This window comes from Nelumbo nucifera, chromosome 2, assembly GCF_055504915.1.
Source record: "Nelumbo nucifera cultivar China Antique chromosome 2, China Antique-T2T, whole genome shotgun sequence".
Classification (NCBI taxonomy): Eukaryota; Viridiplantae; Streptophyta; class Magnoliopsida; order Proteales; family Nelumbonaceae; genus Nelumbo; species Nelumbo nucifera.
In genome coordinates this window covers 110,886,386-111,021,625 of record NC_142650.1, presented here as the reverse complement: position 1 = coordinate 111,021,625, position 135,240 = coordinate 110,886,386, and the positions used below count along the sequence as shown (strand labels likewise).

General features: G+C 35.3%; 4 protein-coding genes, 2 long non-coding RNA genes and 2 pseudogenes across 19 annotated transcripts; 2 read left to right on the top strand and 6 right to left on the bottom strand.

The window, feature by feature from the left end:
• The first annotated feature begins 5,319 nt into the window (after nucleotides 1–5,319).
• On the top strand, nucleotides 5,320–29,161 carry LOC148802796 (uncharacterized). Of its 5 annotated transcripts, XR_016082910.1 has the most exons (8): nucleotides 12,588–13,324; nucleotides 15,231–15,263; nucleotides 15,341–15,996; nucleotides 22,758–22,920; nucleotides 23,013–23,138; nucleotides 23,227–26,032; nucleotides 26,142–26,306; nucleotides 28,535–29,161. XR_016082910.1 is itself a non-coding variant. In XM_088899037.1 (3 exons), the coding sequence occupies exons 1-3, from the start codon at nucleotides 13,315–13,317 to the stop codon at nucleotides 15,763–15,765; spliced, it is 468 nt and encodes a 155-aa protein (XP_088755163.1). In that variant the 5' UTR covers nucleotides 12,621–13,314; the 3' UTR covers nucleotides 15,766–15,845. The 5 variants fall into 5 exon arrangements, 1 of the variants encoding a protein (XP_088755163.1); XR_016082912.1 differs by lacking the exon at nucleotides 12,588–13,324 and adding an exon at nucleotides 5,320–5,503 and having other exon boundaries at nucleotides 22,758–23,138; XR_016082911.1 differs by having other exon boundaries at nucleotides 12,587–13,324; nucleotides 22,758–23,138; nucleotides 26,148–26,306.
• Nucleotides 15,565–19,267, bottom strand: LOC148802797 (ABC transporter G family member 26-like; annotated as a pseudogene).
• Nucleotides 29,162–36,694: 7,533 nt separating the features above from the next.
• Nucleotides 36,695–45,964, bottom strand: LOC148802795 (uncharacterized). Of its 2 annotated transcripts, none has more exons than XR_016082231.1 (3): nucleotides 45,872–45,964; nucleotides 42,309–42,363; nucleotides 36,695–37,234 (listed from the first exon to the last, which is right to left on the bottom strand). It is a non-coding gene; the product is annotated as an uncharacterized LOC148802795 (long non-coding RNA). The 2 variants fall into 2 exon arrangements; XR_016082232.1 differs by lacking the exon at nucleotides 36,695–37,234 and adding an exon at nucleotides 41,560–41,797.
• Nucleotides 45,965–73,961: 27,997 nt separating this feature from the next.
• Nucleotides 73,962–75,816, bottom strand: LOC148802794 (cuscuta receptor 1-like; the record flags this gene model as incomplete). Its single annotated transcript, XM_088897989.1, has 3 exons — nucleotides 73,962–74,629; nucleotides 74,948–75,204; nucleotides 75,536–75,816. Coding segments are annotated over 3 exons (1,206 nt in total), but the record flags the coding sequence as incomplete, so codon positions are not given.
• Nucleotides 75,124–77,519, bottom strand: LOC148802793 (receptor-like protein 9b). 2 transcript variants are annotated; one of them, XM_088898520.1, is made up of 4 exons: nucleotides 76,906–77,519; nucleotides 76,613–76,768; nucleotides 76,308–76,460; nucleotides 75,124–75,842 (listed from the first exon to the last, which is right to left on the bottom strand). In XM_088898520.1, exons 1-4 carry the CDS (start codon nucleotides 77,309–77,311, stop codon nucleotides 75,817–75,819), a joined length of 741 nt encoding a protein of 246 aa, XP_088754646.1. In that variant the 5' UTR covers nucleotides 77,312–77,519; the 3' UTR covers nucleotides 75,124–75,816. The 2 variants fall into 2 exon arrangements, with proteins under 2 accessions (XP_088754646.1, XP_088754645.1); XM_088898519.1 differs by lacking the exon at nucleotides 75,124–75,842 and having other exon boundaries at nucleotides 76,059–76,460.
• Nucleotides 77,520–85,028: 7,509 nt separating this feature from the next.
• On the top strand, nucleotides 85,029–111,860 carry LOC148802791 (uncharacterized). Of its 6 annotated transcripts, XR_016082654.1 has the most exons (8): nucleotides 92,237–93,009; nucleotides 94,916–94,948; nucleotides 95,026–95,714; nucleotides 102,477–102,639; nucleotides 102,732–102,857; nucleotides 102,946–105,751; nucleotides 105,861–106,025; nucleotides 108,254–108,880. XR_016082654.1 is itself a non-coding variant. In XM_088898518.1 (3 exons), the coding sequence occupies exons 1-3, from the start codon at nucleotides 93,000–93,002 to the stop codon at nucleotides 95,481–95,483; spliced, it is 501 nt and encodes a 166-aa protein (XP_088754644.1). In that variant the 5' UTR covers nucleotides 92,330–92,999; the 3' UTR covers nucleotides 95,484–95,520. The 6 variants fall into 6 exon arrangements, 1 of the variants encoding a protein (XP_088754644.1); XR_016082657.1 differs by lacking the exon at nucleotides 92,237–93,009 and adding an exon at nucleotides 85,029–85,188 and having other exon boundaries at nucleotides 102,477–102,857; XR_016082656.1 differs by having other exon boundaries at nucleotides 92,234–93,009; nucleotides 102,477–102,857; nucleotides 105,867–106,025.
• LOC148802792 (ABC transporter G family member 26-like) lies at nucleotides 95,283–101,495 on the bottom strand (annotated as a pseudogene). Its single transcript, XR_016082065.1, has 4 exons — nucleotides 101,311–101,495; nucleotides 98,482–98,637; nucleotides 98,116–98,284; nucleotides 95,283–98,071 (listed from the first exon to the last, which is right to left on the bottom strand). The product of XR_016082065.1 is annotated as an ABC transporter G family member 26-like (transcript).
• Nucleotides 111,861–116,425: 4,565 nt separating the features above from the next.
• LOC148802790 (uncharacterized) lies at nucleotides 116,426–125,690 on the bottom strand. 2 transcript variants are annotated; one of them, XR_016082658.1, is made up of 3 exons: nucleotides 125,598–125,690; nucleotides 122,035–122,089; nucleotides 116,426–116,965 (listed from the first exon to the last, which is right to left on the bottom strand). It is a non-coding gene; the product is annotated as an uncharacterized LOC148802790 (long non-coding RNA). The 2 variants fall into 2 exon arrangements; XR_016082659.1 differs by lacking the exon at nucleotides 116,426–116,965 and adding an exon at nucleotides 121,286–121,523.
• Between the last annotated feature and the right edge of the window lie 9,550 nt (nucleotides 125,691–135,240).

Sequence of the window (135,240 nt, the reverse complement as noted above, 5' to 3'; positions counted from 1 at the left end):
CTTTTACCTTAAGTTGTCTCTGTTCGTTTTCACTTACTTAGGTAAATGAGTTTATCTAGGAAAATGTTTCCTAAGTAAAACTTGTCTGAGTAAGTTCAATTCCAATGTTAATACTTTTAACCTTGGATGTTTCCTAGTGTAAGGAAAAAATATAGTGATGCTGCCCATAATTTTAGCCAAATGAGCTCCTTGGAATAGCATTGACAAAAAAATTCAAGACTTTAAGCAGTCTTCTGCCCTCTATCCTGTGTTTTAGACTTCCATCCAAAAATGACAATACAGGCTAACCCATAGAATGCATTTATCTAGTGTGGTATTCATAATTATTTTCCACCAAGATTAATCTGTGATTCTGTTCCTCAAGAAAGAATATTCCAGGAAATCTATGATATGGTTACTGGAACTTCTGTATGGTTGTAGTAGAAGTCTGCTGAATTGAAAAATATAAAAGAAACATAGAGAAGCCCCTGCCATATTCAAGTATGCCTTTTTTTTCCCATTTTTGATCAATAAGTCTAAAACATCTTACTTCACCCCTAGTACAACTGTTGTCTTGATTGGTTATTTAACTGTCCTGATCTGTGAGGAATTAAATGTTTATGTTAAATATATGTGGTCAGTACATATATTTATGAGAGGTCAGTACATATTTGCAGTACAAAAAAAAATCACAATTGTTGAATTTGGTTGAGAAATATGCATTGCTGCTAGTACATGAAATGTCATAATTTCAGTTTATTTTTAACCTTTTAAGTTATTTAAAAGTTATTTTCTTCTCAAGAATTCCTTTTGGTGTAGGTAATATTGACATCTCTTGTTCACAAGAAGGAACTGAATCTAAGAATCATGATGAAAATGCATGGACTTGGGGATGGTCCCTATTGGATGATTTCTTATGCATATTTTCTTTTCATATCATCAGCTTACATGTTATGTTTGGTGATCTTTGGTTCATTGATAGGTAAAGTGCAATCAGAAGGGGATTTTCCTTTTTCATTTTTAAATTGTTGCTTGGGTTTCTTTTCAGGTTCTACTGATTTCTTTAACTCGCAGGGTTAAAGTTCTTCACTCTCAATGACTACAGCATACAGTTTGCCTTCTTCTTCATCTTCGTAAATTTGCAAATATCCTTGGCTTTTCTAGTGTCAACGGCTTTTTCAAAAGTTAAGACTGCTGCAGGTCTAACTACGCTTGACCCATTTTATCTTATGGTAAAGAGTACTTAAAGCCTACCGTGGCTTTCTTTTCCATTTCTTTGTTCAGGATCCATCCTTCCCAAGTGAATGTAACTGCAATAATCTGCTTAACTGGTTCTGTTGTTGTTTGAAAATTTAGAGCCTATTTGGTTTGCGGGAATAAGGGTCTGGAATCAGAATCAGAATCAGAATGGATCATTTCAATTCCAACTATTTGATTGGGTATAATCGGAGTTTCATATCTATTTCTGGTGGAATGGTATTCCCCCATTTGAGGGAATGGCCATTCCTTCCCCTTCCCTTATCTATAAAATCACATTCCACTTGATTCTAATTCTTGTCTGAACCAAACAAACTATAAGAATAGGCCACTCTGATTCCAATTCCGAAGAATATTAATTCTGACTGCAAACCAAAAGGACCCTTGTAGTTCTCTTTATAAGAGCTTCATATATGCTCATTTTGAATCAGAGCATTGAGTTCCCTTTGCAATGCAGCTGTTATAAAGCTATTTCGTGCATTCTCTATTTGGATGTTAATTCCATCATTAATATTCTTACTTGCCTTTGTTTCAGAGGGAGAAAGTTGAACAGTTACTACGTGAGCCACATACAAGTCATGCTATCATCTGCCATAACATCAAAAAGGTTTATCCAGGGAAGGATGGGAACCCGGAGAAGGTTGCAGTCAGAGATTTGTCACTTTCTTTGCCTCAAGGGGAATGTTTTGGTATGCTCGGTCCTAATGGCGCTGGCAAAACTTCTTTTATTAATTAATATGGTAATTCGACTCACAATGCACTTTTAGTCATTATATATATATATATGTATATATGGGAGCTATAAGCTATTTTTTTTTCAATTTCGTAACTAACTTAGAAATATTATTCTAGGTAAATTTGGTAACTAAAGTTTGTAGATTAGTTCTAGTAATTCTGCAAAATTAATTTATCGAAAATTTAATTAATAAAATATTGTAATTTACCAAAAAGATTAATTTTGGTAAATTATAACAATTTATTGAAAATTATTAAGTTTATCAATTTAATAAAAATTATTTTCTGTAAATTAATATTGATTAATTATGACAAATTAATAATTTATCAAAAATTAAAAGATAATTAGTTTTTTGACTAATTATCTTTTCTTTTCAACTTCTCTTCTTCAACTCTTCCTTCACTCTTCCTTCTCTCTTCGAGAAACTACTTTCTTTCATATATTTTTTTTTAATTCCACAGATTCCTACTAAAACAAAAGATAAATTATTTCATTGACAAAAAAAATATTGATAAATTAATACATCTTCAGAAAAAGTATTAATGAATTTATATTGGAAAAAAAGAAGATAAATTATTGTATTTTAAAAAAACAATTATATAAAATTGTGGAATTTTTTAAAAAATTATTGATTAATTTATATTATAAGAAAGAAGGTAATTAATTTCGATTAATTTATGATTCATTTTTAAGGAAATAAAAGTAATTTATTAAATTTTCATTAAATTGTTGAAAGTTATTATACTTTCAAAAAATTAATTATTACATATTCAGAACATTATTGAATTAGTTAAATTGGAAAATAAAAGATAATTAATTTGTTGATTAATTTTTATTGATAAATAAAAGATAAATTATCAAACTTTCAAAAAATTTGAAAACGATTACATATGTAGAAAATTAATTAACTAAAATAATAAGATAAATTATTAAATTATTGAAACATGCAAATAACACCGATATTAAGGCAAAAGTGGGAAGCCTGAGACCCATTCTCCTACCCACACAAACTCTACCCACAACACACTAACCCCCCTAGATTGGGTAGAAGATCCGAACTCCCCCCAATTCCAATAGTACTGGCATAAAGGCGTGAATGGTAATAGCATCGTCAGTAGTGATTTTTGATGCGGTAGTAGAAAGGGTCAGCTGCGTGACACTGTCAGTTAATAGGTGGTCGTATTGGCAGTTTCGCAGTGGCATTGTCTAGGCCTCTAGGGTGTTCAACCGAACCGTGGGCCTTTTTTGGGAATCAAACCGGTAATATTGGTTTTTGGAAAACCGGTAATTGGAATTGAATTGAAGTTAGTCGGTTAACCGGTTGACTGGTTTCCAGTTTCCAGTTTCGTTTCCTGAGAAATAAAAGGAAGGGCATGTGACAATGACATGGGCTGGTAGAGTGATAGTGGAAGGACGTAGGAGTGGGACAGACATAAAAACCTCAGAGAAGACGTTGGATTGGGGTATTGGCATGTTGCCATGAACAAATCGGGGATGTGCAAAAAGTTAGAAATAAAATGCTATATTTATCAAAATTAAAATAATAATAATAATAATAAAATAAAGCGTTATGATTTTACGAGATCCTCCATACTCTCTCATCGAGATTAGGATTTTTAGCCATCAGGGCGAGGATGGAGCAGTGAATTTGAATTTAGGATTGGGTTTGGGGCAATCAAAACACGAACCTGCCTCACCCATTGCCATTCCTAGTTGTACTATAGATAAATCAAAATACAACGTTCCAAGTAAAAGGGTCCATCTACAAATTTTACCCAATCTTTTTGTGTTATATCCATTGCTTGCCCAACTATTTGAAGTTACTTCTATTTGGACGTTAAAATTGTATATTGGCTTTAGATTGCATGGTCGGTCCATTTGATCTAGGAATTTGTTATGCTTGGGTTTGGTTTTGGACCATAAAATCGTATGTGGGTTTTAGACTAGACAGTTAGACCATTTGACCCACGAATGCTCATGGCTCTGGGTTTGGTTTTGATCCTTAAAACCATAAGTAGGCTTTGGATTGGATGATTAGATCGTTTGACCCAGGATTCGATCATGGCTCTGGGTCTGGTTTTGGACCTTAAAACCATTTATAGGCTTTAAACTAGATGGTTGGACCGTTTGACCCAGGAATCGATCATGGCTATAGGTCTACCTTTGGATCTTAAAATCGTATGTGGGCTTCAAAAACTATCCCTATTTACATCTTCTTAATTATGATAATGTTTAAATCAATAAAATTATGTTTTTATAAAAATATAATTTTTATATGCAAATTTTTTTTATAAAATTATGTTTCTTATCACAAAAGGGGTCCATCTGTGACATGGGATTGGCATCTAAGCTCTGGGTCTAGTCCAACAAAAATTAAGGTCCGAGTCTAGTCCAATTAGGGGTAGCCACGAGAATTATAAGCACTGTTCAGTTATTGTAGTCACGACCAGTAAGCTTTGCGATCACTCTATAATTATTTTTCATATTATAATAATTTATCTTTTATTTTCCAATATAAATTAATTAATAATTTTTCTGAACATGTAATAATTTATCAATATTTTGTTTTCAAAAATTTTCTGAACTAATAATAACTTATCCTTTATTTTACAATAAAAATTGATCAAAATTCTTTAGCTTTTAATATTTCTAATATAAATTAATCAATGATTTCTGAAAAATGTAATACTTTATCAAGAATTTTCTGAAAATGAAATAATTTTTTTTTCAACAATTATTGCAATAATTTTAAATATTTTTTGTCAATTCAATTATTGATATTTTATTTTTCAATATAAATTATTCAATAAATTTGTTCACAAATTAGTTATATTTTATTTTCAAAAATTAATAACTTTCTATAAATTATTAACTTTTCATAGTTAACCAATATTAATTTACTGAAAATTAATCATTTTGGTAAATTACAAAATTTTTATTAATTAATATTTTTGGCAAATGAATTTTACAAAATTACGAAAACCAATCTACAAACATTAGTTACCAAATTTACCAAAAATAGTATATCTAAATTAATTACGAAATTGAACAGAAATAGTTTACCAAAATTATCAAAACTAACTTGTCCAAATTCACCAATATTAATTTTGTAAGCTAATAAAATTGTGCTATACTAAATTTCTCTAAAATTACCATAATTGATAAAATAATAATTTTACAAAATTATCAAATTTATTGGTAATAAGATCTTGAACTCATTCCCCTTCCGTTACTTCTAACCCGTTCAAAAACACCGACCATTAAGGACCAAAATTTTGAATCTCTCATTTCAAGTGTATTTAGTTTGTTATTTAGTTCCATTTTCTTAGCACCTATTCATTGTAAACAGTCAACAAATATTATATATGAAGTAAATAGACAGACCTCACTGTTTGGATCTCTCTCTCTCTCTCTCTCTCTCTCTCTCCAAGACTGAATTGAAGCATGCGTCAAGCCTAAACACCAAAGGTAGAGGAATCATTGAAATTTTTCACCACAACTGAACTCTCCTCTCATGTTCGTTCATTGTAGGTAAGGCCAAAGACTTTGGACCCATCCCATTTTTCTTTTCCAACTACATTTCATTGTTCTATTGTTACTATTTTTCCTTTTTAAGATTCATTTATATGTATGAATTGCAAATTTTATATTGAATATTTTAATGTGCTTTTGTTATTATTCTAAACTAATATATCATTTGCAACTCTACATCTAGACTTTTTTGTTATAAATTTAGATAATTCATTATTCATGTCATGAATATGAAGCAATTAATCTTCTTAATGCAATTTAAGATATATTTGGTTTGATAGGAAATAAGAAGGAAACAGAAAGCTGAGAATCATTAGAGAGAAGTAAAGAAAAACCAAAGCCGATGTATGGATTTTTAATAATAAGTGTGTCATTCTCAATATAGATCTTTGTTCCCCATCCCCAAACACACATAATCATCATGGTACCACACAAATAAATTTATCTATATATCTATTTATCCAAAAGTTATGATACCTAAAAGACATTGTATTGGACAGGCTTCGACCAATCAAGTTATCCCCTTTAACTTTAATCCACATTAGACTCCAAATCCTCATTGTATTTTTTTTTCATTTTTTCATTTTAATATTTTTAATTCCCTAATTAATTATGTTATCTCATTGAATCACTCCTAAAACCTACCCTTTCCTAAAATTCATCTTAAACTATCTCCTCCATGTAATTTTTCCTAAAGCATCTCTTAAATACTATCTTACATCCCCAATGGACTATCTAACCCTTTCTCTCTCTCTCCACCTTCTGAATACATTGTATAAATTAAACTTTAAAAATTTAAATAAGATAAATCATAAAAGTAAAGTAATAAAAATTAATACATTGAGGGTTGTGATTCAATGTTTTAGCCCACAACTAATGTAGTGGTAAAGTAGTTAAATTTCTTAACAAAATAGTCCACTAGGCACAAATGTTCTTTGCATTTTGGCCAACTCCATTGGCAATAAGATAAGAATTGTGAGATTTCATACTTTTTAGTCCCAAACTCTTTGAGAAGAAAGCTAGAACTTTATATATCACTCCATTTTTATTGCCACTAGTGTAACTACTGTACGTCCTATTCATATCAAATGGTGTAGGTCATTTAATACCTCATAAAAACATCATGAAAATTCTCCATTCCTACTTAGAAGGACCTAATATAAAAATTATCATCTCATTATATGAAAATTCCCCATCCCCGCTTATCGTCTCATTACACACACACACACACACACACTAAGGAAGTATATATTTTTTTCTCATTTTTAAAATTTTTTATTTTATTTTATTCCATGCCATTTTCCCAAACAACTAATGGATAAAGAAAGGGAGATTTGTTTTTCTGATCTCTAACCATACAACACCACTATCCCTATTTTCTCTTAAATTATCTCTTATTCTAGTTTATCTACGAAATTATCTCTATTCCCTATTTATCCTCTCCCCCACCCTTCTTTATAGATTTTTCATTAGACATTTTTACCCTTTTAGCTAAGCAAACAATGGGTATAAAAGGGGCATATATGTCCTTTACTCTCACTTCAGACATTGCCCCACTTATAACTATTAAAAAATTAATACCGTGTTGAAACCATGAATTATAACTGTTCAGAAACTACCCACTTAATACCTTAATTAATTTTTGGATAAATGAATTACAAAAAGTGGCCATAAATTATAAATAGTTTTGTCTTAGAGATACTGCCACGTGCTGTATCATGCCCACATCGTTGAGTATCGGTGTGTTTCGGCACCGTATCGGTCGATACGCTACCGATCGACCGATATAGTACAATTTTACTATGGCGGAATCGCAAATAAAACTCCCTTCGAAAGAGGGCTTTTAAACCCATTTCAGAAGCCCTCTTTCTTTCCCATACCCTTCAAAAAGGTTTTTAGCCTTTCTAAATACTCAAATCTTGTAAAAATTTGTCAAAGGATCTATAAATTTGTAAGATTTAATAAGTTTTTCAAGGTTGTGAAAAAAGGAGTGAAAATAAATATATTTTTTCAAATTTCTTTTACATTTTAAGCCAATGTTAGAAAAGATAAGGAGAAAGAAAGTGTTTTGCCCCTGTCCCTTTGGTTGGGGGGCTTCGCCCTCCAGCCCCCAATCCCCCTTTTCGATGTAGCCCAATTTATTTTTTTGAGTTAAGGGGGTCCCGCTCCACTTCGCTCACTCGCCTCCGCTTCGACAAGACCCCCCGTTTTTACAACTGTTATGCATTTTTATTTTTCTTATTATAAAAGATTTTTATTAAAGACCTCTTTGTGTTCGAAGAGGCTTACGCCTCTTGCATTTTGAACTATGCTTCATGTCTCTAGGTAGTGGAATGCCCCCATGTTTTAAAACATTGATATTTATTTTTTTTTTATTTTTAGAATAAAATATGCAAAATAATTATTTCACCTATTATGTCCATAAATCCATTCATTTTTTTTGTTACATCTTTACTTTTCTTAATTTTAATTTAATTTTTATAATAAAACATACAAAATAATTATTTGAATAAAAATAAATAATTTAGTTTTTAAAAAAATAGAATAAAACATGAAAAAAATTACTTGATCTATAATGTCCACAATTAGATAGTATGTTTTCGTTCCCGACTTCCCGTTTATTGATTATAATATGTTTTTTTTTTCAAAAAAACCCACTAAAACATGTTATTTTTATGCATAAATAGTTCATTTATGTCTTATATTTAGTTACATTAATGTTTATTTATGATTTATTAGAGTATTTATAGCATTTCCATGTGTTTTCATGTGTATCTTAATTTTTCGTCCATATCCATGCGTATCCAAGGTGTATCCTGATGTCTCTTAAATTTGCCTTTCCAATACGCATAGCCTTTCAGATACTTTGAACCTTGAACACAACATTAATTATAATAGATTTAATAATATTCAACAATGAGAATATAAAATATAAGTAAATTAAAATTTTAAATATTATTGAAATAATGAAAATAGATTGAATAACTTAGAGGTATTGAATCTTCCAAATAACAAATTTATGTAATAAATTTCAAAAAAATAATTTTAATAGATATTAAAAATAGAATATTAATTACAATTAATAATGAACTAATAATAGTAATGTTATTTCACTCATATCAATTAATAATTCTATAAAATAAATTTTATGAATAATAATTGTAAAATCTTTAGCAATATTTATTATATATTCATATGTACTAAAAATATTATTTATTGTATTTTCAATAATTATGTATAAATCTATTTTTGTTTTCTTATTTAATAGAAAGTTCTCAATAATTATTGAATACTAAATTGTTGTTATTTATTTTTTTTTAACTTTAACTTGTTGTACTTATTAGATTTACTGTATCATTATTAGAAATTTATTTTTAGTAATTATGTATTTTCTTTATAATTAATTAATATTTAATAGAGACTAAACTATTATTGAATATTACACTATTTATTATCTAATCTAATACATTTTTAGTATTTATTGTATTCTTGTAATTATTGTATTTAATATATTTTTATTATTTATTTATTGTATTTTCATTATAAATTTATTTTTACTAACTATGTATTTTATCTACAAATTTTCAATAATTATTGATTATACTACTAATTTATTTGAAATTAAAAGAGTTCACTTGTTAGTTCGATTTGGTTATAATTATTTGGCCAACCAAACTGACTTGGTTGAGCTGGGGAGTTGGTCACTTGAAACTAACCGACCATTAGTGAAACTGGACAACTTGAGTTATATCGATCAATGTTTTAAAAACTGATTCAGAGACTAACCCACTTTTGCCACTGGGTTGCATGTCACCGGTTCAACCATTCAAGTCAAATGGTTCAAACCATTCTAAGTCATTAGGGGTGATAATGGGTCGGGCTAGGCTGGGCTGATTTTAGTACTAATGGTAAGTGCATTAACCTAAGCCCAACCCAACCGAACCCACACCTCGGGCCTAGATTGCAAACCCAATCTTAGACCTACGCATGCCCAGGCTAGGCTTATGGTTTTTTTAGGCCTAATGAGTAATGAGTCTGGCCTATGACATCAATAATAAAAATCTAATTATTTCATTTATAAATAAAATAAAATGTAATACATGCAAAAAAAATATGGCACAAGTCGAGGTTAAAATGGGCTTGGATAAGCTTTGGGCTTGCACACAAACAAAGACATGGGGTCCATTTAATTCTTAGAGTTCGTTTGGCTTGGCTTACCTATCCCTTTTCAGGTTGGTTGGTTTCATCGATTTGATGAATGACCTTAGTTGAAATTAATTATTGTTATTTTTATTACAAAAAATGTGAAAAATAATATATAAAGTCTAAAGAATTATTAATTATTTAAAATGTTAATATATAAAACAATTGTCTAGTGTTTCTATTATTTACCTTTCACTTAACAAAGTTTGAAGTGAAAAATTTTAATAAATACTTAAATACTATAATGAAGTTATGTAATAACTTTAAAATATTTATTAAAGACACAAAAATAATTATAATATATTTAATAATGTTCAGATTATTAATAATTTGATATTTTTATAAAATTCATAACGAAATTGCATAATTACAATATAAATTATAATTTACAGATTATTCAATTTCATAACTAAATATTCTTTTACAAATTTCAATAAAATATTATTTAAATTTTAAATAACAAAATATTTTACATAACTAAATTTTCAATATCTAAAATAACAAAGTTATGTATTAAATTTAAAAAAATTCTTAAACAAAAAACTTCAATAACGAAATCATGGTTTAAATATTATTAAAAAATATAAAAAGTAAATTGAATAACGAAATTATGTAATAGCTTTAAAAAACTTTATCAAAATCACAAAAATAATTATAATAGGCTTAATAATCCTTGATGATAAGAATATAAAATATAAATAATTTAAAATTTTTAAACATTACTGAAATAATGAAAAATAGGTTAAATTAAATAATGTGGAGGTATTAAAGCTTCCAAATAACAAAAATATGTAATAATTAAAAAATATATATATATATAGTTTATTAACTATTAAAAATATTATTTTACTTGTATCAATTAATAATTATAGAAAATCATTTAAAATAACATAAAACGGCTAAGGAGCAACAATTAGATTGACACTCTCAAGTAACAACATTTTCTATTATTTTTTCTTCTTTCCTCTCTCCATTGTTATTTTATTTCATTTCATTTCATCTTCTCCTCTTTCCCACCCCTTTCATCATCTTCTTCTTATCTCCACCTTAGGTTAGTTAGATAGTTGCAACCGGTCTCTCTGTTTCGTTCTTTTCTTTTTCTATTTCTACATAATAGTTTTCTATCTTTTCATGTCATTTCTTTCCCTTTTTCTCCTTTCTTATTTTGTTCATTATCATCCTCTCCTTTTGCTATTGCCATTAGACCTATTAATGGACCGGCTTGGCCCAGCTCGATTTAAGTTAACCTTGGACAAGATTTCAGGCCTACAGGCTCGAGTCTAAAACATTGGGTCTGACCTTTCTTTGGGCTAGGTTCGGGATTTCTCAAAAAAGCCTAGCCCGAGCCCAAGCCCGACTTGATAATATATTATATAATAAGAATATATTTTATATAATAAACAAATATATATAACATATTTTTTCTTTATTTTTTCAAGTAATAGTAAAATCTTTCATTGTTTTTTAGGTTTTGAGATCTTTTTATATAAATAAAATAGTTTTTAATTGAATAAAAAAGAAAAAATATTTTTCTAATTTTTTGTCCGAGCTCAGGCTCAAGACCTAGGCCTGATGGTTGAGCCGGGCTTGGGTTCAGGCCTGAGTATATTCTTCTAATATAAACGCAAAGCCTGGCCCGAACCCGGTCCGACATGGCCAATGAACAAGTCTAATTGCCATAATCCACTCCATTTCTCTTCTTCATTTACTTTTTTCCCTTCTCCTTCACTGATCTAAAGAATACAGTAGGCCATGGTGGAATATTAGTGAGCACGCAGGAGACATGAAGGAGTTCCCTCAAGAAATAATGATTTTAGTTTGGTTAAACGATTAAATCGACTGAAATGCATTTAAAATTAGTTTAATGGTTTTATACAAGGTTTTTGAACTGCCGTTATTAACACCTGATTTTTGAACCGACGTTATACAAGGTTTTTGAACCAATGCGGCCCACCCCCTGAACCCTCTGATTCACGCTGAACACCCGATCAAACCCTTCCGGTCACTCATCGAGAAATCCAAAGAACCCGAGTTTCAACTCAAAAACCCTTAGATCCACCATTAAATCTTTTTGAAACCAATCTGATGACCCCAATCAACACCCATTTGCACCTCAATTCTCAGATTAGACGCCACCATTAAATCCTAGAAAACCTAAAGTACCTACCCACAAATTTCATATCAAGATTCCTTCATTTACCCTTTCATCAAACAAAGATTCTATTCCAAGCCCTCTTATCAGCCTATACCCTCATAACCCAAATCCCCTCAATCTTAACACATACAAACTAATCAGACCATATCATTAAAATGTAGATGCACAAAAACACCTGCCCACAAAGCTTTAATTGAAAATTCCCTCGTTTACTCTTTCATCAAACCAAGATTCTATTTTGGATCTTATAAATGACTTAAATTCCTACCATTTCGACACTCCTAAATTGATCAGACATTACCACCAAATCTTAGATACTCTAAAATACCGACCTATAAAATTTCAGCCCAAAATACCTTTTTTCGTCCATTTATCACACCTAGGCTCCATTTTAAGGCTCTAGATTGAATGAACCACTACTCTTCCAAATCTGCCAAATCTGGGTCGAGTTGGTTTGAGTTGGACCAATCCGATATTTTCAATTAACTCAAAATGTCCAAAACCTCATCTTTCCTATTTTTAGTCAAAAGTTCCTCAATTTACCCATTCACTCAAAATATTCCGTTTCAGCCAATAACACCAGCTCGTACACACAAAACCCTCAATGCGGTCGGACGCACCTCGAACCTCTACATTTTAACTCTTAACCCAAACCCCTCATTATTGGACATGGTTTGAACCCCCTGAACCGACTTTTACCCGAGAATCCGATACTGCGAAATTATCAAAAAATACCCCTGGATCCCCTAAAAATTACTAAGCTGCATCGCCCCCTCTAAAAATCCAACGCTCGCCCTAATCGAGGGATACACTGTTCATCGTCACTCTTGTTCAAACAGTACCTGAGCGGCGGCTGCATTATCACCGGCCATCGATCTCTTCTCTCTCTCTCTCCCTCTCTCTCGCTCTCTCCTTCTCCTTTTTCTTCTTCTTCTTCTTCCATTTTTTTCCAATTCGAAGAGAGGCACTGTTCACCTTCTTCTACCTCTGGATGCTGAACCAGCGGCGAAAATCGTTTCAATCTTTTTTGGGCCCCTCTTTCCTCTCTTTCTCTTCTTTTCTCCCTCTCTCTATCTTCTTCTTCTTTCTTCCCTTTTCTTCTCCCTTCACTTGCTTTCTTCCTTTTCCCTGACCGGCATCACTTTCAGGTCGTCTTCAATCTCTCTCTGAAGTAGAACCAATCACGGGGAAAACCTCTTAACTGTGAAATTTATTTTGTTTTCATCAAAATTTCGGTGATTTCTCACCGTTTTTATCAGATCATTCCTATTCCCCAACAACAACATCAGTTCCCTTCATCCTTTCGGTTCCCAAAATTAGTCAAAGGTCCTCTGTTCTCCATTGTCATCGATCAACCAAAATCATTAGAAGCGGCAGCTAGAGTCATTCCTCTCCCCATTTTAAATCAGATTAGCACCAGAGTTTAGGAACTACACCATCATCTCGGGCCAAAATGCTGTCAGGTAACTTACTCCCAAGGTTCTCTTCACAAACTGTTTTTCCTCTTACTATATTGCCAAGATTTGATTTAATATCTAACTATTCTACCTCTTGAAACTAAAATTATATTGATTACAAATCCCTGTTGATATTATATTGATTTAATATCTAACTATGTCGAATTCACTGAGTTATTGGGTAATAGGGAGTTTCAAATTAAAGTAAGAGATGTCGAATTCACTGAGTTATTGGGTAATAGGGAGATATGGTCGGAGGTGGCTATCACGTTCAGTCACCGGAGGGTCATTCATCTCAGATGAAATATTTGTAAATAAAATTAATTCAATGAATAAGGGGAAGGTGAGAGCAAAGATGACAAGAGGGAACAAATGACAAGGTAAGAAAAAAAGGAAAAAAAAATATTAATTAAATTAGATCAAAGTTGAAAGGTGAGGTTAGTATAGATTTAGACATGTTTAGGTGGTAGGAGGGGACAAGTCACCGAAAGGGGAAGGATAAAAGAAATGAAGAAAAAATGATATAAAAATAAAAGAATAAAAAATAAAGTAAAAATTTAAATATAATTAAAAAAGATAATAAAATAAATATATAAATAAATCAATAAAAATAAAAATAAAAAAATTAAAAGATTCTATATATATATAGAAAATAAAAAATGAATAAAAATAAAAATAGGTTTCTATAAGAAAACAACATAAGCAAATGATAAAAATTCAATTAAAAAGAAAAAGGAAATTAAATAAAGACATATTTAAGTAGAGGATTTTTTTTTTGTGATAGTTTGTTCATGAGTTTGTTTAGCTTCATTGTCTATTAATTGTTCTTGGTCAATGGTTTGTTTGCTCTAATTTGTGCTTATTGCGAAATCCCATGTGGGCCCCACCAATTGGACTCGGGAGAGGGGTGCCTAACTTCTTTCCTCTCCCATCCGAGTCTTACTCGAACTGGTTTTGGAGTCACTGTTAGAACCAAACGGTTTTGAAAATCATTCTTGGAGGTCCCATCACCTCCATTTTCATATCTAATGGATGGTGACTCTATTTCCAACCTAGGTGAGCCGTTTTCCTAATGCTCACAGCTAGAGGTGTAAATCGGGCCATGTCGCCCGCGGCTCGGCCATGCACGGCACGGCACGACACGACTGAGCCGGCCGTGTTGCCTGCGGGCCGACACAACCTAACTCATATCCCAACCCAGCATCACCCATATATATATATATATGTATGTATTTTATATATTCTATATATAGTTATATAATATTATATAAATTATAATTATATAATAATATATAGTACATAGTATATTAATAAAATAAATATTTTTTTAATTTTATTATACTAATTTATTTAATTATTACATATATAAGCAATTTTATACACAAAATTCATATAAAATTAAAATTTTAAGTTTTTTTGTCAATTTGTTTTAAATAAATAGCTTTGGCCCGATGCACGGCCTGGCACGACCCACGGGCCGTGTCGGGCCAACCCCCAAAATTTTCATCGGGGAGGGCAGCACGACCCGTGACGACCTGCGGGCCAGCACGGCACGACCTGCACAAATTGTGGACCACTTTACACCTCTATTCACAGCCGTCGACCTAGAAAATGGTGGCTAGAACGACTCTGGTTCCGAATCATTTATTAAAACATTAGTTTTATATGCATCTCAATCATATTTAGTTAATAAAATAGACAAATTGGTAGTACCAGTTCGGTTGGCAAAACTAAATTAAACGTAACGAACCGATCTGTTTTCAAACAAGAGCCCACAACTACTTATAAAATGAGTCCCTCTATTATGTCTACCTTACCATTCTCTCGTTTCATTAAGCTCTATTTCTCTCTACGTTTCTTTCTTTTCAAGCTTTTTTTTTTTTCTCTTACATTTTTTTTTTCATGGCAATAGAAGCAGGAGAGGGAGCCACTGGAGCAAAGGGAGGTAATACTAATATATTCTATTTCTTTCATTTGACTTAGGTTTCTTTCTCTTATTTTATTGTTTATCTGGAGTTGCAGATTTGGGGAGGAAAATCGATGACAAAACAGAGGAAGTCAAAGAATCAGTTGAAGAAGCTGAGAAGAGACAATATGCTGCATGGAAAACATCGATGAAAGAAATGGAGTACATTGAAAACAAAATAAAGGTGGGAAACGAGGATTTGCTCAGGGAAGTGAAGAGAGAAATTGGTGAAGAAATTGGAGAACTGAAGAGAGAAATTGGTGAAGAAATTGGAGAACTGAAGAGAGAAATTGGGGAACTAAAGAGAGAAATTGGGGAAGAAATTGGGGAAGTGAAGAGAGAAATTAGGGAACTGAAGGATTTGATGAGAGAAATACTCGAAGAGATAAAAGAGATGAGGAAGACGATGGTGAAAACTGTAATCACTGTTTCATGTGTGGTTGTATTTGGAATTGCAGTTTTATATAAGAAAATGTTTTAGTGAGTGGAGAACTTTACTCCACTCAATAATTTTCTAACTCTTTACCTTAAATGCTGATTGTTTTAGTTTGATTTTACTACAAACAATTGGAGTGGATGTGTTTTATAGCCTTATTTCTTGTATGATGCATTTGCAAAGTAACATAATGCATCTCACGGCCAAAGATGCTTGTCACCTCTGAATCCAAGCTCCAGCTTTGCAATTGGAGGTGTCAGCACCACCAGGCCCGAGGTAAATTTCGCGAATGCAGAATCCTGATCTTGATTAAACTTTGAATATGAAGTCCTGAATTAGATATCTAATTTTAGCCTTTGCCAAAATCCTGTGAGAGTTTTTGCACTCCGCTGAACCAATGCATTGTTTATCTATACTAATAATTAATATTTTAACTCTATTTCTTCCATATAAATAATTATAACTATGAGTATCTTTCATTGTCTCATATCTTTAAAGATCCTTTGAAATATCAACAAATTGTGAACTTGGGCTGAAGTGTGGGGTTTCCGCTTTCATTCAACTTCTTGTGGCATCAATAGAGCTACATTAACTAGGATCCCATGTTGAGAACCACAACATCCTAAAGAGTCTAATTCCTGGAGTAGAAGAGCAAACATGTTTTTTGTGACAAAAGTAAAAGTTGGTGCTTAACCAATCATTTTTAGTATGTCATTGATAAAGGTTAGAATGATTGAGATTTCACTAGGACAAGTGTCGCAATACCCTTGGACCAGGAGTAAAAACTTCACTAGATGATGATGCAAATTGCATAAGCAATTGTTCTTATATGAGTTGAAGTTTTTATTCCAAATTGAATTGAGAATTTTGTAACTCCATGAAAAAGAAAATCACTACTTGTCAGTATAAGGCTTGTTTACCCCCCAAAACCAAAACACCCCTGTCTAGCCATTCTCAACAGTTCCCCAAAGAGTGATGCAAGTGTGTTATTTATACTTTTCGGAATGAGCCTCAAAGTTGAGACTCAAGGCAAGACGTATTATATACCTTTTGGAATGAGCCTCAACCCGACAGGCTGACACAACCCACCTCCTTTGAGGCTTGGAACAAGCAGTGTTAAACAAGATCACATTGGAGAAGTTTCTCATAGATGATAAAGATATCTTTCAAAAATTGAAAAGAGTTTTCCCTCACAAAAAAGCTGGTATAATGCAAAGTATAAAAGTTACCAAATGGCCTTAGTTTCTCCCAAATGTCTCTTTCCTTAAAAAACACTGTTTTTGAAGAATGTGTGGGCCTGTTTTATTAGAAGTAAAATACTGAAAGCTGACCTAGATGTTGAACACCCTCTCAATAAGCACTTGATCTAGATTTATAGCTCTTATAAGGCATAATGTAATTGTTGTCTGGGTTCCTATATCAGCGGGGTTCAGCAGCCTGAATTTTATTCTTCCATTCTGCTGTACCTAAATTTTGCCTTTCTGAGGTAGAGCTTTACCTTTTATAGAGATTTATTTCCTTTCTAATTTCCTTCTTATTCAGGGTTGTAATTGAATATAGTTCATTCAGGTTTAAATTATTTATCTAGCCTCTCCCTAGTTCATATATTTCCAAAAACATGATAGGTTTGAGTGACTGTTCACCAAAATAAAAAGCATCAAAAAACACAGAAGAAAGAAATGAAATAAATAATAGAAAGAAAAAAAATGTCTGAATGAAATGCTGGTGAAAATCTAAAATGTCAACTCCAGGTATTTATTTCCTTATCTGGAACACTGTTTTTCTATATTTCTTTGTTAAGGAAATTTTCATTTACTGTTGCTGATACAAGTATGATTGAGTACCTGGACATAGTAACCTCCAGTGAGGAGAAACAACATTAGGACCAAGGAGGCAATCATCCGAGCTCTTTTGATGCTTAAAACAGCATCAGCAACGAGTTCCCCTGCTCCCTAAGTACAGAATTAGATCAGATTAGTTGTTGACTTGACAGATGATGACCCAGTTAAATTATTTGTAGGTTCTCTACTTACTTGGCTTGTTATACTACAATCAATAGTACTGAGAGAATATTGTCATGAAGAAGCAAGGGACTGCACAAACCTTAGCTTGTCAAAGTAACCTCTGTATCTCTCTCTAAATGTTCTCCTTGATAATATTATAAACTGCTCCCACCAACTCATGGTCCACTCCTTAACTTGAATAGCTAACTGAAGGTGCTGTGGTATCTTTTCCGTGCCATTGGTTCTCTGCTTTTTCTTTAGGTTCCACCCAGACTTTGTACTTCAATTGTACATACTGATAGATTGATATTTCATCACAAGATAAGCAACATTAATGTCCTTTAGTCACTGCTGTTGTAACTCATAAAATGGAAATGAAAAACCAAATATTTTAGAAATTGTCACCAAGTCTTTTGGGACACTTATGTCGTTAACTTACCCAGTTGCCAAGTCTAGCAAGAACTTTGCAGGGTTCATGGCTATCTGAGGTGCAAACCTCAATGATGAGAAGTACTCCATGGATTCTCTAGCCTCCCCAAAATACAAAGGACATCCCTCTGATGTGAGCAAAATCTTGTTGAACATGTGGAACATTCTACTTGAAGGTTGATGAACATATGAGCAAAATCTCTAGCAAGCTTCAGTTCTAGGAAGTATAAAAGAGAAAACGTTACCTTAGCAATTCCTTGAAGAATATGAAGAAGCTTATTTGCAGAGGTGGAATCAAGGCCTGAAGTGGGTTCATCAAGCAACAACAATGAGGGATCCATAAGAATTTCATAAACAACACTAGTCCTTTTCCTTTCGCCTCCAGATATTCCTTTCACAAATGCTCCTCCTATTCTTGTATGGCGACATATATGATGAAAAAGAGAGGGCAATCACAGTTACTCATTATAACTTGTAATCATGTAAATCACTTCATACACATTCAAGCCTCATTTTCATCTAATTAATCTTAGACCTTATAACATGAGTGTTCATCACAAATTTTCAATGGAGAAATTTAGATCTAATTGCATTAGAAACCTCATACAAACCTCTCAAGGCCTAGTTCCTTCACAATCATATCTACTCTTGCAAACTTCTGTTGTTGGCTCATGTTGCTAGGAAGTCTGAGAAATGCAGCAAAAACCAAGGTTTTTTCCACTTTTAATTGAGGGAAGACAACATCATCTTGGGTTACAAATCCGATCCTGTAAATTCAAGTGTTCTCCAGTATTATATAAAATACAGTCTTCATATAAAAGATTATGGTGATTATATAGCTAAGCTGATAGCTGAGCTGGATCAGTTCATCTGGGACAGACCCCAAAGGTTGGAATTAAACTAATACACATGAAAAATAGATTAAATCATTGACCTGAGCTGCGACAAGATTTCTAATTTGGCTAACCTCCTCTTAAGAGCCGGATTATATGGAAGGTTGTCTTTCCGCTACCTGAAGGTCACATCAAAGCAAGGATTTCTCCAGGGTCTATGCTTCCTGTTGCACCCTTCAAAATGTGCTTGTAGTTCTCTTGGACCAAGTTCAACTGAGACATCATAGCCTTCACAGGGTTTCTGGAGGAAGTGTGCCTGTTTTTTACCTTATATTCCACACCTTCAAGTGTGCCTTCACAGGGTTTCTGGATGATATTGTATCACCTTTTTCTTTGGGGAGTTTTGATTTTTATGTCTTCCAATGGTTCTGTAAATTTCACTTGTATGTATTTCATCCAGTTTTGTTTATTTTGTTATATTGATAAGGTAAGATGAAGAGAATACATTTAGGTATTAAATTACTTCCCCATTTGAAGTATGATTTCTCTCTCTCTCTCTCTCTCTCCATCAAATAAGGACAACTAATATCACTTTGTTCTTTTATCCATTAAGGAAAAAAGAAATGGAGAATAGTTTTCTAAGCAAGCGTTTGAGCAATTTTCTGGTTCAGTAGTCTTCTGCATCGATGGCTTTTTTCTTTTCATGCAACAGTAGGCCAATTATTTGAGTTGACTTGTATGCCGATTATAGCAGCACACATGGCACGACACAAGCAATGAGTTTTAGCTTTCAAGTTTCAACTTGAAGTATTGACATGAAATAATATTTGAAAACGTACAATTGCATCTAAATTTTTATGTGTAATAAGTATAGAGCTATTAGTCTCAACTGCTGACAACTGATGGGATAGCCCGTCTGAGCATTTTTGGCACCTTGTTATATATTTGGAATCAAGACCCTTGAGTCCTGATCACAACAGTACTTTTATGTAAATATTTGTGAATCACAAGTTATATTTGCCTAATGTCGTCGTTGTCAGTTGACTGGGAAATTGGCTGGAGTAGGTTACATAGCAAAGACTCCACCTGTTTGCCTCTGGACATAGAGGCAAGGAGGCCCCAATCTAGTTGAGCTCTGCAGGGCTAGAAAGGCCTCAGTGGTCAGGCATATCTAACCAGTCAAACGTGAATTAGTGTTGGTGTGTCAGAAATTCAAACCTGAAGTGAACTAGTGAAGCATACACCCTATGGGATTGGTGCTAGTTCTAGCCCCAAATGATGGTCCTCATCAAGGTCAGCTCAGTACCCTTTCTGAAGTTTTGTCATTCTTCCACATGGATCCTTTTTCCCAATTGGTCCCCTTGGTTCAAGTGAACACCATGTTATGCCAGTAGCCTCACTGAGGCAGGGGTGAATAGAATTTAGAAGTATTGAGGATTAATTCTCCAATGGTGGAGTTTGTAAATTTTTAGTGGTGGCTTGGCTAGAAAAGGCTATCTGCCCTCAAGGGGTGCTTGGAACATGATAGTTATACCTCATTTTTACAATATATAATTATATAAAAAATTAATTGTGGCTGATCAAAACAAGAATCCAGCTTTTATCACAAATACAAATTTCTAGTGTTCAAGGATAATTATAATTGATTAAATTCTGAGTGGATTGTACACCTTTAGCTAAAAGGAAAAAAATCACAAGTCAAATATATACTTATATTAACCAATCTAAAAAATCAGTACTTTTATTATAGCTAATATCAGCTAAACATAGATAGAAAATATACTAAGCATTGCTGACCCTAGTGAACACAGGAACCAATTTCTGTAGGCTGATAGTTTGACTATAGACTGACAAATTTTGTTCTAATTTCTATAGGTGGTGAGTCTGGTCTACTACCCTAGAACGGAATAGCCTTATCACCAGTTTATAGACACTTGTTGAGGCCTTATCCCTGTGCCATGATAAGTTAACCCATCCACCAAGTCCTGCTAAGCAGGCCAGCAATTCAAGCCAGTCGCTACTCACTAGCATCTCAACCATCCACCAACTTTCCTAATTGTTTTACACATCCACTGTCAGTACTTGCTAATGAATAAACAGAAAAGAAAGAAGATTAAAACAATTAATCAAATCAACAGTAATAAAAAACACCATTCATGTCCAACTCTCATCCTTCAACTGGAACACTTTCCTTTATATTCTCTTATGACAGCATGGATGTCCAATTTGGCTATGGACTCAGTCAAAGAGAAAGGCAGTAAACAAGAATATCAGAATGCCCGAAACTGAAATCTCTGGAACATTTTATCTACAGACCCTCATAAGACCAATACTAAGGAAGCTGAAGAGCATGCTTCTTTTTGCAGAAATGTTGTGGGATTTTGTTCATTGCTTCTATCTTATATTTTGATTTGTAAAGTGCTTATTTCCTTTGAATACCATATATAATGCTAGTTATTAGAAGAAGGTTTGGGTCTCTGGGTGCATTCTTAGTGCAAGGAATGTTGGATAATTGTCTGAAATGAGTCCAGTGCAGGAATAGATGAGGGTCATCTGGGGCCGGTGCACAGTACACTCTGGTGTAGGTGTAGACATGGGGACCACACCAGTTTGCAGTGAAGTTCTTTGGGTCGGACAGAATTGCATGTTTCCATGCCTGGAGAGCTGCGTAGGTAGTCAGGAGTCTTGGGTTTGGGAGAGGTGGAAGTGGTTGATGATGAGAGGGTTCAGAGAAGAATACAAGGACAGATAAGAAGCCACAGAGGGCTGAACTGAGAAATCTGTTCCTCATTTTGCCTCGGTGGCCTGATATCTGGGGAAAGGTTTGAGTGGAGATTTATATGGGCATGATTACTTAGTCACTCAACTACACCAAAGCATCCGCGGGTGTAGCTGTTAGCAATTCTCCAATAGGCCCTTTTGAGTACCTTTACAGCATGCAGCCCCATGGTTTTGACAGAAGGGACAGGACGATTTTCAAAGATGATGACGGTGTGGCTTACCTTGTCTTCTCCTCAGAGGATAACAGTGAACTTCACATTGGGCCCCTCACTGATGATTATCTTGATGTCACCCATATAATGAGCAGGATTCTGGTGGGAAAACATAGAGAAGCCCCTGCCATATTCAAGTATGCCTTTTTTTTTCCCATTTTTGATCGATAAGTCTAAAACATCTTACTTCACCCCTAGTACAACTGTTGTCTTGATTGGTTATTTAACTGTCCTGATCTGTGAGGAATTAAATGTTTATGTTAAATATATGTGGTCAGTACATATATTTATGAGAGGTTAGTACATATTTGCAGTACAAAAAATAATCACAATTGTTGAATTTGGTTGAGAAATATGCATTGCTGCTAGTACATGAAATGGATTAGATCTTGAGCAGATGCAACTGTATCCAAATCCAAATATAAAAAGCCTAGTTGAATCCTGGTTGAGATCCTATCCAGATCAGGGGGTGAATCGATATCCAATCATTTCCCATTCATGTTGGATTATGGATTGACTTTCCATATCTAGTCTAGATTGCTATTTGAATCTAGGTAGGGTTACACATTAAAATGCTGATCTTCTGATTACAAATATGTGAATTCCAATCAGCATACAAGTCCCTTTCAATCAGTATACACCACCCATATGTGAATTCCAACACTTTAAAACTCTATGGTGTATTTTCATTCTAAATTAGTTGTCATCATTTCAGTTTATTTTTAACCTTTTAAGTTTTTTAAAAGTTATTTTCTTCTCAAGAATTCCTTTTGGTGTAGGTAATATTGACATCTCTTGTTCACAAGAAGGAACGGAATCTAAGAATCATGATGAAAATGCATGGACTTGGGGATGGTCCCTATTGGATGATTTCTTATGCATATTTTCTTTTCATATCATCAGCTTACATGTTATGTTTGGTGATCTTTGGTTCATTGATAGGTAAAGTGCAATCAGATGGGGATTTTCCTTTTTCATTTTTAATTTGTTGCTTGGGTTTCTTTTCAGGTTCTACTGATTTCTTTAACTCGCAGGTTTAAAGTTCTTCACGCTCAATGACTACAGCATACAGTTTGCCTTCTTCTTCATCTTCGTAAATTTGCAAATATCCTTGGCTTTTCTAGTGTCAACGGCTTTTTCAAAAGTTAAGACTGCTGCAGGTCTGACTACGCTTGACCCATTTTATCTTATGGTAAAGAGTACTTAAAGCCTACTATCTCATATGAATTGACATGTTCATGATTGCAGTAATAGGGTACATATGCACATTCGGATCAGGGCTTTTGGGTGGCTTTCTTTTCCATTTCTTTGTTCAGGATCCATCCTTCCCAAGTGAATGTAACTGCAATAATCAGGATGATAGCAGACAGTGGGTTTGAGCTACATGGGGAACATATCAAGGAGTTGCATGGTCTGAACCAACTCATCGGTGGGTTTACTATTTGGGGACTTAGACGTGTAAGAGATAGAATGGGTTCCAAGGAAGCAAACTTGAAGGATAAGCCACATCTTCGATCCTTGAAATTAACATGGTGGCCCTCGGATTGGAATAATGGGGTAATAACACCGTCGGTGGCTCCAGATGAGGTAGCATTGTGGGTTTTGTATGGGAATAATGAGGTAGCACCAATAGAGGAGGAAAATGTATTGGAACAATTGCAGCCACATCAAAATATAAAGAAGTTGATCATAGAGGGATATAGGGGGATGAAATTTGCTTCTTGGATGATTAATTCGTCATTGCTCCCAAATCTAGTGAAAGTTGATTTAGTGAATTGTGCTAGCTGCAAATCTCTAGATTTCTCAGGTCCACTCCCTTTTCTCCAGGTCCTAAGACTATTTAGATTGGAATCGTTAAAGAACATTATCAGTAGATTGAGAAAAGGAGAACCATTCTTCCCATCATTACAGCATCTTGAACTCATGCATATGCCTAATTTGGAGAACTGGTCATTAGTAATAGATGATGTTAATGATGGTGTAGCAGAGCCACAAGAATCATTATCATTGTTCCCTCTACTTCCCAAGCAATGGAGCATAATAAACTGTCCTAAATTGGAAAGTATTCCATGGGGTATGCCTGCTGTTGAAGAACTGAAGCTGAATGCTTTTTGGATGATCAAATCTTTGTCGCTCCCAAATGTTCAAGAACTGAAACCAGATGCTTCTTGGATGATTAAATCCTCGTTGCTCCCAAATTTAGTGAAAGTTGAGTTAAAGGACTGTTTGAGGTGTGAATGTCTTGAATTATTAGGTCCATTCCCATTTCTCCAGGTTCTATTGCTAGATAAATTGGAAAACCTCAAGAATATTATCAGTAAATTGAGAAAAGGAGAAGGATTCCTCCCATCCCTGAAGCATCTCCAACTCATGGACATGCCTAATTTGGAGAATTGACCAATATTAATAGATGATGATGATGATGCAGCAGAGCCTTGGGGTATGCCAGCTGGTGAACAAGTGAAACTAGATGGTTATAGTGCCAAACTATTAGAGTTAATACTGAAGAACAGGACAGTAGATCAAATCCCAACGGCAACAATTACAAATTCCTCTTCTACTTCTTTTTGCCCTGAAGTAAGGAGATCACTTTTGCGAATTACCCACTGCGAAGACCTAAAGTCTTTTCCAGAGGAGGCGATGAATGGCTTGAGTTGTATCCGGATTTTAGAAATTTCAAAGTGTAAGTTTGACATCATTGTGTCCTCAAGCAGTGATGCAGTGCCTTACTGATCTTGAGAAACTAAAAATCAAGGACTGTCCAGAGTTTCATTCATTGGAGGGCATTGGAGGCCTTGTAATGCTAAAAGTTTTGAAGATTGAAGGTATGCCGAAGTTAGTTGAGCTACCAGAGGAGCTGGGAGAGCTCAAATCACTTCAGAAGCTTTGTCTTAGTCAGTGTTCCAATCTGTCATCTCTACCTAAAGGTGTGCAGTGTCTAACAGAACTACAGAAACTACAGATTGCAGATTGTCTAGAGTTGCATTCATTGAAGGGAATTGGAAGCCTTATGGCACTAAAAATTTTGAAGATTAGAAATATGTCAAAATTGGTTGGGCTGCCAGAGGAGTTGGCAGACCTCAATTCCCTTCAAGAACTTCAAATTCAGCAATGTCCCAATCTGTCATCTCTACCTGAAGGTATGCAGTGTCTAACAGAACTACAGACACTTCAGATTGCAGATTGTCCAGAATTACATTCATTGGAGGGGATCAGAGGTCTTATAGCCCTAAACATTTTAAAGATTGACGATATGCCGAAATTGGTTGGGCTGCCAGAGGAGCTAGGAGACCTCAATTCCCTTCGCGATTTTCAAATTCGGCAGTGTCCCAATCTGTCATCTCTACCTAAAGGTATGTGGAATCTAACAGGACTACAAATACTACAACTTGTAAATTGTCCAGAGTTACATTCGTTGGAGGGCATTGGAGGTCTTATCGCTCTAAAAGTTTTGGAGATTGATGATATGCCAAAATTAGTTGGACTGCCAGAGGAGTTGGGAGACCTCATATCCCTTGAAAAGCTTCATATATCTACATGTCCCAATCTGTCATCTCTACCTGAAGGGATGAATCGTCTAACAAAACTGTCTACGCTATGTATTGAATATTGTACAGGGTTACATTCATTGGAGGGCATTGGAGGTCTTATATCCCTTGAAAATTTGGAGGTTAACCATGTTCCGATGTTGGTTGGGCTGCCAGAGGAGCTGGGATACCTCAAATCCCTTAGGCAGCTTCTTATTTGGTGGTGTCCTAATGTGTCATCTTTACCTGATGGTATGCAGCACCTAACAGAACTACAAAATCTACAAATTATGCAATGTCCTCAATTAGAGGAAAGATGCTCAATCAATACAGGTGAAGATTGGGCTAAGATATCTCATGTCCCAGATATTCATATATGGTTGTGTTACTGATCTACAGAGAATTAATTAAGGAAACACAGTCTCAACTTTCACATTCCCATACTTTCAACATCATATTCTGTCATCATCCCTTACCACTGTTCCATCCACAACGTCCTTGAGCTTGACGCCAACCCATTTCTTCAGGTTTGTAATCATTTCACTCCATCTTTATAGCCAATTCCATGGGCTTATTTTATCTTCATTTTTGGACTTGATGTTAACGCCTTCTTTTTTTTTTTTGTATTATCTGTAGCTTCAGGTTCAATCAAGGAGCACTCATTATTATTACAATTCAGAATTATGTGATTTCATTTCAACCACTCTGTGGGCAATACCTTTTAGGGTTCAACTGCACTTTGTTCCAGTTGAACAAGTTTATTCCTTGCAGATCAAGTGACAACAGATGATATATTTCATGGTAATAAAATAATTGCTCTATACTTATAAAAAAAAAACTAATTGCTCTATTCATTAATTTCTCTTGTTTATAAATGGTTCGTGCTATGTAATTTATTAATAAGGATATATTCTGTCTTTTGCTTTTGTTTTCATTCTTGGCAAAAAGAGGAGCACCAAGTTACATCAATTAATTATTATTTTTTGGGTAATGCAACACAATTCTTTAGTGTGTATCCTATGTAATTTGAAGAATTACAACAGCTATAAGATCCAATTACATTGAAAAGTCAACTAGAATTTTTGTTAACCTTAATGTTCTGACTTAGATGATGCATTTTGCTTTTTTCCTCTTCTCTTATAAACGTCATAGCAAAGTAAAAGGAATATAGATCATCATCAACTAAATGAAGGAGTTATCTAACCAGGTAACCAAACATGGGGCCTATCTTGGTGTCATTGTCAGAGGCACACATCTGAAGTCTGTATTCGTAGCTACAGAATAAGTGGGAACAGTATAGTCTTTTTCAAAAAGCTTCCTTATTATTAAAAGTCCAAACAGATAAATAATAGCAAAATATTAAGCCTGTTTGCTGCTTGAAATGCACAGTGAAGAGCCTTGCATTGAGCTTTTACACTCCTCTCTGTTGGAATTTTTTGTTCTGCTCCAATACTTGAATGAATATGATGGCAGGAAATTATTCAATTTATGAGTTCTGTGCTTGTGATTTGTGTTTGTATATGGACATTTATTTTGTACTCCTTGTAAGTGTTATTTTTTGTGTTTGTTGCATAGCTTCTTTTTGTCCATTCAATTTTCCCTCTTTATTGTTTCAGAAAATTCTATCATCACATTGTTTAGTGTAGAAATGTTATTATGAATATAGGTTTCGGAATCTCAAAATTATATCAATTACTGATGTTCTTAATGTGATAAGAGTACTAAGGAAAAAGAAAAAACTGACAAGGTCGACCTTTATGGATCTTCAGTCTTCTATTCTACTTTCATTTTTGAAATTTTATGCATGGTGGGTTTATACCATTGGGTTTCTAACAATGCACACACACACACATACATATCTATATCTATATCTATCTATCTATCTATCTATCTATCTATCTATCTATCTATCTATCTATATATATATGTAGATATATAGATATAGATATGTAGATATATATGGGAAAATTCCCGATCAATACCCTGTACTTTGGCTCGAGTGACAATTTGGTCCCTGAACTTTAAAATGCGACAATCCAGTACCCAAACTTTCAAAACGTGATGATCCAGTACCTTCCTTTAACCAGTCCATTAATCAGCCGTTAAGTGGCATTTGAAAAGTCAAAAATGCCCTTCAAATGTGATCTAATTCTCTTTATCAACCATCCAAATGTTGACAAAAAACTGAACAGTCCCAAATCCTAGCCTCTTCTATTCAACAATGTTGGTGACTGTTTAGAAGAATCTAGAATTTGGGACTGTTCATTTTGTTGTCAATTTTTGGATGGTTGATAAAGAAAATTAGATGGCATTCTTAGGGCATTTTTGAGTTTTCAAATGTCACCTAACAGCTGATTAGCGGACTGGTTAATGAAAAGTACTGGATTGTCACATTTTGAAAGTTTGGGTACTAGATTGTCGCATTTTGAAGTTTGGAGACCTAATTGTCACTTCAGCCAAAGTACAGGGTACTGATCGGGAATTTTCCCTATATATATATATATATAAACTTATAAAGATATATAAAGTAAGGTTAAGGCAAAATTTGACTAGTGTGAGATGAACATCTTGCCTGTAACATTCTTTCTTGTACATCTAAAGAATCATGTAGGGACCATCGTTTAATGATAAAATCCCATGTTGAGAAATATGGGCTATGGGTTCAAATATGAGAGCAGCCACCTTGTGCAAATTTGCCAAAGGTTAGGTCTATATCATGTAGGGACCAGCATTCTGGATAGCAGCAGCAGTTATTCTTATGTGGTATACCTTTTATTTTTGTCTTGACACCATGGTTCAGTCCCATTAAAAATTGCAGAACTCCTGTGGACCACTTAGAATTTAGAAACCAAGCTATTAAATGAGTTTGCATGTTTCAGATGAAAATAAGATAGAGTCAAGTTCATTCATAGGATCATGGCAGTAGCATATTCAGGTACATTATAGATTAAATTCATTTCTTCTCTTAACCAATTCAATATACTTATTTTATATTCTTTGCTCTTTCTGTATCTTTTCATGTGTAACAGGACCAAGTGGAAATTCTCCACGAATACAGAGAGGGCAACCACAAATTGTGGATATTCTTGCAAGCTTTGATGTGAGAGGATGGAGATTATATTTTGCAATCAATGCAAGACCTCCCTCATGAGGCATGTGTTGCAGTTAAAGAAGATTATTGAGATTGCCTAACTAGAATTAGGCATTGTTTACTAGATCCAAATGTTTTGTGAAATAAAAATCGGAACTAGAGCTGGTTTCCTTTTTCTTGTTTTCTGGTTGTTCATTGTTAAGGGGTAAGGGGAGGTTCATGGTCAGTTGGAGGGGTTATTTAGGAGTGGCCCCTCAAGTGGAGTCCCTGTTAAGCCCTCTCCAGTTGGCCTTGGCTCTTGGTTGGAAGATGGGCAGGGGAGGTACAAATCCCCTATGTCTGGTTGCAAACTTGCAATCTGTCTAGGAGGAATTTGGGTCTCCTTGAAACCTTTTCTAATCTAGTCTTTTCTTTTAAAAAAGCTTGTGAGCCAGATAGATGTTTTGATTTGCTTACATGTGGGAATTACATGATACTAGAAATGCTTTGATTATTACTTTTGTATTTTGAAATGGAATACTAGAAATCATTTTCTTATAAAATAATCTCACAATTACCTGTTCGTACCAACTAATGGTGTTCGTAGGATCTCTGACTTATTGTAGCAGAGACTAGGGCCGCTGGGGGGGGGGGGGGGGGGGTTAAGGGGATAGGTGTTGTGGAGCCCAGATCTGCTCCTCACAGAGCACTCTTCATATCTCACAATGCATCCCAGCCGTACATCGGGAACATTTTCTATAATGTTGTGTTATTCATAGCGAGATGTTCCTAATACATGGTGGGATGGGGCTGTGAGGTCGGTGTGATGTGAGCTCTGAGGAACAGTGCAGCTCATGAAGCCAGAGAGAGAGACCCTGTTCATGGGTTGGGGAGCCCAGCAGACTTGCCCGCAGGCACAGCCCCTTCTTTAATGGGCTTTAAGCGCTTGGGTGCAAATACCAGGCCCAATGATTTTTTGCAGTGGGCTTGGGCTTCGGACAACCCTGTTGTTTTGCATATCCCTGTGCATTTTGAAATTGTTGGCTTGAAATGCTGGAGGGTGTGATGATCCATTGACCCTTAAACGATCCGTTCCCTATAAAAAACCTGTAGAAAACAAAACCCAGATAAAATGTATAGGCTCCTATGTAAGAGGCTGGGTTATTATCGATATGTAGGATACCCTGAACAAGGCCAGTCGGGAGGACTATTTGTGTGGTGGAAATAGGATGTGGACCTATCAGTAGGTCTTGTTCATGAGAGATTCATCGAGTTGATTTTCATGGTGCACCCAAGATGTGAGTCTCGAAGGTAGTCCTGGTATATAGGCACCCAAGGAAAGAACAAAGCCAGAAACATGGGTGCTAGTGTCTGCTCTTATGAATAACTGTACAAATTGGTTGATGATTAGGAAGGGAATTTAAATGAGGTATTTACAGGAGATAGGGGTATCAATGATGTTTGAAAATCTGATTTTGAATTTGAGATTTGACATAATCAAATCGAATTCAGATAATTTGAATATCTAATCGGTTGAATTTGGATATGTTGACCTGATTCGATTCGATAAATATCTAAATTCGACTGATTATTTAATTCTTATATATGATATATAAAATATTTAAATATTTTATATAAATAATATATTTATTAGTTACTTAAAATAATTAATTGGTCAAATTCGAATATTAATTTTCAATATCCGTTGGATATTAAATCGAATTCAGGTATCGATTTTCTAATCGAATTCGAATTCAGATATTGCTTGATTCGATTCAAATTTGATCCGTTTGCACCGCTAACAGCAGATGAATATAAAGAAAGCGAAAAATATCCCATAATCCCTGACGATCTGTACTCAAATTAATTACAAAATTTCCTTGCAAGAAATTAAAATGGTGGGAGGGAAATATACCTGGACCAATGGCCAAGTTGAGAGTGGGTTTGTAAAAGAAAACCTGGATAGGGGCCTTGTTACTCCGGAATGGTTATGCAGAAGTCTAATGCAGTTATAACATCATGATATACTATTTTCTCAGATCATTCAGTACTGGTTTTGGATTCAAACCCTACCCTTCTTTCTTTCTATCCAGCCCTAATTATGCCTATGTGGGCTGAAGAGAAGGAATGTTTGTATGTTAATTGAAGACTTTTGGAGAGAAGAATGGACTAAGGAAGTCAATTGGCACAAATTCAAGAGAGTGCCAATGATATGATGAAGCTGGAAGAATGAACTAAGGAAGGAATGCGAACAGTGGCTTCTTCAGAAACAACTATTTCGGAGAATGAAATCCAGGGTGATATTATTTTTCCACTACTCTGCAAATTATTTACACTGCATTTGGAAGCGATGCAAATGGAGTGCAAAATCCTGATTCAGGATAAATTTGTTATTAGCATGCAAGTTCTTTCTGCTATGTTCAACCAAGCTGAAAGCAGAGGTGAGGTTCAAGTGATAAAACCAAATATAAATGGGCCTCCCATATCATACCTACTTTTGGTGATGGCTGCATATTAATTTGTAAGTCTGAAGTGTATCAACTAAAGAAAATAAAAGAATCACTAAGAAGATTTGAGGAGATCTTAGAGCAAAAAGTAAATTTTCAAAAGTCTAGGTTTACTTTGATAAGGGTGTGAACAAGAAGAGAAGGAGAAAATATACCTCAAAATACTAGGTATGGCACAAATCAGAACAATTGAGGAGTTTTTGGGGGGATAAACCATATATGGGAAGAAAAAAAAAATACAGTGGCTTACGAGGAGCTCATTGAAAATTTTAAAGCACGTTAGTGTAGGCCATTTCTACATGTTGAGATTATGCACTATGGGCAAAGGGTATTTTTGTCCTTCCAATTTCTTTGTATTTGGATGTCCATTAAGGCTGTGTTTGGTTGCAGAACAAATTTATTTATTTTTGGATGCAAATTTTTATTTATTTTTGTTTCAAATTGATGTAGGCGCACCTGGCCTGGACCAATGGGGCGGGAACGCGTGTGCAACAATGACGCTCAGAGTGGATCCAATTAGGGTGCATGACAGGGAACCCAGAGCCAATGGCATGGGTGCACTTGGCTGCCCTGAAGACCGCACATCTCATGTACGGGCTGCATCCCAACCATCCGAGCTCGTGTACCTCCAGACGATTTCAAGTATAAATAAGGGGCAGCCCCTTCAAGCAAAACATCTGGAATCTGGCATTAAGGCATAAGAACTATCTGGTTTCCTTGTGGAGTTCCCACCTCGGACCTCGTCTTCCTCGTATCACTTCGGACTAATTTGACTGTCGGAATCTCTACCTCGGGTAATCACCCGAGACCTCTGACGCTCTCTTCCCTTTACTCTTCGCAAAGACGGAGCTACCAGTCCTTGGCCACTCCAGACCTCGGACAACTAAGCTACAGCTCAGCTCGGAAGCAAATTTACAGTGTTGCCCCTGACCCGTTCTGGCTAGCAACGCAAATGTTACCTTATTTTGATTGATTGGAGTACAAATGAAGTAAAATATGCAGAAGCAGACAAAGTCCAAAAGAAAATTAAATCAGAATTTACATTCTCATTTGCATTCTGTAACATTAACACAGACGATTCACCGAAGACCCTTCTTCCTAGTCCCACACTTCCAACATGGTATTAGATCGGGTTGGGATCTTGGAATACTTTTTTTTTTTTGCTAACCTGTGAACCCAACAAGACCTATTGACGTTAGTTGTTGCCGAATGATGTCAATAGTCTATATAGGTGCTAGCGAGTAGCGGCAACCCTTGAATCTGGTTAGTTTGATGCGTCTTGATTTTAGAAATATTTTGGTATAGGTCTCATCTCCATTTGATGCTTTTATATTTTCTCAGATTTTTAATAAAAACTAAAGAAAAATACAGCTTAGATGCTTGGATTTTTCTCTCCAAATTAGAAGGTGTTTCTTGCTTAAGACTTGCTGTCCTTAGGTCATTTTACCTTCTTTAGAAGTATGGGAAGTGGTTCCAGATATTTTTGATTCATAATTATTTTTTGGAGATTTTATTCTCCTCTTATATTGCCAACAAATTGGTTTTCGGGTTCTTGTCGGCTTTAATTTGGGTTTTAACCTATTGTGGTGGGTTTATTGTGTGCTGGTTGGTTGTTGGAGTGTTGTAGGGCTGTCAAATGTCTTGTTCAATTTTAATGGAATTTTCGAAGGAGGTACAAATTGTTTCCGGGATGCTCTCGACCAATGTTCATGCTTCTAGTGGTATAATAGCCACTGTAAAATTTGATGGGACAAACTATTTAGAATGGTCTCAAACAGAGAAGCTTACCATTGGAGGAAGGGGAGGAAGGGATAAGCTAGGATTCATCATAGGCAAGGAGGTAAAGCCGAAATCTGATGACCCCAAGTTTGCCAAGTGGTTTATTGAATGCAGCCACACAGTCCAACAGAGGTTCAAGGTCCATGACAAATGGGGAAACAGCGGAATGACAAAAACTACTCTGAACACTCGTTAACATCTGCGCCCCACAAAGGCGCACTCCAAAATGCCCCACATCACATCCCCACCTTGCACTGTGAACATTTCCTGACAAAAAACTACTCTGAAGACTCGTCACATCTGTGCCCCAGAAGGGCGCAGCCCACTATGTCCCACAGCACATCTCCACCTTGTATTAGGAACATCTCCTAATGATGTCCTATCATCTCCCATACTTGTTATTGGGAGATGTTCCCAATACAAGGTGGGGATGTGCTGTGAGGCATTTTGGGGCGCAGATGTGAACTCGCTACTTTCCCTCTCAAAATACATAAGCATTGAATAGGTAATTAATTAATGAGAAACATATACCCTACTGCCCTCCAAACAAACCAAATACCACCTATGTACCTACACAGGTTCTGCCTTTCTCTATAAATAATGAGTAGTGACATGCTTTTTTTGTTCTTTTTTTCTTTGTTTCTATATCTACCTAAACTTTGAATGCCGACTTTATCTTCTCTTGGCCCCGATCTTCATGTCATTAGGAATCAGATCACTTGGCCAAAACGTGAAATTGGTAACATCTCCCCTTGAATGATTGACAAGGAAGATATTCTCGATGCATAGCTGTAATGTGTCATGGGTAGAGATGTGGAAATAGCTTGGGGTATAAGTAGGGATGGCAATTTTGTGGGAATTTCCAGGTATCTGACATGTCCTAACCCTAATAGGACTTGTTTATCGAAACCTTATAGGGTTTGGGATTTTTTATTAAAACCATATAGGGTTTGGGATTTTAGATTAAAGCCCTATAAGGTTTGGGATTTTAAATTAAAACCCAATAGGGTTTGGGTTTTGAGTTTAGGGTATTCGATACCCGATTCCCGGGATGCATAAATATGAACCTATTATATTATATATCATGCACAAATTTATAAATTTTTAGTAGTAAGATAATTATTCTATTGTTAATATTTTATTTGTATAAATTTTTGGGATTAAAATCATCATTTGATGTCAATTTGGATTTGATAGATTTTTTTTTCATTTAGTTATAAAATGCTAATTTTAAATATTATTTCTTTTATTTTTTAGTTGGAATTGTTAATCATATATATAGATCTATTGTTTTGATGAGCACAAAAGTTAATAAAATCTATTTTATTTTATTAAATAACATAAAAAGGCAACATGGCTTAGTAGCTTAAAATAATGCTAAGAGATTTGATGCTATCATTAATTAATTCGGGTTCAAGTCACACTATAAGCATTAAGAAACTTCTTTTAATAGAAAATGTTTGGTCAAGGGGTTTAATGGGTGGGACGAGATGAGTTTAACAGGTTTGGGAAATTGAGAGAAAAAGTTAGATGGGTTTGAAATCAGGGGTACATAGGTGGGTTCGAGAATGGATAGGGCAATTTGCACAGGTACCCTACCTGTTGCCATTCCTAGGTAACAGATCTGAGCTCCATAAAGAATTGCCATGCCTGTGCCTCAACCCTTGTGTTGGAAATTTCCCCTTGCAAAAGTCAATAAGAGGTCCCCATTACAATCTCTCAAAACTCTGCCTCCACTTCTCGATATCCATATGAGCAGAGAGTGTGACACTGCATTTTGCAGTCAGGGGAAAGATCTTTCCTTGTGAGTAGTTTTATGATTATCATGGGCTATGATGTTAGGTGTAAGAGGCCATTACAGGGTGATGGGCTTCATCTTACATAACTCCATTGTCCTTAGGTCTTCATAGGGTGGTTGAATCCAAGGGTCATTTATATATAAATGTTGGGCGCAACTGAGCCCAACCGAACCCCTATGGACTTTCTTGAAACCTTTGTAGGTCCTACACCATACATTGTTCGGGCCTACATGGCCTTGCAATTCAGGTATGGAGCACCCATTATTTTAATAAGATAGAGTTTATCCATAATGATAAACCTTAATCCAAATTTAATTTGAATTCAGTTCCTAGTAGGACTAGAAGAGTGCTCTATATAGGTGAAGAGAGGGATGGGCAAACCATTCTATCATAAGTTCTTTCCAGCTCTCTTTCTCTCTCTCACCTCCCTTTCTCCCATAAAAGCCTAGTCCATTCTAGCTTTAGTAGAGACGTTTTTCCTCTATTCCTAATTGTGTTTTTAGAGAAAAAATCAATCCTAAGAAGGCTCACACTATTACATCAGTCCCAAGATGATTAGAAGTTCAAGGTGTAGAAACTACATTGCTAAATCAACTTCACTTGTGGATTCCATATCAGGTATAATCAAATTTAAATTTAGATTTCAAATCTGGTCGGGTTTAGTGCAAGATCCATCTCGAAATTTCTGATTTCAAAATCATCAAGAAATCGGTTCCTAGGTTTGGTTAGAAAATATTTAAAATTTTGGCAAGCCAATAGATTTAGTTCGGCCATATCTAATCTGATTTATAACTCATCCAACAAGAATGATTTTGTTCTTCATATAAAGACTTCAATCATTCTAGAATTTCTTTATAGGTAGAGACATTTTCATACTGTTTTTGGATGGAGTTGTGTAGGGAAGCAAGAATATAACATTTGGCAAGAGAATTCTTATCCTATCAATCATTATGTTCTCTTATTTATTCTTTAAAGTTTCAATTCCTAAGTGCTTCTAGTGTATTCTAAGTGAACTTATCCAATTTCTTAAATGTGAGAACGATTTTGAGGTCACAGTCACCAATCAACATAATTATTCCCTTTAAGCTTGTTATAGTTGAGAACTTTGGCAAAAGATTCATTTGTATTTTCTATAATTCCAAATTGCATTAATTATCCCACAACATTATTTCATGTGTCTCTACATAAAAGAGTTTTCATCTATATTCCATTTACATTTGTTCATCTTTGAAAACTCACTTAGATCTAGAGATAGAGGTGTTTTCACACCTTAAAATGTGAAAAGTCACATAGGTGCATGGGGTCAATTGTTTCAACTGCATAATCCCATCACTTTTTATGAAGAATACTTGTCATCCATTTATGTAATAGATACCCTCTTTGGCTTCTATCAGAAAAGATCCATTGCCATTTGTTGGTTGAACCTTTCCAATAGTAAGTGTAATCTATCAAATCGGTGACGCAAGGTTTTGTGAGAGAGTTTTCCATTTTATGTAGGCCACTTCCAATAGTCTATAATGTCCCTATCATCCAATGAAGTGATCCAAGAGCATTGATGATCAAATAGATAGCCCCATTTTAAGGTGCATCTCCATTTACCACATCAACTCACCTTTAAACTATTGATGGATGGCCTTCAAAGATAGTCTAATAAACATATGATGGAACTTAATTCAACCCTAAGTGGGTCTAGGATCCAATTAGCCTTAGTGACTCCCAATTAGATTTTCGATTAGTTCAAAAGGTAAGTGGCAATGAGAGGATCCCTCTTGGGGAGGAACCTAATAAAAGGCCAATTCATCAAGGGATATCATTCAATTATCTTAAAATTATCATGGGAATGATGTACATCCACCTATGATACATAGAATAATCACATTAAGTCTTGACATAGTCAATTGCTTATGGCCCATGTCACAAATTCAACATATTCAGCAAGTTTAACAAATTAAACAACATAACATATCATAAAAGTAAATGGGCTCGACTTAATTACCACTATAACACAATGGGCCCAATAAATAACTTTGTGACATAACATTCTTATGACTTAATGCCATCCCATGTATTGAGTTGAGCCCAATTGCAAAATGCAATTCAGCCCAAAACATGGACAACTTAAGATAGGCCTATCATGTTATAACCTTAATTGAGTTGGGCCTGATTTGCATGAGGTCTGAGAAACTCATACCCTCCATTACAGATCTAAAAGTTCACAATACAATGTGATTCTCATGGCTGTAGCATCTTGCCACCATGACAGCTTGAATCCACCATACATGCCAGGGTTAATCGTAGCAATAAAATTGGGTTTGTTGTGTTGTAACCTCATGTAAATCATATAGTGTGATATGATCAATCTAACATGTAAAATTACATGAAAAGATAAAATTGTGATAATATCTAATTGTGTGTAGTGGTTTCATGTTTACTAGCTGCACATAATCAGATTTCACTACAATTTGATTCTCACTCATCTTTTTTCCTAAATGTCCCATGAGAAAAGCTTGAACTTCTGAAAAGATAGCTGATCTCCGAGTTTGGAGACTATAACATGAAACCCCTTTAAAGAACCTGGAGTATTCATCCAAAATAACAACACCACAGTGAGTAGAAGAATGATATCTTAAGTGAGAAACAACCATTTCTGTTTTATTTCTCTCATTTGACAAGGAAGCTAAACTAATACAATAGCCCACTTTTTATCTGGGACTAACTGCTTGAAAGGTGAATGGTTTCTTCCCCACAATATCCATTTAAATCTCACATATTTTGGCCCACCTACCCATATTTACTTGCTTTTGCCTCCATCTGGTCATCAAAGATTATTAGCTTTGGGCCTTTCTCTGGAAACAAAAATCCTAGTTTACCCTTGTACTCCTTCATTGTTAAACATACTTATCTTATTATAATCTGGTGTTTAGCTTTTATTTAATGAAATATAGTCTTTAATATAAGGCTGAGGACTATGTTGGCTAGTTTAGGTTATGCTGGCTAAATTTTGGAATGCATATAACAGTAGGCTGTGACAGTTAGGAAAAAATATTGTTTTTCTTGTAGGTTGTGCTTGGTTCGAAGGAAAATGTAGGGAAAGGTAGGAAAACCTTTACAAAACTTGTATAGGTTCCTTACCTTTCCCTTCCTTTCCCTACCTTTTCCTTCAAATCAAACACAACCGTAACAAATGGAGAAGTGATATAAATTTAGGTTACTACCTTCATGTGCAATGTCCCTGTAGTATTAAGGATTTTTTTTTAGGTAAATTAAAGACTGTAACTCTTGACTTTGGGGCTGTTGAAACTTAGCACTCCGAACCTTGTTTAGCGACAAGCGTGAGATTTTGGATTTTGGCAGATGCCCCTACTCCATTAACTGGTTTGATGGAATCGTGAAATGTCAATGTATGAAATTGCCTTGATGGACTGACAGAAAAACTATAAAATGACGAAAATGGGCATGGTAAAGCACAATATTTCTTTTGAATTGGGTCGTTGTGCTTTTAAACCCTTGATCTTAAATTCTATTTCTTCATTGACAAGGGTTTGGAAGCATAGTGCTGAAATCATTGACAAAGGTTTGGAATTACAACTTTTTTTTTGAGCATGTCCATTTTTTACCGAAAAAATGCCCATTTTCATCATTTTGATAGCTTTTAATCTCAGCCTATTCAATCATGGATGGGAAATTTAGTAATTTTATCTTTCCTACAACCTCACCATTCACCAATAGTGGGCAATGTGCAGAAATCCATAAGTCCAAAGGGGTCTAGCTGCAAAATAAATTTTGAGGACCAAACATAAGCCTAATATTGGGTGGCAATCTACAAGTTACCATTTTTTTTTTTAATTTATCTAATGCACAATTAAGGAGTTTTTTGAAGGTTCGTACATTAGAGGGACTTGATATTATATCATCTATTATTTACCAAAAACAGAGACATTATATGGATTGTTTGGATGAAATTATGAAATAAAACTATAGGACTTTTGAGAACAAGTGATCATAAGAAGGTAAATAGTAAAGAAGCAATTTCGAGACTAGCTTCAGTCAGGGCAAAGCCCGTTCCAACAGCCTTTATATCCTTGCGTTGGGAATGTCTCCATAGTTATGTGATTTTTTTCATGGAAAATATTCTCGATGCAAGGTTGCAAGGGGCTGCTCGAAGGGTGCGAGCACCGACTTGCCCTGATAGAAGCTAAATTCAGCAATATCGATATGGTTTATTGGTGTTTATTAATGGTCATATGACCCTCTCAAAATTTATAAGAGAAATTTATGATTTGCTCCCACTTATAATTTTTTATTGATTTTTGAATACATTATTCTAAACCCCCCACTACTCCCTTTTGTGATACATTTCCTCTCCTAACACTGTTTACAGTTGTACACACCAATAAGAATTTATGAGATGGAGGAAAACCCAAAATTATAATTCTGATCCCCATAAGCTATTCCGCGTGGACCCATTCCAAAGAAAAATGCTTGAATTCAATACTGCCCATTATTCAAGTTATTTTCTACACATTAATTATCATGGTCTACTGTTACTTTAGCATCACTTTCAACTTTCAATAATAGACCTTTCCTCGTGGACTCATCTGAAGTTAAAATAATTGACTTGAGTGCAGTCCTGCATATAAAGGTTTGTTTGGTTTGTGCCTATGGTTGGAATCAGAATCCCCACAATCAAAAGTAGAATCACCTATTCTTGAAGCTTGTTTGGTTCTACTAAGAATCAGAATTGGATTATTGTTTGGTTCAACTAGAAACAAGATTTGGACTCAGTCAAAATTTATAATTTTTCCCTTATTATTTTATTATTATTATTATTATTAGAAGAAGAAGAAAAAGAAGAAGAAGAAGAACATGATGATGATGATGATGATGATGATGATGATGATGATGAAGGGAAGAAAGAAGAGAAGGGAGGGGGAAGAGGGAGTGGAAGAAGAGAAAAAAGGGGAGAAGAGAAAGAAAATGAAGATGAGAGGGATATAGGGGAAGGACAACTAACCAAACTGGTGTAACCTTGTAGGAGACGGTGGTCATTTGTATCTATTAAGGATATGAATTGGGTTTGTTATGTTGTGATAGAGTTTGAGATGAATTGAGATACAATACATAGAGTCGTAGGTAGTGTCTAAGAGTTTAAGTATGAGTTTGAATAGGTTTGGTCTGTTTTAGTCTATAAATATGATGTAATTACTATATTCAAACAATGCAATGTTTTATTGGTCTTCTCTGAAGTCTAACATGGTATCAGAGCCAAAGGTCTGAACCTAGAGGCCTCCCACCATGCATCCTATGTTTCCGGTGAGTGGTTAGAATCTTAGCCACCCTCCAGGTCTACTCTCTCTGTTTACTTGTTATGTTTCCCATTCAGTCACTTTTTTTAGTTTCCTTTATTCTTAATATTGTTGCTATCCTTATTCTTCTAGTTCTATTTTTAGTTTTACTTTCAGTTTCTCCCATCTTTCTATTTATAGACTTTAAAGGCAAACTCACTTATCAGATTTCAAGCCCCTATTCCAACATAACTTTAGATCTTATTGGTTCGGACATCTTTTGCATCTGACATTACCCTCATCGACTCTTTTCTACTGGGATCTTCAATCATATCATCCTCAAAAATAGATTTACCTCTTCTCCTACCCTTTCTTACACTCCTACTGTTTCATTGATGATTCATCCTCATGTATATACCTCTTATCTACTCTCTTATTGGACTTCTTTCTACACAATTTACCTTCTTTGCCTCTCTCTTCTCTCTCTTATACTTGTCTACCTCTCTATTTCTATTCATATATGGCCATTGTTGGCCCATTTTAGATAGACTCCAAAAGCCAACTTGTTGAGGCATTTTAGTTGACCCAATGAGGTATATTGGTAGCTTGTTTTGGCCTAACTTCAATCTGGCCTATATTGGCCCAATTTCATACCAATACAATCCCATAGAGGCTCTTTTCATTTTGAAGAAGCAATAGGTTCTTGTCATTATGATATGCGATTGTCATAACCAGTCATCCATTACTTGCCACACCATTTTCACAACTGAATTGCTTTCCACATTGTCATCACTACAACTTCAAGTTTTGAATATATGCACATCATCAGCTCCTTACCACATCATATTATAGTTGGGAGATGCAAACACATCATCATCATTGCAGAAAGGTTGAAGTAATATTGTATTTTAAACATCCTTTGAATTACATCAAGATTTGAAGGGTTGGAAACCATCATCATCAACTTACAATATTTTTTGGTCAAACACATGATGATCATTGATCCCCATGTGTTTGAGGGGGCATATTAAGGATATGGATTGGGTTTGTTATGTTATGATAGAGTTTGAGATGGATTGAGATAGACTACATAGAGTCCTATGTCGAGTCTAAGAGTTTAAGTATGAGTTTGAATAGGTTTGGTTTATTTTAGTCTATAAATATGATGTAATTACAATGTTCAAACAATGCAATGTTTTATTGGTCTTCTCTAAAATCTAACAGTAGCTAAGTTGGAGGGAGGAAGGCCTGTGAAATGTTAACACCTTTGGTTGAATAGGAAATGGGGATCTTTTTGTAAAAGAAATAATTAAATAATATATTAAATTCACTATTAACTTGCTATTGTGATTGTGAACAACTTTCTTCTTCCCTTGAGTTATTCCATAAGATGGCAATAAGGAATGTGGTTTCATTGAATACTTTAATAGCTGGGTGAGTTATTCCATGAGAGCAACATTTCTATGTGGAATACTATGATGGTTGTGCATGTCGAGAGCAAAATTTCCCAAAATGCAGTTGCCACATTCTGTGAATTGCTTCAAATAGAAGTTGAACCTAACCATATAACAATCTTGACCTTGATCTCAATGCATCTTCAATTAAGAAGTCATAATCTCTCACAATGCATAATTACTTACATATTTTCAAAGGTTTTGAAACATACTAATTTACAACACCCTTATAGATTTAAATTCCAGATGTGGAAACACTTTTATTGCAAGAAAGTTATTTGATTTTTAAGCTATGAATCATTCCATATCTTGGAGTGTAATTATCAATGCATATGGGATGCATGGTAATGGTGAAGTTGAACTTTCTCTTTTCTCACAGATGAACTCTAGAGTTGGACCTGATGACATTACATTTGTTAGTATTTTGTCAGTTTGCAGCCATGCAAGCTTATTGGGCAAAGGTCGGATGCTTTTTAATTATATTGCAAAACATGGCATGCAGCTAGGGGTGGAGCACTACTCTTGCTTGGATAACCTTCTTGGCCGAACAAGTCATTTGCATGAGGCATTTGCCCTTGTCAAGAGTCTTCAATTTAAACCTTCTACAAGCTTGCTTGAATCTTTATTGGGTGCTTGTTGCATCCATTAGTAACTATAATTTTTCAAAAACAAAAGATCTTTAACCATTTAATTACATGTTGCATGGTTCTTACCTTAAGAACATGCAACAATCATGGTTTTTCATGTTGTTTTAAGAAGAAATGTGGCAACCCAGATGGTGCCACCCAATCATCACCAAAAGGGTGGTCCTCTTTCTCTCTTTTGCCATGTATAACAAGAAATATGTGAAAAATTCCAAGGAGTTTTAATGTGGCCACACAAACATAAAAAGTGAACTTTGCAACTTACATTGTTTTGTGTTCTCACTTGATTAAGTGATAGCAAGAATTAATTATATGCATCCCTGTCAAACAAAAGCTTTTTCAATTCACCAACACTACAAAAAACCAATCACAAAATAATAGGATGGGATCATAGTTATCACCTAAAAATACATAATAGAATGAGAATGAAATGGCTATAGATTCAACCTCAAGAATTGATTAATACACTCCTTAAACCACTCTAAAGAATTAATAATCACAATAGTCTACTCCAAGCACATAAAGGCCTAAAACCACTTGTAGGGGCCCATTGCAACCATGTTACATTTTTTTTCATCCTATTTTCAAAATTATTTTGTGTTATTTTAGTGTCTTTATAGGTTATTCAATAATCTATCCAATGAGGCCTAAAACCTTATGTTTAAAGACCCTCCACTCTCCTAGAATGACCAGCATATAGCAAAAGGGAGTACTTTCTGATTTCCAAAAGATTTTCCTTCACACTGAAACCTTTCACCTACATACAAGATAAAAGCATATGTAATCTTCTAGGATCACCCAAACCCTACTAAAAAGACTTAGAATGTACACCCATGCACCCCAAGATGGATCATTTTGTATGAATATGTGGTTGAATGACTTCCTTGCTTGGTTGCATAGCAAACAAACATAATCAATAGCCATCCCTCTATGAATGAGATGGTCAATCATTAGAATCCTGCCAGAAATCACAGTCTACAAGAAAAAGGAGATCGTAGATGGAACCCGGGCTCTATTCAAATTAGACATTGGACCCATCAATGGGAGAAGAAAGCCACCACCAAGAACTGACGTTTGGTTTCTGTCAATTTGTTTTAGATCTCTTTTGTTTTCACACTAAAACCTTTCTAACCCCTCTTAACACTTTCTATAGTCCTAAAATATTCCTTAAACTTTTCCTATCCCATCATTAGTTCATTCTTCATTGACTTATACTTGGGTCTATGGTTTTATCGGGTTAGATTCAAATTGGGTCCAGCCACAAATTGAAATTTGAATCCGGCCAATCAGATATAGGTTATCTGCTTAGGTTCAGATCATGCAAAACTAGATCGGATTCAGATTTAATCAAATTCTACTTTATAATTCTTTTAAACAAATAAAAAATGACCAGTCCTATCAGTTTGTACCAAAGGAGTTGGTCTAATGTAGAAGTTGAAGAGTCAGAATTGGAATTTTGTGAAATTTTGTGTTTTCGTATTTTTGGACATTGGGGATATGTTTGTATTTTCCTATGGAATCCAATGGTAGGGTCTAATTTGTCTAGTTATAGTGTGTTTATGTTTAATGTTTAAGTCATTGAATAAGTAGAATAAGAGTTATTGAGTCTTAATTTAATACAAGTATGATGGTAAATAGTGAGAGAGGAGGGAAGGGTTATTTATTTCCAATGATATCTACTCACTACAAAGTTGAGGCTTAAGTGAACACCTACAACTACTAATTCTTTCCATTCTTCCCATGCAGTAATCAGCCAATGAAGACTGTCAATGACCATCTCACTTTGTGCTTTGAATCTCTTAATGGCCATTTGTTTTGCACGAATAAGTTCATTGGTACAAGAACTCACATCAAATGGTCTAGACTGGTATTAGGTCTTCCATTTCTAGGTCCTTCAAAAACTTCATCTTTGGACAATGAGTGAGAAACATGTGCTAATTTCTTGTCTTTCTTCTTGGCTTTTGCTTTTGCAAAATAAGATCAGATTTGAATCTATTTGGATTGGATGGGGGCGATTCTGATTTGAAAATCCAATGAGAGTATATCTGAATCCATCAAAATAAGATCAGATTTTGGATCGAATCAAATCGTGATCCGATCCATTTACACCCCTAGTCTTATATACCTTTACTCTTTGTAGTCCATCACCCGTTGCCATTAATAAGATTGTGCTAGATTAGAAATTTTGTTCGGCATTTTTTACTAGTATGCTAATAATCCACATGAGTTTTCAAGGTATATTTTGAAAATTTGGAAGAAAATGAAGGATAAAAGACCTATTATGTTTAAGCCTTTTACCGCTATTTTAATTATAATAAGATTTTATAATCAATTACTACCTTTTATTACTTTGCTTTTATGATCTATCTTATTTTATTATCTACTTTTTCTTATTAGCATAAAAGATATATTTGATTTATCTTATTTAAATTTTTAAAGTTTAAATTATACACTATACTGGGAAGGTGGAAAGTAGGGATGGCCACGAGCCGAGCTGTTCACGAGCTGTTCGAGCTCGGCTCATGAAAAGATTGGCTCGGCTCGGTCTAAATTGAGCTTCAAGCTGAATTCGAGCCTACCATATGGGCTTGTTTGCTAATCGAGCCGAGCTCGAGCTTAATATAGCTCGGCTCGTAAGGCTCGTGAGCCTAGTCGAGTACATGTACATAAGGTGTCACCTCGGCTCAACTACTGAAGGAGAGACATCGGCTCGGCACCTCAGCTACTATGGGAGACCTCGGTTCGGCACCTTGGCAACTGAGGGAGACCTCAGCTCGGTACCTCGGCAACTAAGGGAGACCTCGGCTTGGTACCTCGACAACTAAGGGAGACCTCGGCTCGGTACATCATCAGCTGAGGGAGACCTCGGCTTGGCAGCTCATATCAACACCTCGGCTTTACAATCAGAGGCAACCGAGCTCGAGCATGAACTTCCTACCTTTTGATTTGAGCCAAGCTCGAGCTCAAGTCACTAGTTCAAACCAAGCTTTTGCCTGATAATTTATGACCAAGCTGAGCTCGAATAGCCAGATATTCGGCTCGGGTTAGCTCGAATCCCTAGTGGAAAGAGATTGAGAGAGAGAGAGAGGTTAGATAGTCCATTGGGGATGTAAGTTAATATTTAAGAGATGCTTTAGAAAAAAATATGTGGAAGAGATAGTATAAGAGAAATTTTAGGAAAGGGCCAGGTTTTACGAGTGATTCAATGAGATGGTATCGTTAATTAGGGAATTAAAATAATAAAATAAAATAAATATTAAAATTACAATGAGGATTTTGGAGTCTCATGTAGATTAATGTTAAAGGGGGCAATTTGATTGGTCGAAGCATATTCAATACCTTGTCTTTCAGCTATCATAAATTTTGGAATAGATACATAGATTTTTGTGTGGTGCCATGATGATGGTGTCTGTGTGAGGATGGGAAGAAAGATCTATATTGAGAATGACAAACTTATTATTAAAAATTCATAAAATATTTATTTGCATCGGCTTTTTTTTCTCTCTCTCTCTAGTGATTGAATGCCTATGATGTCTCTCAGCTTTTTGTTTCCTTCTTATTACCTATCAAACCAAATATAACTTAAAGTGCATCAAGAAGAGTAATTGCTTCATATTCATGACATGAATCATCTAAATTTAGCTTTATGAACAAAAAAGTCTAGACAGAGTTGCAAACAATATATTAGTTTAAAATAATAGCAAAAGCACATTAAAATAATACATTATAGAATTTGCAATTCATACATAAAGGAAAAATAGTAATAGTAGAACAATAGAATTTAGTTGGTAAAGAAAGATAGGATGAACCTAGAGCTTTTGGCCTTACCTACGATGAATGGACATGAAAGATGAGAGTGGAATCGTGGTGAGAAATTTCAAGGGTTCCCTACCTTTGGTGTTAAGGGCCTTAAGGCTTGATGCGTCGATTGAGGAGAGAGAGAGAGAGAGAGAGAGAGAGATAATTTGTTGATTCTTTGCAATGGATAGATGCTAAGAAAACGGAACTCTATAACAAACCGAACACACCTGAACTGAAAGGTTCAAACTTTGGTCCTTAATGATCGGTGTTCTTTGACCAAGTTAGAAGTAATGGAAGGGGAAGGCGTTCAAGATCTTATTATCAATAAATTTGATAGTTTTGTAAAACCATTATTTTATTAATTTTGGTAATCTTAGAGAAAACTAATATAATACAATTTTGTTAATTTACAAAATTAATATTGGTGAATTTGGAAAAATTAATTTTGATAGGTTTGTAATTAATTGTGCTAAGCTCTTTTTTTCCAGTTTCGTAACTAATTTAGAAATACTATTCTAGGTAAATTTGGTAACTAAAGTTTGTAGATTAGTTTCGGTAATTCTGTAAAATCAATTTAACAAAAATTTAATTAATAAAAATATGTAATTTACCAAAAAGATTAATTTCGGTAAATTAATATTGGTTAATTATGACAATTTATTGAAAATTATTAATTTTATCAATTTAATAAAAATTAATTTCTGTAAATTAATATTGATTAATTATGACAAATTAATAATTTACCAAAATTAAAACATAATTAGTTTTTTGGCTAATTTATTCAATAATTTATATTGAAAAATAAAATATCAATAATTCAGTTGTCAAAAAATTATTACATTTTTATAAAATTGTTGAAAAAAAAAGATAAACTATTTCACTTTCATAAAATTCTTGATAAAGTATAACATTTTTAGAAAATTATTGATTAATTTATATTTGAAAATAAAAGAAAATGAATTGTGATTAACTTTTAATGGACAATAAAATATAAATTATTAAATTTTAAGAAATACTTTTTAAAATTAATACATTTTTCAAAAAACATTATTCCAATAACTATTGAAAACTATTGAAGATCAATTAGTTTTATGATATTTTCTGAGTAGATGTTTTATGTTAGTTGTTAGATAGGAGTTGGGGACCACAATAGTTATGTGAGTCCAAATTTTATTATGTTTTTTGAGTGATCGGTTCACTTTTCTCTCTGTTGGGAGGCGTGGGGAGGAGAGAGATTTCCCTCCAGCTAGGGTTTTCTTCTTTCGGAAGGGTTGGTTTGTATGTGTGTGATATTAAATTATTTTTTGAAGGTTTCCAATCTATTTTTTCTTACTGTTGAACTGTTTGAAGTAAAATGGAGAGTTGGAATACCGAGATGAAATCTACCGGTACTATGGGACTGGGTGTTGGAGGATTATATGTATTTTAATAAGAATTTCTGTTTTATCCATTGCTTTTCGCTATATAAGCTTTTAGATTATGTTTGGTTTGATAGGAAATAAGAGAAAAACAGAACATGGAGGTTAAAACTTTCACAAAATTCTTATGATCTTTACTTCAAATTTCTATTTCTCTCTTTCTTTTATCAAACCAAATACAATATTATGTTTTAGAATTTTATCCCATACAACACATATATAAGGCTGCAACTTAGAAGTCAGGTTGATTTGAGCCAGGCTGATGTTCGGGATAGGGCTAGGGTTGAAATTCATGAACCCAACTTTACTTTGAGTTGAATTAGGATTGACCCCTTGGGCAACCTGAACCCAACTCTATAATACATGTCATATATAAATACATATATTATATATGATATACCATACACAGATTTGCTTAGATGCATAATAGTTGTTTAGCCCCATCACATACTATCATGTCTTAAAGATAATCACTTAACTTAATCCCAATCCAAAAGACTAAAACCCTAATAACATATTTTATTCTTCCTCTCCTCTCAGCCCTTTTCGCTATATAAGCCTTTAGATTATGTTTGGTTTGATAGGAAATAAGAGAAACAGAAAATGGAGGTTAAAACTTTCATAAAATTCTTATGACCTTTACTTCAAATTTCTATTTCTCTCTTACTTTTATCAAACCAAATGCAGTATTATGTTTTAGAATTTTCTCCTATACAACACATATATAAGGCTGCAACTTAGAAGTCAGGTTGAGTTTAGCCAAGCTGATGTTCGGGTTAGGGCTAGGGTTGAAATTCATGAACCCAACTTTACTTTGAGTTGAATTAGGGTTGACCCCTTGGGCAACCTGAACCCAACTCCATAATACATGTCATATATAAATACATATATTATATATGATATACCATACACAGATTTGCTTAGATGCATAATAGTTGTTTAGCCCCATCACATATTATCATGTCTTAAAGATAATCACTTAACTTAATCCCAATCCAAAAGACTAAAACCCTAATAACATATTTTATTCTTCCTCTCCTCTCAGCCCTTTTCTACCTATAAGTCATAACTCATAATAAACTAGTCATTTCAAATGCTTACTTTTCTTTTTTTTCTTTTTTTTACTAAAAGAACTAATAAAAACATCAACAAACAAACACTAATAAAACATAGATCAATATATGTAGTGAAATTTGAGTTAAAATATGCGATTGACAAGTTCTACAAGATTTTAAGGAATGCGAAGAAGGTTGGGTTGGGCCCAACCTGAGCCAATCCAAGCTGAATTTTGGGTTGGGTTGGATTAGGGTTGAAGGAACTTTGTTAGGGTTAGGGTTAGATATATCGGGTTGGATTAGGGTTAGGGTTGGGGTTTAGAACTTAGGGTTAGGCTAGGGTTGGCCCCAACCTGACCTAACCCAGACCGACTTGCAGCCCTACATATATATATATATATATATATATATATATATATATATATATATATATATATATATATTTTCTTAGGAAAGTAAATAAGTCGGATCAGATCCAATTTGAATCTGAATCTGATCCGATAAGAGCCGAATTTGGATACCTCCATTGATCCTAACAAATCAGATCGGACTGGAAAATTCGATTTGTTTAGTTAACAGATCGAATTCAGATATACCCCGATCCAATCTGTTAGTTATAAAATATTATATATTATATGTATATGACATATAGATATTTTACATATTATTTATATAATTATATATATATATTATAATATAGTATTCATATTATATCACAAAATTTTTTATTACAATTCTAATCAGATCGGATTCGAATTGGATATCTGATAAGGTATCCAATTTCGAATTCCAATCATGTTCTTGAAAATCCTATGGATTGTTATTGGAATCGGATCATTCAGATTTCTCATTGGATCGGATCAAATATACCCTTTGCTGAATCCGATCCAATCCGTTTCAGCCCTACTTTTTCTTTTCTTGTTTGGCAAGATTAATTCACTTTAACTTAAATTTTATTTTCTTTCCGTAAGGGGGGTTGTGTTTGGACTTTGATGCCACATGTGCATGCCAAATTGACATGTATGGTATATGGTGTAGTGTCACATATCCTATGGATCATTTATACGTGGGTAAATTACAGATTGCCACTATGTACCCTAGTGGTAGTAACACTTAGCTTACCAAATATTCATCTGTGGCAAATACCAATTAAAGTGGGCTGTGCCACCCATGGGCTAGTATGACCCAGCACGATATGGATTGTGCTAAGCAAGCCTGGTCATTGTAGCAACCGGGCCATGTCACGGCCTGACCCATATCCCTAGGTCATGCTAGGCTCGGGTTTTAAGGCCCATAAGCTAGCATGGCATCGCACGAGAATGTGGGCTATGATAGCATGACCCATGGCCTAGCATGGCATGTTGGCACGCCCGCATAGTGGCCTGGCACAGCATGACACAAAAATACCCATATAGTTACTTTTGACCAAAATGTTTATTTATAAACTTTTTCTTTATATTAATCACCACCCCAAGTTTTTTCGATTTCTTTTTCAAAATTGATTTATTTTTCAAATTTAACCTTTGTATCAACCACACACAAAGGAAAAGTTGCACCTGTAAATTCTTTTTCTTTTTCTTATAAAGTCTGAATTGTTTTTTCTGTAGGAACCAGCCCCAATAATAACTGCATGGTATTTTAGACATTTTCATATCTTTTCTTAGAAGATTCGAACAGAGAGGGTCTACTTGCAACTGTCATAAAGTTCAAGGGATGTGATTGAAATTACCAAACTTCAGGGGGTATTTAAGCAACGGTCAGAAACTTCAAGAAAAGTTTCAGCAATTTGCAATTATTTCAGTTCAATTAATTCATATTTTAGAAATTTTGGTTTTGGTTTTCAGAATTGAAACATTGTTAACCAAAATAGTGAAAAAACCAAAACGAAAATTTCATTTTTGATTATGTTGATTTTTCCTCAATTCAATTTGTTCGATTTTTCATTTTACAAATTTGATTAAAAAATTCTATTTATTGGTTCAATTTTAATCAATTTAATAAATCAAATACTCACTCCTGTAAATGAGTATAGCTGGTTTTGTCTACTCTTGGGACCCTTGTTGGGTGAGTTGTGGTTCTTGGATGGTTTTCTTCTGTCGGTCCTATCGTGATGGTTCAGTAGTTTTTTTCCTGGTTCTTAAGCTTAGGTAGGTGGTCTTTTCTGTTTTATTTGTATAACTTTGAGCGTCCACTTTAATTTTTTATTGTTGGCTGTTACTTTTTGTATATCTCTTTCTCCTTTTAATGCAATTTTTGTTTTGACTAATTGCCTTATTTAAAAAAAAAAACATTCTCTATGCATAATTAGGTATACTTATATGTATGTATGTATAAATCCTTGCTTACATAAGAGAAAACTTTTAATTGGTCAACAGACTGTTCAAATTAAGACTGATGGGAGTATTTTGAATTGTTAATTGGTTAATTCGATTTCCCCAAACTGAGTTCTTATTTGGAGCAACGAAATAACACTTGGGGTCATGTATGTTACAGCGGGCTTCTTTCTTATTTATTGAATCGAAGTTTTGTCGACGGGCCAATAGACTTCCAAAAGCCTTGAAAGTTTGTGGTGTAATTATTTCTGTGTATTTCACACTTTGGCTTATTGTATGGCTTCAACGGGCTCATTTACATACTCTTGTTATCAAACTGGAAGCCCAAACTACTAAAACGGGTTTATGATTGCATGATAGTTAGAGGTGTAAATCGAATCAAGTTGCCCATGTCCCGGTATGGCTTGGCACAACTTGATATGGCACAATGACAAATGCACCATGTCAGACTCGGCACAGAGACTCATACAGTGCTGGGCCGGGGGTTCAAAACCCATGGGCCAGCATGACATAGCACAACAGCACGTTGATAGTTTTTGGCAGGAAGTACTTTTTATGTGTAAGGGATATTAAAGTTGCTATGCTTTGGTTTGGCTGCCTTCTTTGGGTAGTGCTCCATGAAGGTTAATTAATTTGGTAGCCGATGCTGCAATAAGGTCTGGGTTTATAAAGAATCTTTTGTCACTCGAAGAACCCTACAGGATACTGATGCACAGAGATGCCTAACATTAAGTGCTCGCGCAAGTGATTGAAATTACCTTGATGGTTTTTTAGAAAACACATAAAACAGAAAAATAAAAAAGAATGTGAAACAATAGAAGAAAATCAACAAATTTTAGGTTTGGAGGGGAATTCTAGGGAGTAGACTTAACCAATTCTTTCTTAATTGGTAATTACAAGCGATAGACACTTGAGGAATTTGAGGGTACGCACCCAGCAAATCACATTCAAAGAGAATACGATCCAAGATGTACTGATGAATTCTAAATTTTCTTTTCTTTTGATAAACCCCGAGCTCTGGTTAATTCCATTTCACCAAACGGAATTCCTATTTGGAGCAATGAAATAATACTTTCTCAAAAAAAAAAAGAAAAAAACTGAATATACAATTGTTAATTAATAAGAAAAAGATAGCAGTTTGTGGATATTGTCCATAACAAAGTAATAAGTAGAGGTAATACAAACATCAATTAGATAAAACCAAACTTGTCGCCAATGGGGGTTTATGTAGAAGACTGCCACCAAACCCAACAACACTGTTATATAAGAAGCTATAAAGCTTACAACAAAGCTGTCCATGTCCATGTCATCAGGAGTTGTTTGCATAGATGGTGGTGCCTTAGAACTGTTTGTGCAATTATTCTTCTTTAAGGGTTCTCCACAAAGAAGAGGGTTGCCCTCATAACGAGTTTCCCCGAATGTTGCAAATTGTCCTTTTCTCTCTGGAGTCCTTCCGGATAGGTTGTTATGAGCCACATTGAAATTTGACAAAGAGTTTAGCTCAATCATCTGAGGAGGGATCATTCCCGTCAAATTGTTGTAGGAAAGGTCTATTTTTCTCAGATTTGAAAAGTTTGGTGGGATTTGATTTAAATAGTTGTGCAACAGGTCCAATGCAAGAATATCACTTAAATCTCCAATTTCAAGTGGGATATTGCCTACTAATTTGTTGCAAGAGAGATCAATTCTAGACATGAGCTCAAGAACAACACCCTTGTAAGTTTCGTACTGGAATTTTGTTGTGACCTCCACTTCTACTTCCACCATGACCTTTTCATCACTCAAATAATTTCTATATCCAATTAACATACTTTTATATGAATATATATGAACATTTTCCAATTCAGTAAGCACCACTTCTAAGTTTCTTCCATATGAACTTGATTCTCCTTCAAATGTGATGTTATTTAAGCAAGAAGGTATCGAACCTGAGAGAAAGTTGTGAGAGAAGTCCATTAAAACAACATCAAATTAGTTAGGTTTGTAATTGTAGGAATTATTTTTCAATACAAATTATTGTACGACAACTTGGAAAGATCTAAAGTCCATAATGATTTCATATTACCGATTGATGGAGGAATTTTTCCTTCAAAACAATTTTGTGATATCTTTAAGGTTCTTAAATTTGGAAAGATGACACCGATATTTATTGGGATTGAACCAGAAAAGTTATTGTTGGAAATGATCAAAATAGACAAATTTAGACAAGGATGAGAAGAAAAAACAAGAGGGCATGTAAAGGAATTATTCATTAGATTTAGGCTTTGTAATTTGGTATTTTTTTCTAGCAACCAAATGGGAAACTCCCCCTTTAAGTTGTTGCTAGAGAGTTGAACTAATCTCAACTCATGCTGGTAGTAGAGGAAACTCGAAAATGCACCATTTTTTAATGTGAAGCCTGATAAGGCTATATAACATACCAACAATGCTCCTGTATTCTGTCGGATCAGGGAGAGCTGAACCAGATGTGCAAGTTAAAGTGGAAGAAGGAGACATGGGTGTTTGGATAGCCTTAGATTCAGCCATCTTAGTCCATTGGAGAAGATCCCTGGTGTATTAGGGTTGTAGGCGGCTTCAACACCTAAAAAATAATTGAGTTGATCAAGGTCCCGTAAAGCAAAGGTAGAACCAAGGGACTGCAAGAGGGAGTTAAGTGCTGAAGTGTCATTGCCCGTGAAAAGGAGATCATCGACATATACCAAAAAATAAATGAGAGTGCCTCAATTGCGGTAAACCAAGAGTGAAGAATCAGTTTTAGATCCAACAAATCCATGTGCTTGAAGAAAATTGTTAAGACGCTGAAACCAAGCTCATGGGGCTTGTTTTGCTTTATAATTGTTATGACCACAGTGTGAACCTTGATAGGACTTTGTAGCTGCATTAATTGATGGTATTTGAAGGTCTGATGAGTTGTGAGGTTGAAGATCATTCAAACGAATTTCTTGACTAAGAAGCATACCACAAAAGTCATCAAAGGAAAGAGGCTCTACTCTTGTAGTGACAGATGTAACAAATCGTCCATACTTAGGGCCAAGGCCTCCTAGAGCGGCCAAAATGAGATCTTCATTAGACATTGGCTTGTCTATTGCTGCAAGATTATTAGCAATGATACGACATTCTGAAGGTACTCAGTACAACTAGTAGATCCACTCTTGAGATTTGCTAATTGAAGTCTCAATAGTTGAACTCTCACACAAGAGGATGAGGAATATGTCCGAGTAAGTTTCTGCCATGCATCATAGGATGTAGAACAACTAATAACATGTGCGATAGTGGATTCAGTGAGGGAGGCAATGATCCAATTTAATATCATTCGATAATTTTGTTGCCAAGTATAAGTAGGATTGACACTCACTGTGTCTTCAGTATCAGTTCTAGGGACAGGGTTCCTAACATAGTGAGGAGGGCAGGGGTTCATACCATCAATATATCCCAATCGTTGGTGAAGTCTGAAAATTGGCATGAGCTGAGCCTTCCATTGATTAAAGTTGTTCCCGCTCAACTTGATGGGAAGAAGGTGTGCAATGTTGCCCTTGTTTGATGGAGTAAGTGCACTCATTGATCCATATGCTACAGTGGTTGCTGTAGAGGAGGTGCTTCCTTGTACCATGAGAGCCCTGATATGAGAGCTCTGATACCAGGTTAGGAAGAATGCAAAAACTGGACAGTATAGAAAAAAAGGATTTTCTCTCACTAGATTGATTGTAATTGAAACCAAATATATACAGTTGTCAGTTACAATATCAATTTGAATTTCAAAAAAAGATACAGGGTAAATTAGATTAGTTATAAAATAAGTAATTAATAGGGGAATTAGTGAATGATTGAGTCAGTTATTGTCGAATTGTACACATAGAGTTGATGCAGCAAAAGCTACACGCATGAATTTGATCCAGCGGTGGTTCTACTAGATTTGAGTAATTTAATTAATCACTGTATATTTGGGCAGATCCTTAAAATGTGAGGCCATATAGAAGTACATAACTGCAAGTCATAGAAATTTACATACATGGTTGCCTTTGATTTTTATGGCTCTATATTTTGAACCATGTTTATGTAGGGGTTCCAAAATTGAGCATAATAAGGACTTCATCTAGATTATTTTGAAAAAAAAAAAAAGATTTTCTCAGTAGAAATGAACAAAGAATTTTCTTCACAAAATGAAAAAAAAAAGAACTCAGTTTGATTGTGGTTCATATATAGTGGGATAGGTTCAATGCACGGATTCCCTTTATGTCTCCAATTTCATACGGGAAGTGACCTATTAATTAGTTGCATGAAAGATCAATTCCAGACAAGAAAACTTCCCAACTTCTTTCATATGGTTCGTTTTCCCTTGCAAATGTTATGTTGTTGAAGCATGAATGTATCTGACCAGAAAGAATGTTGTGGGAGAAGCCCATTATTCTAAGCCTCTGCAACTGGCACAATTCGATAGGAATTCTACCTTCAAATTGATTTCCTTCTAAGAGAAGGGCACCTAAATTTGAAAGTCCACCAATCCATTCTGGAATGGCACCAGTTAAGTGATTATAACTAACATCCAGAGTCACCAAGGAGGAGCAATTAGAGAACGCCTTTGACATTGGTCCTTTGAGCCCATTATTTTGAAGATGTACTTGCTGCAATGAACTTGGACTAAAACAATTTGGTACTGCACCATGAAGATTGTTATCTAGTAATTGAAGTTGGTCCAGTTGCCAGAGTTACATGTGGGACTGGTCCTTCATGACAATTATTAGGCATGGAAAGAGATATAAGTCTTGATAAATTTCCCAACCATCCAGGTAGAGGACCATATATGTAGTTATGACTGACATCTAATTCTTGCAAATAATTAGAACTATTCAGCAAGCTATCAGGAAGGTTTCCCATAAATAACTTGTTGTCTAGGTACAAAATTCGCATGTGGGTTCATGGTTTTTGAACCGCTGCTGACCGGGAAGGTTGGACCGTTCTGCCTGGAAACCATCCAAGCAATTGGTTCCATTTTACCCTAAATCTGGTGCTTGACCAAAAATCGTTGAATCGGTCAACGACCCATTGACCCAAGCAGTTGAACCATCGATCCTTTCAATGGTTTTTAGCAGTTTTTAAATTTTAATTATATTTTTTCTTTTTTAATTTCTTTTGTCAGAATGGATCATCCATTCGGACTGGATGGTCGAACTGTCAACCTGGAAACCAATGGCCAGAACGGTTCCAGTTCCAAGTCACTTTTTAAAATGTTGGTCCAATCCATTTAAGTAATTATTTCTAGGTTTGGAAAAATAACACTGATATCTCTATTGGGATCGAACCAGAGAATTGTTATGAGAAAGAAACAATTGAGACATATTTACACAGGGATGAGGTGGAAGAAGAAGAGGGCCTGTAAAGGAGTTATTCATTAGATCTAAACTTTCTAATTTCGAATTATTCTCTAACAATCAATGGGAAACTTCCCCTTCAAGTTCTCGTTGTCAAAGATTGAACTATTCGCAAGCCGTGTTGATGGCAGAAGAAGCTTGGAATGGAACCATTTATGAATGTTAAACTTGATAAAATGAGAGATTTCAATTGGAAACTTGGAACCCAATTTCAAGAGTCGGTTTCTACAACTAGGTTGTTGTCTACAGAATGAAACACCTCGAGTTTGGAAATGTTAGCTAATGAACTAAATGAAAATGAACATTGGAAACGATTATAGGAAAGAGAAATACTCAAGTGAGGTGAGATTAGGGGTGTTAAGGGACTGGCCAGTCCGATCCAATCCAATGTGAGTCTATTATAAATGGACCAGGTCCAATCCAATTCAATGAATGTTTTAGATCAATTTGGATCAGCCCAATTCAATGTCTGGACCGTCCAATCTGTTCAAGTTCATTTTGATTTAGATTTGTTTCAACCCAAACCCGGTTCATTGACATATATATTCTTATATCAGTGGACCAAATATTGGCTTAATCCAACCCAATCCAAAATAAATTTGTTACGGACAGACTATGTCCAATCCAATCTAATAAATATTTTGGACCAAATTGGTACAATCCAATATGTCTTATTGGTTAGTCCAATCCATCCAAATTGATTTTGGACAGGATGGGATCCAATCCAAAACTGGTCCATTGACACCCTTAGGTGAGACTAGTAATGAACAATGTATCAATGCTTCCTTGGTATTGATTAAAAGGAAAATCCAATAGTCAAAGGGATGTCAAATTTCGCAAACATGAATATGGGAGATTACCCACAAAATCATTACCACTAAAGATCCAACAGTCAAAGGGATGTCAAAAAAGACCGTTGCCTTTAAAGCCCGGTCCAACATGGTTCAATCATTTCTAAAGCGGTGGTATATCAGAACCAGTAGGTTTGAGTTAATAAAGCTAGTGGTCTGGACCACCGGCTTAGATCCCCTTAGACCGCCGCCTTAGTGTTACAAGTGACTCCTTCACCGCACCATCAACCACCTACTGTCGTGCCATCAGAGTGCCTACAGCGTGCCTTCATGGTGTCATCATGTGTGTCATGGGTGGGATATGTAGGTATCTTGTAAGGGGGGACCGCCAATGGTGTTATTGTAATTATTTAGTATGATTTTCCACTATTTTGATGTTTTCTTTTGTCACTCCCCCAAAAGCTTAACGTACTCTTTGAGGGGTGGTAGGTAGTCGAGTGAATCAGTAGCGTGTCAATGTTAAGCACGAGATCCCCTCGGCACTAAATTGTGTGCTTGTGAATGCCATCTATTAATGCAATACAAATAGCCTTTTGCTAATTCGTGTGCCATCTTGTTGCCTTTTTGTGTGTTTTTGCTTTGTTGCTTAGGCTTACTCACCCCATTCGAGTGCCACACAAGGCCTCAACAATTAACCCCGTGATATTAGGTCAGTTAAAATGTTTCTTCCATTTTTAAGTGGCGGTTTGGACCACCGGCTTAGATCCCCTTAGACTGTCGCCTTAGGTCGGTTAAAATGTTTCTTCCATGTTTAGGTGGCAGTCTGGACCGCTGGCTTAGATCCCCTTAGAACACCTCCTTAGGTCAGCTAAAATGTTTCTTCCATGTTTAGGTTGTGGTCTGGACCGCCGGCATAGCTCCCCTTAGGTTACCGCCTTAGGTCCTTTTATATCTAAGGCAGTAGTTGTGTGATAGCTGCCTTTGTTTTTTTTATTTTTTATTCTTTATATCAATTTGATTTCAACATTCTTTTGGTACCTGTTTAATACAAATCTCATGGCAGATAATACATAAAAATCAATTTAAACAAAAAAATGCAAATAAAAATAAAAAAATATTTAAAGTGTTAATAATTATAATATCCAAAAAATTACTTAAATACAATATCCAATTAACATATAAAAAAATACAAGGAATTTAAAATCCGTGCATAAGGCCCCATGAATCCCAGACAACACTTAGTTGTTATACAGTCTTTGTATGCCCTTAGCTCCAATCAGAATGATGTACTTTTGACATTTATTGTAAATAAATAAAGTGCATATTTGATTCATGTTCTTGTGGTGTATTTCTGTGTTATACCCTTAAACTGGATATTTAATGAGACTCGTGTTAGTTTAGAATGTTCACAGCCGGTGGGTCGGTCTGGGGAGACCTATCCTGATAAGGCTGAAACTGATGTGCCACCAAGTCGGTTGGGGTGGACTGTCTCAGCCGCCAGGGTGAGACCCAAGGCACATGCAATGTAGGATTAATTAAATCTTTGAACCGGACCAGATTTCTAGTATTACTCTGGACCTTGGAGATTAATGGGCAAAACTGGAAAGTTACACCTGACCCCTAGACTCGATTATGATACTACACTAGGTGTCGGATTGGGCTATCTATGATGTACCAATCAGTGAGATCCTTAGCGGGGGTAAAAACCTAGGTATGTTGGGACAGTCTGAGAATTCATTTGAATGGGTGATCATAGTGACAGGATCAGCCCCTTTGTCGGACAAAGGTAATGATCGGGGATGCACTCTCTCTGATGGAAACCAAGACTGCTGGCAGCCAATTTCAATCGTTGAGATTTGTTTTGCAAAATATATTTTATATGAGATATAAAAGTATATATATTACAGATTCTAAAATGTTTGCAAAAGGTTTTAATTCCCGAGATCCATATAAGCAGAGTGTGCAACATTGTTCCTTGCAACCGAGGGAGATGTCCTCTCTTGTTGGGCAATGTTTGATCATTATTGGCTAAGAGGTTAAGTGTAAGGCCATTGAGGGTAATGCCTAATGGGCTAATCTTGCATCTGCCCACAACCCCTTTATAAGGTGGCTTGAACCAGGGACCACTTAATGTAAGTGTTGGGCTTAATAGAAGTCCATGTGATGGATTTCAGGGGGTGCACTGTCCACAACAGTGTATTCGGCTAGGCCTTGTAACAAAGGCTGGGCCGAACCCATGTGGCTGATGTGTAAATCAATGCTTGGGTCCCACGCCATACAAAGAAGCCCAACTGGGTAGCAGTTTCGAAGCAGTTTTGAGCACATAGACATATTGGGCCTAAAGCCCATTTCGAACTGACCTAATTTGATTAGTTAAATAGATGGGGCGGATCTGGGATTAAATCAGCAGATAGGATAGAGCCCTACCCTATCCACTCAGAGAGTCCAGATCTGAATTCAGATCTGGAAACCTCCTGATAAGATTAGGAGAAGGCTGATCAAATCTGCAGATAAGATAAGGGTCCTATCCTTATCATTTAAAGAGAGTCCAGATTCAGATAATGATCTGAATTAGGAAACTCCTGATAGGATCAGGAGTTGATCTCTTTATGCCTATAAAAGCAGGAGGGGGCGATCCATCCAAACCATCCCCGAAATTCCAGAGATACCAGATCTCAAATTACAGAGAGAAGAATACACAATGTAACTGCGCCTTCTCCCTGTGATCCCTTCCTGTCGCCGCCATACTGCCATTTCGTTCTCCAACATTATAGGAGTGGTCAAGATTGGATCTTGACATCAGTCTTTGGTGAAAGGCTGATAGGAAGTTGTCCTCACTGCCTCCATTGGATTCTTGCTGAAGAATTCGGTTCGTGGAATGGACCCTGCTGATTCTGCTCCTTCATCCACTGTGTCATCTTCAATGGGAGCAGTCTTTGGTGATCTTCTTTGGGTGTGAACACCTCCATTGAGAGATACTATTTCTCTGTATCAGGTATATCCCTCTCCTACTGTTTCATTTCAAATCTGGTCTAGTTTATGGTTCAAGATTGATCCTTGAAAAATATGATTTTTCTAAAATAGGGAATACAATTCCTAGTTAAAGGGAGAGAAAATTTTTGAAATTCGCCCACCCTATTCCGCAAGATTTGGGCATCCATGTGATGGATCTCTCATCCCTTCAGTGGTATCGGAGCCATGGTTAAAGTCTTGAACCAAATAAACCAGATCTGAAACCTGCGCAAATACGCAAAAGGTGTTCTACCCGATTTGCGTAGTTTAAAGTTTTTCTGGGAAATTTGTTCCCAATTGATGGGCGAATGATCTGAAATTAATTTTTATAAATCTGGAATTTATTTAGAATTGTTCTTTATTATTTTTTTGATTTATGGGCTATTCGTACAACTGGAGATCGAAATCTTGATTGGCGCAGTGAACTTACGATTTGCAGTTTCTATTCATTCATTCTGGTCTGTAAATAATTTTTTTTATTTTCGAGACTGAATGTATAGGATTCGATCTGATGTAATATTAATAGAAAATTAGGATTTCTATTTATTTTATTTTGGATCGAAATTAGCGGCGCAGGAAGGAGATTTCACAGATGGGAAAATCGCTATTTGCGATTTGCAGTTTGAGAAATTGCAAACTGGGATCTAACCTCTGTTTTGCAAAATGGAATGTGCGAATAGCCCTACCTGACTGATTCTTGTTTGGTCTTTTATCAGTATTTAATTTCAGATTAATTCTTGAATTAAATCTTTAATTAAAGATCAAACCCTAGACCCATTCGAACCAAATTGGTCCAAACTTGTTGGACCAAATCTAGGGTTCGATCAAGGCTGAATGTCAGCCCTATTTTTCCTACTAATGGGCTTGAGGATTGACAATTAATTAAATATTTAATTCGGCCCAACCAGTAAAGGCCCAGTTTTAAGTTGTTAAAACTGCTAAAAGCCCACTTCGCGGATAAAGCTATATGGGCCGAACTGATCAACCCTAATTCAGCTCATATACCTACATAATATTAATGGTTAATATTATGGATTAAAAATGGGCTTCAAATGGGCTTTACAGATATTTAATTGATTGGATCAATTTATCCTTGCATGTGATGTATGGATGTGTGATGTGCTTCAAGCATGGACCATAAGAATTTGGTCCATGCAGTTTCGATAATGGCTCTTGCACACACCATGGCTGAATGCACATCATTGCCATGGTGTCCCTTTTGGTCATTGGATGACCTCCCTTAGTGGTGAGCCCCACACCTCCTGGAGAGGATACATGCGGAACCCTAGCCGATTTGGGCCCACCAAAATCTGGCTTTATGAAAGTCAGTGGAAGCCACTTTGGTTTGACCTAGATCAAACTAGGGCGTAATTACTGTTCCCTCCAGCTAATATGAGTGCATGTGATAGGGAGATTCATAGGATGAACTCTCTGAAGGCCTTCCATCATTAGCATGAGGATGGGTCCTTCAGTAATGAGGAAATGCACCAGAAAATGGGCTATCCATTTGCTGTTGGGCTTGTCTGAGTGTTTCATAAGATGATAGGGGCGTCATAGACCGATGTGGGAGGGGCTTCACCAGAAAATGGGAACTCTCTCACGGTACCTTGGCGTTCACGAATATGATGGGTAAGCACTCACTGGACAGAAAGGTTTACCTGAAAACGGCTCTGAACCTTGTCTAACAGAAGCCAAAGGGAAAGCTCATATGATGAGTGGATATGATCCTTCACAGAAAAGTGGTGGGGTTATGTAGCTGAAACAGTTGGCTCCATGCACCCTATGTGATTTTCCACATTTCCAGAGACAACTCATAGTCTCCGTCACTGAGATGGGAGGAAAATCTCAGAGATGAATAAATGGGAATGGAACATAGATTAAAAGCCATATCTATGTAATGAATATGAATCAAATTAGGTTGTGGACTGATGTTTGCTTTTTTATCAGAAAATAGCAAACGGACAATTTGCAAAGCTTCTTAGATGACAACAAGCTAAAGGGCCCGAACTATGTCGACTAGTATAGGAACTTTATGCTGGTCCTAACTTCCGAAAAGTTAGACAAAGTGGCTAAAAATCCAGCCCCGAAGCGTTCGGGTGATAGGGCTTCTGAGGCCCGGAGGAGAGACTATCAGGACTGGGAGGAGAAAAACTCCCTTGCCCGGTGTTACATCATTACCTCGTTAGACAATCCGATATAGAGGCAGTTCGATCAGATCGAGCTCGCCAATGACATATTGGTTAGTTTAAGAACAATGTATGAAGAGCAGAATCGTTCTACTCGCCAAATGGTCTTGAAAATGTTCATGACCGCTCAAATGTCCAAAGGGCAACAAATTCACGACCATTGTCTCCGGATAATGGGCTACATCAATGAGCTTGAAGCTCTTGGATCCGGGCTGGATCTTGCGACCCAAATAGATGCCATCCTTAATTCTTTGCCTCCTTCCTTTAATATGTTCATCATGAATTATAACATGAATAAGCTGAATGTCAGCTTACAAGAGCTCAACAACATGTTGCAACGAGCGGAAGAACTGATTAAAAAGGATGAGCCTATAGCTATGCTTGTTGAAGCTAGCAAGACAGGCAAGAGAAAGAGGAAGTCAAAGAAGCCTCAGAAGAAAGCCACTAAGGGTAAGAAGCAGAAGAAAGACAAAGCATCGGATGCCTATCACTTCTGCAAACAGAACAGCCACTAGAAAAGGAACTATCCTGCCTACCTGGAATCCAAGAAAGGTAATTTGGAATCTTGTGTTATAGAAACTAATTTATTGGTAGCTTCTGCATCCTGGTGTATTGACTCCGGGGCTTCAACTCATGCGTGTAACTCACTGCAGGGGTTCAAGGTAAATAGAAGGCTGAGTGAGGGAGAAGTTACACTCTACTTGGGGACTTCTGCAAGTGTTGCAGCCATGGCCATAGGAACCGTGGAGTTAATTTTTAGAGAATGAACAATTGTACTCAAAAATTGTCTTTATGTACAAAATTTAAGAAGAAAATTTGATTTCTGTCTCAAAACTGTGTGCGGATGGTTATTCTGTCTTCTTTAGTAATACGATTACTATTAAAAGAAACAACAGATTCATCGCATATAGGGAACTAGAGAACGGTCTCTATGTTCTACATCCTTCTCTAGAAACTAACATAACTAAAACTACATCGGCTAAAATCCCCAAGAAAAGAGTCTGTGATACAGTTAATCCCACGTGCCTGTGGCATTTCCGACTTGGCCATATCGGTGTTGACCGAATCAAAAGGCTAGTAAAGGATGGTCCTTTGGATTTTCTAACTGTAGAAGATATGCCCACTTGTTAGCCTTGCCTACAAGGTAAGATTTCGAAACGGCCATTTAACGGTAAGCTGAAAGATGTGCAGGCACACTTGACCTTATACATACTGATGTATGTAGTCCCCTGAGTGTTAGGACACGCAATCAACACGTGTATTTCATCACCTTTACCGATGATTTTTCACAATATGGTTACGTGTACCTAATGAGACATAAATCTGAATCATTTGAAAAGTTCAAAGAGTTCAGACAAGAGGTCAAGAAACAGTTAGGGAGAGAAATTATAGCCCTTCGATTAGATCGAGGTGGTGAGTATCTCTCTGACGAATTCAGGGACTACTTAAAGGACAATGGGATAGTATCACAATTGGCTCCTCCTGCTACACCATAACTTAACGGTGTTTCAGAGAGGAGGAATAGGACCTTATTGGATATGGTTCGGTCACTTCTCCTACACTCAGAGTTACCCACATCCTTTTGGGGGTTACGCATTAGAGACTGCGATTTACGTGCTGAATCGGGTTCCAACCAAATTGGTTCCGAACACCATATGAACTTTGGACTGGAAAGAAACCAAGTGTCAGACACTTAAAGATTTGGGGTTGTCTTGCACACGTTAAAAGAACAAGTGCAGACAAGTTAGAATCCAAGACCAACCGTTGCCTATTTGTAGGCTACCCGAAAGGCTCTGTGGGTTACCTGTTCTATGACCCAAGTGAGTAGAAGGTGTTCTGCAGCCAGAATGCATAATTCTTGAAAACCGATTACATCCTGGACACCTATCGTTAGGAAGAAGTTCTTGATGAGGAGAGCTCAGGAGCAGTGGGAGATATGCCACAAGTTCTAGGTAGTGACCAACCTAGAAGATCCACTCGGGTATCCAGGCCACCAGTCTGTTATGGTTATGACCAGGATAGTTACCTGGTGGAAACCTTGACTAGTGAAGAGGGTCCTGTGACTTACGCGGAAGCTATGTTGGACAAAGATTCCCAGAAGTGGGTGGAGGCCATGAGAGCTGAGATGGACTCAATAGAGACCAATGGAGTCTGGACTCTAGTAGATCCGCCCTCCGGGGTAAAAGCAATTGGTTGCAAATGGATTTACAAGAGGAAGAAGGGCCCCGATGGTAGGGTTGAGACCTACAAAGCTCGTCTGGTGGCGAAAGGGTACACTCAGAAAGAGGGCATCGATTATGAGGAAACCTTTTCGCCTGTGGCCATGCTTAAATCCATTAGGATCCTGCTAGCTGTAGCAGCATACCATGACTATGAGATTTTGCAAATGGATGTCAAAACTGCGTTCCTGAATGGAGATCTTACTGAAGATATCTATATGCAGCAGCCGCAAGGCTTCATTGCTGCTGGTCAAGAACACATGGTATGTAAACTTAACAGATCCATTTATGGGCTTAAGCAAGCTTCTAGAAGTTGGAACATCCATTTTGACTTTGCTGTCAAATCGTTTGACTTCAAGCAGAATCCGGATAAGCCCTGTGTTTATAGGAAGTCCAGTGAGGATAAGGTTACTTTCTTGGTTCTGTATGTAGATGACATTCTACTCATTGGGAATGATGTAGGAATGTTAACTATGGTGAAAGTATGGCTTTTATAGCAATTCTCCATGAAAGATCTTGGAGAAGCCTCCTATATACTGGGTCTTCGACTCTATAGAAATAGATCGAAGCGGATAATTGGATTATCCCAATCTGCTTACATTGACAAAATAGTCAAAAGGTACAGCATGGGGAACTCCAAGAAAGGAAATGTTCCTTTCAGGCACGGAGTCACTCTCTCCAAAGAATTCTGAGGAGACTGAGGGCATGAAGGACGTTCCCTATGCCTCTATCGTAGGGAGCATCATATATGCCATGCTGTGCACTCGCCCTGACATTGCTCAGGCAGTGAGTGTGGTAAGCAGATTCCAAGCCAACCCAAGGCAGGAGCACTGGGCCACAGTGAAAAATATACTCAAATACCTACGAAGAACAAAAAGAGTTTTGGCTGGTATTCGATGGTAGTTCACTACAGATCTAAGGGTATACTGATGCTAATTTCTAGTCGGATCCAGGTGATAGAAAGTCTACATCTTGATATGTTTTCATGATAGGATTGTGTGTTGTTTGCTGGAAAAGTAGCAAATAGGGGTCCACGGCAGACTCCACAACCGAAGCCGAATACATTGCTGCAAGCGAAGCTGCCAAAGAAGCCGTGTGGATGAAGAAATTTGTTCAGGAGTTGGGAGTAGTTCCATCCAGCACATCACCCATCCCGTTGTTGTGTGACAACAATGGAGCAATTGCTCAGACTAAGGAGCCACGAGCCCACTCGAAGTCAAAGCACATCGAGAGGAAGTACCACGTACTGCGGGAGATTGTTGGTAGAGGGGACATCCTGATTCAGAAGGTAGTGTTAGTGGAAAATGTAGTAGACCCATTAACGAAGCCACTATCACAGAAAGTGTTTGAGAAACACGTGGAAAGCATGGGACTCCGGCTTGTACCAGATTGGACCTAAGTGTAAGTGGGAGTTGTTAGACAGTCTTTGTATGCCCTTAGCTCCAATCAGAATGATGTACTTTTGACATTTACTGTAAATAAATAAAGTGCATATTTGATTCATGTTCTTGTGGTGTGTTTCTGTGTTATACCCTTAAACTGGACACTTAATGAGACTCATGTTAGTTTAGAATGTTCACAGTCGGTGGGTCAGTCTGGGGAGACCTATCATAATAAGGCTGACACTGATGTACCACCAAGTCGGTTGGGGTGGCCTGTCTCAGCCGCCAGGGTGAAACCCAAGGCACCTGCAGTGTAGGATTAACAAAATCTTGGAACTATACCAGATTTCCAGTATTGCCCTGGACCTTGGAGATTAATGGGCAAAACTGGAAAGTTACACCTGACCCCTAGACTCGATTGTGATACTGCACTAGGTGTCAGATTGGGCTGTCTTTGATGTACCAATCAGTGAGATCCTTAGCGGGGATCAAAACCTGGGTATGTTGGGATAGTCTGAGAATTCATCTGAGTGGGTGATTATAGTGACAGGATCAGCCCCTTTTTCGAACAAAGGTAATGATCGGGGATTCACTCTCTCTGAAGGAAACCAAGACTGCCGGAAGCCGATTTCAATCGTTGAGATTTGTTTTGCAAAATATATTTTATATGAGATATAAAAGTATATATATTACGGTTTCTAAAATGTTTGCAAAAGGTTTTAATTCCCAGGATCCATATAAGCAGAGTGTGCAACACTGTTCCTTTGCGATGGGTTTCAGGTGGTGCACTATCCACAACAGTGTATTCGGCCAGGCCTTGTAACAAAGGCTGGGCCGAACCCATGCGGCTGATGTGTAGATCAATGCTTGGGTCCCACGCCATACCAAGAAGCCCAACTGGGCAGCAGTTTGGAAGCAGTTTTGAGCACATAAACTTATTGGGCCTAAAGCCCATTTCGAACTGGCCTAATTTGATTAGTTAAATAGATGGGACGGATCTGGGATTAAATCAGCAGATAGGATAGAGTCCTACCGTATCCACTCAGAGAGTCCACATCTGAATTCAGATCTGGAAACCTCGTGATAAGATCAGGAGAAGGCTGATCTAATCTGCAGATAAGATAAGGGTCTTATCCTTATCACTTAAAGAGAGTCCAGATTCAGATAAAGATCTGAATTAGGAAACTCCTGATAGGATCATGAGCTGATCTCTTTAAGCCTATAAAAGCAGGAGGGGGCGAACCATCCAAACCATCCAAGAAATTCCAGAGATACCAGATCTCAAATTACAGAGAGAAGAATACATAGTGTGACTGCGCCTTCTCCCTGTGATCCCTTCTTGCCGCCGCCATACTGCCATTTCGTTAACCAACATTATAGGAGTGGTCAATATTGGATCCTGACATCAGTCTTTGGTGAAAGGCTGAGAGGAAGTTGTGCTCACTGCCTCCATTGGATTCTTGTTGAAGAATTCAGTTCGTGGGACGGATCCTGCTGATTATGCTCCTCCATCCACTGTGTCATTTTCAGTGGGAGCAGTCTTTGGTGATCTTCTTTGGGCGTGAACACCTCCGTTGAGAGATACTATTTCTCTGTATTAGGTATATCCCTCTCTTACTGTTTCGTTTCAAATTTGGTCCAGTTTATGGTTCAAGATTGATCCTTGAAAAATATGATTTTTCTAAAATAGGGAATATGATTCCCAGTTGAAGGGAGAGAAAATTTTTGAAATTCGCTCACCCTATTCCGCAAGATTTGGGCATCCATGTGATGGATTCTCATCCCTTCTTTAGTATCCCTGCCTTGTTATATCCCATACAACACTTGGTATCCCTGCCTTGTTAAATCCCATACAGCACTTGGTACCCCATTAGTTGAAGACAAACAACTCAGAAGAGCCTCGTGAAAGATGGCAGCTTTCAGCCTATAAGTTTTGTATTCATTCTTCAAACGCTCGAGCAAAGCTGTGAAAGCATCTGCACACAATGAATTGAAAACACCCTGATTTGGTGGGTGAGATCTCTCAATCTGTATGTGGGATCAAATCCTTCTTGGTCTCAATTTGAGGTTTAAGGGTAGTTTCTAATGTAATTGTATTCGTTCCTTTATATCATGCTTTTGTATAAGCTCTTTTGAGGGAAACAAAGGACCGGTTAAAGGTCTAGAAAGATATTTGGTTTGGAAGATTAAAATTGTGGTTTCTAATGCTTTAAGAGGAGTGATATATGGTGCTTGGTCTAGAAGCAGTGATTAGGAATCATCAGTTTTCAAATATTACAATTAGTTGACCAAATCCTACCACATACTCTGAAAAGGCAACTGAAAAGAAATGAGTTAATTGTAGTAGCATCAATGCATCACCTGTGATTTTCATCTATTTCATGGCATTATCAAGGTTCTAGATGAGACCTATGTTTAAGAGGGTATCCAATATTTTCCATGTGCAAGCATATGGCAAAAATCTAAAATTGATGGTGGGTAACTAGATGGTTATTTTGATGCGCATGAAAAACCTACTGTATACTATTTTTTAATGGGGGTAGTTGGTCTAGAAGCAGTGATTAGGAAGCATCAGTTTTCAAATATTACAATTAGTTCACCAAATCCTACAACATACTCTGAAAAGGCAACTGAAAAGAAATGAGTTAATTGTAGTAGCAACAATGCATCACCTGTGATTTTCATCTATTTCACGGCCTTATCAAGGTTCTTGAAGAGACTTATGTTTAAGAGGGTATCCAATATTTTCCATGTGCAAGCATGTGGCAAAAATCTAAAATTGATGGTGGGTAACTAGATGGTTATTTGGATGCACATGAAAAACCTACTGTATACTATTTTTTAATGGGGGTAGTTGGTCTAGAAGCAGTGATTAGGAAGCATCAGTTTTCAAATATTACAATTAGTTCACCAAATCCTACAACATACTCTGAAAAGGCAACTGAAAAGAAATGAGTTAATTGTAGTAGCAACAATGCATCACCTGTGATTTTCATCTATTTCATGGCCTTATCAAGGTTCTTGATGAGACCTATGTTTAAGAGGGTATCCAATATTTTCCATGTGCAAGCATGTGGAAAAAATCTAAAATTGATGGTGGGTAACTAGATGATTATTTGGATGCCCATGATCAATTCTAAAACTGAAATACTGAGTTTAATTTCAAATACTTTGTAGATTTGGTTTGGTCTATTAGATTTATCCATTCTTTACTTACGAGAATGGTAAACAGCAGCTGAAAAGCCTGAATTGTCCTGCTTAATAGATTTAGAGAAAACTCTTTCCCTTTAAAATCTATTATATCTTCAACTTGAGGACAACCAACCCAACTCTTATCATGGACTGGTATTGATTAAAGTCTAGTTGGACTCCAAATTAGTTCTTGGTATTCTGATGGCTCAGAAAATGTTGTCACACAAAGTAGATAACCGGAAAAATATTCGACAAGTTTGGGATCAAAAGAGATTTTATGATTTTTCATTGCTCAATAAAATGTAGATGTTTGTGTAATTGTTAATTATTCAAGTATAAAAAAGACATGAAGAGACAAGAAACAGACTTGAGGGTCCGTTCGTAATGGCTGAAGTGGGTGAACTTACTAGCTTGTTGCTTTGTCCCTGAATGGATAAGTTAGCTATGGACTTTGTTCGACTCCACCCATTCAAATTGTGGTTGTTTGGAAGCATCTCCAAGTTCAGTTTGACTCTATCCATTTAAATTACGGATGGCTAGAAGTATTGACTCCATCCAAATGACTTCATATTGGGAAGCATTGATTCCATCTGGCTAGAAAGCATCAACTCGACCGATTCAAACTACGGCTAGATGGGAAGACTCCATCTTCAAAGCAATACTTCTCCTAGTTCAAGTTCGAGTTGTTTGGGGTCCCATTCTTCATCCAAGTTCGAGTTCAAGCGATTTAGGATCTCATTCTTCGTCCATGTTCAAGTTTGAGTGAATTGGGGTCCCATTCTTCAAGTTCGAGTTCGAAATTACTATTTGATTGTTTGTCTTCTCACAAACTTTAGAGTTAGCAGGAAGTGGTTTCTTCTTCTAACCTCGATTTGGGGGTCCCATTCCCTTTATTTTTTTTCTTGTTTATTGTTTCTCCAATTCTTTTTGATAGGCCTAGGGAGATTTTACGCATTTTATTTTTTGTTTGTTGTTTCTTTGTATTTGTATTTCATTGTTTAAGTAATTGATGTGATTAATTGGTTGCTAAGTCTAAAAAATATGAGAATCATACAGATCCAAGAGGTTCATTGAGTTGTAAATGGTTTTGATGGTGTAACTACCTCTAGGGGGATAGATGATCAAATATGTAATTTATGTATCAAAATTGTAAACAATTATTCGATCTGTTTAGTGCTGGATAATTTCTAAGTTCGTAAACATATGAGAATCATACAGAACAAAGAGGTTTAGTGGGTTCTAAATGATTTTGATGGTGTAACTATTACGCGGAGGGATAGATATTTGCAACTATAATTTACGTTTCAAAAAGCATTCAAAAAAATTATGTTTCAATATTGCAAACAATAAACTTGTCTGCGTAATGCCAGATGGTATTCAACTTTGTAAAAAACTATCCAGTTTGTGTAATACTGGATGGTTTCCAAATTTGTAATAAAGCATCCGGTCTTCTCCATGCCGGATGGTTTATACACTTGTGAAAATCATATACTACCTTATGAAATGTTGGGCTTTAGATGATTGTGAAGGTGTAAATACTATTTTATCACCCGAGGGGTTGAAATTTACACTGCAATAAACCATCTGGTCTGTGTAATGTTGGATGGTTTCCAACTCTATAAAACACTATTTGGTTTTTGTAATGTCGGATGATTTCCGACTTTGTAAAACACTATCTGGTTTGTGTAATGTCGGATGGTTTCCAACTCTGTAAAACACTATTTGGTCTATGTGATGCCAGATGGTTTCCTACTCTATAATAAACCATCTAGTCTATGTAATGCCAAACGGTTTCCAACTCTGTAATAAACCATCTAGTCCTCCCCATGCTAGATGGTGTCTAAATCTGTTAAACACCACCTAAGTTTCTCCATAGCAGATAATCTAGGCACAATATCTGTTCTTGTTGTTGATCATATAGGTAGATATATATGTAGTTTGGGTATTAATCACATAGATAAGCATTATGAGCTTTACTAAATTGCTTGCTATTTTAGCCAATCTAGCATTACCATTCACCACCTTCCTCTAGTACACTTGTTTTGAAGATGGAGTCGATGCTTCCTAGCCATCCATAGTTTGAATCAATGGAATTGATGCTTCCCAGCCAGATGGAGTTGACGCTTCCCAATCTGAAGTCGTTTGAATGGATGGAGTCGATGATTTCCAGCCAACCGTAATTTGAATCGATTGATTTAATGCTTCCCAGCCAGATGGAGTCGATGCTTCCCAATCTGAAATTGTTTGAATGGCTAGAGTCAATGCCTTTTGTTAGCGATCATTTGAATGGAACTTGGAGATGCTTCCAACTAAATGGATGGAGTCAAATTCGAACTCGGAGAAGACGAATAGAACATGAATGCTTTTTGGATTTGGTGGATTCTATTTTTAACAAAAGGGTAATTTTATCCTAAAAACTTCATGTTTTCTCCCGCTCACTCAATTTGCTATTATTTCTAAACGTAACTACAATTGTCAATTGACCAAACTTGGTCAATTTTCTTTTGCAAAAAGTCCTTAAAATAATTATTCTATTATTAATATTTTTAAATTTTTTAAATTAAAAATCAAATTTTTGATATAAATGTGGATTTGATAGATTATTTATTCCTTTGGTTTATTCTTTTTAATTTGTAATTGGAGTTGTTGAAGATAAGTGTAAGATGGTTGTTGGGATTTTATGTAGATATTATGTAATAAAAGTTAATGTATTCCATTTAATGGCATGGAATAAAAGTTGGCTAAGTGGTTAAAGATGCATCGTTTTTAGGCATTAGGCGAGTTGGGGTCTTAGGTTTGAACTACGCTAGTAGCACATTTTTATATTGAATTTGGCTTGTTGTCAAACTGAGTGTTGATTCGCTTCCATATCACACTATATCATGCTGCACAATACACACTGATATGATAGTGTATCTTTCCAATCGTAGCGTATTCTGCGTCGGTATAACATGATACTGATACAATATGCCCCGTATTGGCATACCGTATTGATATTTTAATCCTTGCTACTAGGTAATCTTTCAAATATGTATTACACATAATTATAATTTATGGACCCTTGTATTAATTGGTGGTGAAATCTCCATATTTCTTGATCCTAAATCTTATTGATTCCACACTCAAAGCCTTTTAACTAGCAGGCAATGTCACCCATAGGTAGGTTATCTGTGGCCCAACCTGAATCAAAGCAATATTGTGATCTAGTTCAATTTTTTAAGGCATTTCGTAAGAGTACATTTGTACATTGAAAATGATAATAATTATGAATTCTAAGACATATTTGCATTCAAAATGGGGGAACGTTTGCAACCTAAATTAGATGCAAACATTGCACTCAAAATCGATCAATGTAAAACAAAAGTGATCCATGTTTGTGCACTAATCACTATCAAAACCAGTTTCTAAGAATGCAAAATCGATTAATACAAAATTAAACCAACTTTATATTTTCATGTACCACGCATATTTGCATTTGCACTTCTTACGATGACAAAGTAATCAGTCACATGGCAATGCCAAGTGGTTTCATTTATAATTTATTCTGTTTTGCTATCTTTTGTCTTTTGGTTAAGTCTACTGTATTCAAAATTTTTATTTAAGTTGTACTACTTTTAAGTTTATTTAGATTATAGATTATTCGAGTTTGATTTTTTAAATAATTTTTCTTTTTTCAAAGTATTTTGGCGTTTATAATTAATGAGATTTCAGAGGGCTTTTGCTGAGCATGCATCTCTCTAGTGATCTTTGTGTAAATATAAGTGCAAAAATAATAATTGGAAAAGTGCTTTCTTTTATGCATTTTCTCTACTAAATAGAAATGTTGTAAATGGATTTAACCTCCTAAATATTGATCCCAGAAGCGTGTAATTGGCGATGAGATTGATGAAGAAATACTTTCATCTGGTTATAGAATTCAAGAAATATAGAGGCAGCTATTTCAACAATCATTTCATATATTAAACTAAATGACATGATTTCATTTTCTTTTAATTGGTTAAAACTTACTTTTAATATTCTTTCATTTATTAAAATATTATCTGTCGAAAAAAATTGAGTCTTACATAAGGGAAAGCTTTTAATTGGTCAACAAATTGTTCAAATTAAGACTGATGTTAATGCCGATTCCCCCTTTGGCTATTGGAAGATAAATACGGATGGGAGTATTTTGAATTCTTAATTGGTCAAATCCATTTCACCGAACTGAATTATTATTTGGAGCAACGAAATAACACTTGGGGTCATGTATGTTACAGTGGTCTTCTTTCTTATTTTTTGAATCGAAGTTTTGTTGACGGGCCAATAGACTTCCAAAAGCCTTGAAATTATTTCTGTGTATTTCACACTTTGACTTATTGCATGGCTTCAACGGGCCCATTTAGATACTCTTGTTATCAAACTGGAAGCCCAAACTACTAAAACGGGTTTATCATTATATGATAGTTAGAGGTGTAAATTGGGTCTGGCTGCCCATGGTCCGGCATGGCCCGGTACAGCTTGATACAGCACAATGAGTAATGTGTCGTGTCAGATTCGACACAGAGGTTTGTACCGTGCTGCGCCGGAGGTTCGAAACCCATGGGCCTACATGACATAGCACGACATCACATTGATAGCTTTTGGTAGGAAGTTCTTTTTGTGTGTAAGGGATATTAAAGTTGCTATGCTCTGGTTTGGCCGTCTCCTTTGGGTAGTGCTCCATGAAGGTTATTTAATTTGGTAGCCAATGCTGCAGCAAGGTCGGGGTTGATAAAGAGTTTTTATGTCACTACAAGAACCCTACAGGATACTGATGCACAGAGATGCCCAACATTAAGTGCTCACAAGTGATTGAAATTACCTTGGTTTTTCAGAAAACACATAAAACAGAATAATAAAAAAGAATGTGAAACAATAGAAGAAAATCAATAAATCTTAGGGTTGGAGGGGAATTCTAGGGAGTAGACTTAACCAATTCTTTCTTAATTGGTAATTATAAGCGATAGACACTTAAGGAATTTGAGGGTACGTACCCAGCAAATCACATTCAAAGAGAATACAATCCGAGATGTACTGACGAATTCTGAATTTTCTTTTCTTCTGAGAAATCCTGACCTCTGGTTAAGTGATCTGTAATCTATATATTTAAAAAGCTAAAATATTTATCCAAACAACACTAAGTTAAAATTTGTGGATATTGTCCGCAACAAAGTAGTAAGTAGAGGTAATACAAACATCAATTAGATAAAACCAAACTCGTCGCCAATAGGGGTTTATGTAGAAGACTACCACCAAACCCAACAACACTGTTATATAAGAAGCTATAAAGCTTACAACAAAGGTGTCCATGTCCATGTCCATGCCATCAGGAGCTGTTTGCATAGATGGTGGTGCCTTGGAACTGTTTGTGCAATTATTCTTCTTTAAGGGTTCTCCACAAAGAAGAGGGTTGCCCTCATAGCTAGATTCCTCGAATGTTGCAAATTCTCCTTTTCTCTCTGGAGTCCTTCCGGATAGGTTGTTATGAGCCACATTGAAATTTGACAAAGAGCTTAGCTCAATCATCTGAGGAGGGATCATTCCCGTCAAATTGTTGTAGGAAAGGTCCAAACTCTCTATTTTTCTCAGATTTGAAAAGCTTGGTGGGATTTGCCCATTTAAATAGTTGTGCGACAGGTTCAATGCACGAATATCACTTAAATCTCCAATTTCAGGTGGGATATTGCCTACTAATTTGTTGCAAGAGAGATCAATTCCAGACATGAGCTCAAGATCAACACCCTTGTAAGTTTCGTACCGGAATTTTGTGGTGAACTCCACTTCTACTTCCACCGTGACGTCTTCCACCATTTAAGTGGTTATCCCTAATGCCCAATGTCACCAAGGAAGTGTTATTTGAGAATGCATTTGTCATTGGTCCTTCCAACATATTTTTCTGAAGATGCACATGTTCCAAATATTGTGAGCTAAAGTAAGAAGGAATCGAGCCCTGGATATTGTTTTCAGAGATATCCAAATATCTGAGACGATGTAGTTGACAAAACTCACTTGGAATTGATCCTTCAAGATGATTATTACGCATAACAAGAGACTCAAGACTTGATAAATTTCCCAACCATCTAGGTAGTGGACCGGATATGTTGTTATGACTGATATCTAATTCAAACAAATGTTGGGAACCATGCAACAAACTATTTGGAGATTTCCGCTAAAGAGAATGTGATCCAGGTATAACAACTTCAATCTAGTTAGGTTTGTAATTGTATGAAGTATTTTTCCATATAAACTATTGTACGATAACTTAAGAAACGCTAAGTTGGAGGATCCCATGATCAAGTGCTCTGGAATTTGACCTGATAAATTATTATTGGAAAGATCTAGGATCCATAACGATTTCATTTTACCGATTGGGGAGGAATTTTTCCTTCAAAACAATTTTGTGATAGCTTTAAGATTCCCAAATTTGGAAAGATGACACCAATATTTGTTGGGATTGAACCAGAGAAGTTATTGTTAGAAAGGATCAAAATAGACAAATTTACACAAGGATGAGGAGGAAGAACAAGAGGGCCTATAAAGGAGTTATTCATTAGATTTAAGCCGCCTAGTTTGGTATTGTTTTCTAGCAACCAAATGGGAAATTCCCCCCTTAAATTGTTTCTAGAGAGTTGAACTACTCTCAACTCATGCTGGCAGTAGAGGAAACTCAGAAATGCACAATTTTTGAATGTGAAGCCTAATAAGACAAGAGACTTCAATTGGTTGGATAGTCGTCGGCCTCAACTATTATCCTGTTATCTTCGCATTCAAATGAGTCAAGTTTGGAAAGGTTAGCGAAGGAATGAAATGAAAATGAACCTTGGAAGCGATTATGTGAAAGAGAAAGGTATTCAAGAGAAGTGAGTCCAGCAATGAATGATGTGTCAAAGCTTCCTTCAAACTGATTATAAGAAAGATTCAATGCACGAAGGGATGTGAGGTTTCCTAAACAATGGTTGAGACTACCAACGAAATCGTTGCGTCGAAGATCCAACTCCTAGAGGTTCCTAAGTTTGCACAACCCTGCATGGTAATTCAAAGCATATATATGTAAGAAGAAATTGGCCTTGGGTGCATCCTCTTTAGGTAAAGAACAGTGCTAAAATATAATCCTTAAGTTATTTGATTGGTATTTCCTTAATTACTAAAATTGCACATGCAGCATTATAATTTGTAAGGCTCTACCACCAAAATTCTAACTTCTATAAGTATAAAACTAAAAGACTATACAATACAATATTAACTTTCGCAATAAAGACCTAAATTTCTATTGTAAATCATAATTAATATACCGTATCTGCTTCCTTGATACGGTCCACCTACCCAAAGAAATACAGTTACAATCCACAAGTAATAAGAATAATAAAACGGTTGGAACAGATTGTCTGAACATGAAATTAATTAATGATGCATAATGCAATTGTGGGATTTGATCGAATCAATTAAAAATAGATCAAAAGATTTTTGGTTTGCCAATAATTAAGTTACCCTTATGTGGTAGTTGAGTGCCATTGAGTCCAATAGCTGAAGCAATTGATAAGAACTTGAGAGAAATCATTCCCCCCATGTTCTCGAGAAATTTGTTCTTGAGCGTAGAATAAGATAAATCTAATAGCTCCAAATTTCTCAAAGTATTCAACTCTATAAAGCAAAAAAATGAAAAATATTAATGTAAATCCAAATTGCATAAGACTGTATTATCTCCAAGCAATTATATATTAATGAATCTATTCTCACTCAAATCCAACATTTGCAAGTTCTCCAGAATAAATACATCCAACATTTGAATATACCTTCAGCACGAAAGTTCCCTTCCAAATAGTTCTGACTGAGAGACAGATTCTTTAGGGATTTGAGGGAACCCAAAGACGGCAGGATGCTGTTGTTGAAATGGTTAAGACTCAAGTCGAGAACCTCCAGCCTCTTTAATCTACCCAACGGTTCCAGCCCTGCAATAAGAATAAATACATCCATCCATCTCGCTCTCAACGGCTGGATATTACTTATGGGCTTGTGTTGACAGTCATGGTTTAATTGAAAGACGATTATAAAAAAAAATGCAGTTTTCTTAATTAATTAGCAATACCTTCATTGTCTGCCAAATCTCGAAACCCGTTCTCAGATAAGTCAAGATGTTGAAGCTCTTGAAAGGGAAGAAACAAGCTGGCATTTAAAAGCCAAATTGGAAGATGAACATCATCATCATATGCCCGACTTCTGATATAACAGAGATAGAGTTGGATGATCCAGCCAGTGGTGAGATTACATTGAACTCTCTCCCAGGAACAACAATCATCATTATCATCGTCCTCAACCCAAGATGGGAGACGGCCGGAAGAAGTATCATCATAATCAGTCCATGGAACAGAAGCCTTGAAAGCTAAAAGAGCCATCTTCTCCTGCTCCAAACATGCCATTGATTCATGATGATGATGATGATGAAACTGATGTAGCAGCAGCATAACCATAAGCCATGCCCATAATGTTCTCATCCTCAAAGCCCACCCATGATTTTGAGAAATGGATGGATTTCCCCTGTTTCAGCTTTCTAACTCCCCTCTCCTCTATATATAGCTAGCTGTAATTAGAGCAAAATGAATAATAATCGTTGTGGTCTACATATTACCACAACATACCCACAAGTTCTACATCTTATAGACTTGAAGTAAAACTGGAGTCTCTTTTGTTCCTGAAATTAAAGTGATGGATAGACGTAAGTCCCACGCTTTAGCAATATATGGACATGGTTGCAAAATGAAAAGTCGTAGATGGTGGTGCCTTGGGAGTCCTTTAAGGGTTTTCCAACATTATAATATTTTATTCCCTACATTCGATTATTAACTATAATAACGATAATAACTCAAATTTTAATTTTTTTGATAGTTACTAAATATAATTATCACTTTTATAGAAATTAATTAATGGGTTTCCAATTTTTATAAAATATTGTTAATTAACATAAGTATAACAACATTTACCCAAAATACTTTAAAAAGTTATGATGAGTTAATTAATGATAGTATTTATTAATTTTTGGTAATTTACTAACTATATTTATTAACTTTTGATAATAACATTATTTAATATTCATTGAATATGGATTTAATTTTAATTTTATTTAGATATTTATTAATTAATATAAATATTTTAAAGGGAAAATTACTTTAAACCCCCCCTTATAAAAGGAAAACCTCCTAACACCTTAATTAACACCTTAATGTTGAAAATCCAACCGCTGAAAACTGATAATAAAACCAAAATACCACTGCAAGCCCCTCTAATCGCAAACGTGATATACACCACCCATCTCTCAATTCTTTGACCATAATTCCCATATGAAACTCAGTGATCTAAACACCCTTTATGCAAAACTCTCGATACATGATACATGATTCAGATGCCCACAACTGAGTCTTTTGTTTTTTGCTTGTAAATTGTTTTTTTTTAATTCTTAAATGTTTAGTAAATAATATTTTTATTTTTATAAATAATAAATATGTTAGTATAAAATACAAATTAAAATATCAATTAATAATTTATAAAAATATATAATTTTAGAATATTTCAAATCTATTAAAACATCTAAGATACATATCACATGTACATTAGTAATTTTTAATTTCTAAAATAATTATTTCATGATTATATTAAATTCTCTAAAAAAATGTGAATAATAAATACGTTGACCTGGTCAATGGTGACAAAGACTACCTTAGGGCGGCCCCAGCATAGGTCCCGTCCCGACAAAGACGAGAAGCATGTAGATAATTTCAAGGAAAAAGAGCTATATGTAGACCCCATAATTAGAAATTTAGAACTGAAGTCGCATTTACTTTTGCTTCAATTGTGACTTTTCAAAGGATGTGTGCAAGTGCCCACAACCACATCCAATAATCATAAAACAACGTTTAATAAATCTAAGGCCATGCTTCCACATCTCAATTCCAAGAATGACGGCTACTGGATTATGTCATGCAGTTGGGAAGAAGAGGGTCACATGTAACAAGATGAATAGTGTTGTGTCCTCTTCTAGTTCATGAGATTACATCCTACTCATTTTTTCAACCTTCAGATTGGGAGAAATCACAGTTCAAGGATTCTTTCATATAATTGTGTGAAAAGAGGCACAATATTGGAGAAAAAGCCAAGGGATTACCTTAAGTTGTCTCCGTTCGTTTTCACTTACTTAGGTAAATGAGTTTATCTAGGAAAATGTTTCCTAAGTAAAACTTGTTTGAATAAGTTCAATTCCAATGTTTCCTAAGTAAAACTTGAGGGAATGTTCTTATAAAATACACATCTGGGGTAAGATATCAGGTTTTGCCATAAAGGTCAACTGTCACACATATGTTAAGCACAAATAATACATATACACATGGCAGGCTGAGTTCATAGTGGAGCTCTTAAATCACAAGACAGAAAATTAAGCTAGAGCCGCACCTGTACTCTTGCCTCTTTGCACCAAATCCCATGTTTTATTTTGTCTTGCTTTGATTTAAAGTTCCATGTTCTTGCTCATGATACCAGTATTTGTCTATTTTATTTGTAATTTGTAGATGCTGATACATGTTCTGGTATTTCATTAATATTGCATAGATTTGTTGTGGCTTTTCCATATTTTCCTCTGTTTTTGACATTGAACCTCATATTCATCCTTGAGTTAATATACTTCTCCTACTCTTATATCAAATGTGTGTTGTAATCCTTTCCTTTATTGCTGACTAGTTTTAACAACACTTATCTTTTCTATGTAATTTCTATTGCTTGCCTTGGCCTTGTGTACGAGTTCTTTTGGCTGTGAAGTGTTTGTGATATTTGATCCTAGACAAAAAATGTGATATAAGTTCTTCTGGAAAAATCCTCTTTTCATTTTTTGCCATGATAAATCCGAGTGGTGATCAATCCAGTATATCCTATTTTATAGTCACTTTGCATCGGATTTAGTGCATTGATGCATTAGTAGAATTTATACAAATACTTTTAACCTTGGATGTTTCCTAGTGTAAGGAAAAAATATAGTGATGCTGCCCATAATTTTAGCCAAATGAGCTCCTTGGAATAGCATTGACAAAAAAATTCAAGACTTTAAGCAGTCTTCTGCCCTCTATCCTGTGTTTTAGACTTCCATCCAAAAATGACAATACAGGCTAACCCATAGAATGCATTTATCTAGTGTGGTATTCATAATTATTTTCCACCAAGATTAATCTGTGATTCTGTTCCTCAAGAAAGAATATTCCAGGAAATCTATGATATGGTTACTGGAACTTCTGTATGGTTGTAGTAGAAGTCTGCTGAATTGAAAAATATAAAAGAAACATAGAGAAGCCCCTGCCATATTCAAGTATGCCTTTTTTTTCCCATTTTTGATCAATAAGTCTAAAACATCTTACTTCACCCCTAGTACAACTGTTGTCTTGATTGGTTATTTAACTGTCCTGATCTGTGAGGAATTAAATGTTTATGTTAAATATATGTGGTCAGTACATATATTTATGAGAGGTCAGTACATATTTGCAGTACAAAAAAAAATCACAATTGTTGAATTTGGTTGAGAAATATGCATTGCTGCTAGTACATGAAATGTCATAATTTCAGTTTATTTTTAACCTTTTAAGTTATTTAAAAGTTATTTTCTTCTCAAGAATTCCTTTTGGTGTAGGTAATATTGACATCTCTTGTTCACAAGAAGGAACTGAATCTAAGAATCATGATGAAAATGCATGGACTTGGGGATGGTCCCTATTGGATGATTTCTTATGCATATTTTCTTTTCATATCATCAGCTTACATGTTATGTTTGGTGATCTTTGGTTCATTGATAGGTAAAGTGCAATCAGAAGGGGATTTTCCTTTTTCATTTTTAAATTGTTGCTTGGGTTTCTTTTCAGGTTCTACTGATTTCTTTAACTCGCAGGGTTAAAGTTCTTCACTCTCAATGACTACAGCATACAGTTTGCCTTCTTCTTCATCTTCGTAAATTTGCAAATATCCTTGGCTTTTCTAGTGTCAACGGCTTTTTCAAAAGTTAAGACTGCTGCAGGTCTAACTACGCTTGACCCATTTTATCTTATGGTAAAGAGTACTTAAAGCCTACCGTGGCTTTCTTTTCCATTTCTTTGTTCAGGATCCATCCTTCCCAAGTGAATGTAACTGCAATAATCTGCTTAACTGGTTCTGTTGTTGTTTGAAAATTTAGAGCCTATTTGGTTTGCGGGAATAAGGGTCTGGAATCAGAATCAGAATCAGAATGGATCATTTCAATTCCAACTATTTGATTGGGTATAATCGGAGTTTCATATCTATTTCTGGTGGAATGGTATTCCCCCATTTGAGGGAATGGCCATTCCTTCCCCTTCCCTTATCTATAAAATCACATTCCACTTGATTCTAATTCTTGTCTGAACCAAACAAACTATAAGAATAGGCCACTCTGATTCCAATTCCGAAGAATATTAATTCTGACTGCAAACCAAAAGGACCCTTGTAGTTCTCTTTATAAGAGCTTCATATATGCTCATTTTGAATCAGAGCATTGAGTTCCCTTTGCAATGCAGCTGTTATAAAGCTATTTCGTGCATTCTCTATTTGGATGTTAATTCCATCATTAATATTCTTACTTGCCTTTGTTTCAGAGGGAGAAAGTTGAACAGTTACTACGTGAGCCACATACAAGTCATGCTATCATCTGCCATAACATCAAAAAGGTTTATCCAGGGAAGGATGGGAACCCGGAGAAGGTTGCAGTCAGAGATTTGTCACTTTCTTTGCCTCAAGGGGAATGTTTTGGTATGCTCGGTCCTAATGGCGCTGGCAAAACTTCTTTTATTAATTAATATGGTAATTCGACTCACAATGCACTTTTAGTCATTATATATATATATATGTATATATGGGAGCTATAAGCTATTTTTTTTTCAATTTCGTAACTAACTTAGAAATATTATTCTAGGTAAATTTGGTAACTAAAGTTTGTAGATTAGTTCTAGTAATTCTGCAAAATTAATTTATCGAAAATTTAATTAATAAAATATTGTAATTTACCAAAAAGATTAATTTTGGTAAATTATAACAATTTATTGAAAATTATTAAGTTTATCAATTTAATAAAAATTATTTTCTGTAAATTAATATTGATTAATTATGACAAATTAATAATTTATCAAAAATTAAAAGATAATTAGTTTTTTGACTAATTATCTTTTCTTTTCAACTTCTCTTCTTCAACTCTTCCTTCACTCTTCCTTCTCTCTTCGAGAAACTACTTTCTTTCATATATTTTTTTTTAATTCCACAGATTCCTACTAAAACAAAAGATAAATTATTTCATTGACAAAAAAAATATTGATAAATTAATACATCTTCAGAAAAAGTATTAATGAATTTATATTGGAAAAAAAGAAGATAAATTATTGTATTTTAAAAAAACAATTATATAAAATTGTGGAATTTTTTAAAAAATTATTGATTAATTTATATTATAAGAAAGAAGGTAATTAATTTCGATTAATTTATGATTCATTTTTAAGGAAATAAAAGTAATTTATTAAATTTTCATTAAATTGTTGAAAGTTATTATACTTTCAAAAAATTAATTATTACATATTCAGAACATTATTGAATTAGTTAAATTGGAAAATAAAAGATAATTAATTTGTTGATTAATTTTTATTGATAAATAAAAGATAAATTATCAAACTTTCAAAAAATTTGAAAACGATTACATATGTAGAAAATTAATTAACTAAAATAATAAGATAAATTATTAAATTATTGAAACATGCAAATAACATCGATATTAAGGCAAAAGTGGGAAGCCTGAGACCCATTCTCCTACCCACACAAACTCTACCCACAACACACTAACCCCCCTAGATTGGGTAGAAGATCCGAACTCCCCCCAATTCCAATAGTACTGGCATAAAGGCGTGAATGGTAATAGCGTCGTCAGTAGTGATTTTTGATGCGGTAGTAGAAAGGGTCAGCTGCGTGACACTGTCAGTTAATAGGTGGTCGTATTGGCAGTTTCGCAATGGCATTGTCTAGGCCTCTAGGGTGTTCAACCGAACCGTGGGCCTTTTTTGGGAATCAAACCGGTAATATTGGTTTTTGGAAAACCGGTAATTGGAATTGAATTGAAGTTAGTCGGTTAACCGGTTGACTGGTTTCCAGTTTCCAGTTTCGTTTCCTGAGAAATAAAAGGAAGGGCATGTGACAATGACATGGGCTGGTAGAGTGATAGTGGAAGGACGTAGGAGTGGGACAGACATAAAAACCTCAGAGAAGACGTTGGATTGGGGTATTGGCATGTTGCCATGAACAAATCGGGGATGTGCAAAAAGTTAGAAATAAAATGCTATATTTATCAAAATTAAAATAATAATAATAATAATAAAATAAAGCGTTATGATTTTACGAGATCCTCCATACTCTCTCATCGAGATTAGGATTTTTAGCCATCAGGGCGAGGATGGAGCAGTGAATTTGAATTTAGGATTGGGTTTGGGGCAATCAAAACACGAACCTGCCTCACCCATTGCCATTCCTAGTTGTACTATAGATAAATCAAAATACAACGTTCCAAGTAAAAGGGTCCATCTACAAATTTTACCCAATCTTTTTGTGTTATATCCATTGCTTGCCCAACTATTTGAAGTTACTTCTATTTGGACGTTAAAATTGTATATTGGCTTTAGATTGCATGGTCGGTCCATTTGATCTAGGAATTTGTTATGCTTGGGTTTGGTTTTGGACCATAAAATCGTATGTGGGTTTTAGACTAGACAGTTAGACCATTTGACCCACGAATGCTCATGGCTCTAGGTTTGGTTTTGATCCTTAAAACCATAAGTAGGCTTTGGATTGGATGATTAGATCGTTTGACCCAGGATTCGATCATGGCTCTGGGTCTGGTTTTGGACCTTAAAACCATTTATAGGCTTTAAACTAGATGGTTGGACCGTTTGACCCAGGAATCGATCATGGCTATAGGTCTACCTTTGGATCTTAAAATCGTATGTGGGCTTCAAAAACTATCCCTATTTACATCTTCTTAATTATGATAATGTTTAAATCAATAAAATTATGTTTTTATAAAAATATAATTTTTATATGCAAATTTGTTTTATAAAATTATGTTTCTTATCACAAAAGGGGTCCATCTGTGACATGGGATTGGCATCTAAGCTCTAGGTCTAGTCCAACAAAAATTAAGGTCCGAGTCTAGTCCAATTAGGGGTAGCCACGAGAATTATAAGCACTGTTCAGTTATTGTAGTCACGACCAGTAAGCTTTGCGATCACTCTATAATTATTTTTCATATTATAATAATTTATCTTTTATTTTCCAATATAAATTAATTAATAATTTTTCTGAACATGTAATAATTTATCAATATTTTGTTTTCAAAAATTTTCTGAACTAATAATAACTTATCCTTTATTTTACAATAAAAATTGATCAAAATTCTTTAGCTTTTAATATTTCTAATATAAATTAATCAATGATTTCCGAAAAATGTAATACTTTATCAAGAATTTTCTGAAAATGAAATAATTTTTTTTTCAACAATTATTGCAATAATTTTAAATATTTTTTGTCAATTCAATTATTGATATTTTATTTTTCAATATAAATTATTCAATAAATTTGTTCACAAATTAGTTATATTTTATTTTCAAAAATTAATAACTTTCGATAAATTATTAACTTTTCATAGTTAACCAATATTAATTTACTGAAAATTAATCATTTTGGTAAATTACAAAATTTTTATTAATTAATATTTTTGGCAAATGAATTTTACAAAATTACCAAAACCAATCTACAAACATTAGTTACCAAATTTACCAAAAATAGTATATCTAAATTAATTACGAAATTGAACAGAAATAGTTTACCAAAATTATCAAAACTAATTTGTCCAAATTCACCAATATTAATTTTGTAAGCTAATAAAATTGTGCTATACTAAATTTCTCTAAAATTACCATAATTGATAAAATAATAATTTTACAAAATTATCAAATTTATTGGTAATAAGATCTTGAACTCATTCCCCTTCCGTTACTTCTAACCCGTTCAAAAACACCGACCATTAAGGACCAAAATTTTGAATCTCTCATTTCAAGTGTATTTAGTTTGTTATTTAGTTCCATTTTCTTAGCACCTATTCATTGTAAACAGTCAACAAATATTATATATGAAGTAAATAGACAGACCTCACTGTTTGGATCTCTCTCTCTCTCTCTCTCTCTCTCTCTCTCCAAGACTGAATTGAAGCATGCGTCAAGCCTAAACACCAAAGGTAGAGGAATCATTGAAATTTTTCACCACAACTGAACTCTCCTCTCATGTTCGTTCATTGTAGGTAAGGCCAAAGACTTTGGACCCATCCCATTTTTCTTTTCCAACTACATTTCATTGTTCTATTGTTACTATTTTTCCTTTTTAAGATTCATTTATATGTATGAATTGCAAATTTTATATTGAATATTTTAATGTGCTTTTGTTATTATTCTAAACTAATATATCATTTGCAACTCTGCATCTAGACTTTTTTGTTATAAATTTAGATAATTCATTATTCATGTCATGAATATGAAGCAATTAATCTTCTTAATGCAATTTAAGATATATTTGGTTTGATAGGAAATAAGAAGGAAAAAGAAAGCTGAGAGTCATTAGAGAGAAGTAAAGAAAAACCAAAGCCGATGTATGGATTTTTAATAATAAGTGTGTCATTCTCAATATAGATCTTTGTTCCCCATCCCCAAACACACATAATCATCATGGTACCACACAAATAAATTTATCTATATATCTATTTATCCAAAAGTTATGATACCTAAAAGACATTGTATTGGACAGGCTTCGACCAATCAAGTTATCCCCTTTAACTTTAATCCACATTAGACTCCAAATCCTCATTGTATTTTTTTTTCATTTTTTCATTTTAATATTTTTAATTCCCTAATTAATTATGTTATCTCATTGAATCACTCCTAAAACCTACCCTTTCCTAAAATTCATCTTAAACTATCTCCTCCATGTAATTTTTCCTAAAGCATCTCTTAAATACTATCTTACATCCCCAATGGACTATCTAACCCTTTCTCTCTCTCTCCACCTTCTGAATACATTGTATAAATTAAACTTTAAAAATTTAAATAAGATAAATCATAAAAGTAAAGTAATAAAAATTAATACATTGAGGGTTGTGATTCAATGTTTTAGCCCACAACTAATGTAGTGGTAAAGTAGTTAAATTTCTTAACAAAATAGTCCACTAGGCACAAATGTTCTTTGCATTTTGGCCAACTCCATTGGCAATAAGATAAGAATTGTGAGATTTCATACTTTTTAGTCCCAAACTCTTTGAGAAGAAAGCTAGAACTTTATATATCACTCCATTTTTATTGCCACTAGTGTAACTACTGTACGTCCTATTCATATCAAATGGTGTAGGTCATTTAATACCTCATAAAAACATCATGAAAATTCTCAATTCCTACTTAGAAGGACCTAATATAAAAATTATCATCTCATTATATGAAAATTCCCCATCCCCGCTTATCGTCTCATTACACACACACACACACACACTAAGGAAGTATATCTTTTTTTCTCATTTTTAAAATTTTTTATTTTATTTTATTCCATGCCATTTTCCCAAACAACTAATGGATAAAGAAAGGGAGATTTGTTTTTCTGATCTCTAACCATACAACACCACTATCCCTATTTTCTCTTAAATTATCTCTTATTCTAGTTTATCTACGAAATTATCTCTATTCCCTATTTATCCTCTCCCCCACCCTTATTTATAGATTTTTCATTAGACATTTTTACCCTTTTAGCTAAGCAAACAATGGGTATAAAAGGGGCATATATGTCCTTTACTCTCACCTCAGACATTGCCCCACTTATAACTATTAAAAAATTAATACCGTGTTGAAACCATGAATTATAACTGTTCAGAAACTACCCACTTAATACCTTAATTAATTTTTGGATAAATGAATTACAAAAAGTGGCCATAAATTATAAATAGTTTTGTCTTAGAGATACTGCCACGTGCTGTATCATGCCCACATCGTTGAGTATCGGTGTGTTTCGGCACCGTATCGGTCGATACGCTACCGATTGACTGATATAGTACAATTTTACTATGGCGGAATCGCAAATAAAACTCCCTTCGAAAGAGGGCTTTTAAACCCATTTCAGAAGCTCTCTTTCTTTCCCATACCCTTCAAAAAGGTTTTTAGCCTTTCTAAATACTCAAATCTTGTAAAAATTTGTCAAAGGATCTATAAATTTGTAAGATTTAATAAGTTTTTCAAGGTTGTGAAAAAAGGAGTGAAAATAAATATATTTTTTCAAATTTCTTTTACATTTTAAGCCAATGTTAGAAAAGATAAGGAGAAAGAAAGTGTTTTGCCCCTGTCCCTTTGGTTGGGGGGCTTCGCCCTCCAGCCCCCAATCCCCCTTTTCGATGTAGCCCAATTTATTTTTTTGAGTTAAGGGGGTCCCGCTCCACTTCGCTCACTCGCCTCCGCTTCGACAAGACCCCCCGTTTTTACAACTGTTATGCATTTTTATTTTTCTTATTATAAAAGATTTTTATTAAAGACCTCTTTGTGTTCGAAGAGGCTTACGCCTCTTGCATTTTGAACTATGCTTCATGTCTCTAGGTAGTGGAATGCCCCCATGTTTTAAAACATTGATATTTATTTTTTTTTTATTTTTAGAATAAAATATGCAAAATAATTATTTCACCTATTATGTCCATAAATCCATTCATTTTTTTTGTTACATCTTTACTTTTCTTAATTTTAATTTAATTTTTATAATAAAACATACAAAATAATTATTTGAATAAAAATAAATAATTTAGTTTTTAAAAAAATAGAATAAAACATGAAAAAAATTACTTGATCTATAATGTCCACAATTAGATAGTATGTTTTCGTTCCCGACTTCCCGTTTATTGATTATAATATGTTTTTTTTTTCAAAAAAACCCACTAAAACATGTTATTTTTATGCATAAATAGTTCATTTATGTCTTATATTTAGTTACATTAATGTTTATTTATGATTTATTAGAGTATTTATAGCATTTCCATGTGTTTTCATGTGTATCTTAATTTTTCGTCCATATCCATGCGTATCCAAGGTGTATCCTGATGTCTCTTAAATTTGCCTTTCCAATACGCATAGCCTTTCAGATACTTTGAACCTTGAACACAACATTAATTATAATAGATTTAATAATATTCAACAATGAGAATATAAAATATAAGTAAATTAAAATTTTAAATATTATTGAAATAATGAAAATAGATTGAATAACTTAGAGGTATTGAATCTTCCAAATAACAAATTTATGTAATAAATTTCAAAAAAATAATTTTAATAGATATTAAAAATAGAATATTATTTACAATTAATAATGAACTAATAATAGTAATGTTATTTCACTCATATCAATTAATAATTCTATAAAATAAATTTTATGAATAATAATTGTAAAATCTTTAGCAATATTTATTATATATTCATATGTACTAAAAATATTATTTATTGTATTTTCAATAATTATGTATAAATCTATTTTTGTTTTCTTATTTAATAGAAAGTTCTCAATAATTATTGAATACTAAATTGTTGTTATTTATTTTTTTTTAACTTTAACTTGTTGTACTTATTAGATTTACTGTATCATTATTAGAAATTTATTTTTAGTAATTATGTATTTTCTTTATAATTAATTAATATTTAATAGAGACTAAACTATTATTGAATATTACACTATTTATTATCTAATCTAATACATTTTTAGTATTTATTGTATTCTTGTAATTATTGTATTTAATATATTTTTATTATTTATTTATTGTATTTTCATTATAAATTTATTTTTACTAACTATGTATTTTATCTACAAATTTTCAATAATTATTGATTATACTACTAATTTATTTGAAATTAAAAGAGTTCACTTGTTAGTTCGATTTGGTTATAATTATTTGGCCAACCAAACTGACTTGGTTGAGCTGGGGAGTTGGTCACTTGAAACTAACCGACCATTAGTGAAACTGGACAACTTGAGTTATATCGATCAATGTTTTAAAAACTGATTCAGAGACTAACCCACTTTTGCCACTGGGTTGCATGTCACCGGTTCAACCATTCAAGTCAAATGGTTCAAACCATTCTAAGTCATTAGGGGTGATAATGGGTCGGGCTAGGCTGGGCTGATTTTAGTACTAATGGTAAGTGCATTAACCTAAGCCCAACCCAACCGAACCCACACCTCGGGCCTAGATTGCAAACCCAATCTTAGACCTACGCATGCCCAGGCTAGGCTTATGGTTTTTTTAGGCCTAATGAGTAATGAGTCTGGCCTATGACATCAATAATAAAAATCTAATTATTTCATTTATAAATAAAATAAAATGTAATACATGCAAAAAAAATATGGCACAAGTCGAGGTTAAAATGGGCTTGGATAAGCTTTGGGCTTGCACACAAACAAAGACATGGGGTCCATTTAATTCTTAGAGTTCGTTTGGCTTGGCTTACCTATCCCTTTTCAGGTTGGTTGGTTTCATCGATTTGATGAATGACCTTAGTTGAAATTAATTATTGTTATTTTTATTACAAAAAATGTGAAAAATAATATATAAAGTCTAAAGAATTATTAATTATTTAAAATGTTAATATATAAAACAATTGTCTAGTGTTTCTATTATTTACCTTTCACTTAACAAAGTTTGAAGTGAAAAATTTTAATAAATACTTAAATACTATAATGAAGTTATGTAATAACTTTAAAATATTTATTAAAGACACAAAAATAATTATAATATATTTAATAATGTTCAGATTATTAATAATTTGATATTTTTATAAAATTCATAACGAAATTGCATAATTACAATATAAATTATAATTTACAGATTATTCAATTTCATAACTAAATATTCTTTTACAAATTTCAATAAAATATTATTTAAATTTTAAATAACAAAATATTTTACATAACTAAATTTTCAATATCTAAAATAACAAAGTTATGTATTAAATTTAAAAAAATTCTTAAACAAAAAACTTCAATAACGAAATCATGGTTTAAATATTATTAAAAAATATAAAAAGTAAATTGAATAACGAAATTATGTAATAGCTTTAAAAAACTTTATCAAAATCACAAAAATAATTATAATAGGCTTAATAATCCTTGATGATAAGAATATAAAATATAAATAATTTAAAATTTTTAAACATTACTGAAATAATGAAAAATAGGTTAAATTAAATAATGTGGAGGTATTAAAGCTTCCAAATAACAAAAATATGTAATAATTAAAAAATATATATATATATAGTTTATTAACTATTAAAAATATTATTTTACTTGTATCAATTAATAATTATAGAAAATCATTTAAAATAACATAAAACGGCTAAGGAGCAACAATTAGATTGACACTCTCAAGTAACAACATTTTCTATTATTTTTTCTTCTTTCCTCTCTCCATTGTTATTTTATTTCATTTCATTTCATCTTCTCCTCTTTCCCACCCCTTTCATCATCTTCTTCTTATCTCCCACCTTAGGTTAGTTAGATAGTTGCAACCGGTCTCTCTGTTTCGTTCTTTTCTTTTTCTATTTCTACATAATAGTTTTCTATCTTTTCATGTCATTTCTTTCCCTTTTTCTCCTTTCTTATTTTGTTCATTATCATCCTCTCCTTTTGCTATTGCCATTAGACCTATTAATGGACCGGCTTGGCCCAGCTCGATTTAAGTTAACCTTGGACAAGATTTCAGGCCTACAGGCTCGAGTCTAAAACATTGGGTCTGACCTTTCTTTGGGCTAGGTTCGGGATTTCTCAAAAAAGCCTAGCCCGAGCCCAAGCCCGACTTGATAATATATTATATAATAAGAATATATTTTATATAATAAACAAATATATATAACATATTTTTTCTTTATTTTTTCAAGTAATAGTAAAATCTTTCATTGTTTTTTAGGTTTTGAGATCTTTTTATATAAATAAAATAGTTTTTAATTGAATAAAAAAGAAAAAATATTTTTCTAATTTTTTGTCCGAGCTCAGGCTCAAGACCTAGGCCTGATGGTTGAGCCGGGCTTGGGTTCAGGCCTGAGTATATTCTTCTAATATAAACGCAAAGCCTGGCCCGAACCCAGTCCGACGTGGCCAATGAACAAGTCTAATTGCCATAATCCACTCCATTTCTCTTCTTCATTTACTTTTTTCCCCTTCTCCTTCACTGATCTAAAGAATATAGTAGGCCATGGTGGAATATTAGTGAGCACGCAGGAGACATGAAGGAGTTCCCTCAAGAAATAATGATTTTAGTTTGGTTAAACGATTAAATCGACTGAAATGCATTTAAAATTAGTTTAATGGTTTTATACAAGGTTTTTGAACTGCCGTTATTAACACCTGATTTTTGAACCGACGTTATACAAGGTTTTTGAACCAATGCGGCCCACCCCCTGAACCCTCTGATTCACGCTGAACACCCGATCAAACCCTTCCGGTCACTCATCGAGAAATCCAAAGAACCCGAGTTTCAACTCAAAAACCCTTAGATCCACCATTAAATCTTTTTGAAACCAATCTGATGACCCCAATCAACACCCATTTGCACCTCAATTCTCAGATTAGACGCCACCATTAAATCCTAGAAAACCTAAAGTACCTACCCACAAATTTCATATCAAGATTCCTTCATTTACCCTTTCATCAAACAAAGATTCTATTCCAAGCCCTCTTATCAGCCTATACCCTCATAACCCAAATCCCCTCAATCTTAACACATACAAACTAATCAGACCATATCATTAAAATGTAGATGCACAAAAACACCTGCCCACAAAGCTTTAATTGAAAATTCCCTCGTTTACTCTTTCATCAAACCAAGATTCTATTTTGGATCTTATAAATGACTTAAATTCCTACCATTTCGACACTCCTAAATTGATCAGACATTACCACCAAATCTTAGATACTCTAAAATACCGACCTATAAAATTTCAGCCCAAAATACCTTTTTTCGTCCATTTATCACACCTAGGCTCCATTTTAAGGCTCTAGATTGAATGAACCACTACTCTTCCAAATCTGCCAAATCTGGGTCGAGTTGGTTTGAGTTGGACCAATCCGATATTTTCAATTAACTCAAAATGTCCAAAACCTCATCTTTCCTATTTTTAGTCAAAAGTTCCTCAATTTACCCATTCACTCAAAATATTCCGTTTCAGCCAATAACACCAGCTCGTACACACAAAACCCTCAATGCGGTCGGACGCACCTCGAACCTCTACATTTTAACTCTTAACCCAAACCCCTCATTATTGGACCTGGTTTGAACCCCCTGAACCGACTTTTACCCGAGAATCCGATACTGCGAAATTATCAAAAAATACCCCTGGATCCCCTAAAAATTACTAAGCTGCATCGCCCCCTCTAAAAATCCAACGCTCGCCCTAATCGAGGGATACACTGTTCATCGTCACTCTTGTTCAAACAGTACCTGAGCGGCGGCTGCATTATCACCGGCCATCGATCTCTTCTCTCTCTCTTTCCCTCTCTCTCGCTCTCTCCTTCTCCTTTTTCTTCTTCTTCTTCTTCCATTTTTTTCCAATTCGAAGAGAGGCACTGTTCACCTTCTTCTACCTCTGGATGCTGAACCAGCGGCGAAAATCGTTTCAATCTTTTTTGGGCCCCTCTTTCCTCTCTTTCTCTTCTTTTCTCCCTCTCTCTATCTTCTTCTTCTTTCTTCCCTTTTCTTCTCCCTTCACTTGCTTTCTTCCTTTTCCCTGACCGGCATCACTTTCAGGTCGTCTTCAATCTCTCTCTGAAGTAGAACCAATCACGGGGAAAACCTCTTAACTGTGAAATTTATTTTGTTTTCATCAAAATTTCGGTGATTTCTCACCGTTTTTATCAGATCATTCCTATTCCCCAACAACAACATCAGTTCCCTTCATCCTTTCGGTTCCCAAAATTAGTCAAAGGTCCTCTGTTCTCCATTGTCATCGATCAACCAAGATCATTAGAAGCGGCAGCTAGAGTCATTCCTCTCCCCATTTTAAATCAGATTAGCACCAGAGTTTAGGAACTACACCATCATCTCGGGCCAAAATGCTGTCAGGTAACTTACTCCCAAGGTTCTCTTCACAAACTGTTTTTCCTCTTACTATATTGCCAAGATTTGATTTAATATCTAACTATTCTACCTCTTGAAACTAAAATTATATTGATTACAAATCCCTGTTGATATTATATTGATTTAATATCTAACTATGTCGAATTCACTGAGTTATTGGGTAATAGGGAGTTTCAAATTAAAGTAAGAGATGTCGAATTCACTGAGTTATTGGGTAATAGGGAGATATGGTCGGAGGTGGCTATCACGTTCAGTCACCGGAGGGTCATTCATCTCAGATGAAATATTTGTAAATAAAATTAATTCAATGAATAAGGGGAAGGTGAGAGCAAAGATGACAAGAGGGAACAAATGACAAGGTAAGAAAAAAAGGAAAAAAAAAAATTAATTAAATTAGATCAAAGTTGAAAGGTGAGGTTAGTATAGATTTAGACATGTTTAGGTGGTAGGAGGGGACAAGTCACCGAAAGGGGAAGGATAAAAGAAATGAAGAAAAAATGATATAAAAATAAAAGAATAAAAAATAAAGTAAAAATTTAAATATAATTAAAAAAGATAATAAAATAAATATATAAATAAATCAATAAAAATAAAAATAAAAAAATTAAAAGATTCTATATATATATAGAAAATAAAAAATGAATAAAAATAAAAATAGGTTTCTATAAGAAAACAACATAAGCAAATGATAAAAATTCAATTAAAAAGAAAAAGGAAATTAAATAAAGACATATTTAAGTAGAGGATTTTTTTTTTGTGATAGTTTGTTCATGAGTTTGTTTAGCTTCATTGTCTATTAATTGTTCTTGGTCAATGGTTTGTTTGCTCTAATTTGTGCTTATTGCGAAATCCCATGTGGGCCCCACCAATTGGACTCGGGAGAGGGGTGCCTAACTTCTTTCCTCTCCCATCCGAGTCTTACTCGAACTGGTTTTGGAGTCACTGTTAGAACCAAACGGTTTTGAAAATCATTCTTGGAGGTCCCATCACCTCCATTTTCATATCTAATGGATGGTGACTCTATTTCCAACCTAGGTGAGCCGTTTTCCTAATGCTCACAGCTAGAGGTGTAAATCGGGCCATGTCGCCCACGGCTCGGCCATGCACGGCACGGCACGACACGACTGAGCCGGCCGTGTTGCCTGCGGGCCGACACAACCTAACTCATATCCCAACCCAGCATCACCCATATATATATATATATGTATGTATTTTATATATTCTATATATAGTTATATAATATTATATAAATTATAATTATATAATAATATATAGTACATAGTATATTAATAAAATAAATATTTTTTTAATTTTATTATACTAATTTATTTAATTATTACATATATAAGCAATTTTATACACAAAATTCATATAAAATTAAAATTTTAAGTTTTTTTGTCAATTTGTTTTAAATAAATAGCTTTGGCCCGATGCACGGCCTGGCACGACCCACGGGCCGTGTCGGGCCAACTCCCAAAATTTTCATCGGGGAGGGCAGCACGACCCGTGACGACCTGCGGGCCAGCACGGCACGACCTGCACAAATTGTGGACCACTTTACACCTCTATTCACAGCCGTCGACCTAGAAAATGGTGGCTAGAACGACTCTGGTTCCGAATCATTTATTAAAACATTAGTTTTATATGCATCTCAATCATATTTAGTTAATAAAATAGACAAATTGGTAGTACCAGTTCGGTTGGCAAAACTAAATTAAACGTAACGAACCGATCTGTTTTCAAACAAGAGCCCACAACTACTTATAAAATGAGTCCCTCTATTATGTCTACCTTACCATTCTCTCGTTTCATTAAGCTCTATTTCTCTCTACGTTTCTTTCTTTTCAAGCTTTTTTTTTTTTCTCTTACATTTTTTTTTTCATGGCAATAGAAGCAGGAGAGGGAGCCACTGGAGCAAAGGGAGGTAATACTAATATATTCTATTTCTTTCATTTGACTTAGGTTTCTTTCTCTTATTTTATTGTTTATCTGGAGTTGCAGATTTGGGGAGGAAAATCGATGACAAAACAGAGGAAGTCAAAGAATCAGTTGAAGAAGCTGAGAAGAGACAATATGCTGCATGGAAAACATCGATGAAAGAAATGGAGTACATTGAAAACAAAATAAAGGTGGGAAACGAGGATTTGCTCAGGGAAGTGAAGAGAGAAATTGGTGAAGAAATTGGAGAACTGAAGAGAGAAATTGGTGAAGAAATTGGAGAACTGAAGAGAGAAATTGGTGAAGAAATTGGAGAACTGAAGAGAGAAATTGGGGAACTAAAGAGAGAAATTGGGGAAGAAATTGGGGAAGTGAAGAGAGAAATTAGGGAACTGAAGGATTTGATGAGAGAAATACTCGAAGAGATAAAAGAGATGAGGAAGACGATGGTGAAAACTGTAATCACTGTTTCATGTGTGGTTGTATTTGGAATTGCAGTTTTATATAAGAAAATGTTTTAGTGAGTGGAGAACTTTACTCCACTCAATAATTTTCTAACTCTTTACCTTAAATGCTGATTGTTTTAGTTTGATTTTACTACAAACAATTGGAGTGGATGTGTTTTATAGCCTTATTTCTTGTATGATGCATTTGCAAAGTAACATAATGCATCTCACGGCCAAAGATGCTTGTCACCTCTGAATCCAAGCTCCAGCTTTGCAATTGGAGGTGTCAGCACCACCAGGCCCGAGGTAAATTTCGCGAATGCAGAATCCTGATCTTGATTAAACTTTGAATATGAAGTCCTGAATTAGATATCTAATTTTAGCCTTTGCCAAAATCCTGTGAGAGTTTTTGCACTCCGCTGAACCAATGCATTGTTTATCTATACTAATAATTAATATTTTAACTCTATTTCTTCCATATAAATAATTATAACTATGAGTATCTTTCATTGTCTCATATCTTTAAAGATCCTTTGAAATATCAACAAATTGTGAACTTGGGCTGAAGTGTGGGGTTTCCGCTTTCATTCAACTTCTTGTGGCATCAATAGAGCTACATTAACTAGGATCCCATGTTGAGAACCACAACATCCTAAAGAGTCTAATTCCTGGAGTAGAAGAGCAAACATGTTTTTTGTGACAAAAGTAAAAGTTGGTGCTTAACCAATCATTTTTAGTATGTCATTGATAAAGGTTAGAATGATTGAGATTTCACTAGGACAAGTGTCGCAATACCCTTGGACCAGGAGTAAAAACTTCACTAGATGATGATGCAAATTGCATAAGCAATTGTTCTTATATGAGTTGAAGTTTTTATTCCAAATTGAATTGAGAATTTTGTAACTCCATGAAAAAGAAAATCACTACTTGTCAGTATAAGGCTTGTTTACCCCCCAAAACCAAAACACCCCTGTCTAGCCATTCTCAACAGTTCCCCAAAGAGTGATGCAAGTGTGTTATTTATACTTTTCGGAATGAGCCTCAAAGTTGAGACTCAAGGCAAGACGTATTATATACCTTTTGGAATGAGCCTCAACCCGACAGGCTGACACAACCCACCTCCTTTGAGGCTTGGAACAAGCAGTGTTAAACAAGATCACATTGGAGAAGTTTCTCATAGATGATAAAGATATCTTTCAAAAATTGAAAAGAGTTTTCCCTCACAAAAAAGCTGGTATAATGCAAAGTATAAAAGTTACCAAATGGCCTTAGTTTCTCCCAAATGTCTCTTTCCTTAAAAAACACTGTTTTTGAAGAATGTGTGGGCCTGTTTTATTAGAAGTAAAATACTGAAAGCTGACCTAGATGTTGAACACCCTCTCAATAAGCACTTGATCTAGATTTATAGCTCTTATAAGGCATAATGTAATTGTTGTCTGGGTTCCTATATCAGCGGGGTTCAGCAGCCTGAATTTTATTCTTCCATTCTGCTGTACCTAAATTTTGCCTTTCTGAGGTAGAGCTTTACCTTTTATAGAGATTTATTTCCTTTCTAATTTCCTTCTTATTCAGGGTTGTAATTGAATATAGTTCATTCAGGTTTAAATTATTTATCTAGCCTCTCCCTAGTCCATATATTTCCAAAAACATGATAGGTTTGAGTGACTGTTCACCAAAATAAAAAGCATCAAAAAACACAGAAGAAAGAAATGAAATAAATAATAGAAAGAAAAAAAATGTCTGAATGAAATGCTGGTGAAAATCTAAAATGTCAACTCCAGGTATTTATTTCCTTATCTGGAACACTGTTTTTCTATATTTCTTTGTTAAGGAAATTTTCATTTACTGTTGCTGATACAAGTATGATTGAGTACCTGGACATAGTAACCTCCAGTGAGGAGAAACAACATTAGGACCAAAGAGGCAATCATCCGAGCTCTTTTGATGCTTAAAACAGCATCAGCAACGAGTTCCCCTGCTCCCTAAGTACAGAATTAGATCAGATTAGTTGTTGACTTGACAGATGATGACCCAGTTAAATTATTTGTAGGTTCTCTACTTACTTGGCTTGTTATACTACAATCAATAGTACTGAGAGAATATTGTCATGAAGAAGCAAGGGACTGCACAAACCTTAGCTTGTCAAAGTAACCTCTGTATCTCTCTCTAAATGTTCTCCTTGATAATATTATAAACTGCTCCCACCAACTCATGGTCCACTCCTTAACTTGAATAGCTAACTGAAGGTGCTGTGGTATCTTTTCCGTGCCATTGGTTCTCTGCTTTTTCTTTAGGTTCCACCCAGACTTTGTACTTCAATTGTACATACTGATAGATTGATATTTCATCACAAGATAAGCAACATTAATGTCCTTTAGTCACTGCTGTTGTAACTCATAAAATGGAAATGAAAAACCAAATATTATAGAAATTGTCACCAAGTCTTTTGGGACACTTATGTCGTTAACTTACCCAGTTGCCAAGTCTAGCAAGAACTCTGCAGGGTTCATGGCTATCTGAGGTGCAAACCTCAATGATGAGAAGTACTCCATGGATTCTCTAGCCTCCCCAAAATACAAAGGACATCCCTCTGATATGAGCAAAATCTTGTTGAACATGTGGAACATTCTACTTGAAGGTTGATGAACATATGAGCAAAATCTCTAGCAAGCTTCAGTTCTAGGAAGTATAAAAGAGAAAACGTTACCTTAGCAATTCCTTGAAGAATATGAAGAAGCTTATTTGCAGAGGTGGAATCAAGGCCTGAAGTGGGTTCATCAAGCAACAACAATGAGGGATCCATAAGAATTTCATAAACAACACTAGTCCTTTTCCTTTCGCCTCCAGATATTCCTTTCACAAATGCTCCTCCTATTCTTGTATGGCGACATATATGATGAAAAAGAGAGGGCAATCACAGTTACTCATTATAACTTGTAATCATGTAAATCACTTCATACACATTCAAGCCTCATTTTCATCTAATTAATCTTAGACCTTATAACATGAGTGTTCATCACAAATTTTCAATGGAGAAATTTAGATCTAATTGCATTAGAAACCTCATACAAACCTCTCAAGGCCTAGTTCCTTCACAATCATATCTACTCTTGCAAACTTCTGTTGTTGGCTCATGTTGCTAGGAAGTCTGAGAAATGCAGCAAAAACCAAGGTTTTTTCCACTTTTAATTGAGGGAAGACAACATCATCTTGGGTTACAAATCCGATCCTGTAAATTCAAGTGTTCTCCAGTATTATATAAAATACAGTCTTCATATAAAAGATTATGGTGATTATATAGCTAAGCTGATAGCTGAGCTGGATCAGTTCATCTGGGACAGACCCCAAAGGTTGGAATTAAACTAATACACATGAAAAATAGATTAAATCATTGACCTGAGCTGCGGCAAGATTTCTAATTTGGCTAACCTCCTCTTAAGAGCCGGATTATATGGAAGGTTGTCTTTCCGCTACCTGAAGGTCACATCAAGGCAAGGATTTCTCTAGGGCCTATGCTTCCTGTTGCACCCTTCAAAATGTGCTTGTAGTTCTCTTGGACCAAGTTCAATTGAGACATCATAGCCTTCACAGGGTTTCTGGAGGAAGTGTGCCTGTTTTTTACCTTATATTCCACACCTTCAAGTGTGCCTTCACAGGGTTTCTGGATGATATTGTATCACCTTTTTCTTTGGGGAGTTTTGATTTTTATGTCTTCCAATGGTTCTGTAAATTTCACTTGTATGTATTTCATCCAGTTTTGTTTATTTTGTTATATTGATAAGGTAAGATGAAGAGAATACATTTAGGTATTAAATTACTTCCCCATTTGAAGTATGATTTCTCTCTCTCTCTCTCTCTCCATCAAATAAGAAGGACAGCTAATATCACTTTGTTCTTTTATCCATTAAGGAAAAAAGAAATGGAGAATAGTTTTCTAAGCAAGCGTTTGAGCAATTTTCTGGTTCAGTAGTCTTCTGCATCGATGGCTTTTTTCTTTTCATGCAACAGTAGGCCAATTATTTGAGTTGACTTGTATGCCGATTATAGCAGCACACATGGCACGACACAAGCAATGAGTTTTAGCTTTCAAGTTTCAACTTGAAGTATTGACATGAAATAATATTTGAAAACGTACAATTGCATCTAAATTTTTATGTGTAATAAGTATAGAGCTATTAGTCTCAACTGCTGACAACTGATGGGATAGCCCGTCTGAGCATTTTTGGCACCTTGTTATATATTTGGAATCAAGACCCTTGAGTCCTGATCACAACAGTACTTTTATGTAAATATTTGTGAATCACAAGTTATATTTGCCTAATGTCGTCGTTGTCAGTTGACTGGGAAATTGGCTGGAGTAGGTTACATAGCAAAGACTCCACCTGTTTGCCTCTGGACATAGAGGCAAGGAGGCCCCAATCTAGTTGAGCTCTGCAGGGCTAGAAAGGCCTCAGTGGTCAGGCATATCTAACCAGTCAAACGTGAATTAGTGTTGGTGTGTCAGAAATTCAAACCTGAAGTGAACTAGTGAAGCATACACCCTATGGGATTGGTGCTAGTTCTAGCCCCAAATGATGGTCCTCATCAAGGTCAGCTCAGTACCCTTTCTGAAGTTTTGTCATTCTTCCACATGGATCCTTTTTCCCAATTGGTCCCCTTGGTTCAAGTGAACACCATGTTATGCCAGTAGCCTCACTGAGGCAGGGGTGAATAGAATTTAGAAGTATTGAGGATTAATTCTCCAATGGTGGAGTTTGTAAATTTTTAGTGGTGGCTTGGCTAGAAAAGGCTATCTGCCCTCAAGGGGTGCTTGGAACATGATAGTTATACCTCATTTTTACAATATATAATTATATAAAAAATTAATTGTGGCTGATCAAAACAAGAATCCAGCTTTTATCACAAATACAAATTTCTAGTGTTCAAGGATAATTATAATTGATTAAATTCTGAGTGGATTGTACACCTTTAGCTAAAAGGAAAAAAATCACAAGTCAAATATATACTTATATTAACCAATCTAAAAAATCAGTACTTTTATTATAGCTAATATCAGCTAAACATAGATAGAAAATATACTAAGCATTGCTGACCCTAGTGAACACAGGAACCAATTTCTGTAGGCTGATAGTTTGACTATAGACTGACAAATTTTGTTCTAATTTCTATAGGTGGTGAGTCTGGTCTACTACCCTAGAACGGAATAGCCTTATCACCAGTTTATAGACACTTGTTGAGGCCTTATCCCTGTGCCATGATAAGTTAACCCATCCACCAAGTCCTGCTAAGCAGGCCAGCAATTCAAGCCAGTCGCTACTCACTAGCATCTCAACCATCCACCAACTTTCCTAATTGTTTTACACATCCACTGTCAGTACTTGCTAATGAATAAACAGAAAAGAAAGAAGATTAAAACAATTAATCAAATCAACAGTAATAAAAAACACCATTCATGTCCAACTCTCATCCTTCAACTGGAACACTTTCCTTTATATTCTCTTATGACAGCATGGATGTCCAATTTGGCTATGGACTCAGTCAAAGAGAAAGGCAGTAAACAAGAATATCAGAATGCCCGAAACTGAAATCTCTGGAACATTTTATCTACAGACCCTCATAAGACCAATACTAAGGAAGCTGAAGAGCATGCTTCTTTTTGCAGAAATGTTGTGGGATTTTGTTCATTGCTTCTATCTTATATTTTGATTTGTAAAGTGCTTATTTCCTTTGAATACCATATATAATGCTAGTTATTAGAAGAAGGTTTGGGTCTCTGGGTGCATTCTTAGTGCAAGGAATGTTGGATAATTGTCTGAAATGAGTCCAGTGCAGGAATAGATGAGGGTCATCTGGGGCCGGTGCACAGTACACTCTGGTGTAGGTGTAGACATGGGGACCACACCAGTTTGCAGTGAAGTTCTTTGGGTCGGACAGAATTGCATGTTTCCATGCCTGGAGAGCTGCGTAGGTAGTCAGGAGTCTTGGGTTTGGGAGAGGTGGAAGTGGTTGATGATGAGAGGGTTCAGAGAAGAATACAAGGACAGATAAGAAGCCACAGAGGGCTGAACTGAGAAATCTGTTCCTCATTTTGCCTCGGTGGCCTGATATCTGGGGAAAGGTTTGAGTGGAGATTTATATGGGCATGATTACTTAGTCACTCAACTACACCAAAGCATCCGCGGGTGTAGCTGTTAGCAATTCTCCAATAGGCCCTTTTGAGTACCTTTACAGCATGCAGCCCCATGGTTTTGACAGAAGGGACAGGACGATTTTCAAAGATGATGACGGTGTGGCTTACCTTGTCTTCTCCTCAGAGGATAACAGTGAACTTCACATTGGGCCCCTCACTGATGATTATCTTGATGTCACCCATATAATGAGCAGGATTCTGGTGGGAAAACTTAGAGAAGCCCCTGCCATATTCAAGTATGCCTTTTTTTTTCCCATTTTTGATCGATAAGTCTAAAACATCTTACTTCACCCCTAGTACAACTGTTTTCTTGATTGGTTATTTAACTGTCCTGATCTGTGAGGAATTAAATGTTTATGTTAAATATATGTGGTCAGTACATATATTTATGAGAGGTTAGTACATATTTGCAGTACAAAAAATAATCACAATTGTTGAATTTGGTTGAGAAATATGCATTGCTGCTAGTACATGAAATGGATTAGATCTTGAGCAGATGCAACTGTATCCAAATCCAAATATAAAAAGCCTAGTTGAATCCAGGTTGAGATCCTATCCAGATCAGGGGGTGAATCGATATCCAATCATTTCCCATTCATGTTGGATTATGGATTGACTTTCCATATCTAGTCTAGATTGCTATTTGAATCTAGGTAGGGTTACACATTAAAATGCTGATCTTCTGATTACAAATATGTGAATTCCAATCAGCATACAAGTCCCTTTCAATCAGTATACACCACCCATATGTGAATTCCAACACTTTAAAACTCTATGGTGTATTTTCATTCTAAATTAGTTGTCATCATTTCAGTTTATTTTTAACCTTTTAAGTTTTTTAAAAGTTATTTTCTTCTCAAGAATTCCTTTTGGTGTAGGTAATATTGACATCTCTTGTTCACAAGAAGGAACCGAATCTAAGAATCATGATGAAAATGCATGGACTTGGGGATGGTCCCTATTGGATGATTTCTTATGCATATTTTCTTTTCATATCATCAGCTTACATGTTATGTTTGGTGATCTTTGGTTCATTGATAGGTAAAGTGCAATCAGATGGGGATTTTCCTTTTTCATTTTTAATTTGTTGCTTGGGTTTCTTTTCAGGTTCTACTGATTTCTTTAACTCGCAGGTTTAAAGTTCTTCACGCTCAATGACTACAGCATACAGTTTGCCTTCTTCTTCATCTTCGTAAATTTGCAAATATCCTTGGCTTTTCTAGTGTCAACGGCTTTTTCAAAAGTTAAGACTGCTGCAGGTCTGACTACGCTTGACCCATTTTATCTTATGGTAAAGAGTACTTAAAGCCTACTATCTCATATGAATTGACATGTTCATGATTGCAGTAATAGGGTACATATGCACATTCGGATCAGGGCTTTTGGGTGGCTTTCTTTTCCATTTCTTTGTTCAGGATCCATCCTTCCCAAGTGAATGTAACTGCAATAATCAGGATGATAGCAGACAGTGGGTTTGAGCTACATGGGGAACATATCAAGGAGTTGCATGGTCTGAACCAACTCATCGGTGGGTTTACTATTTGGGGACTTAGACGTGTAAGAGATAGAATGGGTTCCAAGGAAGCAAACTTGAAGGATAAGCCACATCTTCGATCCTTGAAATTAACATGGTGGCCCTCGGATTGGAATAATGGGGTAATAACACCGTCGGTGGCTCCAGATGAGGTAGCATTGTGGGTTTTGTATGGGAATAATGAGGTAGCACCAATAGAGGAGGAAAATGTATTGGAACAATTGCAGCCACATCAAAATATAAAGAAGTTGATCATAGAGGGATATAGGGGGATGAAATTTGCTTCTTGGATGATTAATTCGTCATTGCTCCCAAATCTAGTGAAAGTTGATTTAGTGAATTGTGCTAGCTGCAAATCTCTAGATTTCTCAGGTCCACTCCCTTTTCTCCAGGTCCTAAGACTATTTAGATTGGAATCCTTAAAGAACATTATCAGTAGATTGAGAAAAGGAGAACCATTCTTCCCATCATTACAGCATCTTGAACTCGTGCATATGCCTAATTTGGAGAACTGGTCATTAGTAATAGATGATGTTAATGATGGTGTAGCAGAGCCACAAGAATCATTATCATTGTTCCCTCTACTTCCCAAGCAATGGAGCATAATAAACTGTCCTAAATTGGAAAGTATTCCATGGGGTATGCCTGCTGTTGAAGAACTGAAGCTGAATGCTTTTTGGATGATCAAATCTTTGTCGCTCCCAAATGTTCAAGAACTGAAACCAGATGCTTCTTGGATGATTAAATCCTCGTTGCTCCCAAATTTAGTGAAAGTTGAGTTAAAGGACTGTTTGAGGTGTGAATGTCTTGAATTATTAGGTCCATTCCCATTTCTCCAGGTTCTATTGCTAGATAAATTGGAAAACCTCAAGAATATTATCAGTAAATTGAGAAAAGGAGAAGGATTCCTCCCATCCCTGAAGCATCTCCAACTCATGGACATGCCTAATTTGGAGAATTGACCAATATTAATAGATGATGATGATGATGCAGCAGAGCCTTGGGGTATGCCAGCTGGTGAACAAGTGAAACTAGATGGTTATAGTGCCAAACTATTAGAGTTAATACTGAAGAACAGGACAGTAGATCAAATCCCAACGGCAACAATTACAAATTCCTCTTCTACTTCTTTTTGCCCTGAAGTAAGGAGATCACTTTTGCGAATTACCCACTGCGAAGACCTAAAGTCTTTTCCAGAGGAGGCGATGAATGGCTTGAGTTGTATCCGGATTTTAGAAATTTCAAAGTGTAAGTTTGACATCATTGTGTCCTCAAGCAGTGATGCAGTGCCTTACTGATCTTGAGAAACTAAAAATCAAGGACTGTCCAGAGTTTCATTCATTGGAGGGCATTGGAGGCCTTGTAATGCTAAAAGTTTTGAAGATTGAAGGTATGCCAAAGTTAGTTGAGCTACCAGAGGAGCTGGGAGAGCTCAAATCACTTCAGAAGCTTTGTCTTAGTCAGTGTTCCAATCTGTCATCTCTACCTAAAGGTGTGCAGTGTCTAACAGAACTACAGAAACTACAGATTGCAGATTGTCTAGAGTTGCATTCATTGAAGGGAATTGGAAGCCTTATGGCACTAAAAATTTTGAAGATTAGAAATATGTCAAAATTGGTTGGGCTGCCAGAGGAGTTGGCAGACCTCAATTCCCTTCAAGAACTTCAAATTCAGCAATGTCCCAATCTGTCATCTCTACCTGAAGGTATGCAGTGTCTAACAGAACTACAGACACTTCAGATTGCAGATTGTCCAGAATTACATTCATTGGAGGGGATCAGAGGTCTTATAGCGCTAAACATTTTAAAGATTGACGATATGCCGAAATTGGTTGGGCTGCCAGAGGAGCTAGGAGACCTCAATTCCCTTCGCGATTTTCAAATTCGGCAGTGTCCCAATCTGTCATCTCTACCTAAAGGTATGTGGAATCTAACAGGACTACAAATACTACAACTTGTAAATTGTCCAGAGTTACATTCGTTGGAGGGCATTGGAGGTCTTATCGCTCTAAAAGTTTTGGAGATTGATGATATGCCAAAATTAGTTGGACTGCCAGAGGAGTTGGGAGACCTCATATCCCTTGAAAAGCTTCATATATCTACATGTCCCAATCTGTCATCTCTACCTGAAGGGATGAATCGTCTAACAAAACTGTCTACGCTATGTATTGAATATTGTACAGGGTTACATTCATTGGAGGGCATTGGAGGTCTTATATCCCTTGAAAATTTGGAGGTTAACCATGTTCCGATGTTGGTTGGGCTGCCAGAGGAGCTGGGATACCTCAAATCCCTTAGGCAGCTTCTTATTTGGTGGTGTCCTAATGTGTCATCTTTACCTGATGGTATGCAGCACCTAACAGAACTACAAAATCTACAAATTATGCAATGTCCTCAATTAGAGGAAAGATGCTCAATCAATACAGGTGAAGATTGGGCTAAGATATCTCATGTCCCAGATATTCATATATGGTTGTGTTACTGATCTACAGAGAATTAATTAAGGAAACACAGTCTCAACTTTCACATTCCCATACTTTCAACATCATATTCTGTCATCATCCCTTACCACTGTTCCATCCACAACGTCCTTGAGCTTGACGCCAACCCATTTCTTCAGGTTTGTAATCATTTCACTCCATCTTTATAGCCAATTCCATGGGCTTATTTTATCTTCATTTTTGGACTTGATGTTAACGCCTTCTTTTTTTTTTTTGTATTATCTGTAGCTTCAGGTTCAATCAAGGAGCACTCATTATTATTACAATTCAGAATTATGTGATTTCATTTCAACCACTCTGTGGGCAATACCTTTTAGGGTTCAACTGCACTTTGTTCCAGTTGAACAAGTTTATTCCTTGCAGATCAAGTGACAACAGATGATATATTTCATGGTAATAAAATAATTGCTCTATACTTATAAAAAAAAAACTAATTGCTCTATTCATTAATTTCTCTTGTTTATAAATGGTTCGTGCTATGTAATTTATTAATAAGGATATATTCTGTCTTTTGCTTTTGTTTTCATTCTTGGCAAAAAGAGGAGCACCAAGTTACATCAATTAATTATTATTTTTTGGGTAATGCAACACAATTCTTTAGTGTGTATCCTATGTAATTTGAAGAATTACAACAGCTATAAGATCCAATTACATTGAAAAGTCAACTAGAATTTTTGTTAACCTTAATGTTCTGACTTAGATGATGCATTTTGCTTTTTTCCTCTTCTCTTATAAACGTCATAGCAAAGTAAAAGGAATATAGATCATCATCAACTAAATGAAGGAGTTATCTAACCAGGTAACCAAACATGGGGCCTATCTTGGTGTCATTGTCAGAGGCACACATCTGAAGTCTGTATTCGTAGCTACAGAATAAGTGGGAACAGTATAGTCTTTTTCAAAAAGCTTCCTTATTATTAAAAGTCCAAACAGATAAATAATAGCAAAATATTAAGCCTGTTTGCTGCTTGAAATGCACAGTGAAGAGCCTTGCATTGAGCTTTTACACTCCTCTCTGTTGGAATTTTTTGTTCTGCTCCAATACTTGAATGAATATGATGGCAGGAAATTATTCAATTTATGAGTTCTGTGCTTGTGATTTGTGTTTGTATATGGACATTTATTTTGTACTCCTTGTAAGTGTTATTTTTTGTGTTTGTTGCATAGCTTCTTTTTGTCCATTCAATTTTCCCTCTTTATTGTTTCAGAAAATTCTATCATCACATTGTTTAGTGTAGAAATGTTATTATGAATATAGGTTTCGGAATCTCAAAATTATATCAATTACTGATGTTCTTAATGTGATAAGAGTACTAAGGAAAAAGAAAAAACTGACAAGGTCGACCTTTATGGATCTTCAGTCTTCTATTCTACTTTCATTTTTGAAATTTTATGCATGGTGGGTTTATACCATTGGGTTTCTAACAATGCACACACACACACATACATATCTATATCTATATCTATCTATCTATCTATCTATCTATCTATCTATCTATCTATCTATCTATATATATATGTAGATATATAGATATAGATATGTAGATATATATGGGAAAATTCCCGATCAATACCCTGTACTTTGGCTCGAGTGACAATTTGGTCCCTGAACTTTAAAATGCGACAATCCAGTACCCAAACTTTCAAAACGTGATGATCCAGTACCTTCCTTTAACCAGTCCATTAATCAGCCGTTAAGTGGCATTTGAAAAGTCAAAAATGCCCTTCAAATGTGATCTAATTCTCTTTATCAACCATCCAAATGTTGACAAAAAACTGAACAGTCCCAAATCCTAGCCTCTTCTATTCAACAATGTTGGTGACTGTTTAGAAGAATCTAGAATTTGGGACTGTTCATTTTGTTGTCAATTTTTGGATGGTTGATAAAGAAAATTAGATGGCATTCTTAGGGCATTTTTGAGTTTTCAAATGTCACCTAACAGCTGATTAGCGGACTGGTTAATGAAAAGTACTGGATTGTCACATTTTGAAAGTTTGGGTACTAGATTGTCGCATTTTGAAGTTTGGAGACCTAATTGTCACTTCAGCCAAAGTACAGGGTACTGATCGGGAATTTTCCCTATATATATATATATATAAACTTATAAAGATATATAAAGTAAGGTTAAGGCAAAATTTGACTAGTGTGAGATGAACATCTTGCCTGTAACATTCTTTCTTGTACATCTAAAGAATCATGTAGGGACCATCGTTTAATGATAAAATCCCATGTTGAGAAATATGGGCTATGGGTTCAAATATGAGAGCAGCCACCTTGTGCAAATTTGCCAAAGGTTAGGTCTATATCATGTAGGGACCAGCATTCTGGATAGCAGCAGCAGTTATTCTTATGTGGTATACCTTTTATTTTTGTCTTGACACCATGGTTCAGTCCCATTAAAAATTGCAGAACTCCTGTGGACCACTTAGAATTTAGAAACCAAGCTATTAAATGAGTTTGCATGTTTCAGATGAAAATAAGATAGAGTCAAGTTCATTCATAGGATCATGGCAGTAGCATATTCAGGTACATTATAGATTAAATTCATTTCTTCTCTTAACCAATTCAATATACTTATTTTATATTCTTTGCTCTTTCTGTATCTTTTCATGTGTAACAGGACCAAGTGGAAATTCTCCACGAATACAGAGAGGGCAACCACAAATTGTGGATATTCTTGCAAGCTTTGATGTGAGAGGATGGAGATTATATTTTGCAATCAATGCAAGACCTCCCTCATGAGGCATGTGTTGCAGTTAAAGAAGATTATTGAGATTGCCTAACTAGAATTAGGCATTGTTTAGTAGATCCAAATGTTTTGTGAAATAAAAATCGGAACTAGAGCTGGTTTCCTTTTTCTTGTTTTCTGGTTGTTCATTGTTAAGGGGTAAGGGGAGGTTCATGGTCAGTTGGAGGGGTTATTTAGGAGTGGCCCCTCAAGTGGAGTCCCTGTTAAGCCCTCTCCAGTTGGCCTTGGCTCTTGGTTGGAAGATGGGCAGGGGAGGTACAAATCCCCTATGTCTGGTTGCAAACTTGCAATCTGTCTAGGAGGAATTTGGGTCTCCTTGAAACCTTTTCTAATCTAGTCTTTTCTTTTAAAAAAGCTTGTGAGCCAGATAGATGTTTTGATTTGCTTACATGTGGGAATTACATGATACTAGAAATGCTTTGATTATTACTTTTGTATTTTGAAATGGAATACTAGAAATCATTTTCTTATAAAATAATCTCACAATTACCTGTTCGTACCAACTAATGGTGTTCGTAGGATCTCTGACTTATTGTAGCAGAGACTAGGGCCGCTGGGGGGGGGGGGGGGGGGGGGGGGGGGGGGGGGTTAAGGGGATAGGTGTTGTGGAGCCCAGATCTGCTCCTCACAGAGCACTCTTCATATCTCACAATGCATCCCAGCCGTACATCGGGAACATTTTCTATAATGTTGTGTTATTCATAGCGAGATGTTCCTAATACATGGTGGGATGGGGCTGTGAGGTCGGTGTGATGTGAGCTCTGAGGAACAGTGCAGCTCATGAAGCCAGAGAGAGAGACCCTGTTCATGGGTTGGGGAGCCCAGCAGACTTGCCCGCAGGCACAGCCCCTTCTTTAATGGGCTTTAAGCGCTTGGGTGCAAATACCAGGCCCAATGATTTTTTGCAGTGGGCTTGGGCTTCGGACAACCCTGTTGTTTTGCATATCCCTGTGCATTTTGAAATTGTTGGCTTGAAATGCTGGAGGGTGTGATGATCCATTGACCCTTAAACGATCCGTTCCCTATAAAAAACCTGTAGAAAACAAAACCCAGATAAAATGTATAGGCTCCTATGTAAGAGGCTGGGTTATTATCGATATGTAGGATACCCTGAACAAGGCCAGTCGGGAGGACTATTTGTGTGGTGGAAATAGGATGTGGACCTATCAGTAGGTCTTGTTCATGAGAGATTCATCGAGTTGATTTTCATGGTGCACCCAAGATGTGAGTCTCGAAGGTAGTCCTGGTATATAGGCACCCAAGGAAAGAACAAAGCCAGAAACATGGGTGCTAGTGTCTGCTCTTATGAATAACTGTACAAATTGGTTGATGATTAGGAAGGGAATTTAAATGAGGTATTTACAGGAGATAGGGGTATCAATGATGTTTGAAAATCTGATTTTGAATTTGAGATTTGACATAATCAAATCGAATTCAGATAATTTGAATATCTAATCGGTTGAATTTGGATATGTTGACCTGATTTGATTCGATAAATATCTAAATTCGACTGATTATTTAATTCTTATATATGATATATAAAATATTTAAATATTTTATATAAATAATATTTTTATTAGTTACTTAAAATAATTAATTGGTCAAATTCGAATATTAATTTTCAATATCCGTTGGATATTAAATCGAATTCAGGTATCGATTTTCTAATCGAATTCGAATTCAGATATTGCTTGATTCGATTCAAATTTGATCCGTTTGCACCGCTAACAGCAGATGAATATAAAGAAAGCGAAAAATATCCCATAATCCCTGACGATCTGTACTCAAATTAATTACAAAATTTCCTTGCAAGAAATTAAAATGGTGGGAGGGAAATATACCTGGACCAATGGCCAAGTTGAGAGTGGGTTTGTAAAAGAAAACCTGGATAGGGGCCTTGTTACTCCGGAATGGTTATGCAGAAGTCTAATGCAGTTATAACATCATGATATACTATTTTCTCAGATCATTCAGTACTGGTTTTGGATTCAAACCCTACCCTTCTTTCTTTCTATCCAGCCCTAATTATGCCTATGTGGGCTGAAGAGAAGGAATGTTTGTATGTTAATTGAAGACTTTTGGAGAGAAGAATGGACTAAGGAAGTCAATTGGCACAAATTCAAGAGAGTGCCAATGATATGATGAAGCTGGAAGAATGAACTAAGGAAGGAATGCGAACAGTGGCTTCTTCAGAAACAACTATTTCGGAGAATGAAATCCAGGGTGATATTATTTTTCCACTACTCTGCAAATTATTTACACTGCATTTGGAAGCGATGCAAATGGAGTGCAAAATCCTGATTCAGGATATATTTGTTATTAGCATGCAAGTTCTTTCTGCTATGTTCAACCAAGCTGAAAGCAGAGGTGAGGTTCAAGTGATAAAACCAAATATAAATGGGCCTCCCATATCATACCTACTTTTGGTGATGGCTGCATATTAATTTGTAAGTCTGAAGTGTATCAACTAAAGAAAATAAAAGAATCACTAAGAAGATTTGAGGAGATCTTAGAGCAAAAAGTAAATTTTCAAAAGTCTAGGTTTACTTTGATAAGGGTGTGAACAAGAAGAGAAGGAGAAAATATACCTCAAAATACTAGGTATGGCACAAATCAGAACAATTGAGGAGTTTTGGGGGGGATAAACCATATATGGGAAGAAAAAAAAAATACAGTGGCTTACGAGGAGCTCATTGAAAATTTTAAAGCACGTTAGTGTAGGCCATTTCTACATGTTGAGATTATGCACTATGGGCAAAGGGTATTTTTGTCCTTCCAATTTCTTTGTATTTGGATGTCCATTAAGGCTGTGTTTGGTTGCAGAACAAATTTATTTATTTTTGGATGCAAATTTTTATTTATTTTTGTTTCAAATTGATGTAGGCGCACCTGGCCTGGACCAATGGGGCGGGAACGCGTGTGCAACAATGACGCTCAGAGTGGATCCAATTAGGGTGCATGACAGGGAACCCAGAGCCAATGGCATGGGTGCACTTGGCTGCCCTGAAGACCGCACATCTCATGTACGGGCTGCATCCCAACCATCCGAGCTCGTGTACCTCCAGACGACTTCAAGTATAAATAAGGGGCAGCCCCTTCAAGCAAAACATCTGGAATCTGGCATTAAGGCATAAGAACTATCTGGTTTCCTTGTGGAGTTCCCACGTCGGACCTCGTCTTCCTCGTATCACCTCGGACTATTTGACTGTCGGAATCTCTACCTCGGGTAATCACCCGAGACCTCTGACGCTCTCTTCCCTTTACTCTTCGCAAAGACGGACCTACCAGTCCTTGGCCACTCCAGACCTCGGACAACTAAGCTACAGCTCAGCTCGGAAGCAAATTTACAGTGTTGCCCCTGACCCGTTCTGGCTAGCAACACAAATGTTACCTTATTTTGATTGATTGGAGTACAAATGAAGTAAAATATGCAGAAGCAGACAAAGTCCAAAAGAAAATTAAATCAGAATTTACATTCTCATTTGCATTCTGTAACATTAACACAGACGATTCACCGAAGACCCTTCTTCCTAGTCCCACACTTCAACATGGTATTAGATCGGGTTGGGATCTTGGAATACTTTTTTTTTTTTGCTAACCTGTGAACCCAACAAGACCTATTGACGTTAGTTGTTGCCGAATGATGTCAATAGTCTATATAGGTGCTAGCGAGTAGCGGCAACCCTTGAATCTGGTTAGTTTGATGCGTCTTGATTTTAGAAATATTTTGGTATAGGTCTCATCTCCATTTGATGCTTTTATATTTTCTCAGATTTTTAATAAAAACTAAAGAAAAATACAGCTTAGATGCTTGGATTTTTCTCTCCAAATTAGAAGGTGTTTCTTGCTTAAGACTTGCTGTCCTTAGGTCATTTTACCTTCTTTAGAAGTATGGGAAGTGGTTCCAGATATTTTTGATTCATAATTATTTTTTGGAGATTTTATTCTCCTCTTATATTGCCAACAAATTGGTTTTCGGGTTCTTGTCGGCTTTAATTTGGGTTTTAACCTATTGTGGTGGGTTTATTGTGTGCTGGTTGGTTGTTGGAGTGTTGTAGGGCTGTCAAATGTCTTGTTCAATTTTAATGGAATTTTCGAAGGAGGTACAAATTGTTTCCGGGATGCTCTCGACCAATGTTCATGCTTCTAGTGGTATAATAGCCACTGTAAAATTTGATGGGACAAACTATTTAGAATGGTCTCAAACAGAGAAGCTTACCATTGGAGGAAGGGGAGGAAGGGATAAGCTAGGATTCATCATAGGCAAGGAGGTAAAGCCGAAATCTGATGACCCCAAGTTTGCCAAGTGGTTTATTGAATGCAGCCACACAGTCCAACAGAGGTTCAAGGTCCATGACAAATGGGGAAACAGCGGAATGACAAAAACTACTCTGAACACTCGTTAACATCTGCGCCCCACAAAGGCGCACTCCAAAATGCCCCACATCACATCCCCACCTTGCACTGTGAACATTTCCTGACAAAAAACTACTCTGAAGACTCGTCACATCTGTGCCCCAGAAGGGCGCAGCCCACTATGTCCCACAGCACATCTCCACCTTGTATTAGGAACATCTCCTAATGATGTCCTATCATCTCCCATACTTGTTATTGGGAGATGTTCCCAATACAAGGTGGGGATGTGCTGTGAGGCATTTTGGGGCGCAGATGTGAACTCGCTACTTTCCCTCTCAAAATACATAAGCATTGAATAGGTAATTAATTAATGAGAAACATATACCCTACTGCCCTCCAAACAAACCAAATACCACCTATGTACCTACACAGGTTCTGCCTTTCTCTATAAATAATGAGTAGTGACATGCTTTTTTTGTTCTTTTTTTCTTTGTTTCTATATCTACCTAAACTTTGAATGCCGACTTTATCTTCTCTTGGCCCCGATCTTCATGTCATTAGGAATCAGATCACTTGGCCAAAACGTGAAATTGGTAACATCTCCCCTTGAATGATTGACAAGGAAGATATTCTCGATGCATAGCTGTAATGTGTCATGGGTAGAGATGTGGAAATAGCTTGGGGTATAAGTAGGGATGGCAATTTTGTGGGAATTTCCAGGTATCTGACATGTCCTAACCCTAATAGGACTTGTTTATCGAAACCTTATAGGGTTTGGGATTTTTTATTAAAACCATATAGGGTTTGGGATTTTAGATTAAAGCCCTATAAGGTTTGGGATTTTAAATTAAAACCCAATAGGGTTTGGGTTTTGAGTTTAGGGTATTCGATACCCGATTCCCGGGATGCATAAATATGAACCTATTATATTATATATCATGCACAAATTTATAAATTTTTAGTAGTAAGATAATTATTCTATTGTTAATATTTTATTTGTATAAATTTTTGGGATTAAAATCATCATTTGATGTCAATTTGGATTTGATAGATTTTTTTTTCATTTAGTTATAAAATGCTAATTTTAAATATTATTTCTTTTATTTTTTAGTTGGAATTGTTAATCATATATATAGATCTATTGTTTTGATGAGCACAAAAGTTAATAAAATCTATTTTATTTTATTAAATAACATAAAAAGGCAACATGGCTTAGTAGCTTAAAATAATGCTAAGAGATTTGATGCTATCATTAATTAATTCGGGTTCAAGTCACACTATAAGCATTAAGAAACTTCTTTTAATAGAAAATGTTTGGTCAAGGGGTTTAATGGGTGGGACGAGATGAGTTTAACAGGTTTGGGAAATTGAGAGAAAAAGTTAGATGGGTTTGAAATCAGGGGTACATAGGTGGGTTCGAGAATGGATAGGGCAATTTGCACAGGTACCCTACCTGTTGCCATTCCTAGGTAACAGATCTGAGCTCCATAAAGAATTGCCATGCCTGTGCCTCAACCCTTGTGTTGGAAATTTCCCCTTGCAAAAGTCAATAAGAGGTCCCCATTACAATCTCTCAAAACTCTGCCTCCACTTCTCGATATCCATATGAGCAGAGAGTGTGACACTGCATTTTGCAGTCAGGGGAAAGATCTTTCCTTGTGAGTAGTTTTATGATTATCATGGGCTATGATGTTAGGTGTAAGAGGCCATTACAGGGTGATGGGCTTCATCTTACATAACTCCATTGTCCTTAGGTCTTCATAGGGTGGTTGAATCCAAGGGTCATTTATATATAAATGTTGGGCGCAACTGAGCCCAACCGAACCCCTATGGACTTTCTTGAAACCTTTGTAGGTCCTACACCATACATTGTTCGGGCCTACATGGCCTTGCAATTCAGGTATGGAGCACCCATTATTTTAATAAGATAGAGTTTATCCATAATGATAAACCTTAATCCAAATTTAATTTGAATTCAGTTCCTAGTAGGACTAGAAGAGTGCTCTATATAGGTGAAGAGAGGGATGGGCAAACCATTCTATCATAAGTTCTTTCCAGCTCTCTTTCTCTCTCTCACCTCCCTTTCTCCCATAAAAGCCTAGTCCATTCTAGCTTTAGTAGAGACGTTTTTCCTCTATTCCTAATTGTGTTTTTAGAGAAAAAATCAATCCTAAGAAGGCTCACACTATTACATCAGTCCCAAGATGATTAGAAGTTCAAGGTGTAGAAACTACATTGCTAAATCAACTTCACTTGTGGATTCCATATCAGGTATAATCAAATTTAAATTTAGATTTCAAATCTGGTCGGGTTTAGTGCAAGATCCATCTCGAAATTTCTGATTTCAAAATCATCAAGAAATCGGTTCCTAGGTTTGGTTAGAAAATATTTAAAATTTTGGCAAGCCAATAGATTTAGTTCGGCCATATCTAATCTGATTTATAACTCATCCAACAAGAATGATTTTGTTCTTCATATAAAGACTTCAATCATTCTAGAATTTCTTTATAGGTAGAGACATTTTCATACTGTTTTTGGATGGAGTTGTGTAGGGAAGCAAGAATATAACATTTGGCAAGAGAATTCTTATCCTATCAATCATTATGTTCTCTTATTTATTCTTTAAAGTTTCAATTCCTAAGTGCTTCTAGTGTATTCTAAGTGAACTTATCCAATTTCTTAAATGTGAGAACGATTTTGAGGTCACAGTCACCAATCAACATAATTATTCCCTTTAAGCTTGTTATAGTTGAGAACTTTGGCAAAAGATTCATTTGTATTTTCTATAATTCCAAATTGCATTAATTATCCCACAACATTATTTCATGTGTCTCTACATAAAAGAGTTTTCATCTATATTCCATTTACATTTGTTCATCTTTGAAAACTCACTTAGATCTAGAGATAGAGGTGTTTTCACACCTTAAAATGTGAAAAGTCACATAGGTGCATGGGGTCAATTGTTTCAACTGCATAATCCCATCACTTTTTATGAAGAATACTTGTCATCCATTTATGTAATAGATACCCTCTTTGGCTTCTATCAGAAAAGATCCATTGCCATTTGTTGGTTGAACCTTTCCAATAGTAAGTGTAATCTATCAAATCGGTGACGCAAGGTTTTGTGAGAGAGTTTTCCATTTTATGTAGGCCACTTCCAATAGTCTATAATGTCCCTATCATCCAATGAAGTGATCCAAGAGCATTGATGATCAAATAGATAGCCCCATTTTAAGGTGCATCTCCATTTACCACATCAACTCACCTTTAAACTATTGATGGAAGGCCTTCAAAGATAGTCTAATAAACATATGATGGAACTTAATTCAATCCTAAGTGGGTCTAGGATCCAATTAGCCTTAGTGACTCCCAATTAGATTTTCGATTAGTTCAAAAGGTAAGTGGCAATGAGAGGATCCCTCTTGGGGAGGAACCTAATAAAAGGCCAATTCATCAAGGGATATCATTCAATTATCTTAAAATTATCATGGGAATGATGTACATCCACCTATGATACATAGAATAATCACATTAAGTCTTGACATAGTCAATTGCTTATGGCCCATGTCACAAATTCAACATATTCAGCAAGTTTAACAAATTAAACAACATAACATATCATAAAAGTAAATGGGCTCGACTTAATTACCACTATAACACAATGGGCCCAATAAATAACTTTGTGACATAACATTCTTATGACTTAATGCCATCCCATGTATTGAGTTGAGCCCAATTGCAAAATGCAATTCAGCCCAAAACATGGACAACTTAAGATAGGCCTATCATGTTATAACCTTAATTGAGTTGGGCCTGATTTGCATGAGGTCTGAGAAACTCATACCCTCCATTACAGATCTAAAAGTTCACAATACAATGTGATTCTCATGGCTGTAGCATCTTGCCACCATGACAGCTTGAATCCACCATACATGCCAGGGTTAATCGTAGCAATAAAATTGGGTTTGTTGTGTTGTAACCTCATGTAAATCATATAGTGTGATATGATCAATCTAACATGTAAAATTACATGAAAAGATAAAATTGTGATAATATCTAATTGTGTGTAGTGGTTTCATGTTTACTAGCTGCACATAATCAGATTTCACTACAATTTGATTCTCACTCATCTTTTTTCCTAAATGTCCCATGAGAAAAGCTTGAACTTCTGAAAAGATAGCTGATCTCCGAGTTTGGAGACTATAACATGAAACCCCTTTAAAGAACCTGGAGTATTCATCCAAAATAACAACACCACAGTGAGTAGAAGAATGATATCTTAAGTGAGAAACAACCATTTCTGTTTTATTTCTCTCATTTGACAAGGAAGCTAAACTAATACAATAGCCCACTTTTTATCTGGGACTAACTGCTTGAAAGGTGAATGGTTTCTTCCCCACAATATCCATTTAAATCTCACATATTTTGGCCCACCTACCCATATTTACTTGCTTTTGCCTCCATCTGGTCATCAAAGATTATTAGCTTTGGGCCTTTCTCTGGAAACAAAAATCCTAGTTTACCCTTGTACTCCTTCATTGTTAAACATACTTATCTTATTATAATCTGGTGTTTAGCTTTTATTTAATGAAATATAGTCTTTAATATAAGGCTGAGGACTATGTTGGCTAGTTTAGGTTATGCTGGCTAAATTTTGGAATGCATATAACAGTAGGCTGTGACAGTCAGGAAAAAATATTGTTTTTCTTGTAGGTTGTGCTTGGTTCGAAGGAAAATGTAGGGAAAGGTAGGAAAACCTTTACAAAACTTGTATAGGTTCCTTACCTTTCCCTTCCTTTCCCTACCTTTTCCTTCAAATCAAACACAACCGTAACAAATGGAGAAGTGATATAAATTTAGGTTACTACCTTCATGTGCAATGTCCCTGTAGTATTAAGGATTTTTTTTTAGGTAAATTAAAGACTGTAACTCTTGACTTTGGGGCTGTTGAAACTTAGCACTCCGAACCTTGTTTAGCGACAAGCGTGAGATTTTGGATTTTGGCAGATGCCCCTACTCCATTAACTGGTTTGATGGAATCGTGAAATGTCAATGTATGAAATTGCCTTGATGGACTGACAGAAAAACTATAAAATGACGAAAATGGGCATGGTAAAGCACAATATTTCTTTTGAATTGGGTCGTTGTGCTTTTAAACCCTTGATCTTAAATTCTATTTCTTCATTGACAAGGGTTTGGAAGCATAGTGCTGAAATCATTGACAAAGGTTTGGAATTACAACTTTTTTTTTGAGCATGTCCATTTTTTACCGAAAAAATGCCCATTTTCATCATTTTGATAGCTTTTAATCTCAGCCTATTCAATCATGGATGGGAAATTTAGTAATTTTATCTTTCCTACAACCTCACCATTCACCAATAGTGGGCAATGTGCAGAAATCCATAAGTCCAAAGGGGTCTAGCTGCAAAATAAATTTTGAGGACCAAACATAAGCCTAATATTGGGTGGCAATCTACAAGTTACCATTTTTTTTTTTTAATTTATCTAATGCACAATTAAGGAGTTTTTTGAAGGTTCGTACATTAGAGGGACTTGATATTATATCATCTATTATTTACCAAAAACAGAGACATTATATGGATTGTTTGGATGAAATTATGAAATAAAACTATAGGACTTTTGAGAACAAGTGATCATAAGAAGGTAAATAGTAAAGAAGCAATTTCGAGACTAGCTTCAGTCAGGGCAAAGCCCGTTCCAACAGCCTTTATATCCTTGCGTTGGGAATGTCTCCATAGTTATGTGATTTTTTTCATGGAAAATATTCTCGATGCAAGGTTGCAAGGGGCTGCTCGAAGGGTGCGAGCACCGACTTGCCCTGATAGAAGCTAAATTCAGCAATATCGATATGGTTTATTGGTGTTTATTAATGGTCATATGACCCTCTCAAAATTTATAAGAGAAATTTATGATTTGCTCCCACTTATAATTTTTTATTGATTTTTGAATACATTATTCTAAACCCCCCACTACTCCCTTTTGTGATACATTTCCTCTCCTAACACTGTTTACAGTTGTACACACCAATAAGAATTTATGAGATGGAGGAAAACCCAAAATTATAATTCTGATCCCCATAAGCTATTCCGCGTGGACCCATTCCAAAGAAAAATGCTTGAATTCAATACTGCCCATTATTCAAGTTATTTTCTACACATTAATTATCATGGTCTACTGTTACTTTAGCATCACTTTCAACTTTCAATAATAGACCTTTCCTCGTGGACTCATCTGAAGTTAAAATAATTGACTTGAGTGCAGTCCTGCATATAAAGGTTTGTTTGGTTTGTGCCTATGGTTGGAATCAGAATCCCCACAATCAAAAGTAGAATCACCTATTCTTGAAGCTTGTTTGGTTCTACTAAGAATCAGAATTGGATTATTGTTTGGTTCAACTAGAAACAAGATTTGGACTCAGTCAAAATTTATAATTTTTCCCTTATTATTTTATTATTATTATTATTATTATTAGAAGAAGAAAAAGAAGAAGAAGAAGAACATGATGATGATGATGATGATGATGATGATGATGAAGGGAAGAAAGAAGAGAAGGGAGGGGGAAGAGGGAGTGGAAGAAGAGAAAAAAGGGGAGAAGAGAAAGAAAATGAAGATGAGAGGGATATAGGGGAAGGACAACTAACCAAACTGGTGTAACCTTGTAGGAGACGGTGGTCATTTGTATCTATTAAGGATATGAATTGGGTTTGTTATGTTGTGATAGAGTTTGAGATGAATTGAGATACAATACATAGAGTCGTAGGTAGTGTCTAAGAGTTTAAGTATGAGTTTGAATAGGTTTGGTCTGTTTTAGTCTATAAATATGATGTAATTACTATATTCAAACAATGCAATGTTTTATTGGTCTTCTCTGAAGTCTAACATGGTATCAGAGCCAAAGGTCTGAACCTAGAGGCCTCCCACCATGCATCCTATGTTTCCGGTGAGTGGTTAGAATCTTAGCCACCCTCCAGGTCTACTCTCTCTGTTTACTTGTTATGTTTCCCATTCAGTCACTTTTTTTAGTTTCCTTTATTCTTAATATTGTTGCTATCCTTATTCTTCTAGTTCTATTTTTAGTTTTACTTTCAGTTTCTCCCATCTTTCTATTTATAGACTTTAAAGGCAAACTCACTTATCAGATTTCAAGCCCCTATTCCAACATAACTTTAGATCTTATTGGTTCGGACATCTTTTGCATCTGACATTACCCTCATCGACTCTTTTCTACTGGGATCTTCAATCATATCATCCTCAAAAATAGATTTACCCCTTCTCCTACCCTTTCTTACACTCCTACTGTTTCATTGATGATTCATCCTCGTGTATATACCTCTTATCTACTCTCTTATTGGACTTCTTTCTACACAATTTACCTTCTTTGCCTCTCTCTTCTCTCTCTTATACTTGTCTACCTCTCTATTTCTATTCATATATGGCCATTGTTGGCCCATTTTAGATAGACTCCAAAAGCCAACTTGTTGAGGCATTTTAGTTGACCCAATGAGGTATATTGGTAGCTTGTTTTGGCCTAACTTCAATCTGGCCTATATTGGCCCAATTTCATACCAATACAATCCCATAGAGGCTCTTTTCATTTTGAAGAAGCAATAGGTTCTTGTCATTATGATATGCGATTGTCATAACCAGTCATCCATTACTTGCCACACCATTTTCACAACTGAATTGCTTTCCACATTGTCATCACTACAACTTCAAGTTTTGAATATATGCACATCATCAGCTCCTTACCACATCATATTATAGTTGGGAGATGCAAACACATCATCATCATTGCAGAAAGGTTGAAGTAATATTGTATTTTAAACATCCTTTGAATTACATCAAGATTTGAAGGGTTGGAAACCATCATCATCAACTTACAATATTTTTTGGTCAAACACATGATGATCATTGATCCCCATGTGTTTGAGGGGGCATATTAAGGATATGGATTGGGTTTGTTATGTTATGATAGAGTTTGAGATGGATTGAGATAGACTACATAGAGTCCTATGTCGAGTCTAAGAGTTTAAGTATGAGTTTGAATAGGTTTGGTTTTTTTTAGTCTATAAATATGATGTAATTACAATGTTCAAACAATGCAATGTTTTATTGGTCTTCTCTAAAATCTAACAGTAGCTAAGTTGGAGGGAGGAAGGCCTGTGAAATGTTAACACCTTTGGTTGAATAGGAAATGGGGATCTTTTTGTAAAAGAAATAATTAAATAATATATTAAATTCACTATTAACTTGCTATTGTGATTGTGAACAACTTTCTTCTTCCCTTGAGTTATTCCATAAGATGGCAATAAGGAATGTGGTTTCATTGAATACTTTAATAGCTGGGTGAGTTATTCCATGAGAGCAACATTTCTATGTGGAATACTATGATGGTTGTGCATGTCGAGAGCAAAATTTCCCAAAATGCAGTTGCCACATTTTGTGAATTGCTTCAAATAGAAGTTGAACCTAACCATATAACAATCTTGACCTTGATCTCAATGCATCTTCAATTAAGAAGTCATAATCTCTCACAATGCATAATTACTTACATATTTTCAAAGGTTTTGAAACATACTAATTTACAACACCCTTATAGATTTAAATTCCAGATGTGGAAACACTTTTATTGCAAGAAAGTTATTTGATTTTTAAGCTATGAATCATTCCATATCTTGGAGTGTAATTATCAATGCATATGGGATGCATGGTAATGGTGAAGTTGAACTTTCTCTTTTCTCACAGATGAACTCTAGAGTTGGACCTGATGACATTACATTTGTTAGTATTTTGTCAGTTTGCAGCCATGCAAGCTTATTGGGCAAAGGTCGGATGCTTTTTAATTATATTGCAAAACATGGCATGCAGCTAGGGGTGGAGCACTACTCTTGCTTGGATAACCTTCTTGGCCGAACAAGTCATTTGCATGAGGCATTTGCCCTTGTCAAGAGTCTTCAATTTAAACCTTCTACAAGCTTGCTTGAATCTTTATTGGGTGCTTGTTGCATCCATTAGTAACTATAATTTTTCAAAAACAAAAGATCTTTAACCATTTAATTACATGTTGCATGGTTCTTACCTTAAGAACATGCAACAATCATGGTTTTTCATGTTGTTTTAAGAAGAAATGTGGCAACCCAGATGGTGCCACCCAATCATCACCAAAAGGGTGGTCCTCTTTCTCTCTTTTGCCATGTATAACAAGAAATATGTGAAAAATTCCAAGGAGTTTTAATGTGGCCACACAAACATAAAAAGTGAACTTTGCAACTTACATTGTTTTGTGTTCTCACTTGATTAAGTGATAGCAAGAATTAATTATATGCATCCCTGTCAAACAAAAGCTTTTTCAATTCACCAACACTACAAAAAACCAATCACAAAATAATAGGATGGGATCATAGTTATCACCTAAAAATACATAATAGAATGAGAATGAAATGGCTATAGATTCAACCTCAAGAATTGATTAATACACTCCTTAAACCACTCTAAAGAATTAATAATCACAATAGTCTACTCCAAGCACATAAAGGCCTAAAACCACTTGTAGGGGCCCATTGCAACCATGTTACATTTTTTTTCATCCTATTTTCAAAATTATTTTGTGTTATTTTAGTGTCTTTATAGGTTATTCAATAATCTATCCAATGAGGCCTAAAACCTTATGTTTAAAGACCCTCCACTCTCCTAGAATGACCAGCATATAGCAAAAGGGAGTACTTTCTGATTTCCAAAAGATTTTCCTTCACACTGAAACCTTTCACCTACATACAAGATAAAAGCATATGTAATCTTCTAGGATCACCCAAACCCTACTAAAAAGACTTAGAATGTACACCCATGCACCCCAAGATGGATCATTTTGTATGAATATGTGGTTGAATGACTTCCTTGCTTGGTTGCATAGCAAACAAACATAATCAATAGCCATCCCTCTATGAATGAGATGGTCAATCATTAGAATCCTGCCAGAAATCACAGTCTACAAGAAAAAGGAGATCGTAGATGGAACCCGGGCTCTATTCAAATTAGACATTGGACCCATCAATGGGAGAAGAAAGCCACCACCAAGAACTGACGTTTGGTTTCTGTCAATTTGTTTTAGATCTCTTTTGTTTTCACACTAAAACCTTTCTAACCCCTCTTAACACTTTCTATAGTCCTAAAATATTCCTTAAACTTTTCCTATCCCATCATTAGTTCATTCTTCATTGACTTATACTTGGGTCTATGGTTTTATCGGGTCAGATTCAAATTGGGTCCAGCCACAAATTGAAATTTGAATCCGGCCAATCAGATATAGGTTATCTGCTTAGGTTCAGATCATGCAAAACTAGATCGGATTCAGATTTAATCAAATTCTACTTTATAATTCTTTTAAACAAATAAAAAATGACCAGTCCTATCAGTTTGTACCAAAGGAGTTGGTCTAATGTAGAAGTTGAAGAGTCAGAATTGGAATTTTGTGAAATTTTGTGTTTTCGTATTTTTGGACATTGGGGATATGTTTGTATTTTCCTATGGAATCCAATGGTAGGGTCTAATTTGTCTAGTTATAGTGTGTTTATGTTTAATGTTTAAGTCATTGAATAAGTAGAATAAGAGTTATTGAGTCTTAATTTAATACAAGTATGATGGTAAATAGTGAGAGAGGAGGGAAGGGTTATTTATTTCCAATGATATCTACTCACTACAAAGTTGAGGCTTAAGTGAACACCTACAACTACTAATTCTTTCCATTCTTCCCATGCAGTAATCAGCCAATGAAGACTGTCAATGACCATCTCACTTTGTGCTTTGAATCTCTTAATGGCCATTTGTTTTGCACGAATAAGTTCATTGGTACAAGAACTCACATCAAATGGTCTAGACTGGTATTAGGTCTTCCATTTCTAGGTCCTTCAAAAACTTCATCTTTGGACAATGAGTGAGAAACATGTGCTAATTTCTTGTCTTTCTTCTTGGCTTTTGCTTTTGCAAAATAAGATCAGATTTGAATCTATTTGGATTGGATGGGGGCGATTCTGATTTGAAAATCCAATGAGAGTATATCTGAATCCATCAAAATAAGATCAGATTTTGGATCGAATCAAATCGTGATCCGATCCATTTACACCCCTAGTCTTATATACCTTTACTCTTTGTAGTCCATCACCCGTTGCCATTAATAAGATTGTGCTAGATTAGAAATTTTGTTCGGCATTTTTTACTAGTATGCTAATAATCCACATGAGTTTTCAAGGTATATTTTGAAAATTTGGAAGAAAATGAAGGATAAAAGACCTATTATGTTTAAGCCTTTTACCGCTATTTTAATTATAATAAGATTTTATAATCAATTACTACCTTTTATTACTTTGCTTTTATGATCTATCTTATTTTATTATCTACTTTTTCTTATTAGCATAAAAGATATATTTGATTTATCTTATTTAAATTTTTAAAGTTTAAATTATACACTATACTGGGAAGGTGGAAAGTAGGGATGGCCACGAGCCGAGCTGTTCACGAGCTGTTCGAGCTCGGCTCATGAAAAGATTGGCTCGGCTCGGTCTAAATTGAGCTTCAAGCTGAATTCGAGCCTACCATATGGGCTTGTTTGCTAATCGAGCCGAGCTCGAGCTTAATATAGCTCGGCTCGTAAGGCTCGTGAGCCTAGTCGAGTACATGTACATAAGGTGTCACCTCGGCTCAACTACTGAAGGAGAGACATCGGCTCGGCACCTCAGCTACTATGGGAGACCTCGGTTCGGCACCTTGGCAACTAAGGGAGACCTCAGCTCGGTACCTCGGCAACTAAGGGAGACCTCGGCTTGGTACCTCGACAACTAAGGGAGACCTCGGCTCGGTACATCATCAGCTGAGGGAGACCTCGGCTTGGCAGCTCATATCAACACCTCGGCTTTACAATCAGAGGCAACCGAGCTCGAGCATGAACTTCCTACCTTTTGATTTGAGCCAAGCTCGAGCTCAAGTCACTAGTTCAAACCAAGCTTTTGCCTGATAATTTATGACCAAGCTGAGCTCGAATAGCCAGATATTCGGCTCGGGTTAGCTCGAATCCCTAGTGGAAAGAGATTGAGAGAGAGAGAGAGGTTAGATAGTCCATTGGGGATGTAAGTTAATATTTAAGAGATGCTTTAGAAAAAAATATGTGGAAGAGATAGTATAAGAGAAATTTTAGGAAAGGGCCAGGTTTTACGAGTGATTCAATGAGATGGTATCGTTAATTAGGGAATTAAAATAATAAAATAAAATAAATATTAAAATTACAATGAGGATTTTGGAGTCTCATGTAGATTAATGTTAAAGGGGGCAATTTGATTGGTCGAAGCATATTCAATACCTTGTCTTTCAGCTATCATAAATTTTGGAATAGATACATAGATTTTTGTGTGGTGCCATGATGATGGTGTCTGTGTGAGGATGGGAAGAAAGATCTATATTGAGAATGACAAACTTATTATTAAAAATTCATAAAATATTTATTTGCATCGGCTTTTTTTTCTCTCTCTCTCTAGTGATTGAATGCCTATGATGTCTCTCAGCTTTTTGTTTCCTTCTTATTACCTATCAAACCAAATATAACTTAAAGTGCATCAAGAAGAGTAATTGCTTCATATTCATGACATGAATCATCTAAATTTAGCTTTATGAACAAAAAAGTCTAGACAGAGTTGCAAACAATATATTAGTTTAAAATAATAGCAAAAGCACATTAAAATAATACATTATAGAATTTGCAATTCATACATAAAGGAAAAATAGTAATAGTAGAACAATAGAATTTAGTTGGTAAAGAAAGATAGGATGAACCTAGAGCTTTTGGCCTTACCTACGATGAATGGACATGAAAGATGAGAGTGGAATCGTGGTGAGAAATTTCAAGGGTTCCCTACCTTTGGTGTTAAGGGCCTTAAGGCTTGATGCGTCGATTGAGGAGAGAGAGAGAGAGAGAGAGAGAGAGATAATTTGTTGATTCTTTGCAATGGATAGATGCTAAGAAAACGGAACTCTATAACAAACCGAACACACCTGAACTGAAAGGTTCAAACTTTTGTCCTTAATGATCGGTGTTCTTTGACCAAGTTAGAAGTAATGGAAGGGGAAGGCGTTCAAGATCTTATTATCAATAAATTTGATAGTTTTGTAAAACCATTATTTTATTAATTTTGGTAATCTTAGAGAAAACTAATATAATACAATTTTGTTAATTTACAAAATTAATATTGGTGAATTTGGAAAAATTAATTTTGATAGGTTTGTAATTAATTGTGCTAAGCTCTTTTTTTCCAGTTTCGTAACTAATTTAGAAATACTATTCTAGGTAAATTTGGTAACTAAAGTTTGTAGATTAGTTTCGGTAATTCTGTAAAATCAATTTAACAAAAATTTAATTAATAAAAATATGTAATTTACCAAAAAGATTAATTTCGGTAAATTAATATTGGTTAATTATGACAATTTATTGAAAATTATTAATTTTATCAATTTAATAAAAATTAATTTCTGTAAATTAATATTGATTAATTATGACAAATTAATAATTTACCAAAATTAAAACATAATTAGTTTTTTGACTAATTTATTCAATAATTTATATTGAAAAATAAAATATCAATAATTCAGTTGTCAAAAAATTATTACATTTTTATAAAATTGTTGAAAAAAAAAGATAAACTATTTCACTTTCATAAAATTCTTGATAAAGTATAACATTTTTAGAAAATTATTGATTAATTTATATTTGAAAATAAAAGAAAATGAATTGTGATTAACTTTTAATGGACAATAAAATATAAATTATTAAATTTTAAGAAATACTTTTTAAAATTAATACATTTTTCAAAAAACATTATTCCAATAACTATTGAAAACTATTGAAGATCAATTAGTTTTATGATATTTTCTGAGTAGATGTTTTATGTTAGTTGTTAGATAGGAGTTGGGGACCACAATAGTTATGTGAGTCCAAATTTTATTATGTTTTTTGAGTGATCGGTTCACTTTTCTCTCTGTTGGGAGGCGTGGGGAGGAGAGAGATTTCCCTCCAGGTAGGGTTTTCTTCTTTCGGAAGGGTTGGTTTGTATGTGTGTGATATTAAATTATTTTTTGAAGGTTTCCAATCTATTTTTTCTTACTGTTGAACTGTTTGAAGTAAAATGGAGAGTTGGAATACCGAGATGAAATCTACCGGTACTATGGGACTGGGTGTTGGAGGATTATATGTATTTTAATAAGAATTTCTGTTTTATCCATTGCTTTTCGCTATATAAGCTTTTAGATTATGTTTGGTTTGATAGGAAATAAGAGAAAAACAGAACATGGAGGTTAAAACTTTCACAAAATTCTTATGATCTTTACTTCAAATTTCTATTTCTCTCTTTCTTTTATCAAACCAAATACAATATTATGTTTTAGAATTTTATCCCATACAACACATATATAAGGCTGCAACTTAGAAGTCAGGTTGATTTGAGCCAGGCTGATGTTCGGGATAGGGCTAGGGTTGAAATTCATGAACCCAACTTTACTTTGAGTTGAATTAGGATTGACCCCTTGGGCAACCTGAACCCAACTCTATAATACATGTCATATATAAATACATATATTATATATGATATACCATACACAGATTTGCTTAGATGCATAATAGTTGTTTAGCCCCATCACATACTATCATGTCTTAAAGATAATCACTTAACTTAATCCCAATCCAAAAGACTAAAACCCTAATAACATATTTTATTCTTCCTCTCCTCTCAGCCCTTTTCGCTATATAAGCCTTTAGATTATGTTTGGTTTGATAGGAAATAAGAGAAACAGAAAATGGAGGTTAAAACTTTCATAAAATTCTTATGACCTTTACTTCAAATTTCTATTTCTCTCTTACTTTTATCAAACCAAATGCAGTATTATGTTTTAGAATTTTCTCCTATACAACACATATATAAGGCTGCAACTTAGAAGTCAGGTTGAGTTTAGCCAAGCTGATGTTCGGGTTAGGGCTAGGGTTGAAATTCATGAACCCAACTTTACTTTGAGTTGAATTAGGGTTGACCCCTTGGGCAACCTGAACCCAACTCCATAATACATGTCATATATAAATACATATATTATATATGATATACCATACACAGATTTGCTTAGATGCATAATAGTTGTTTAGCCCCATCACATATTATCATGTCTTAAAGATAATCACTTAACTTAATCCCAATCCAAAAGACTAAAACCCTAATAACATATTTTATTCTTCCTCTCCTCTCAGCCCTTTTCTACCTATAAGTCATAACTCATAATAAACTAGTCATTTCAAATGCTTACTTTTCTTTTTTTTCTTTTTTTTACTAAAAGAACTAATAAAAACATCAACAAACAAACACTAATAAAACATAGATCAATATATGTAGTGAAATTTGAGTTAAAATATGCGATTGACAAGTTCTACAAGATTTTAAGGAATGCGAAGAAGGTTGGGTTGGGCCCAACCTGAGCCAATCCAAGCTGAATTTTGGGTTGGGTTGGATTAGGGTTGAAGGAACTTTGTTAGGGTTAGGGTTAGATATATCGGGTTGGATTAGGGTTAGGGTTGGGGTTTAGAACTTAGGGTTAGGCTAGGGTTGGCCCCAACCTGACCTAACCCAGACCGACTTGCAGCCCTACATATATATATATATATATATATATATATATATATATATTCTTAGGAAAGTAAATAAGTCGGATCAGATCCAATTTGAATCTGAATCTGATCCGATAAGAGCCGAATTTGGATACCTCCATTGATCCTAACAAATCAGATCGGACTGGAAAATTCGATTTGTTTAGTTAACAGATCGAATTCAGATATACCCCGATCCAATCTGTTAGTTATAAAATATTATATATTATATGTATATGACATATAGATATTTTACATATTATTTATATAATTATATATATATATTATAATATAGTATTCATATTATATCACAAAATTTTTTATTACAATTCTAATCAGATCGGATTCGAATTGGATATCTGATAAGGTATCCAATTTCGAATTCCAATCATGTTCTTGAAAATCCTATGGATTGTTATTGGAATCGGATCATTCAGATTTCTCATTGGATCGGATCAAATATACCCTTTGCTGAATCCGATCCAATCCGTTTCAGCCCTACTTTTTCTTTTCTTGTTTGGCAAGATTAATTCACTTTAACTTAAATTTTATTTTCTTTCCGTAAGGGGGGTTGTGTTTGGACTTTGATGCCACATGTGCATGCCAAATTGACATGTATGGTATATGGTGTAGTGTCACATATCCTATGGATCATTTATACGTGGGTAAATTACAGATTGCCACTATGTACCCTAGTGGTAGTAACACTTAGCTTACCAAATATTCATCTGTGGCAAATACCAATTAAAGTGGGCTGTGCCACCCATGGGCTAGTATGACCCAGCACGATATGGATTGTGCTAAGCAAGCCTGGTCATTGTAGCAACCGGGCCATGTCACGGCCTGACCCATATCCCTAGGTCATGCTAGGCTCGGGTTTTAAGGCCCATAAGCTAGCATGGCATGGCACGAGAATGTGGGCTATGATAGCATGACCCATGGCCTAGCATGGCATGTTGGCACGCCCGCATAGTGGCCTGGCACAGCATGACACAAAAATACCCATATAGTTACTTTTGACCAAAATGTTTATTTATAAACTTTTTCTTTATATTAATCACCACCCCAAGTTTTTTCGATTTCTTTTTCAAAATTGATTTATTTTTCAAATTTAACCTTTGTATCAACCACACACAAAGGAAAAGTTGCACCTGTAAATTCTTTTTCTTTTTCTTATAAAGTCTGAATTGTTTTTTCTGTAGGAACCAGCCCCAATAATAACTGCATGGTATTTTAGACATTTTCATATCTTTTCTTAGAAGATTCGAACAGAGAGGGTCTACTTGCAACTGTCATAAAGTTCAAGGGATGTGATTGAAATTACCAAACTTCAGGGGGTATTTAAGCAACGGTCAGAAACTTCAAGAAAAGTTTCAGCAATTTGCAATTATTTCAGTTCAATTAATTCATATTTTAGAAATTTTGGTTTTGGTTTTCAGAATTGAAACATTGTTAACCAAAATAGTGAAAAAACCAAAACGAAAATTTCATTTTTGATTATGTTGATTTTTCCTCAATTCAATTTGTTCGATTTTTCATTTTACAAATTTGATTAAAAAATTCTATTTATTGGTTCAATTTTAATCAATTTAATAAATCAAATACTCACTCCTGTAAATGAGTATAGCTGGTTTTGTCTACTCTTGGGACCCTTGTTGGGTGAGTTGTGGTTCTTGGATGGTTTTCTTCTGTCGGTCCTATCGTGATGGTTCAGTAGTTTTTTTCCTGGTTCTTAAGCTTAGGTAGGTGGTCTTTTCTGTTTTATTTGTATAACTTTGAGCGTCCACTTTAATTTTTTATTGTTGGCTGTTACTTTTTGTATATCTCTTTCTCCTTTTAATGCAATTTTTGTTTTGACTAATTGCCTTATTTAAAAAAAAAAACATTCTCTATGCATAATTAGGTATACTTATATGTATGTATGTATAAATCCTTGCTTACATAAGAGAAAACTTTTAATTGGTCAACAGACTGTTCAAATTAAGACTGATGGGAGTATTTTGAATTGTTAATTGGTTAATTCGATTTCCCCAAACTGAGTTCTTATTTGGAGCAACGAAATAACACTTGGGGTCATGTATGTTACAGCGGGCTTCTTTCTTATTTATTGAATCGAAGTTTTGTCGACGGGCCAATAGACTTCCAAAAGCCTTGAAAGTTTGTGGTATAATTATTTCTGTGTATTTCACACTTTGGCTTATTGTATGGCTTCAACGGGCTCATTTACATACTCTTGTTATCAAACTGGAAGCCCAAACTACTAAAACGGGTTTATGATTGCATGATAGTTAGAGGTGTAAATCGAATCAAGTTGCCCATGTCCCGGTATGGCTTGGCACAACTTGATATGGCACAATGACAAATGCACCATGTCAGACTCGGCACAGAGACTCATACAGTGCTGGGCCGGGGGTTCAAAACCCATGGGCCAGCATGACATAGCACAACAGCACGTTGATAGTTTTTGGCAGGAAGTACTTTTTATGTGTAAGGGATATTAAAGTTGCTATGCTTTGGTTTGGCTGCCTTCTTTGGGTAGTGCTCCATGAAGGTTAATTAATTTGGTAGCCGATGCTGCAATAAGGTCTGGGTTTATAAAGAATCTTTTGTCACTCGAAGAACCCTACAGGATACTGATGCACAGAGATGCCTAACATTAAGTGCTCGCGCAAGTGATTGAAATTACCTTGATGGTTTTTTAGAAAACACATAAAACAGAAAAATAAAAAAGAATGTGAAACAATAGAAGAAAATCAACAAATTTTAGGTTTGGAGGGGAATTCTAGGGAGTAGACTTAACCAATTCTTTCTTAATTGGTAATTACAAGCGATAGACACTTGAGGAATTTGAGGGTACGCACCCAGCAAATCACATTCAAAGAGAATACGATCCAAGATGTACTGATGAATTCTAAATTTTCTTTTCTTTTGATAAACCCCGAGCTCTGGTTAATTCCATTTCACCAAACGGAATTCCTATTTGGAGCAATGAAATAATACTTTCTCAAAAAAAAAAAGAAAAAAACTGAATATACAATTGTTAATTAATAAGAAAAAGATAGCAGTTTGTGGATATTGTCCATAACAAAGTAATAAGTAGAGGTAATACAAACATCAATTAGATAAAACCAAACTTGTCGCCAATGGGGGTTTATGTAGAAGACTGCCACCAAACCCAACAACACTGTTATATAAGAAGCTATAAAGCTTACAACAAAGCTGTCCATGTCCATGTCATCAGGAGTTGTTTGCATAGATGGTGGTGCCTTAGAACTGTTTGTGCAATTATTCTTCTTTAAGGGTTCTCCACAAAGAAGAGGGTTGCCCTCATAACGAGTTTCCCCGAATGTTGCAAATTGTCCTTTTCTCTCTGGAGTCCTTCCGGATAGGTTGTTATGAGCCACATTGAAATTTGACAAAGAGTTTAGCTCAATCATCTGAGGAGGGATCATTCCCGTCAAATTGTTGTAGGAAAGGTCTATTTTTCTCAGATTTGAAAAGTTTGGTGGGATTTGATTTAAATAGTTGTGCAACAGGTCCAATGCAAGAATATCACTTAAATCTCCAATTTCAAGTGGGATATTGCCTACTAATTTGTTGCAAGAGAGATCAATTCTAGACATGAGCTCAAGAACAACACCCTTGTAAGTTTCGTACTGGAATTTTGTTGTGACCTCCACTTCTACTTCCACCATGACCTTTTCATCACTCAAATAATTTCTATATCCAATTAACATACTTTTATATGAATATATATGAACATTTTCCAATTCAGTAAGCACCACTTCTAAGTTTCTTCCATATGAACTTGATTCTCCTTCAAATGTGATGTTATTTAAGCAAGAAGGTATCGAACCTGAGAGAAAGTTGTGAGAGAAGTCCATTATGTTGAGATTTTTCAACTCGCACAATTGAACTGGAATTTGACCTTCAAATTGATTCCCTTTCAAAATAAGGGCATTTAGGGATGAAAGCCCACCAATCCATTCTGGAATTCCACCATTTAAGTGGTTATCCCTAATGCCCAATGTCACCAAGGAAGTGTTATTTGAGAATGCATTTGTCATTGGTCCTTCCAACATATTTTTCTGAAGATGCACATGTTCCAAATATTGTGAGCTAAAGTAAGAAGGAATCGAGCCCTGGATATTGTTTTCAGAGAGATCCAAATATCTGAGCAAATGTAGTTGACAAAACTCACTTGGAATTGATCCTTCAAGATGATTATTACGCATAACAAGAGACTCAAGACTTGATAAATTTCCCAACCATCTAGGTAGTGGACCGGATATGTTGTTATGACTGATATCTAATTCAGACAAATAATTAAAACCATCCAACAAGCTATCTGGAAGATTTCCACCAAAGAGATTGTGATCCAGGTATAACAACATCAAATTAGTTAGGTTTGTAATTGTAGGAATTATTTTCAATACAAATTAAACTTGAAAAACGTTAACATGGAGCACCCCGTGACCAAGTGCTCTGGAATTTGACCTGATAAATTATTGCTGGAAAGATCTAAAGTCCATAATGATTTCATATTACCGATTGATGGAGGAATTTTTCCTTCAAAACAATTTTGTGATAGCTTTAAGGTTCTCAAATTTGGAAAGATGACATCGATATTTATTGGGATTGAATCAGAAAAGTTATTGTTGGAAATGATCAAAATAGACAAATTTAGACAAGGATGAGAAGAAAAAACAAGAGGGCATGTAAAGGAGTTATTCATTAGATTTAGGCTTTGTAATTTGGTATTTTTTTCTAGCAACCAAATAGGAAACTCCCCCTTTAAGTTGTTGCTAGAGAGTTGAACTAATCTCAACTCATGCTAGTAGTAGAGGAAACTCGAAAATGCACCATTTTTGAATGCGAAGCCTGATAAGGCTATATAACATACCAACAATGCTCCTGTATTCTGTCGGATCAGGGAGAGCTGAACCAGATGTGCAAGTTAAAGTGGTAGAAGGAGACATGGGTGTTTGGATAGCCTTAGATTCAGCCATTTTAGTCCGTTGGAGAAAATCCCTGGTGTATTAGGATTGTAGGTGGGTTCAACACCTAAAAAATAATTGAGTTGATCAAGTTCCCATAAAGCAAAGGTAGAACCAAGGGACTGCAAGAGGGAGTTAATTGCTGAAGTGTCATTGTTCGTGAAAAGGAAATCATCGACATACACCAAAAAATAAATGAGAGTGCCTCCATTGTGGTAAACCAAGAGTGAAGAATTAGTTTTAGATCCAACAAATCCATGTGCTTGAAGAAAATTGCTAAGACGGTGAAGCCAAGCTCATGGGGCTTGTTTTGCTTTATAATTGTTATGACCACAGTGTGAACCTTGATAGGACATTGTAGCTGCATTAATTGATGGTATTTGAAGATCTGATGAGTTGTGAGGTTGAAGATCATTCAAACGAATTTCTTAACTAAGAAGCATACCACAAAAATCATCAAAGGAAAGAGGATCTGCTCTTGTAGTGACAGATGTAACAAATGGTCCATACTTAGGGCCAAGGCCTCCTAGAGCGGCCAAAATGAGATCTTCATTAGACATTGGCTTGTCTATTGCTGCAAGATTATTAGCAATGATATGACATTCTGAAGGTACTCAGTACAACTCGTAGATCCACTCTTGAGATTTGCTAATTGAAGTCTCAATAGTTGAATTCTCACACGAGAGGATGAGGAATATGTCTGAGTAAGTTTCTGCCACGCATCATAGGATGTAGAACAACTAACAACATGTGCGATAGTGGATTCAGTGAGGGAGGCAATGATCCAACTTAATATCATTCGATAATTTTGTTGCCAAGTATAAGTAGGATTGACACTCACTGTGTCTTCAGTATCAGTTCTAGGGACAGGGTTCCTAACATAATGAGGAGGGCAGGGGTTCATACCATCAATATATCCCAATCGTTGGTGAATTCTGAAAATTGGCATGAGCTGAGCCTTCAATTGATTAAAGTTGTTCCCGCTCAACTTGATGGGAAGAAGGTGTGCAATGTTGCCCTTGTTTGATGGACTAAGTGCACTCATTGATCCATATGCTACAGTGGTTGCTGTAGAGGAGGTGCTTCCTTGTACCATGAGAGCCCTGATACGAGAGCTCTGATACCAGGTTAGGAAGAATGCAAAAACTGGACAGTATAGAAAAAAAGGATTTTCTCTCACTAGATTGATTGTAATTGAAACCAAATATATACAGTTGTCAGTTACAATATCAATTTGAATTTCAAAAAAAGATACAGGGTAAATTTGGTTAGTTATAAAATAAGTAATTAATAGGGGAATTAGTGAATGATTGAGTCAGTTATTGTCGAATTGTACACATAGAGTTGATGCAGCAAAAGCTACACGCATGAATTTCATCCACCGGTGGTTCAACTAGATTTGAGTAATTTAATTAATCACTGTATATTTGGGCAGATCCTTAAATTGTGAGGCCATATAGAAGTACATAACTTCAAGTCATAGCAATTTACATACATGGTTGCCTTTGATTTTTATGGCTCTATATTTTGAACCATGTTTATGTAGGGGTTCCAAAATTGAGCATAATAAGGACTTCATCTAGATTATTTTGAAAAAAAAAAAAGATTTTCTCAGTAGAAATGAATAAATAATTTTCTTCACAAAGTGAAAAAAAAAAGAACTCAGTTTGATTGTGGTTCATATATAGTGGGATAGGTTCAATGCACGGATTCCCTTTATGTCTCCAATTTCATACGGGAAGTGACCTATTAATTAGTTGCACGAAAGATCAATTCCAGACAAGAAAACTTCCCAACTTCTTTCATATGGTTCGTTT

Coding starts and splice junctions, on each gene's coding strand:
- LOC148802796 (XM_088899037.1), top strand. Junction 15,264..15,340: donor AGCCACTGGAGCAAAGGGAG/GTAATACTAATA, acceptor CTGGAGTTGCAG/ATTTGGGGAGGAAAATCGAT.
- LOC148802793 (XM_088898519.1), bottom strand. CDS start 77,311: ATGAGAACATTATGGGCATGGCTTATGGTTATGCTGCTGCTACATCAG. Junction 76,769..76,905: donor AGATTTGGCAGACAATGAAG/GTATTGCTAATT, acceptor TTCTTATTGCAG/GGCTGGAACCGTTGGGTAGA. Junction 76,461..76,612: donor AGGGAACTTTCGTGCTGAAG/GTATATTCAAAT, acceptor TTTGCTTTATAG/AGTTGAATACTTTGAGAAAT.
- LOC148802791 (XM_088898518.1), top strand. Junction 94,949..95,025: donor AGCCACTGGAGCAAAGGGAG/GTAATACTAATA, acceptor CTGGAGTTGCAG/ATTTGGGGAGGAAAATCGAT.